The sequence below is a fragment of the Esox lucius genome, chromosome 16 (assembly GCF_011004845.1).
Source record: "Esox lucius isolate fEsoLuc1 chromosome 16, fEsoLuc1.pri, whole genome shotgun sequence".
Lineage (NCBI taxonomy): Eukaryota > Metazoa > Chordata > Actinopteri > Esociformes > Esocidae > Esox > Esox lucius.
Window position 1 is genome coordinate 20,471,477 of NC_047584.1, and position 138,722 is coordinate 20,610,198.

At 41.9% G+C, this 138,722-nt stretch overlaps 13 protein-coding genes across 28 annotated transcripts in view; 6 read left to right on the forward strand and 7 right to left on the reverse strand.

Moving 5' to 3' along the window:
- Nucleotides 1-436: 436 nt before the first annotated feature.
- Nucleotides 437-3,374, reverse strand: LOC105016171 (protein spalt-accessory). 2 transcript variants are annotated; one of them, XM_010879816.3, is made up of 4 exons: nt 3,274-3,374; nt 1,925-1,964; nt 833-1,278; nt 437-733 (listed from the first exon to the last, which is right to left on the reverse strand). In XM_010879816.3, the coding sequence occupies exons 2-4, from the start codon at nt 1,941-1,943 to the stop codon at nt 698-700; spliced, it is 501 nt and encodes a 166-aa protein (XP_010878118.2). In that variant the 5' UTR covers nt 1,944-1,964; nt 3,274-3,374; the 3' UTR covers nt 437-697. The 2 variants fall into 2 exon arrangements, with proteins under 2 accessions (XP_010878118.2, XP_019910230.2); XM_020054671.2 differs by lacking the exon at nt 3,274-3,374 and adding an exon at nt 3,028-3,046.
- A 5,301-nt stretch (nt 3,375-8,675) lies between these two features.
- Nucleotides 8,676-21,543, reverse strand: lss (lanosterol synthase (2,3-oxidosqualene-lanosterol cyclase)). Of its 2 annotated transcripts, none has more exons than XM_010879818.5 (22): nt 21,357-21,543; nt 20,903-21,071; nt 20,495-20,633; nt 20,048-20,156; nt 19,747-19,868; nt 19,424-19,520; nt 19,125-19,260; nt 15,440-15,548; nt 15,231-15,349; nt 14,981-15,078; nt 14,839-14,866; nt 14,588-14,644; nt 14,320-14,391; nt 13,819-13,869; nt 13,552-13,701; nt 13,264-13,360; nt 12,935-13,040; nt 12,773-12,838; nt 10,780-10,860; nt 10,501-10,671; nt 9,246-9,324; nt 8,676-9,104 (listed from the first exon to the last, which is right to left on the reverse strand). In XM_010879818.5, exons 1-22 carry the CDS (start codon nt 21,440-21,442, stop codon nt 8,967-8,969), a joined length of 2,280 nt encoding a protein of 759 aa, XP_010878120.4. In that variant the 5' UTR covers nt 21,443-21,543; the 3' UTR covers nt 8,676-8,966. The 2 variants fall into 2 exon arrangements, with proteins under 2 accessions (XP_010878120.4, XP_010878119.4); XM_010879817.5 differs by having other exon boundaries at nt 10,501-10,674.
- Nucleotides 21,544-21,986: 443 nt separating this feature from the next.
- On the reverse strand, nt 21,987-35,870 carry mcm3ap (minichromosome maintenance complex component 3 associated protein). The gene is made up of 28 exons (XM_010879819.4): nt 35,784-35,870; nt 33,700-35,404; nt 33,320-33,567; nt 32,985-33,066; nt 32,597-32,759; nt 32,042-32,235; nt 31,682-31,818; nt 30,974-31,171; nt 30,359-30,627; nt 29,822-29,984; nt 29,541-29,701; nt 29,154-29,404; nt 28,674-28,975; nt 28,472-28,572; nt 27,684-27,815; nt 27,369-27,482; nt 27,068-27,220; nt 26,565-26,762; nt 26,400-26,468; nt 26,132-26,266; nt 25,694-25,850; nt 25,333-25,576; nt 25,067-25,164; nt 24,550-24,940; nt 24,166-24,423; nt 23,872-24,001; nt 23,338-23,698; nt 21,987-22,655 (listed from the first exon to the last, which is right to left on the reverse strand). Exons 2-28 carry the CDS (start codon nt 35,258-35,260, stop codon nt 22,482-22,484), a joined length of 6,444 nt encoding a protein of 2,147 aa, XP_010878121.2. The 5' UTR covers nt 35,261-35,404; nt 35,784-35,870; the 3' UTR covers nt 21,987-22,481.
- A 33-nt stretch (nt 35,871-35,903) lies between these two features.
- Nucleotides 35,904-38,740, forward strand: ybey (ybeY metalloendoribonuclease). Of its 3 annotated transcripts, none has more exons than XM_010879826.4 (4): nt 35,904-36,459; nt 36,806-36,937; nt 38,307-38,371; nt 38,453-38,740. In XM_010879826.4, the coding sequence occupies exons 1-4, from the start codon at nt 36,250-36,252 to the stop codon at nt 38,478-38,480; spliced, it is 435 nt and encodes a 144-aa protein (XP_010878128.2). In that variant the 5' UTR covers nt 35,904-36,249; the 3' UTR covers nt 38,481-38,740.
- A 3-nt stretch (nt 38,741-38,743) lies between these two features.
- On the reverse strand, nt 38,744-54,792 carry usp37 (ubiquitin specific peptidase 37). Its single transcript, XM_010879822.4, has 23 exons — nt 54,661-54,792; nt 53,535-53,744; nt 52,020-52,185; nt 51,827-51,915; nt 49,618-49,733; nt 48,483-48,560; nt 46,837-46,925; nt 46,635-46,728; nt 46,396-46,551; nt 46,098-46,229; nt 45,484-45,607; nt 45,165-45,388; nt 44,832-44,949; nt 44,635-44,714; nt 44,371-44,535; nt 44,210-44,260; nt 43,615-43,982; nt 43,208-43,368; nt 42,550-42,610; nt 42,312-42,427; nt 41,145-41,214; nt 40,545-40,683; nt 38,744-40,113 (listed from the first exon to the last, which is right to left on the reverse strand). The coding sequence occupies exons 2-23, from the start codon at nt 53,706-53,708 to the stop codon at nt 40,023-40,025; spliced, it is 2,862 nt and encodes a 953-aa protein (XP_010878124.1). The 5' UTR covers nt 53,709-53,744; nt 54,661-54,792; the 3' UTR covers nt 38,744-40,022.
- A 189-nt stretch (nt 54,793-54,981) lies between these two features.
- Nucleotides 54,982-60,917, forward strand: LOC105016174 (CCR4-NOT transcription complex subunit 9). Its single transcript, XM_010879821.4, has 8 exons — nt 54,982-55,268; nt 55,525-55,704; nt 56,041-56,156; nt 56,249-56,358; nt 56,480-56,589; nt 56,969-57,067; nt 57,243-57,334; nt 59,833-60,917. The coding sequence occupies exons 1-8, from the start codon at nt 55,251-55,253 to the stop codon at nt 59,999-60,001; spliced, it is 894 nt and encodes a 297-aa protein (XP_010878123.1). The 5' UTR covers nt 54,982-55,250; the 3' UTR covers nt 60,002-60,917.
- A 2,928-nt stretch (nt 60,918-63,845) lies between these two features.
- Nucleotides 63,846-74,296, forward strand: plcd4b (phospholipase C, delta 4b). Of its 2 annotated transcripts, XM_029125841.2 has the most exons (16): nt 63,846-64,140; nt 66,018-66,071; nt 67,584-67,742; nt 68,096-68,324; nt 68,625-68,754; nt 69,048-69,279; nt 69,503-69,704; nt 69,967-70,111; nt 70,302-70,454; nt 70,774-70,947; nt 71,281-71,431; nt 71,572-71,688; nt 71,765-71,940; nt 72,214-72,346; nt 72,980-73,129; nt 73,337-74,296. In XM_029125841.2, the coding sequence occupies exons 2-16, from the start codon at nt 66,050-66,052 to the stop codon at nt 73,438-73,440; spliced, it is 2,277 nt and encodes a 758-aa protein (XP_028981674.1). In that variant the 5' UTR covers nt 63,846-64,140; nt 66,018-66,049; the 3' UTR covers nt 73,441-74,296. The 2 variants fall into 2 exon arrangements, 1 of the variants encoding a protein (XP_028981674.1); XR_003782996.2 differs by lacking the exons at nt 72,980-73,129; nt 73,337-74,296 and having other exon boundaries at nt 71,827-71,940; nt 72,214-72,309.
- On the reverse strand, nt 74,164-83,258 carry znf142 (zinc finger protein 142). Of its 5 annotated transcripts, none has more exons than XM_010879827.5 (8): nt 83,086-83,258; nt 81,294-81,780; nt 80,933-81,172; nt 79,652-80,476; nt 79,384-79,561; nt 76,013-78,953; nt 75,732-75,837; nt 74,164-75,630 (listed from the first exon to the last, which is right to left on the reverse strand). In XM_010879827.5, exons 1-8 carry the CDS (start codon nt 83,092-83,094, stop codon nt 75,005-75,007), a joined length of 5,412 nt encoding a protein of 1,803 aa, XP_010878129.2. In that variant the 5' UTR covers nt 83,095-83,258; the 3' UTR covers nt 74,164-75,004. The 5 variants fall into 5 exon arrangements, with proteins under 5 accessions (XP_010878129.2, XP_012993323.2, XP_010878130.2 ...); XM_013137869.4 differs by having other exon boundaries at nt 81,294-81,783; XM_010879828.4 differs by having other exon boundaries at nt 83,010-83,258.
- A 23-nt stretch (nt 83,259-83,281) lies between these two features.
- LOC105016180 (mitochondrial chaperone BCS1) lies at nt 83,282-86,709 on the forward strand. The gene is made up of 7 exons (XM_010879831.5): nt 83,282-84,021; nt 84,241-84,380; nt 84,900-85,094; nt 85,230-85,293; nt 85,524-85,696; nt 86,065-86,182; nt 86,281-86,709. Exons 1-7 carry the CDS (start codon nt 83,702-83,704, stop codon nt 86,531-86,533), a joined length of 1,263 nt encoding a protein of 420 aa, XP_010878133.1. The 5' UTR covers nt 83,282-83,701; the 3' UTR covers nt 86,534-86,709.
- A 2,068-nt stretch (nt 86,710-88,777) lies between these two features.
- LOC105016181 (sterol 26-hydroxylase, mitochondrial) lies at nt 88,778-96,876 on the forward strand. Of its 2 annotated transcripts, none has more exons than XM_010879832.3 (9): nt 88,778-89,058; nt 89,927-90,117; nt 91,938-92,137; nt 93,897-94,094; nt 94,238-94,401; nt 94,494-94,660; nt 94,779-94,860; nt 95,038-95,238; nt 95,962-96,876. In XM_010879832.3, exons 1-9 carry the CDS (start codon nt 88,810-88,812, stop codon nt 96,094-96,096), a joined length of 1,587 nt encoding a protein of 528 aa, XP_010878134.2. In that variant the 5' UTR covers nt 88,778-88,809; the 3' UTR covers nt 96,097-96,876. The 2 variants fall into 2 exon arrangements, with proteins under 2 accessions (XP_010878134.2, XP_010878136.2); XM_010879834.3 differs by having other exon boundaries at nt 88,971-89,058; nt 90,001-90,117.
- A 4,470-nt stretch (nt 96,877-101,346) lies between these two features.
- zgc:66484 (uncharacterized protein LOC327557 homolog) lies at nt 101,347-111,347 on the forward strand. Of its 5 annotated transcripts, XM_020055118.2 has the most exons (5): nt 101,351-101,654; nt 102,596-103,781; nt 109,780-109,969; nt 110,499-110,662; nt 110,866-111,347. In XM_020055118.2, exons 1-4 carry the CDS (start codon nt 101,576-101,578, stop codon nt 110,631-110,633), a joined length of 1,590 nt encoding a protein of 529 aa, XP_019910677.1. In that variant the 5' UTR covers nt 101,351-101,575; the 3' UTR covers nt 110,634-110,662; nt 110,866-111,347. The 5 variants fall into 5 exon arrangements, with proteins under 5 accessions (XP_019910678.1, XP_019910677.1, XP_019910676.1 ...); XM_020055117.3 differs by lacking the exon at nt 110,866-111,347 and having other exon boundaries at nt 101,352-101,654; nt 110,499-110,810; XM_010879837.4 differs by lacking the exons at nt 101,351-101,654; nt 110,866-111,347 and adding an exon at nt 101,662-101,909 and having other exon boundaries at nt 110,499-110,810.
- A 1,723-nt stretch (nt 111,348-113,070) lies between these two features.
- On the reverse strand, nt 113,071-130,427 carry vil1 (villin 1). Its single transcript, XM_010879839.5, has 20 exons — nt 130,183-130,427; nt 125,339-125,447; nt 125,056-125,130; nt 124,725-124,921; nt 122,525-122,633; nt 120,700-120,810; nt 119,930-120,135; nt 119,670-119,748; nt 119,071-119,169; nt 118,603-118,756; nt 118,281-118,381; nt 117,822-117,959; nt 117,499-117,657; nt 117,135-117,314; nt 116,902-117,047; nt 116,626-116,770; nt 115,754-115,942; nt 114,894-114,962; nt 114,508-114,645; nt 113,071-114,133 (listed from the first exon to the last, which is right to left on the reverse strand). Exons 2-20 carry the CDS (start codon nt 125,417-125,419, stop codon nt 114,020-114,022), a joined length of 2,490 nt encoding a protein of 829 aa, XP_010878141.2. The 5' UTR covers nt 125,420-125,447; nt 130,183-130,427; the 3' UTR covers nt 113,071-114,019.
- Nucleotides 130,428-130,782: 355 nt separating this feature from the next.
- Nucleotides 130,783-138,722, reverse strand: part of itgb2 (integrin, beta 2) — a 20,322-nt gene continuing 12,382 nt past the window's right edge. For both annotated transcript variants that reach the window (XM_020055081.2, XM_010879840.4), the window contains exons 5-16: nt 138,588-138,722; nt 138,150-138,391; nt 136,778-136,936; nt 136,539-136,634; nt 136,309-136,398; nt 134,458-134,595; nt 133,948-134,141; nt 133,560-133,792; nt 133,180-133,396; nt 132,812-133,023; nt 132,318-132,484; nt 130,783-132,106 (exon numbers count right to left, since the gene is read on the reverse strand). The exon at nt 138,588-138,722 is cut by the window's right edge and continues 36 nt beyond it. In XM_020055081.2, coding sequence (XP_019910640.1) covers nt 132,041-132,106; nt 132,318-132,484; nt 132,812-133,023; nt 133,180-133,396; nt 133,560-133,792; nt 133,948-134,141; nt 134,458-134,595; nt 136,309-136,398; nt 136,539-136,634; nt 136,778-136,936; nt 138,150-138,391; nt 138,588-138,722 — 1,949 coding nt within the window. In that variant the 3' untranslated portion in view covers nt 130,783-132,040. The remainder of the gene's footprint in view (nt 132,107-132,317; nt 132,485-132,811; nt 133,024-133,179; nt 133,397-133,559; nt 133,793-133,947; nt 134,142-134,457; nt 134,596-136,308; nt 136,399-136,538; nt 136,635-136,777; nt 136,937-138,149; nt 138,392-138,587) is intronic.

A 138,722-nucleotide genomic window follows, 5' to 3' on the forward strand; every position in this document is an offset into this window, starting at 1 on the left:
TGCTCACAGATGTTTTCTTTACAAATGGTACATATAGTACCACTTCTCCAAGGGTATGCAAACTTTTGAGCACAACTGTATAGGAAATTGCTACATGAAGTTTCTCCAGCCAAATTATGTGCATCTTTTCTTTCACATTATGAAATTCAATTTCTGTTGATCTTTGAAGAAATTGTGAAGTATAATCTGTTTTATTTGTTAAATTACCTTAATCTGTCAAGTGCTGAAGTTGTCTTTCCCCCCCAAATATGTAAAAAGACAACTTTCCAGGGGGTCTACTTTTCACATGACTGTAGTATTGGGCACCACAAATTATGCATTAACAAAAATAAAAACATTTGGTCATGGTCACATTATTTGGCATATCCAAAACATTACTTTTAGTAATGATCTACACATAATTGGACAGTTGTTGTACAAAGAAAAATGAGAAATCCTCTATAAAGTATTATTTATTTTATTTCACAAAAAAGATTACACAGACATTTAAAGACATGAGCAAGGTAGCTCAATGGCCTGGAGTACAGACATTAAGGATGAGAGTTTGGGATTAGAGCAATATATTTAGCTAAACATAGTTGTAGTCATTCTAACAATATGCATTGATATCCAGTGAAATCCAGATGGATTTATTTTAGAAAACAGTGCCCACGACTGTTAGGGCTCATCAGAGGAATGATATCATGTCAGTCTGGCTTCAGTCAGAGTCACTACTGCAGGAGCTGCTGGAATCCTGAATGATGGAGACAAAAAGAAACCTCTTAATTTTTCTACTTTCTTAATGCAGGTTTTTAATAACAGTACCTTCAAAATGTTTTATAAGATTTCTCACCCCATGACAATGCCTCCCCCTCTTGTGACAACCAACATGCCAATGGCCATGCCTGTGCTTGTGTCTTCCAATATTCAGAATCCCCTGGACGAGTCCGTGGTGTCCGTGGTGTCCGTGGTGTCCGTGGTGCCCGTGGTGCCCGTGGTGTCCGTGGTGCCCGTGGTGCCCGTGGTGTCCATGGCTACAGTGCCCAACACATCCAAAGGTACACTGCACTGGATAGGGCTGGTAAGAAGGACCCACTGGGGCCTGGATCATTCCAGGGGGATATCCCCCTGGGCTTGGGTATCCCCCTGGCATTGGCTGTTGCCCTGGCACTGGGTATCCCCCTGGCATTGGCTGTTGCCCTGGATATCCCCCTGGCACTGGATATCCCCCTGGCACTGGATATCCCCCAGGCTGTTGAACATTTGGGTTCCCGTGGTAGCCAGGAGGATAAAAGTTTCCTGCACAAAAGGAAACAGTGCATATTTATTCTTCTTTAGGCTCTATACACAGCAATTACTAGTAGGCCAATTACTAAAAGAAAGTCTCAGCTTTAATTTTAATGTATTTGTGCACATAATTGTTCCACTGTACTGCACAAGATGGCTATAGTACAGGCTAGGCAGAGCATCACCAGAGAAGATACCCAGCATCTGGTGGGGTCAATGAGTGGCAGACATCAAGCAGTTATTCAATACAATACCTAACATTAGCATTTCATTTAGAAAGAATATGACAAAACCTGCCCTGAAATAAGGGGAATAATAATAAAGCATTAGGTAGAATAAAATCATTTTTCATAAGATTGAGGCATTTTTATTCTTAAATCAAAAAGTGGTTAAAGATTTTAATTTTTTTTGCTGAATAAGCCCAGGTCCAGATTTGAACCCATGCTGCAGCAGTAGAATTATCTTAAACGGCAATAGCTTAGACCAGTGGACCATCCTAGGCCAACATGTGGTGATTTCAAAATGGTGGAACAAAAGCAATGCTTTGTAGTTACAATGTTCAGAGGTCAATACTATATACAGTGTGACTGAAGTGTTGTAAAACTGTACAAGTCATACATACAATTTAAAAAGTTAGGTTGGGAGTACAAATATTTACCTTGGTTTTGACCCCACATCTTGAAGTATCCAAATTAAACCTTGGAAAGGAATACAAAAAAAAAAAAAAAGATTTATTAAAAAGACCTTAAAGATAGACATGATTATTGCCCAGAGTAAAAAGAACTGGCATGCTCATAGACAACACGCTGTCATTCTGCCAAAACATCAATAGGGTGACTGGGTTTACTCCAAAATGTGTAGAGTATGGCCTCACATCTCACATCTAGACAATTGCAACTCTGGGTAGGACTTTCGCCAGAAAACTACTAACATGTCCTGAATGTCACAACCTATTTGGTGCTCAAACTTCCCAGGTTTTCTCATATAACCTCACTCCTCTGCCCAGTCCACTGACCTCCAGTTCAACTTTTCCTCCAATACAAATGTGTGCAGGTGGCCTACTGTACAACAAGTGATATGTCCCCTCCCTACCTTCAGGCAATGACCAAACCCCACATCTCTACCCAAGTTCTTCATTCTGACACCTCTGGTCTGGGGACAACCAGTCTTGCAAAACACATCTTGCACACCATTGGTGGATCCTGCTTCCCCTTTAAGTTAAGCCTATCTTCAGCCTGTCTGTCTTCAGGAAACTTTTGAAACCCTACATTTTCAGAGTATCTAAAATAATTAAACCCAACAGTCAGTCACATAAGTCTGACTGGTTTAGCAAATTGCTATTGGCAGTCACATAACAAGTCTGACTGGTTTAGCAAATTGCTATTGGCATACGTAGATTATTGTACTTACTAGACAGTTCGGGTAATCACTAATTAATACAGCCACAAAGTAAACTTAAGCACAAACCCTTCGATTTTTACCCAGGAAGGCAAATCTGATCTTTTGACTAGTTATTGGAAAGATTATGGCGAAAATAATAGTAAACACTTAAGACAACGGAAAATAGTTTTCCTAATTAAACACAAAAAAGGCAAATAAAATAGTTGATGTAAAACCTATAATCTTTCCCCGCTTTAGTTTCTTGCTAAAGCAATTTAAAGTATTCCAAAGCTTAAGTACTGTAAGAATGTTAAGAATCTGGCCATATCCGAAAACTACACAGCAATGTTTACTATGGTAGAATAAACCGCGTCAATTTACCTAATAATCACCAGTTGTCAAACGTGAATGTGAAAAGACGATTTTCTTTCAAGATAGTGTGCAGCGATTTAAACTATAGCTTATTTTAAAGCATAGCTCTTCAGTAACCTACACAATTTAACTAAATATATTAAAACGTATTTCCCATGCTCAAAAATACACTATTAACAATGCAATATATGGCTATACGAACACAACCATTGACATCAAACTAAGGCATATTTACAGTATAAATGGTGCACTTACTAAACAGTAGTTACAGGCAGCGTTTTGTCTGAACTGCTTCCCTTACAGTGTTCTTGTAGAGAAGGCGAGGCACACACCTGGTCTACAATTATGGGTCGTTCGCTAACGAACGTCTCTTTTTAACGTCTCTTTTAGGTGAACGTTAAGGATCGAATCGCGCTGGTGGAGGAGTCGTTCTTTTGGCTTCTTATTTTTTAAGCTACAACAACGATTTTTATCAGGTTATTCACTAAAAACTGAAGATAGAAATCTATAAATATGGCCTAACTATGTAGTTGTCTGGTGCCATTTCACAATAATTTCATTGTGCAGGATGACGCTGTATTATTCGGTGCATTTGACAAATAAACCTTGAAACTTGAAAATAGTGGGGACAGTGCGTATTTGTGTTTCATGTACATTTTCTCACTAGGGTAAGGTAAAACAACAACAACAAAAAAACAAGTGATCTAATAATTAGGACAGGTAATATGTAACATATTTTGAACGTGCATGAAACATGTTTATGTTAAGCCCTGGATGTAAATAACTTTTCTGACAGTCACAAGAAACCTCCGCAACTAACCGTAAATTAATACTTTTGGTTGTGGGATTATCTAACCGTTTTTTTACATATTATTGTGTGCTCAACTACACAACTTTTTGGCATTATATTCTGCACATGTCTATCTCTATTCATGTGTCCAAACAGTTACATGGAGGGCCGAGTGTCGGCGGGTTTTTGGTTTTTCCTATAAATTGGTTCCCAGTTCACATCTAAACAACCAGGCTAGGGTAGAAACTAACCAATTAGTAACTAATGTCAATCAAGTACAAGGTGAGACCAAAAACCTCCGCGGAACTATTTGGACACCTCTGCTCTATAACCATACGCCGTTGATGACGTATTTGCAGAAGTGGGGTAGTGATGGCATTCCGAGTCTTTTTGGGTTCTGCTGGCTCCTTTCACCTGAAAGAGTCGGCCCGTTTGTCTACCGTACGGCTCTTTTAAATGCATTAAAAATGACACCCAAACAATGAGAAAGGTGCAAAACTCAGCCATCTGCATAATCTCTGTGGACTCTGCTTTACCATTCAAGGTTTGAATTTCTTCCTCACATCCATTTGTTTTCTTTCAGTTTCATGACATCACCCTTATGCAGTTTGCAAAAAGATGGACAACTTTCATCTATTTGTTTCAGATCATTGCAGATATTGGTTTCACACTTACTTTGGCCTGATTGGTGCCCCAACAGGGCTGTAGCTAATATGGGGAAAGCTGGGTATGATTCACAGGGCCCATGTGTGGTAGGGTCCACTGATTGTAATAATGTGAATGGCGGCCCTGCACCCCAGCATTCACCCGTGACAGGATACAAGTACCAGAGAATCAATTACAATTTTTAAATTCATATTGGAACATTTATTTTGGACATATTGAAGTATTTTAGACATATTTATTTTGGACATATTGAATACCAATGGGTTTCCCAATAAATGTCTTGGACCCTCAAACTCATCTCTGGACCAGTTCCACTCAGTTATTTAATTGCGAACCTCTAATAATGGGCTTATTAAGACCTGGAACACAAGGTGGGTGAAATTAATGATGTGTTAGAACAGAAAACCAGCAGGCTCCGGACCTCGCAGCATAAAAGTTGAATACCCTTGGCCTAGGAGTTAAACAAAAATGTCCATAACATTCAGACACACAGTATCAAGAACATATATATTCAATATAATTTTCACAACCTGAGAGCTGTAAAGCCCTACAACCTCTTAGTGTTGCAAGACATGTTTATGAAGAAAATTGAAGATTTTTTAGACTAGGTGATTATTGTCTTCAAGGGGGCATTCAATATCCTTAGTGGGCCATTTACTCTTCAGTTTGTGGAGTCTTTGCAGGATGAAATGGAAAACAATGAATTGGCAACAATGTATATAATTTTACTTGTGCTGCTTTGGTTGGAATGTCAGGAAGTGTGGTGTTCTACAGGAACTGATTAGGGGATCAAAAGTGTACAGGCTGTTTATTACAGTGCTTAGCGGAAGTATAACCTGAAGGGACTTCTTTATTCATGAACAAAGGAATACACAGACTTGTTGTCAATTAAGCTAAATTAGTTATTATCGCTAGCTCATCAGAAAGATTACATTTGGATTGATATTACTGAATTGAATTCATGTTCACTTGAATGGGTGTGCCCAAATCTTTGACTGGCACTGTATGTATCCTTTGTTGTAATACAGGACTCTACAGTAAAAGACACATTAGTGTCGGCTTGATTTTCCTGTATAAATAAAGGGAAAAAAATAAAATAACACAGCAAAAGTATTCCGGGAAGGTAAGGGATTATGGCAAGTATTTTTAGCCAAACCTGAGTGTTGTAAGAAATAAGTATTTTACCGCCTGATGCAGTCACTGGTCCCGTGAGCTTACATGAAATGTACACAGATGTACATTTCATGGATACTGTTTGGCAGGCTAAGTACATTGTCAGCAAAACACTGATTATAAAAGTAGAAAAACCTGTTCTTTAGAAAAGCATGTGACCTTCTGTTAAGTAATATGAAGAGAGGAGGGTCAGTGCTGAGCTGTTATATCACCTGGAAGCCAAATCTTTGAGACAGGCAGGAGCCCTCATTGGCCTTGAAAGGCATGAACTGAGAGTTCAGGTGTGCACACAGTGAGCGATGAAAGGGAACTGCCTATCTGCCCTGTTCTCTACTGCACCTTAGAGCCCCATTCACACACACTCACTCAATTAGACTGACTCTGAAGGGAAATATATTGTCACTCAAAAACACACACCCTTGCAGAATTACTCACCTGATATATATATAGCCCAGTTAAACAGGAAATCATGGGACACCACTTTCTAATGACTCAGACAAACCTGAAAAAAATATCTATATCAATGTTGAGACTTCTGTCAGAATTGGTTCACCAGTATTTCTAAGGCATAAAAACACTTAAGGTAAGTTATTTTCATACTAGGTGACATCAAAAACAGTGTTGTAGAGTTTAACCAACTAGTAATCATCAGTTTGAAGCAAATTCACAATTTCACATCCTTAACTATCATTCTTCTTCTGCGACAGGGTTATCAAAATCCCATTTCTTAAAAGTACAAGGTTGGACATTTCAGAGTACCGTGTTCCTAGTAGCATAACAGTCCTTGAATCTCATCAGAGTAGTATATGCGTGTGTGTTTGAATGTGTGCACTTGGGTGGAGCACTGAACAGTTTCTTTCCCCATGTTGTGCCTCTCAGCAAACAGCCATGTTTCTCACAGACTAAAAAAACCTATACTAACCACATCATCCACATCCAAGTGGTTATCTCCCAGAATTTAGATAGAATTGCTTATACTGGAACTGTAAATGTGTATAGAAATTGTTAATACATTTACTGATCTACTCCTCGTTCATATTCCATTGTCTGATATGCTCACAACCCATTGTATATATAGTACAATGTCAACTTAGTATAGATTTGTTTTATTATGTCTCTAATTTCTTGTCTATCACTAGCATCATAACATGAAGTAAAATCCTGTGTAAATGTCAGATTTAACCATATTTCTTTGTTTGTCCAAATATTTACCAATATTTCTTGATATTCTTTCAGTTAAAATAAATTTTCACGTTCCATTTCTTAACCATAAACAGAATAAATGATTAGGACGTCCCAACGCTTGGAACCCCTGGACCAGTTGCATGTATTAATGGAAGCAAACCAGGCTTCCCCCAAAATATTTACAAATAAAAAGACAAATAATTTATCTTTAAATTCCTTACACTTTTCTACATATACAGTTTTTCCAAGTTGTTTTGGTACATTTCTCTAATCATCCTTAATGTTTGTAAACTAGTTAGAGAAATTCTTGAAATAATTTGTACTAACAGCACCACACAATGGATTACCTGCAAAAGCCTGGAACTTGCTCAAAATCCTTAGTTCATTTCTCATATGTATTAGTGTCAATTAACATATCAGTGCCATCAGAATGACAAGTCCGTGTGTCATTGTTCCCAAACAAAACAGTCAAAATGCTTAGTCATGTTGTTGATATAACAGTGTACTCTGTATTTTTTATGTAAACTGTGGCTACGATTTTGAGGTCAATGATTGAAAATGCACAAGACCGCACTTTTTTCCTGTATGGCATACATCAATTTCAAAAGTACAAAATTACAGTGCAGTCTTTCTATACTCCCTGACAGCCCGGTCTGTCGGGCCACAGATTCTCATCCACATCACAACGGATATCTTTCCTTGCAATGCAACAAGGAAAGCATTTTTTGAAATGTGTCATCCAGCCTGTGCAGGCATCCGCTGTGATGTCTTGACATGCTGCATCCATGGCAACCACCACGGTCCTCTGACTATGCGTCTGAGTATAGAAAATATGATGGACAGATTATGACAACTCATTCCACCATTTTTCTTTTAATTACTTAACCAATGAACTAATGCCTAGATGTTTTTGGGGGTAAGACTACCCAAACGAGAACCAGTATAATATATTTTGATCCACCCGACGTAAGCAATTTATAATGCTAGAAACAGACAATTGTACATAATCAGTTGCATGAATGTACCAAAGCGTTGGCAATTTGTAAAACAAAATAAATGCAATTTGTGACTAGTTGATGCGGAGGTTGTACAAGTTGTTTTGAGAATTTCAATTGTGATCTGAGAAATGTACCACCTTCAATTTCAAAAGTGGCCGAAAAGTGGCAATACAGAAGAGATTACCCGATGGTGTGATCTCCTTGGGCAAGTCCTTGTCCCTGGCCTAGGAAAAATACAAACAACCTGTGAACAGTTGTATAAAGTCAAGTAGTTAGTAAGCCTGCAAAATGAACAGGTGGATGGCGTGGACGAGGAGGGTGAGTCGAAGTGCTTGGAATTGATCACCACATACAGAGTAGACTACAGGATAATGTTGTATAAAGGTTAGTGGTATGTTGTTTAACCTCGTACCGCCACTGCCCTGGATGCTCCCTGGTTTGAGCTTGACACCATAGAATGTTATCTGAAGAGTTTGGGAGCAGTTTGTGTACAGCGATTCAGCAGAGTGAATTGTGTATGTATTGATTTACTTATGACAGGTACTGGTTGGTAGATTTGACACACTTTGAAATGGATCAACTAAATTGCTTTATTCTGCATTTTGAAATAAGTCTAATTGCATCAATGCTATTAGCAGACAATTTAGAAAGGTTTCTGTTTCAACACTATTTAGATACTGATTTAAGTGAGACAGATGCTCAAATTACACTTAAATTCCTTACATAGCAACTAAAAGGTTTGTTTTAAAATATCCCACCAAAATATAAGGCAAGAAGAATGTTAAAGCAGCAGGCAAGGTGAGGCGATCCCAAAGTTGAAGTCAAAATAAAACATGATGCAACTCTGATCCTTCAAAAACCCAGCTTTATGTAAATTGCAATCAATAACTTAAAACATTTCTCTGGAATATAATGTTTGTTTTCAACATTAAACCTGTTTAACTTAAGTCAATGCCGCTTCATATCTTTTTACATAGTTAAACTTATCATCACAACTGTAGAAACAGGACTTTTATTTATATTTCACCAGTTTCTAGTCAAAAGCACCAACTCATTCATCTGTGTTTTATGCTACGTTTTTAGAAATTAAGTATCACACCCCTGCTGGCTCTTTGCCATTTCAGTGACCCCTGACATCACAGCTTGATCTTCCCAGCCAGAGGACTGGAAGGGTATAATTTGGAAAAGCGTCCAAGCGTCCACACTGTGAAGACGTTTCTGTAGGAAGTGTAGCTGATGGCACAGCTCTTATTGAACACACCAGAGATGTTCTCCTGAGGACAAAGTACACATCTATAAACTTCACACAGAAGGACAGACATTCTAGAATAAATGTATCTTAATGTGAAAACTTTATGACAAAGGTTGGGTGAAGCTAAACATTAAGCACAGTGTCACTGGAGGCGGGGACTCACCTGTGGCCAGTCTCCATTGGGCAGCTGCCTTTCAATCAACAACTGTATGCCTCGCTCAATCACCTGAGCACATGGATACCTGCCAACACCATATTGTTTTATTTAATTTTATGGTGTTAAATCAAAAAATGCATTTAGAAGAAATTTACACAGAAGCACAATACCATCATGTAGGTTGTTCAAAGTATGTAACTACAACACAGTTTCCAAAAAGTTGGGACGTTGTGTAAAATTCAAACAGAATGCAATGATGCAAATCATTTATCCCTATATTTAACTGAAAAGAGTACAGAGATCATATTTCAAATGTTGAAACTGAGAAATGTTATTGTTTTTGGAAAAATAAGTTCCTGCATAGTCCCTTTCCTCTTTAGCCCAGAGGATGCAGTGTCTATAATTCCCAAAGATAATTTCACATTTTGATTTGTCTGATCACAGGACAGTTTTCACTTTGCCTCAGTCCATCTTAAATGAGCTCAGGCCCAGGGAGGGCAGCAGCGTTTCTGGATCTGGTTTATAAATGGCTTCTTCTTTGCATGGTAGAGTTTTAACTTGCATTTGTGATTGTAGCGACATATTGTGTTCACAGACAATGATTTTCAGAAGTGTTCCTGAGCCCATAAAGTGATGTCCACTACAGAATCGTGTCTGTTTTTAATGCAGTGCCACCTGAGGGCCCAAAGGTCACGGCCATCCAATATTTGTTTTCGGCCTTGACCCTTGCGTACAGAGATTTCTCTGGATTCTCTGAAACTATGTACTGTAGATGATGAGATCCCCAAACTCTGCAATTTTACGTTGAGAAGCATTATTCTTAAATTGTTGCACTATTTGCCTGCACAGTCTTTCATAGAGTTGTGAAACCCTCCAAATCTTTTCTTCTGAAAGACTCATGCTCTCTGAGATGCTCTTTTTATACCCAATCATGTTACCGACCTGTTGCCAATTTACCTAATTAGTTGTGATTTTTTTTCTTTTTGCATTACATAAACTCTTTCAGTATCCAGTCCAGTCCAACGTGTTGCCTCTGTTACAGCCTTTTTGAAACATGCTGCTGGCATCAAATTCAAAGGGGGTATATATTCTTCAAGAAACAACAATTCTCACTTTCAACATTTGATATGTGGTCTTTATACAATTTCCTAATTAATATAGGGTTTATATGATTTGCACATCATTGCATTCTGTTTCTCCTTTACATTTTACATAGCATCCCAACTGTTGGAAACAGGGCTGTAGTTCAGTAGACGGATACCTCGCAGCCATGAGGCCAAGCAGGGCCCAGCAGGTGTTATGAATCTGGGAGTTAGCGCTCTGGACGTAGCAGCGCTGCTTGCAGGACTCAAAATCCTCCCCCCACCCCCCGTCCTCCATCTGGTGGGTGACCAGGAAGTCACAGGCCCTCTGCACCTCCCCGCACGCAACACTGCTGGATGGAAATGAGAGATTTGGAGAGAAAATAATCCACAGAAATGTGTGCTGTCTGAACATTTTTGATGTGTACAAGTCTTCCTCCATTGCTAAGGACCCTCACCCATTGTGGTAGGTGTGACCCATGCAGGCAAAGGCCTCCAAGCCAAACCAGACCCCATAGGTGAAGCAGACACCCCAAGACCTGGACACACCACAACAAGAATGGACACATTACACAATGTGAAATTACTCAGGCACTGATGTCAGTCGAGAAGGCCTGGCTCGCAATCGCTGTTCTGATTCATCCCAAAGGTGTTCAGTGGGGCCGAGGTCAGGGCTCTGTGCAGGCCACTCAGCTTCCTCCACACCAGGCCGGTCGCTTCATGTCTATATTGCTTTGTACACAGGGGCACAGTCAAGCTGGAACAGGAAGGGGTATTACCCAAACTTTTGCCACATATATGGAAGCACCCAGTTGTCTAGAATGTATTTTTTATCCTGGAGCATTAAGAAGACATTTCACTGGAACTAAGAGACCAAGCCCAAACCCTGAAACACAGTCCCAGACCAGGCTCTTGTTGCACCTAGACGCTTCCACTTCGCAATTACAGCACTTACAGTTGACCGGGGCAGATCTAGTAGGAGAGACATTTCATGAACTGACTTCTGGCAGAAGTGGCATCCTATGACACGTTTAAACTCACTGAGCTCTTCAGAATGACCCACTGTAATGCCACAGTGTTTGTCTATGGAGATTTCATGGCTGTGTGATGGATTTTATGTACCTGTGAACAATGGGTGTGGCTGAAACACCTGAACTCAATTAGTAGGGGGTGTCCATATACATATTTGCTTTTCCATTCTTATTATTTTTCATTGTTCCCCTCTAATCAGAGACTCTGGATGAGAGTATCTTGCCTGACAAAAATGTTTTGATACGTTTTTCTGTTAAGGTGACCATGAAAATTGTCGTCAGCAACTGGACAATGTTTAACCAGTCAGAGTATCAACACATCTGTTTCTAGGACTAATCAGATGAAACATCCATTGGAATTCGCTATCTAGAATCATCTTGGATGTATTCAGATCCAGACTCCTCACTGAGAAGAAGGTTTGGGTAGCCAAGCAAAAGAGCATTTACTCAATAACTAATATGTAAATTTAAACATTTCAGATTAATTAATTATTATTAATAATCATCTAAACCCAGCAGTAGTTGTGAACTTGTGTGGTATTATTTGAATATCCTTGCTATAAGGAATTAAAATCACAGGCAAAGTGCCAACAGTCTTTCAATTCAAATGAAATTCAAATAACATAGTTACTGGCAGGGAACTTCATATGTCGTAACAAATAATACACGATAAAGACTCTTTGTTCACCATTCTTCCTCAATAATTTAACAGTTTACTTATATCCCTTCCTGTAAGCTCAAATAAAAGTTGTCACTGCACATTTTCCATTTTGGAACAGAACTTATTCTGATGAAGGTCTCACGTCAGAAGGCTTGGGCTAGGTTTTGATTATTCATTATACGCCAAGAAGAAGCTGCCATGTTGGCTGTGGACATGGTACCCAATTGGAATACATTTTAAGTTTGTACTGTGTAAATAATTTCAATGCCCTAATTGTATTGAATTATGAGCAATAACCTAACTAGCTTGCATTTGTACTTGTGTGTCAGCTGTGTGAGCTGTGATAGCATCTCCAAACAGGCTGGACCAGCTCTCAGGGCCTGGGATGAGTAATGACGTAACTACAGTTCTCACGTGATACAAAGTTTTGCACACGTGTCTCTCTCAACTTTTGTTTCAGGCAAGTTGTCACTGCGAGTGCAACAGGAACAATGGATACATTGAGGTGGAATCGCTTGTCAAAAATCGTCTTAGCAACACACCTTTGGCTCATTTGCCTAGGCGCAACCACCTACAAGATGACGCACAAAATGTCTCTCACCATTATCATTATCAATAATGGGAAGGGGGGGGGGTTAATTTTAGGTACATTTAGGGTTACAGGAATTTAGCTAAATACTGGCATATGCTAACGGGATAAGTTGTTTGTCTCCTAACTTTGTACGTAGTCTACAGACCTAAGTTAGACCGAAAGCTTACCCTTCCCATGATCCATCAGGCCTCTGTACCCTCCGGCAGTACTCCAATCCTTCTTTCAGAGTAGACCTGGGGGAAAATAGTCAGGAAATGAATTGCTCTGAGGCAATAATTTGGTAAGTTAGAGGTCTAGCCTGTTTGTATGTGTTATTTTTGTGTGTTTACCTGATCTCTGCTGACCGGTGTTCAGGGTACAACTTCTGGAAGTGTCTCAGAGCCTGCATAACTGCTGAGGTGCACTCTACATAGGTGTAGTCTATCATTATGTCACCTAAGAGAATCAGGGTGAAAAGCCCAAACCCCTGTACATTAATATGCAGCTTGTACTCCGATCCAGTTTTTTCACAACAGTAAAGACTATGCATCCAAATTGGCTCACATTTGTGCCAAGAAGGTTAATGTATAAGGCATAACATTGCACAGTGTTATCGAGATATGAGCACTATGGGATGAGGGGAGGGAACTTGGCAGGGAATCAAAGGTAAAAGACTGACCAAACACTTCTGAGGGGTTTAGCAGCTCCAAAAGTCTGCCTCCGCGCTTGGTTTCGTAGGTGGCGAAGCCGCCATCACTGTTTCTCATGCTCAACAACTGTAAGACACAGTTAAGTAACATTTGATTTTGTTTGTTTGTGGCATGACGGTATGTCAACATGAACTCAGAGCCAGCAACATTCTCTTAACACCAAAATATAATATGATGAAAACGGTTAAGTCTATAGATATGCATGAAATTCTAACCCTGAGCCTAGCAGAAGGCAGTTAATCAGTAATGCCACTGACCACACTGACAGCATCGCACAGGCTCTGGAAGGGGACGTGCTGACTGATGAAGGGACATTGTTCCTGCAGAAGCATCAGTGACTTCAGGCCCTCGGCCGTGCAGTCTGCCACGATCCAACCACAGTCCCGCGTGCTGAAGGGGAACCCTCCCTGGTTATCACACAAGCACAGACAAAAATATTACTGCAATGGACACACACACACACACACACAATGGTTGAAATCAGAACACCAAAGATACTTCCTCTGATTATTGGACTAGTTCACCTTGTTCATTTGTCTGTAGTATTTCTGGAAGTCAGGGGGGTTGTCAGGTATCTGATGGATGGGGGAAATTGGTCAGGAGTCATTTAGAATCCATAGACAAACAAAAGGTGTTGTTTTAGTCTGGTGAACAAAAAGTGTTTTGAGAAAGTAACCAACGATGTTTACGATCAGTGATTAGTGCCTTTTGTCAATTGGTTTTTGAAAACTCCTTTGTCTTCTTCTAAACTAATTATTACTAATATCTTTTTAGATTTTTGGCACCAGAGGTGGTGGCTTAGACCACTGGACCAAGAATGGTCTTCTCCAAATGTGAATCTCCCAATTAGTTCTGTCAGGCAGGTAACCAATACACTGAACAATCTTACAATTGACTTAAGCTTAATTCAAACTCAAGATTAAATTACATCAATCGCTTACTGGTTTCCATGTCATGAAGGAGGGAGGACAAGATTTAGAATGAACTTTGAACTTTTACCAAAAAAGGAAACAGTGATGTCTCACCTGTGTAACAGTGAGGAATTTGTGAGCATGTTTAAGGCACTCTTCTAACATGGGGTTGTCCTGAGCCCCTGCCTGAAGGACCCCAATTCAAAAGAACAAAACAATTACAATATTAACCACGTTATCCTCTTAAATTGGTCTGTGATCTTTCCTGTTATGAGAACTTTCTTGAAAAGTAATTTAAGCAAAATGTAAAGCAAGATGAATAGGTAAGGTGAGACTTTTTTGACTAAACCTTTATAGACTTAGTAAAATGAATTCATCACACCTCTAAGAAGGCCTGTACTGCGAAAGCTGTGTCCCATAGTTGGGACCCATTGGTCCCCTGTAGAAACACAATCAGAAAAACACGGCCGACATTAAGAATCGGTTTGAGGACACAGCAGACATTGGTCCTTGACAAAAAAGCAAGATCAATGGATAAGTGATTTTAAGTCCAGAATTAGGTCCAAGAAACCGGCATGTAATCCAATGATTAATTTCATGATGTTTATCATGGCCAGCCAACACCCAACATACCTGCATTTTCATACCATCCATTCCCAACCTATGGCAAACCGAGAAATGAAGAACAAAAAATAAACACTCACTGATTTTCTTCAAATGTAGCTTGACACTACATTACTTCTTAATTGACTGAGCGACCAAGTGCCTAACCAACCATAGGTAATCTGGGATTCTGGACACGTGCTCCTGGAAAACAGCGGAGGAAGGTCCGTCCACGTGCCAGCGCACCAGCATGTTGATAGTTTTGGAAATCTGAAGTGTAATACGAGGGGGTACCCCAAGGTTTAACATCACACCACTCCGTACCAGTTTAAACGCCGACATAGTAAAATGACGTACATTAAGCGTGAAGATTTGCAAAACCAGAAGATGGTCTGTGACTTTAGGTATATATGATTCCTTACAGGCCCAATGCTGATGCACTTGGTGAAGCGGTCGTCAGCCTGTATGTGGTCGTACAGCTCCTTCAGCGTTCTCCCTCGCAGAGCACTGCTGTGGTGGGCCTCATACATGTTCATGACCACTGGCAGAAGAGCATTCAAATGAATCAGTGACATCTCATCCAGTTGTTATGTCAGAGCGGCTGTGGCAGTTGGTGGAATATGCAACTCACTGTAGGCCACGGTCAGCAGTGTGCTGTGTGGTGTGTACAGGTCGCTGGCCGCCACGTTGTTCCTCTGTGCCGGCCAGTTGATGGTGGCATAGTCCTGGACATACAACTCCTGTAGAAACAAGAAAAAAAAAAAAACATTCACAAACCGTTTCAACTTCAGCCCATGTATTCTTTCGCAGCTTCATCTCATCCTAGCTGATTCTGGATCTGTGCTGCTCAATCGTATAAAAAGGTAAAACCAAACAAATTAAAATGTTTCTTCAAGAGAACTAGAATTGGACAGATTATGCACTTGCTGAATTGACAGGAATTTTTATTATATTGACCTAGATCTCAGGTTTTAATAGAGTATCTATACTTACATCTCACCAGTAAGGCAAGTAGATTATTGTAGGCAACTGCATGTCAGCTTTGTTTTAGTTTTGTTTTACCTGTCCCTACTCATTCTCTACAAAATAGCAGCCCCACAATACCAAAATATCAAATTTCGGGTATGTGTCAAAATAAGACAACACAAAAACCAATTTGACACTTCATTATTTTAAAGACAAAAATTTACTCAGTTCGGAATTACACACAAGTTCTTTGTTAGCAAGTTATCTGTAAGTTTCCTTAAAACTAAAAAAGATCTGATGCCCTATTTCCATGAAACACAAATCTCCTGATAGGTTGATATTTTGGGGGGCTGGAGTAGTAGCTTTGGAGTATCGGTTTTATCTTGTGACAAAACATCCTGGTTCAATTATCTTCAACAAAGTTGAAGTTGACAGCATCTATTGTGGTCTTCCTTGGTATTTTAACAATGGCAATATACTTTGCTTAAACCTGTCCTGTTAGTTCATTTTCTTTGAAGTCCATTCAACAATACCATTCAACAGCTGATGAAACATACTGTGTACAACATGAATGATAATACACAAAAAAGTTCTCATGCTGGTTGAAAAGACAGGTTGCGTTCCCCTGCTCAGATGCTTCATACAGCACCTTCGAAATGTATTTAATTCCCTTCACTTTCTTTACATTTTGATGAGTTATATTCCTAATTTCTAATCAAATTAAACACAATACTCCATTAAGACAAAGCAAAAACACTTGTGTGCCAATACACTGAAAATAAAACATTTAAACGTTTTATACTGATAAGTATTCAGACACTTTATATTCAGTACTTTGTAGAAGCACTTTTAGCAGCGATGACAGCTTTGAGTCTTCGTGGGTATGCCAGTATTAGTTTTGCACACCTAGATTTGGGCAGTGTCTCCCATTTGTCCTTGTAGCTATTCTCATTTGCTGAGATCTTCAGGTCTCCCCAAAGATGCTCAATTGGATTCAGGTCTGGGCTTGGGCTTGGCAACTCCACGACATTTGACTCTGACTTAGTTGTTGTCGTCATTGCCCCGAGTTTGAGGGAGGGATCGTATTAGCAAGGTGATGAGATTGGCATTCAAGCCAAATAGTTTCATTAGCCTCGTCAGACCAGAGAATCCTTTTCCTCATGCTCTCAGGGTCCTTCAGGCAGCATATCATTTGCATTTTACGCAGGAGTGGCTTCCGCCTAGCCATTCTACCATACAAATCTGACCGGTGGAGTGCTGCAGATGATGTTCTTCTGGCAGGTCCCTTCAAAGTGGGATGAATCAGAGTTCATTTTTTGGGTGTTATGGCAAAGTGTGTGAATGTTGTATGCATATGGGATATTTCATAATTTCCTTTACAATAAACTGTTTCAAATTTCTGTAACACATTTTCCCTTCGTCATGATAGGGTATTGTGTTAAGAATGATAGAAAAAAATAAATGTAATCAACTATAAATTCAGTGTATTACAACAAAATGTGAAGAAAGTGAAGGGGTCGGAAAGATCTCTAAAGGGTTAGTATCTCATGGTTGAGTTGACAAGTCATCAACTGCGCAATCGGCTGACAGATTGCTGTAAAATATGTGTTTAGCTAATGGCTGGATCTTTACATTTTAGAGTTGTTTAAAGAAAAAAAATTACTTTCATGATCTCATGATTGAGGGTTTGACCTGCCTAATGGAAAGAAAATTTCTGGTTCATCTATGACTTGTTTACTGCTCATGAAGCAGTACACACATGATTTCATTCGAAAATGCTTCTGCAGTGAGGGTGTGGAATGTAGGTGAAGTGTCCTTGGAGGCATGCCAATTATATACATAACCATCAGTTAAAAAAACTGTTTTTAAATTAATCTGACCAAACCAGTCAGGGCCCTAAAAGAAAACACTGTTTCAACGTAGTCTATCAGGATTGTCACAGCTATTCTGCCATACAACTGCAAACAGCAGCTACACATTTGGTCAAAGCTGAAATTAGACTGAAATCAGGATTTGCACTGGCCATTTTATCTTAAATTTCTGTTACAGGACGCTGGCACTGTTTCAGCATGTTTGGAGTGCACCTTAATGTTCCACCTGTAGAACATTCCGGTTGGAAAAACACACCTCATGGCACAGCCAGGGATTTAGTTACCCCCTGAATAAACACAGCACAATTTGATTCAAAACATTTCTGAACATTGCTACACAAATAATCAGATAACATGGCTTTCCCATGTGGTGAAAAACATGCTTGAAAGTTCCTTCAACATTTAAAACATGAAAACATTACATAAAATAAGACTCTTACCCCCTCTAGTGGTCTTTTTTGGTTATAAAGTAAATTTCAGTTTCAAAACAGAGTCCGACGAACACACACTTGTCCCATGCTAGGGAATAAGACATTTGGAAGTCTTGGTTTGAAATATAGTATGTAAACAATTCCAAAAGTAAATTGACAACCAGCTAATCAAGACATTTTAACTTCTTACACTGAAGTCCCAAACCCAGAATCCTGGATATGTTGAGGCATAACTCTGGAAATATGGGCCATCTAACTCTTGGTTTGCCAATAATTGCGTTTTCAAAAATGTCTCTATGATTTTAGCAATCCTAACTAGTATATATTTGAAACTTTTCAGTGTCACCATGTATACAACCAAAGCCTTCTTTGAAGTCTATGAAAAGTTGGCGTGTGTATGGGGTACTAATTTCTGTCAAGTAGAGAATCCTGCTTGTTTTACCTCAACTTGGTGTTACTGGATGATAAAGCACTTTAAAACATTTTTGATTTCGCATTAACCTTAAACTGAGCTTGAATGAATGGACTTTTCAGGGAATACCTTCCAATGCCTTTCCATGGCAATCCACCATTTTAACAATGTAATAAGTGTTTGTGTTGTATATGGCACCAGTGTAATCCTCAAAACATGGGTGTAGGCATCACATTTTCTGTGTTATTATATTTGGTTAATCAGATACCATAGAAAATACATTGCCAGGTTACGTCAGAATAGCAAAACCACCTGTGTTTGTATAACAAAAATATCCCGAAATAAGATAATACAAGCAAGGCTTTCTACTTACACCTTACTGAGCTGGAGAGCAAAAATTTGCTTTTGAAGCCATTTGCCTTTGCAGGGAAGAGTACAGTACAGTACACCTCTTTATAAAAGGCGAGGGAGACCTTACCATCATTCTGTTATATCCACACTTTTCTTTGAGTAAATGTTATTTTGTAAAATCTTCTGTTGAAATTGTTAAAACTAGCCATTGTTCATAGAGTTGATTTTGTTTAACGTCTGACACAGAATTAAGGTGTTGTGGGATGAATGATGTAATTACAGCACCTGTCTAAGACTGAGCACCAGGGGGTCCACCTTGGCAGCCAGCCTGACCGCATAGCAATAGCTCATCGGGAGGTAGACTTGGCGGCAGTGGCACCAGAGAGTGGAGGGATGGGCCGGGAACCAGGTAGGGAAAAGCCTGAATAGAGGAACAATATGAACCAACTAATAAAAGTCTACAGTCTACAGTGAGTTATCTATCCAATTTGGAACATATAAGCAATTTCGGCCTTTATACAGCCTATGGTTCTGAATAAAGGCAAACAAAATTGATCAGATTCGAATGAAGACATCAAGCATACCACATTTCTGGAAGGAGGGTGTTCATTCCTTCCCAGCTGTACACATTGAGGATGGCCAACCAGAATTTACCCCAAGAGGGGATGCCAGCAGCACCACCTGTTCAACAGAAAGACACACGGACAGTTATCACAGACACAACCAGATTCAACAATGTTAAATCCAAATCCCTTATTTTAGGTTGAAAGTATTAACCAGTGATGCTTTAAAGCACATTCCTTGAAGGATGAAGTATCACAGAACTTTTCCTATGGTTCCAGAAACATATGAAGTAAAAGGTTATGCTGACCACGAAAGGGTTTAAAAAAACACAGTTTAATCCCACCTTTGCTGTGCAGGTTGTTCCTGGCCTGTACCATATCCTTGTCATCAGGCCCGACTCCCAGAATCCTGAGGGTGATGTAGCTGAGGGCCGTGCCAAACACAGTGGACTTGTCCTCAATGTGTCTTTGACAGGAAATTACCAAAAAGAACAACAACAGTATTTAAGACGTTGTCTTGCATATGATACAAGCCAACACAATGTTGCTAATTAACTACGGAAACATACAAACAACGTGTGTGGGCAATCTTATTCCCCAAACTTGGCATTATTAGTGAAAGACAGCAATGGTGAGAACACTCACAGGCCCCAGCCTCCATCAGCCAGCTGGACAGAACGCAGGTATCTCACCATCTCCTTCTTCCAGGCCTCAGGTAGAGGTATCTGGGCTACGTGGCAAGTGATCAGAAGACCTAAATTGCAACAGGCACACACAGAGTGGATGTCGCCTCAGATTTACTGCACGCTGTTTAAGTGCATTTTATTTGTTGAGAATTCTTATCGTTTTCATCACCATGTTATTATCCTATAACTAAACAACTGATATACAATGCAGGACATTCATGCTATATGTGACTCTGTTCACTTATTTCAGGGACATGATCACAGTAAACTTGAATGACAGTGGGATGACAGGTTACACTACATATGGAAAGTTGACACTGGATGTGATGAAGACACAAACCCTTACAACACAAGACAAACATACTGATGCACGTCCTTTAAAAATGCATTGTACAATGGTGCGTACCTGGTAGCAGGAACAGGGGTCCCCCATAGTCTCCCGCCCAGTGTCCATCCTCCGCTTGGAGATGGCTGTAGAACTCCATGCCCTTCAGGGCTGACTCCAATGCATTTTGGGCCAAGGGGGAGTCAGGGATAAACTTACTCTGTACAGGGACATCGGTTTCACAACAAAGCTTGGGTCAAAGGTCACCACTCGGGAGCAGTAGAGGAGAGCTTTAGTTCCATCTAGTTGTTCCAACCTGTTTTTGTTAAGCCCAACCATGATCTCATTTAATGTATGCTTCTGTGAGACATGTTAATGACTATAACGGCTTTACCTGCTAATATTGCAGCCTAGGTAACATCTCTCCTTTAGGAGAGATGTTATAAGCCAAATGGCTGGTGGAGAATGGACATGGATCAACTTGTTTACCGTATCCAAACCCAACGAATGGGCTTCCAACATGTTCTGCTCTCTGTCTGAAGCGTCACTGTCCTGTACAAAGCGCCATGTCTGCCTGCCTTCGACGTTACTCAGCCTCCAGCGGGTTAGGTCTGTCGCCGGCTCTGTCTTGTAAGGTCCTCCCCTCCGACGAAGGCATCTAAGGTGCAAGAATTGACAGCGTGCGTGTTCATGCAATTCAGGTGAGTATGCAAGATGCGTAACGTATTTTAGGGTACATGCATAATTATATTCAAATTGTTTAGAATTATTGTTGACATTGTTTCTTGAACTGTGAGCACAGATGTCCTTTCCGATCTAATGTCGTTTTGAAGCAGAAATAAACACGTAGATTGTTAACCAAATGAGTGCTAAATTAGTTCTTAATCAATTGCTAATAACAGTTATACGAACATATTTTATTACATATATATTGTATACTTACGTTCCCTCGGTCATCGTTGAATGAATCACTGAATTAAATTCTCCGCGGGGGAATAATTGGGAATAACATTTTAAACTAAAGCACATGCACTTGTTCAGCCCCTAGTTGTACTACACTGGGAGTAATAGTCCTTTTCACAACATTTCTGTTAGATGATAAGTAACTTTTTACAACAAAGGACTACACTACCCAAAATACCAAGCGTTGCCTTCCGAGGTTTATACTGTATGGAGAGATATGAGCAGACAGACCCTTGTCCAATCACAATTGAGGGGCGGATAAATAGGTGGGGTTTAATTGAAGCTACCCAATCGAGTGAGCACCAGGGTAGCAAACTTGAAACATACCACAAGATGACCCTTACCAATATAAACACAGCCTAAATTAGCGATTCGTATTTACTCCTAGTAAATAACCATGTTATTGTTATGTGTACCTTGTTATATCACTGTACTTTCCCTGTATTTTCATTTTGATACTACTATTACCTTTTTTATCTTATTTTATTATTGCCCGTGTTACCTGGTGTAGCAGAGTTACATGTATTCATGGCTGTGTGCTTTCCATACTCCATTCTGGACTGTGACAAAAGTCTACACCTGTATTTAAAGAAGCATGCAACAAAACTGATTCAACAGAAGTAAAACAATTTTATTTAGAGTTCTATGAAAAATATAACCTTTACTTAAAGCTCAGCATGAGACACAAATACAACTCAACATGGAACACAGACATAAAGATAATGAACATGATTGGTTTGTGCCAATCAGCAAAATATGCATAATCCAGTTAATATGGGGAAATAAGACAAAACACTTACTGTGCTTAAAACTCATTAAACCATAAACATAATTTTAAAGATGAACTTGTGTTTTGTGTATCAAGCAACAATGCACTGAATTTATGCACGACGTAATAATGAACTGCGTAATGGCAAATCAGTTGTGCCTGTTCTATACTTAAAAAAGAACATGCATTGCCTTTTCTTTTCAATTACAAATCAAACATTAAAAAAAGGTAAAAACACATTATACATTTACAAGGAAATTGTTTCCAGTGGCAACAAATTTGAAAAGCCAAAAGTAAGCCGTGGTTTTATCTGAATTGTGTGTTATGACAAGTGATTTAGTCCTCGACAATGTGCAATAAGCTGTTTAGCTTGAGACTGCATGCAAGCTCCTCCTCTCGACTGGCCAATAAAAGACTATCTAGCTCCTTCAGGCGCTGTGTCATGGATATGGGTGCACCCTTAAACCAATCACGGCCTACTTTTTCCAAAGGGTCTTCGAGGTCCGCCTCCTACAAAATAACAGATGGAAGAACATCCATTAAAATAACTCAAATGCACCTTTCATTACAAATGTCCAACACAACCAGACAGACGGTAACGTTTTCAGTGGGGCCACACACGCAAACATTAACCAATTCTCCAGAATCATAAGGGTGGCATATTGGGCTGCAGGTACAACAGTCAAAGCAGCCTAGCAGCTGAATCATCAGAAAATGAAAACAGTGCTTGTTTAAAAAACCTGAGCCTTCAAAGTGAAAATAAATCTGTAGATCCGTCATCAAGACATTTAAATCACATTTTCTAAAGGGTCTCTACAAAAACTGGCTGAAAAATGTCTGATCCCTTAGACGCAAATCCACATATGCCCATAATACACCTCGTATAAAAATGGCAACACAATTGATTTGAAAGCAGGAATGGTTGCCAAACTTTATTCATACTTTTAATAATTGTCAGTTATGTTTGACAAATATATAACGCACATTATGGCCCAAAATGTTGCATTTTAACCTCAGACAACAATGGTGAAAAATGTTGCCACCCTAGTCGTGCACAACAGTGTCCACCCTTGCATGTATTTTTACCCCAAATTCCCAGAATGTCATGATATCCTATTGAAATGGTTCTCATCGCGTAGCCCCTGGGATATCCCTGTCTTTTGCGTATGCAGAAAGAAAACCCTGGATGTACCTGAGGAGCAGCAACATCAGCAGCAGGAGTACGAATAGGAGCCAGGATGTTGGTCATGGAGAGGAGGGTGGAGGGCATGAATAAGGGCAGGGAGGGCATGTCCAGAGGCTCCACCTCCAGCCAGCGCTGCAGTTGCTCCTCACACCTCTGGCTGAGGGCCCTCTCCTCCTGGAGGCCGTGGAGGACCTTGTGAGGTAGGAGTTCTCGGGGCGAGGGCGTGTGTGTGATGTCCACGGTGGCGGAGCTGGCGACGGTTTGTTCCGGACCATCTGCCAGGCTCTGGAACAGCTTCTGTCTGATAGGAAGCCTCAGAGAAGCCTTCGGGACTGTCTCTGGGACTGAGAAGCCTCCGGGACTGTCTCTGATTCAGGGAAGCAGGAGGGGAGGGAGGAAATCATCACATTTCTGTTATTTAAATGTTGTTGTTTATCAATTCATAGACATTTAACCTGAGAGATAAAGACATGCAAAGGAAGAGAGACAGGAAGAGAGAGAGACAGATGAGGGAGGTGAAAATGGAGCCAGTCTACATACCCTAATGTCTCCAGCTGCTTCTCCCTGTGTGTTAGTCTGACAGCCTCAGTCCACTCTGCAGGTGGCTGGAAGCCCTTCAGTGCCTCCTTGGAGAAGTAGACCAGGACCTCTCCATCCTCTGTCACAGCATCTGGAACAGCAATACCAAGGTCTTAAGGGTTAACTTCGGCTCTTTACAATCTCCCAATGCAGTGAAAAGCTCTTAAAATAGAACAATAATTTAAAACACTGTTTAAAACTAAGAGTGCCAAGAGTAGAACAGATGTAGCTGAAGTAGATGAGCCAATGTCTAACCAGCACACACTGGGCCGTCTGGAGGCTGCCAGTCCTTCAGCTTGTGGTCTATGCAGAGGGCCACCACCTCGTCCCAGGGGATTTGCTCCATGGACGGGCCCTCATTCGCATCCCACTGGTCCTGGGCCGCAGTGGTGGAGCAGCGCACCCTCTCCAGGAGGTTCTCCAGATGGGACATGAGGAGGGGCTGGCTATGGCGTGACGCTGAGACCTGGCCAGCGTACTGGAAGATGGAGGCGCACAGCTGTGGCCAGGAGGCTGTGGGTAAGACGAGCGTGTCAGCATGTGTTAATTAGGTCCGTTAACTGTGACTAGATGGCTTAATGCGGACAATGCCATAGTCAACAGCCACCCAGGCAATCACTGCTGCATGGGCACACACACCTGAATCAGCAGGCAGGTTCCAGCTGGGTATCTGCAGGCTGAGGACTGCCCTCCGGAGCCAGGCCAGGTGCTGAGGGGAGTTCCAGCCCATATGGGGCACCAGATCCCGCATGTCCGGCAGGGCGAACTCCCCCGGGGGCCAGGAGAGGGTGGTGAGCTGCTGGGAGGACACTATGTCGGCCAGGAAGGACAGCACAGCGTTGTAGAGGTTGATGACAGGCGCCGGGTGTTGCTGTGCCAGCCTCGCCCCTGCCCGGTCCTGCCGATGGCCGTAGAGACGGGCACTGAACTCTCGGCACAGCCCAGTCTCCACGAAGTGTACCAGGGTCCTGCAGGAGACCAAGGAGGGCGCGGGGGCACGTGCCAAGAGCCAGCGCACTGCCTCGCTCACCTGGGGAGCAGACGCCATAAAACCACTAATTAAAATACTTGAACTTGTACACAACAGCACTAACTGTATGGCATCCACTCAGCAGCCAATCAAACAGTTCATTTGATAGCAGAGCGCTGTCTTCACCTTCTCTGAGCCCTGCAAGTCGCTGGTGGTCTCTGGGATGGGGACGAACGTGTGTTCTGAGATCAGACCATCTTCAACCAACGTCTGGAGCATCAGGTCTAAGCAGAGGAGAAGGCAGGTAGAGTTTAGAGAAAGTTGCACATTTGGTACTTAGAATGCATTCAAAATATGGTCCGGTGAGGGAGCACAGTGAAACAGTGTTGGTAATTTTGTGTGTGTGTGTGTGTGTGTGTGTGTGTGTGTGTGTGTGTGTGTGTACCCCTTACCTTCCTCCAGTTTCTGCACATCTTGCAGGCCAGGCACCAGTATGGCGAGAGGTAGCGGGCAGTCCCAGATGTTTGCCTGCTGGAGCTGTTTAAGTTGGAGCAAGGCAGAGAGCAGGGGCACGTCCTGGTCCTCGCTGCCTGAGCTGGGGGCGGGCAGCAGCATCAGAAGGGCCCGCGTGCCCTGGAGCTCCTGGGCCTCCTCCATCTTGGACAAGCCCTCTTCGCTTAGTGGGCCGCGAGACGCCTGAAAGGGCCACCACACACAGACAATCAGTACGATTTCTTTCGGGAGTCGATTGTGTATAGATGGGCTCAAGTGTTTACACAGTGTAGAAGTTCTCTTTTTTGATTGATTTGGCACCTTTACGCTGAGGTGTACTTTGTGAGTCCTCTCTCCGGAATCCCTTAATGCATTGGTGATGCAGAGAGTCCTGAATGTCCCCTCCTGCTGCTGCTCGTTGAACTGCTGCTCGTTGTCCATTCCGCCAAGCTTTGTCTCCAGCCAGTCTGTCAGGACCCTGCAGTTCAAGCACAGCAAACACACATGACTTCATCCATTTTTTGGGGGCCTCCTGAGCCTGTGATCTTCACTGCCAGGGAATGAATACGAAGAGTGAACGGAGATCCAAAGGCTTCACAGACCACTATCAACCAAACCCAAAGGTCCTTGTTAATATACAACTTTGCCAGCGAATAGACGCTGTTGCTTGAAACGGGTACAGAAGCACTGGTGAATGTATGCTGCACAGTGTGAGTGGGTGGTGGGGTTCAACGGAATCTGCCACACTATTGATCTCACCTGTCTGCAATGCTGGCCTCACTCTCGTGTTCGCTGGGCAAAAGGAGGGCTGCCTTCCAGAAAATTCTGTCGGGTGGGTTGGGGACGTTCTCAACCGCTAGCATAGGCAGGTCCAGGGGATTCCACACCGTCTCACTGGAGGGGACAGAAACACTGTTTGACGTTGTGTTGGATGTCATTTTTGTTACTGCAATTCAGAAGGTTGAACTTGTCCTCAATGGTGATGGAGCTAGAGAAGGGCTCCAGAAGAGAGCGGAGGTGGGCTTACTCCAACAGCTGCTGATAGTAGAAGTGGACTCGCATCTGATGGATTGCTTCCTGTCTCATCTTTAGCAACCTGGGGACATTACAGCAGAGTCAGTTATGTGAGGAAAAAGAAAAAGGGAGGAAAGAAATAACGCAGGAAGCAGAGATCAAAAGAAGATGGAAGTACCGGGTGCTGGACAGGGCCATGTAGCCGGCGTTGCCCAGGTTGACCATGCCTCGGGCCAGGCTCTCCATGGAGGGCTGGGAAGGGGCGCTGGGGGCCAGGGCTTTGAGCTGGTGCTGGGGGTCCACGCAACACGGGGCAGCAGGGAAGCCCCGCATCTGCCTCTTCAGCTGCCTCCGCACAGCAACCACGTCACGCCACCTGAAAGAGAGACGGGGGGAGGGTTTAAGGAGTGACGCCCAACAGAGAATGCTGGAGGGCCGCCTCCCACCTGACGACATGCAGTGCATAATACTAGTTCATACTAATAGAGTTTCTTAGACCTGTGTTGCCAGCTGCTGTCTAGAACTAGAGTTGAACTATTTTCTATTGGACAAATTAAAGTCATTGCGTTTTATGAAATGTTTTGCACCGAAGATGTTCAGAAATATTCCACAATGAAAGCTTTAACCTACTCAGTCAGCAAACAGAGTGCTGTTCATATGAACATGTGAATGAGGCGGTACCTTTTGATGTACTTCTGTATGCGCTGGAGCTCGGCCTTCAAGATGTTCTCCACCAATACAAAGATCTCTTTGTCCAGGGTCTCCTCAACCAGGCGGCAGCACACTTCTTCTGAGCAGCGCATTACGCGAGCAGTCTTCTCTTCTGTGGCCAACCTGAGAAACACACACACAAAATGTACTTATTCTGTCAGATGGCCATTGCAGGTTGGTAGGACTGCAGAGACCCAACAGTACTCAACGCATGCTAGTGGTTGATTTGAAACTCTGGAACTGAAGATCTGATCGTAATGGGGCAGCTTACTGGATCTCGGCGGCGGCAGTCTCTTGGATACACTCGGTCAGAACCTCCTGGCTGATCTCGGAGCAGAGACGTTCACTAAACTGGGCAATGAAGACCTCGTGCTCCTGCTTTCTCCTGCCAGGGAAAAAGAGAGGGAGAAAATGTTGTAGCCCCGGGACAGGGATTCATATAGAGGATGCAGAGTTCAAACAGGAAAGACATTACGACAGGTGTGACCTCTGACCAATCCACGTGTAGGTTCTGCTTCCGAACGATAGTTAAAGTGAGAGATTAGCAGCTGGAGTTAGGATTGAGATCAAATGGTCTCAGACCAACCTGGCTTCGTCGATCTGGCGTCTCTCCTCGGCCAGTCTCTCACGCTCGGCTTGGACCTCGGCCGCAGAAACCTCCCGGAGCATCTGCCCCACCACCTCATTAACCACAGCCTTCATGTGGCCAATGCTCTCACTGCAGAGAGACATACGAAAGAAGGATTGACAGTCAATGTGGGGATGTTCAGAGTGGCCCTGGTCAATGTGGGGATGTTCATAGTGGCCCCGGTCAATGTGGGGATGTTCATAGTGGCCCCGGTCAATGTGGGGATGTTCATAGTGGCCCCGGTCAATGTGGGGATGTTCAGAGTGGCCCCGGTCAATGTGGGGATGTTCAGAGTGGCCCCGGTCAATGTGGGGATGTTCAGAGTGGCCCCGTCAATGTGGGGATGTTCATAGTGGCCCCGTCAATGTGGGGATGTTCAGAGTGGCCCTGGTCAATGTGGGGATGTTCAGAGTGGCCCTGGTCAATGTGGGGATGTTCAGAGTGGCCCCGTCAATGTGGGGATGTTCAGAGTGGCCCCGTCAATGTGGGGATGTTCAGAGTGGCCCCGGTCAATGTGGGGATGTTCAGAGTGGCCCCGGTCAATGTGGGGATGTTCAGAGTGGCCCCGTCAATGTGGGGATGTTCAGAGTGTCCCCGGTCAATGTGGGGATGTTCAGAGTGGCCCCGTCAATGTGGGGATGTTCAGAGTGGCCCCGTCAATGTGGGGATGTTCAGAGTGGCCCCGGTCAATGTGGGGATGTTCAGAGTGGCCCCCGTCAATGTGCAGTCCATCTTGTAGAACTCACCCAAGGGCGAATGCAGCGTAGTCTGCCCCAGCTCTGGCCACTTCGCGCACCCCTGTCTCCAGCACCTCCTCCACCATGCAATCCAATTCTCCCAGGATGTCCTATGGCAGCAGGTGAGGGACAGATTGCACAGGTCCAACTATTTAGGTGTCTGCTGTCCATCATCGTATATCTATCCACAGACACTCTAAAGGGCACTCACCAAGTCAGAGTAGACGGCCTCAGGTTTGGGCGGCGGCGAGGGTGGTCTGACAGGCCGGGGCTGGGCGACGTCAATGGGCTGGAACAGCTGCTGTTGGAGATCTGCAGCAGGGTGGACGTGAACAGTTGGTTGGGTGGGCTCTGGCTCTGCGGTTTCATCTGTGCCCAGCACCGGCCGGCCAGTCTCCGCGGGGTTACCAAGGCTGGGGTACAGTGGGACCTGGATGGCAGGATTTAACAGTGTCTGGAGCTCGACCTCTGCCTGGGCCCTGATCTCTGGCCTTTGCAGGGTGAAGGCTGGCACTACAGAGAGAGTAAAAAAAAAAAAAAACACTCAACTTCTCATAGCCTGTGTGACAACGATGGCAACGCAGCCAAATATATGAGAAGAACATGTGTGTCCCCGTGCATCACTGAATCGTTAGCTCAAGTAAAAACTATGACAGACAGCTAATCTACAGTTCACCTAAGGCAACGTCACCTGTTTCGGCCACCGGGACGGTCCTGAAGACTCCGGTGGTTGACGAGGTTTCTGCCAACGGCATCTCCCCCCGGTACCTGTTGTTGGCGTCAAAGCTACAGATGGGGACGTGCTGGGGTGGGCAGGGAAGCAGCCCTCCGTTGACCACCTCCCCGACCAGCGCCGCCCTTTTGGCCACGATGACATCGGACTTCACCTGCGGGAGGGTAAGTTCGGGCTCCTGCCAGGCTGTGCGGCTCAGTTCCACCAAGCTGTGGGGACAAAGGTCAATCACTAAAGTCTGTTGCTTGACAACGTTAGCTTCTTATTTTGTGTCACACCAAAAAAAGGAAACATGCCTTGAAATGTGTATATCATGAATATTGTACTGGAGGTGAAGGTACTGACGTGTCACTGACGGTGAGACCAAACTGCTGGATGAAGTCTGTGGCCTCGCCTGCGTCCTTGAACATCAGCATACGCACCAGATCCTCCAAGGGGAAAATGGTGGACCTCTGGGAGCTCACTGTATGGGCAATGTTCAGGGTCCTCAAGGCCTTGCCCCTCACCTACACAAACACAAAATGGACAACCCCATTTGGATGGCTCTTTAGTGAAAGGTTAAACATCGCATTTTCAAAGCTTTTCACAGGCCTAAATTGCTAGCCTAGGTGTGGTTTATTGCTGACCTGGTTGAAGTATCTGTGAAGTAAGCAACCTGCAAGGTAGGAGCCAGACTTCACCAGCTTGAAGAAGCGCACAAAGTTGTTGCTGTTGAAAGCAGCGAATGCCTGCACGGCAAACTTCACCTCCGGGGAGTTGCGCACCTCCTCCCTGAACTGCTGCACTTCGCTATTTGGACAAGAACAATAGAATGGGTATTCTCGTTGAGAAGGGTGGTGTTTGACTTTAAAATTGTTAAGTTCATTAGTAGTAGTTTGTCAGTGGAGAATGCTGTTTTTAAAGGTAATACTGTACTGGTTTAAATCTAAAACTGTTGATATTTGGTTGGGAGGTAGGTTCACAGTTTTTAAGCAGGCAAAATTACAATATGCATGTTTTCATTTTCTTTATAATATTAAACTGGATTATATGATACCGTCTAATTATATTTAAAAACAGAAAAACAACAGGTTTAAGAAATGAAATAAGGAGTCTACGGAGTCCAATTTAAAAACCACTGACAGAATGCTCCCGGCCGAATCATTAATGAGCGAGTGACTGACCGAAGGACGTCTCCGACATCTAGTTTGAGCAACACGTTGTACTGGCGGAACTCTGCCTCTCTGGGGCAGTAGACGTCCCTGGTAGCCAGGTCCTGGTACATCTCCTTCAGGCTCTGCAGGCACTTGGTCATGTTCTCGTTGTTGATCTTGGCGTCGAACGTCCTCATGTGCTCCTGGCACAGGTGGTGGGCACAGTGCACGTGAAAGCGCGTGCACTTTTCGATCAGTGACACCGTCAGGGGGTCACACAGATGCTGCTGGGTGATGTCCTGTGAGGGCAGTGAGGTTAAATTAAACACTGACTCTTAGTCCAGCAGAAATGTATCAATTCATGTTTTGTGTACGTTTTGTACGTTTATTTTCTTTTACATGTCTTTTAATTTTTTAACCGTTATGTGTAAAGATCTAGTTTTCCCCGAATCTAATAACGTTTTCCCAATCCCAATTATTAGTGCAATCGTGTCTCTGTCGTTGTGAAACAGATACCAGCAGCTAGAGACAATTCTATAGTATTGGAAGTAAGCTGCAGCAAAACGTGGCATCTGCACTGACTTAAAGAAACATGTCGGCTGTGGAAAGATCTTCTCAGCTACAGTGGAATTAACAATCACGTACCTTCCGGATGCCGCGGGTCCGATTCCAGACAAAGTCGTACCAGTCGTGGTAGTTCTCGTGGCCTTGGTCCATGATCTGAGTGACCAGGTAGTCCATGGTCATGCTGAGGACAGGGAGGGGCCGCAGCTCATGAGGGAGGGGCTCTTCCTGGTCTGCTGATGACCTGCTGTACTCCTTGATGGATGCTACATGGTCCACCTGGACAGGAAATGGTGACGTGTAATTAGAGAAGTATTCACGGGGGATAACCCTGCCCATTACGGAATCTAGGAATGTATTTTACATTCAATAGTTAAATACGAATGACACCAATACACGTCCATGCATTTAACACAAGTATCTGAAAATATGACTTTAAACCACTTAAATTACTCTAAAATCAGTTGGCAGTTCACAGGACATAATTCAAAGCTACCTTTAAACACTCCCAACAAACATACTTGTTTCATGACAAATGATTTCAAACTATTAACTTCACAGAAAATAAATATAAAAACAATGAATACCCAAATACATATGCATTTGAAGTAAAGTCTTGCCTACTTGTCATGATCGTTATTAGGATAGCATTATTATTATAATCATATAATAAGTTGATTCTTGTCTCTCAAAGACAGGCACGGGTACTTTACACACAAGGCACAAGTGCAGTCTGACGGGGTGCGTGTAGCCTCACGTTGAAACCAGGGTTAGACCAAACGGCTTTACCTTCTCCGTGTCGGGGATGACCTCAAAGCAGCTGAGCTGTTTGCGCGTCTCCCTCATGTAGCGCTCCTTTTCTGGACACATGTCCGGGCACGTCCCAACAAAGAATGACCGCACTAGGTCTGTCCGTTTGGGCCGTTCTGCACATCGGACAACATTAGACCCAGGTCTGTCAGTTATTATGGCCCACACTATTTACACATTTAAACCACTTTATCATCATTCTTTAATTTATGCCCACAGTCATAAAGAGTTACTTCCACGTCAATCCTCCACATTCTGAGTAAATACAGGAAATCTAATTCAGTGGCGGGTGGCCAAACCCTGGACTGCACGTTCGAGCGACAGCTCTACAGTACATACCGGCCCGTAGGATCTTGTCCCTTTGCTCCAGGAGGCGGTACTTATCCTCTGCAGTCTCAGCCAGCTGGCCAATCAGGTGGAGGAGGGAAGAAGGGACCGGGTGGTCAGAGCTCTGGCCCTCAAAGGCGGAGTCCTGCTGAGGTTCGGTGTCAAACTGCAGGGACTTGGCAATGGATGGCTTCTTTAACGGGGAGCTGAGAGAGGAAGTGTCAATTTACAATGTGATTTCACATCTAGATGTGCTTAGAAATCAACACTAGCCTCACCTACCTAATACCCAAACAGTTATCCTCAGAAAGAGCCCTCCTGAATAACAGCACACTTGTATTTTTTTATATGAAACGTACACTAGAATACATAGAGTGCAGTCCGTACGTATTTGGATGGTGACACAAGTGTTGTTTTGGCTCTGTACTCCAGCACATTGGATTTTAAAAGAAACAATGAATAAGAGGTAGAGGGTCAAACAAATTCAAAGCTTTAATTTGAGGGTATCTGTATTACGGCACATGGTGAAGGACTGGCATGCTTTGAATGAGCAGTGTTCGTGTTTACCCCCGGCTGAGAGAGACGGTGCTGCTGAGTGCCGGGGCTTTGGAGAGAGGCTTTCTCAGCGGGGAGGAGGTGGCTGGGAAGTCCCCCAATCTAGGGTCAGTGGCCTGGCTGTCATCTCCTTCCTCCTCCCTCTCTGGGACTCTATCCCCTTTCTCCCCCGGGCCTGAAAGAATGAACACATACATCAATCAGTTATCCAGGTTAGTCCAACTGAGATCTATTTGGGAGGAAAGACAAATCACCTGGCTGGAACAATTAGAGTACATGTAAAATACAGAGGTAGGCATCCTCAACTGAGCAATGGGCTTACGTTACTTAAGAGCTTGGCCATTGTTTGCAAAGTAACAGCTTAATGGCATCCATCTCTAAGTTATTTCAACAAGCTTACTGAGCTTCTTTCTCTGCCAGAACAGCAGGACTTCATGTCGGTGCAGCGTCTTGCCCTTCTTCTTGGCCTTTGCTGCTGATGCCTGAAAGGGAACAACAGTACTTGGTTGAAAGAAGAACATTCTAGGCCAATACCGGTAGCCACTTGTTTTAACATGATTGACTAGTGTCAATGCTGACGCTTTATCATTTCTGTACCCCTCTGAGCTGAAATTAAACCACTAAGTGTCATGTCTGATCTTACTTTTAATTTCCACTAATGCAAATTCATGCATGGGGTCTAGATAGTCGGTCTGAGCGTGTAGCAGCCATTGCAATCACAAGGTGTGTACTCACATGGTCTTGGAAGTGGACGATAGCCAGGTTCTTGTGTGGTCGGCAGAAGACCCGGCGGACTTTCCCAAAACGGCCAAAGTGCTTCTCAATGATGTCCTTCCGGTTAAGGCTGGGCGGGACATTCTTGCACTGGAGGATGGTAGCGTCGGTGGGGGAGGTGGCCCCTAGGCTGTCTGTGCTTTCCCCGCGTTGCCCTCTCCTCGCTGGGGTCTTGGTCACGGCTTCTGTGTTGTGGACTTCAACCGATTCTAAAGGAAAGGGATGAGCCAAAATGAGAGAATTATCCAATCAGTGAATTTGTGCAGGTCATATTTTGTTCCAAACATTTTCCGTTCAAACTGTTGTTTTCATGCTGTGACAATGGGTTTCAGCTGACTTACCGAAGTCCTCTGCTTTCTCCAGCAAGTCTCTGGTTGGGGTCTGAGCCCTGGGTGGTGTTGTGGGTCTGTGAGAGCTGGAAGCATGCGCGTCTTCTCTCTCCACCTCCCCCCAACCAGCTGGCGGCTCTTTCTGCTTCACCGCCTCCCTCCTCGCCAGGTTGGCTGGGGATCGGAACAGGCCGCTCATAGCCCTGCCAAAGAGCCCTCCAGCTGGGCCGCGGGATGACCGCTTTGGTTGGGGCAGGTCACCTCCTGCTTGGTCGTCCTGTTTTGGCGGAGGCTTTCCTAGAGCGATGCTGGAATCTGCTGGCTCCTCCTTTCGCTTGGTTCCTTTTCCAAGTCTCCCAAACGTGGTCACTTCACCAGTGCTTTCGTCATCGCCACCCGCGTCCTGGGCTGGGGCACTGGTTTTGGTTTCTCCGAACGCAGATTTCTGGCCAAAGCTGACTCCTTCGAACAGCGACATGGGAGGTCCTGGCTGGGACTGGAGGACTTTGGCAGAGAAGCTGAAGGAAGAGGGGCTGGAGCTAGTGTTGGTACTGGAGAGGGCAGCAGGCTGGGCAAAGGTGAACTGCAGGCCGCTGGCAGAGCCTGTGCTGCTGGTGAGGGGGTCTTTCTGAGCCAGGTTGGTTGTGGCCCCGGCTGCAGGTATGGAAGGGGCTGCTGCCGGTTGGGAGAAGCTGAAGCCGAGTGGGCCACTTTTCGCACCAGTCAGAAGACAAAATGCTGAGCTGGTGAGTCCTTTGCTGTCCATACTGCTAGAGGAGGGCAGGTTGGTGGTGACAGCGCCACTGAAGGGCTGCTCGGGTGTAGGTTGGGTGTTAGCAGGCTCCGGGCTGGCACTGAAGATGGGCTTAAACAGTACCTCGTTGGATGGTTTGAAGCTGAACTCTGACGTGCCAAAGCCTTTACTCTGGACAATACTCTGAGTTGCGCTGAAGGAGACAGTAGTCGTGCTGGGCTGTGGCTGGCCAAAAGGCGACTGTCCAAAGGTCATTGACGGTGCCAAACCTGTGGAAGTGGCAGTGGTGGAGCTGGAGGAATCCTGAGAGATCCCAGTAGACATTCCAAATGCAGGGGTCTGCTGCTGCCCGTATGGTGGCGGCTGCCCAAAGGCAGAGGTCTTTCCAAATGCTGGCGTCTGTCCAAAACCTGAGCTCTGACTCTGTCCGGTGGCCTGTCCGTATGAAGGTGGGGGGGGGCCACCAAACCCAGAACTACTCTGCCCCAATGAGGATTGACCAAAACCTGGAAGCTGACTCATTGAAGAAAATGTTGATGACTGCCCTGATGCCTGCCCTAATCTTCCACTTTGCCCAAAAACCAAGCCCTGTCCAATAGAGGATGTTTGCCCAAAAGCTGAGGTCTGTCCAGACACTGAGGGTTGACTGAAGGCAGATGATTGGCCGAAAGTTGCTGCCTGTCCAAATGCTACGTTCTGTGGAGGATTAGGGGCAGCTTGCTGTGCAAAGTCCTGGAACATGCCACTGGTCTTGTTAGTGTTGCTAGGAGCCTGAAAGGCACCTCCCTGCTGTCTGCTAAAGAGACTGTTGGGATTCATGGTGGAAATGTCTGAATTGTCTTATTTGCACTTATTCAGTTGACATCACATAAACTGTTGTAGAGGCCAGACTGCTGCAAAGAATGTGGAGGGATGATTTTCTTAATCCATTTAAAAAGTGTCTTCAGTAATTCATCTTTAAATCTGAAAACAGGCGAAGTAAACATGTTATCATCTAGGGTTTACGTGTTTTTGTAATATTTACGTGGTTTATGACATAGGTTATGACAAAGGTAGCTTATTTTTAACAGACAATTGAGCTGAAAATAATATGCAAGTACTTTTTAAGCATTACATATATGATTGCCTTGGAATACAGGGATAACTAGTTAACTAGCTACGTAAAAACCAAACTAGCTAGCGTTTGTTAGCATGCTACTGTATGGAATTTAACGCGTAACAGTACGTCCTTCCTGGAAAAAAAACATCAAAATAATTCCATAGTGTCTATTCGTAACAACGTTTGGCTTTATTTATGTTTAAATTATTTCAAAAAAGAATAACCAACAAACTACTAACTTACCCTTTCATTTATCCATTCTTTATGCTCATGGATTTGAAAACTAATTGACAGAAACTTGCTAACATCCGGTTCCGGTCCAACATGTTTACAATCCGGGCTATAGTATCTATCTAGCAACATCAACCAGGATCCGTTGTGGAAACAATTCTAGCTGTTATGTTGTTTCCCCCCCAACTATAGAATATTTTGCTATATCATAGTATGATATCACCACATCATCTCTTCAGGAGGGTTTATAATAGTAAATCGTTTATTTTTTATATGAAATTGAAACATATTTAGAAACTGGAACGTTTCAGTCACCATGCAGGAGTCTAGAAATTTAAATGAACGGACCGTCGCCGGCTAACGCCAGATAGGCTGCCTTTTTCTTGTATTTAGTTGTTAGTACAGTAATATTTTCAATTACTTTATTAATGTGTTTTCTCTGAGACTTTTTGGGAACGTTATTGTCAGGTGTTTAGCAATGGGTGTAGTTCTACGGAATCTGCAGAACGTTGTACCGCTTCGACGTGCAAGGTTACGGAAGGATGTTGAAACGCTTAGGCACATTTTGGGCATCCAAAAACTTGATTTGGGAGTCATTTGCGTGGACAATCGCAAGATTCAACGAATAAATAACATTTATAGGAAAAACAATTCTCCCACGGATGTTCTGTCATTTCCATTCTATGAGGTTGGTATAAAGTTCCTTTCACCTCATGGCAATATTGGCCTGGGCTTTTATAGCATGGTTGTCGGTGTACGACCCGATCACTGGTTCTAGAACAGCTCCAATGTGTCTAATCGTAACAATGTAAATGGTGGCCCTGTTGGATTATTCTATTATGGGTACCAATCTGTTTACATGGAGATAAAATTCCACTCCTTGCCACTTCTGTCATGCTAAACATTGTCACGACTGAGTAAAATGAGGGGAATGTTTAACAACTAACTAGAGCCGTTTCCCCAAATTGCTTATCTTCGTACACGTCTTTGCAGTGTGCATATGTCTTTAACTGATCAATGTTTTGTTTCTAAAGGAACTAAGGCCCGGGAAGCTGCCATGTCCCCTTCATAGAGATGAGCAAAACCTGGGAGACATATTCTTGGGGGTTGAATACCTAATGAAACAGTGCCAGCAGGAGTCTCAGGACCTTCACGAAACTCTCACAGTGAGTACACTACTAGTAAAACAGCCTTATTAGATAATATAATTGTAACCATTGAAGCCAATGTTTTTTTTTTTTCTTAGAGCTGATCAAAAGTTAGGTAGGAAGGCCAGCTTTCATATTCTATGGTGGTTGAAACACTGCATTCATGTTTTTTCTATCATACACTACTTAAAAAAATTAAGGGAACACTTAAATCACACATTGGGACTCTTAAGGAAATATATAAAAAATCTATTTATTTTACTGTACATTGTGTAATTCTTTGAGACCAAAATGAAATAACGGTAATTCGAAACCAAAATCGTCAACCGATTGATGGCTGGTTTCAAACTCACACCAAAAAACAAAGTAAATAATTGGAATCAAAGGCAACTTTAATGAATTTCATCACGGCAACTCAGTAGTGTGTATGGCCCCATCATCCTGAACAGTCTGGGACTACTTGGCGGTGTCAGATGCACTGATACATAACGTCCAAGAAGTTCTCAATTGGATTCAGTTCTCGGGAACGTAAGGGACTTTGTCATCCAGGAACTGTCTACACACACTGGCCACATGAGGCTGGGCATTGTCCTGAACCAGGAGGAACCCAGGGCCCACTGCACCAGTGTAAGGTCTGATGATGGGTCTGAGGATTTCATACCGGTACCTAACAGCAGTCAGGGTGCCTTTGGCTAGCACATGAAGGTCTGTGCAACCCTCCAAGGATATGCCTCCCCAGACCATCACTGACCCACCACCAAGCCAGTCATGCTGGATGATGTTGTAGGCAGCATAACGTTCACCAAGGCATGTATCTCCTCCATGCTCTTGAGACTGTACCGGGAGACACAGCAAACCTTCTTGCAACGGCATGTATGGATGTGCCGTCCTGGAGGAGCTGGACTACCTGTGCAACCTGAATGGGATGCAGGTACCGCCTCATGCTACCAGTAGTGACAAGGACACTAGTAAAGATTCAGGAAGGATAAGGATAGAGAAATTATATGTGGCCACGACCTCTAAACCCATTCCCTTTTTGGGGGTTGTCTTGCTTTTGCCACTCCAGTGCACCTGTTGTCACGTTCATTTGCACCAGAACAGGTGACCTTGATTCACAATTGCTTATAATTCCTAACTGGACACATTGATATCCCTGAAGTTTAACTGACTTTGTGTTATATAGTGATGATTTCGTGTTCCCTTATTTTTTTTGTTCAGTGTATGATCAGATCACTGTTCACAGTATTACAAACTAATAATTTATTTTGAAAGACTTATCTGGTCAGCCCATGTAATTATTCATTCTGGATTCCAAAATTGATCAAATTAATCATGACAAATTACTACTAGCAATCACATTGGCATATCTTATTTCTTTCTCAGTCAGTCACTGCCCATGGAATCTGTCATTTGTTGGGTTACAGACATGAAACCGAGGAGGAGTGGAAAGAGGTATGAATGATGGGTCTCTGTCATTTGAGACTGTTTCAGTGGTGTAAAGAGACTTTTTTTAATAGTTGTCTGTGCTCCCAGATGCTGCAGAAGGAAAGCTACATTCTGAATGAATTCAACAGATTCACCGGCAGACACCTTGTACCACTGACCAAGAACTTCAGTGAAGTGCGTTGACCACCAGAACCCACCTGCAATGGAACTGTGGAGTACCTCAACTTTGCATTGGATGGATTTTGAAACATGCAGAGAACTTTTCTACTGTGTGTCTTGTTTCCAAAAGTGACTCAGACTTTTCAGCCCTCTGGTTTTTGAACTACTGCAAAACTGACAGAAAGCACAAATGACCATTAAAACATCCCAAAACCATTGTTTTCACAGTAATTTTTTATTTAAAAAAAGTTTGCTGTAGGAAGAGTCATACTGGAGCCCGAACAAATAACTAAGCTCAGTCCACTCAGCTACCCCACTTTGCTTTCCACATCAGACACGTCAATGTGGCACCCGTTCATTTTCACTCAAAGCAAGCAAGAGACCAGAAAATAGCTTGTTACCCAAACCCTAATCTTAGCAAAAGGACATCTAAAAGATGTGAATACTGGCCTAATCAGATGGAGGAAAAAGTGTGATCAAAGAAGGCCATTATAAACAGGAAACCTTTGCTAAAATAAAGTTTTGTTATGGCCTTGTTAAAAGCGAAGCCTATTTGAAATAGTTTACACATACAGATTTCTGCATTTTTTTTCTCCAGAGTTCTAAACAAAGTGGTTGTGCATCTTTCAAAGTAAAGCTCTTCAGAAAAAGAAATAAACTACTGGTTCTTTACTGGGAGGCACTAGGGAACTCCTAGAAGTGTAAGCTTATAAAAGACAAGCTATTTTATTAATGTTTAGCTTGTTACAATTGATAAAACATGAAGAAAACAGCAACACACACAGTTCATAAAGAAATTGGAAAAACATCCTCTTCCACCCAACTCTATAGAATAAATTGGATACAAATATAAGTAGAATTGGCAAATCCATGCCACAAAATAAATATTGCACCACATTTCGCTGCATATAGGACAAAAAGGTACACCCTCCTTACCCCAAATTATATTTAAGTCCAACACATAGAAGAATAGATTCTTTATTTTCTATACTGTAGATTTATATTGGAAATTAAAAGTCTGAAAACCATACAATCAGAGGAGCACCAGCATCTAGCATCTGACACTTGCTATCCAAGTTCTTAAATGCATGACAGTTAATATATGCAGAGAAAAACTATTTACAACACATTATTCAACAAATCATAGAAAAGATTGGAGCCTGAAAAGTTTGAATCTCTCAGGGCAGAATAAACAAAGAACATAGTCAACTTGTTTATTTTGAGTGCGATGCGTCTTACTTCTCAACAAACCTGGAGAAGAGAATGTCGGCTGTGTGTTTGCTTCCGTCTGAGCTTGCCTCTGTGATAGAAGCTACTGTGGCCAGCTGTGTTTCGTTTTAATGGAGGGACAAAGTGCCTGAAGAGGGCAAAATGTGGACGGCGCTCAGTAGTACTGTAGAAGGGAACTCTTCCACCCTGAACCAACCCATATCATGGTGGGTTCCAGCATTATGCTGTCTTGAGTGTTGGATGGCGGTGTGCGAGACAGCTTGGTGGCTCAGAGGGGCTGCAGGACAGTCCTCCCTGCTTCAGAGGTTCCTCCACTGGAACCAGTCCTCTCCAGCTCAGACAGCTCCTCAAATACATCTCTGTGGAGAGGGGTCGACAGTTAACAGCTGGCTGGCACACATTTCATTGGGTTAATGCGATACACATGGTATGTTACCAGGCTATTATTGGGGTGGGGGATTTGTTTTAGCTTCTGCTCAGAGATGCCCATCAGCCTGGGCAGCCCTGCTTACTAGAGCTGAGTCACTCTCAGCCTCCACAAGACTATACTCAGCCACTCAGACAGACTGGTATAGGGCATAGTGGTCAGAGGCTGGTGGTGGTCCCCAACCATAAGAAAACATGGCTTTGTTTAGTAGGGGTTTAACGTATAAAATGCATTGGCAACCATTCTTCCTGGACAAAATTAGGTTATACTGTCCTTGTTAACTGTGTTTTTCCCATCCCGATGAACCAAACCCAGCACACCGCCTGCAGCCAACAGAAGAAGGGTGATGGGCGAGGAACTCACTTGTGCATGTAAAAGAAGATGTATCCACTACGGTCACGGTCCATCTGCACTGTGGCCTCCTGTGTGCGTGACACGTCCAGGTCATTGTAGGTCAGCCATGACTGCTTCTTCATGTCATAGACGTCGCTGATATAATGGCCTAAGGGTTGTAGGGGTGACCAAAATAAAGGTTAATATTAGAGAAGCATGCAGTGTACAGGAACATGTTCAGGTTCTACCTCAGCTCACATTTTATGCTTATTGCCATTTCACAGATTGTGAATAGATGTCCTGTGGAACCTGCTACACAGGGTTAAAGCCCAATTATTAGTCTTCATTAAACAAATAATATAAGCGTATCTTTGCAGTTGTTTAGTAAACCAATAATAATGTTCTCATAATACGGCATTTTTTCCTAACAAAGTGGTTGTCAAATCAACCTTTGATGATGCCAAGACATTTTGTGTAGCTCTGACCTAGCACATCTGTTTCACTAAACAAGCACTTGAGTTGAATCTGGAGTGCTTGGTCCGGAATACATCTAATAAAGTCTAGTGGTCCCTGTGGGGAGGTTTGACAACAGTCATATTGTTCTATGGTCTAGCCAAGGGCAGTGCTTACCAGAAGAGGAGCTGCTCCCAATGTGACTGACTACACTGATCAGTCGGAAAGAATTGGCCAGATCGCCGCTCTGGGAATAAGAAAGGAAGAGGTGTTTATCCCTCATTTGATAAGAAAGATGTTAAAGAGAATTTGTAAGCTATGAATTGAATAACAACTTTAACGTTTCTCATACTCAAAAGGTTTCTAGGGCTTTAACAGCTCCTTCTGCATTGGTTTAAACAAACATGCAGAGGCGCTTACAAGACTGCCCTTGTTATGAAACGATCCCTGTAACCCATCTAGACAACATTGTTTATGATTTCTTAGTGTGGAAACAGTTGGTGCTGAAAGAGCAGTGGGCTGTATGTGACCCCATGCTGCAGCACGGTGTGATCCAGAGGTAGTGGCTAAGACTACTGAAGTTACTGACGGATTTTCTCCCAACCACGACCCAGACCAGACCTAATAAAATTGATCAGTTAAAAAGATTCACCTATATTCAACACACCTGATCTTCCAGGTTTGTTAAATAAAGTGCCTGTAGCAGTCTGGGACCAGGGTTCCCACATGCTACTGGTCAGAAGCTCTAACCAGTGGTTCCCAACACAGGGTTTTAGGACCCCTTGAGGAACTTTGCCTATACACAGCTGGTACTCACAGAATCATTGGTTTTCTGGTAAAACCCACAAGGAGGTAATCATGGCAGAGAGCAACATTCAGTTTGGAAAGAGGTGGGGAACAACTGCTCTAACAGATAGCATTATCTATTATTGTCTTGTACTACAGTTGCAAAATGTGCCCAAAGATTGACTCAAGAAACCACCTCTAGATTAGCACCTCTAGATTTAATTTGATGTGCAATTAAAAAAAGACAGTTGCAAAATAAAGGGGTAAAGAGTTTTGTAACAGGCTGATGGGATTTCATCCTTGGAGAAAATAAGTGAAGCATTTCGTTAATGATATTGATTAATCTGCTACATTTCAAAGACTCTATTGGCTTTAAATTCCATTATGTCTGAATTTCCTTGACATCAGACATTCAACCAGGTCTTAAAAATCCCATAATCACTTATTTAAATTTAGCCCGCTAAAATTTTCATAAACATTGAACATAGTAAGAAATAAATTCCTAATTGAACAGGACACCGGTGAAGTTAGTGTGGGGAGGAGGAAGAGGTTTTGTACCTCTGCGTTCTTCTTCAGGTCCTCAGCCTCTGCTTCGCTATACTCCATATCCAACACCTCCTCATTTCCAGAGTCCTCGTCTGAACAATGCAGCTCCGGCAATGAGTTGTTGAACTCTAGAAGGGCAGGAGAAACCAGCAAAGGGTTTTCAAGATGTTTGAAAAATGCACCAACACAGCTACCACTTGTGAAGCTCAGTATTGCTTAAAAGCAGTAGCATTGTCTAAGCACGCTGTACCTTGGAGACTGAGTTCCGTGGCTCTCTTGAGGTCATCATCTTCTCTCATCTCTTGGGCTTCCTGGAAGAAACACCAATGTTAGGTTTGTAATGTGGCAATGGAATAATGAAATGTACATTTGCAATGTTCTCCAAACAGTTTGTACTGAACGACACATTTGACCAAAATCTTCTTGTACGTTTTGAACATGCTTTTGAGATATGTTTGGCCTCAAAGCATGTTCGCTAAGTTTAAAGCAAAAGATTACACATTCAAGGACTTCAAATTAATTATTTGGTTTTCCAGAAATCATGCTTAAAATATTCCAGCTTGAACATTCCTAGAATGTTGCAACCCTAGTTCATTCAAGTATTTCTCCAAAACATTACAGATGGAGCATTTGCTCATTCAACAAAAACACCATCCAAATCAGTTTTACCAAAGGTAAAATGTCCAGGGGTAGAACTGTATGGGTGTAACGCTAGAACATTTAAGTGCCCTCATATTTAACTGTAAACCTCAGAGCCAATTCCATTATTTTTCCATTCTTCCTTTCTACTCAGACTGATTTAGTCCTGCTTACAATTAATCATCCGGTAGAAACAGAAAGACCAACAGGCTATTGACCTCTTAGGGTCAAAGTCCAATAACCCTGTTCCAGTTTGTTGGGATTCTTACATGCTCCTGCAAGCTCTGGGCCAGGGCTTGTTGCAGCTCCTGCTCCTCCCGCTCCTGATCCAGGTTGTACTGCTGCATCCAGTCCAGCTCCCCTTGCACCCCCTCGGGAGTCTGGTTCTCCTTGTTCTCGTCCATGGTCAGGTCCAGGGAGTCCAGCACGTCTACGCATACAAACACTTCACTGAGCATGGGTTGGTGAAACAGACATTCTGGTGAAACTAGCACAATTCTACTGATCAATTCAAATTCAATAACCACTATCAGTGTGTTGTAAAAACGGAACTTGTCTTTACAGGCTTAGAGTGGTCCAGCAGTGGAGATGTATCACTGCAGTGTGGGTTCAAATCAGACCTACTGCTCTTTTAAATCAAGTGCTACACTACACTGTCCTTCCTAGCTGTGGTTACCGGTAGATGGCTTAGTGTCCGTTTCCAGCAGGTCAGGGTGATAGTTCAGCTCCTGGGCGTCGGGGTCCACGTCTCCGAAGCCCGTGTCTGGGCTGCTGGTGGGCTCGTCATCAGGGGCAGGGCAGGATAGGCCCGCGTCCTGGCGGCTCATCTCGAGCACCGCTGCCAACATGTCCTCGTCGTTGATGGCATTGAAGTCAGGCGCATCCGTGTGGACGCCTCGATGAACCTCATCTGCTCGGTCATCATCAACCAAACACTCGCTGAGGCGACGCTTGCGGCTCATTGCCTTCCGGGTGAGCTCCTCTTCGCTGTCAGAGTCCACCACGTTACTGCTGGTCCCGCCCCCAGTCTTCAGAGAAACTTTTCTGAGGGAACAAAATGAAGACTGTGGTTAGACACTGCTCCCCATCTAGTAAACAACTGGGGTGAAACAGCCTTTCTAGGTTGGTTAGTGGCAAATGTTAAAAGGGTTTGAATATCCCAAGCTGACATGGTAAAACATGTCATTGTGCCCTCGAGCAAGGCAAACAACCCTATTTGCTCTCCTAAATGACTAAATCATTACGTGAACTTGGTAACAGGAGGGACTCACCGAACCAGTGAGGAGGAGTTCACCAACTGGGAGGCTTTCAGTGTCCGTGACCTGTACAGAATTGAATAGAGTTAGAAGAAATGTATTGTACAAAACGTCCAGAAAAAGTTAAATTACACAGTAAATGCTGGCTCTGTTTCACTGTGAGGTGAGCTTCTTACATGGCAGCGTGGGCGCTCCAGCCCAGGGTGAGGGGGGGCCGCGTGGCGTCCGTGCAGTGGGACAACAATGTGAGGTAACGAGGGATCATCACTTGCTGGCCCAGCTTACTGTTCAGAGACAGCTGGGCGTTGAAGCTGTAGCGCTTCAGATGCAGGATTAGAACTCTGAGGGGTCAACAGCAAAAAGGAGAGGATTCATGTCAGTGTTCATGCCGCTATACCCGTTCCCTCTAACGGCAGGGCTAGAACCCCCCCTGGGCGTACCTGGGGAGACGGCTGAATTTATGAGTAACCGTTGCCGCTTTCCCGCTACACTTCTCGCACGAATACTCAATTTCCTCCATCTAGGGAAGCAAAAGGACAAACATTCAACTCATCTAATTCATGTTAGGATTTTGATTCTATGTGGACATGCAGTGGATTTGGACCAGGTGAACTGGCGGACAGCGGAGGACACGCACCCTGAAGAAGAGGTCCAGGGAGTCCTGAATGGACCGGAGAGGGAGGGTCTTCTTCCGGCGAGGCAGGTCAATGGACAGGTCGTTGAACTGCTCCCGCTTTGTCACCACTTCACCACAGCTGGAACCACATATGCACACAATTAAAATTACATTTTAAAAAATTACATCAAGTCAATCTACGACAACTGGATGCTTAGAAAAGTAATACAACTAATTGCCGCTTGGAAGCCCGCACAGCCTGTCTGGAGATTCATATTCTGTGTTTACCATCATTTACGCTGAGGTCGTACCCAGGAATCCACAATCTGACAACAGATTGACTGATTCACTCACCCTTTGCAGGTGATTGTGTGCTGCACCTCAAACTCCATGTTAACCACCACTGGACAGGTGTAGACACGCGAGGTGTCCGCTTCCTCCCCAGGCCTGGCTGCCGTCGCCTGCTGGGGGGGTTCGTCCCACGCTGCCGCCGGTGACTCACTCTTCCAGGTTTTGTTCATCTTCTCCACGTCCTCCTTCAGCTGGTCCAGGCACTGGCTCAGGAACTCATGGGCATCCTGAAAAGACAGAGTGATCGGGAAGCCATTGCGTGAGCAAGTATATAGAGCTGCAAGAGAGGCAAAATAATTTCCTGTGATATTAAAGTTCTCACGTTTTGCATGTATCCAGAGAAGCGCTCGGCTGTGGAGGAGATGGCACTCTTCACTCTTCTTAGCAGGTCTTTCTTTACCTCGGGGCACGAGGTGTCTTTCTTGGCCAGCAAGTGGGCAAAGCGCCTGAACACACACAGAAAAGAGAGGGAGGAGAAGGTTAGGGTCAGAGAGGGTCCAAGGCAGACAGATGTCAGCTCAGCAGTCTAGCCAAGAAACGTCACTTCATAGCTACAACTTCAGCCCAAAAAAAGAAAAACAGACTCAGTCGCTTTGATTGAAATGTTACTGTGTAAAGTTCACAATGCCTTTAAATGAAGACTCTGTTCATTTAACAGTTAAATTGTGGTGGTCCGAATTACAATGCTTTGTTAAGAAAATACTTTGTCCAAAATTCCCTGAATGCCCTCCGTGTACTTAGTGCAGAACAGCCCATTTCATTAGAACATGTTATAAAACAGCTGCCCAAACTGAGCTAGCATCAGGGCTGGGGTGACCACCCTTTAACTGGTGCCCTGGTCCTGCAGGTATTGCAAAGAAAAATCTATGCTGATGCACCTACTTTTCATTCTGGGTTTAGCTGAAGGTGACTGCTGAAGCAGTAACATGAAGCTACCTGAGCAGGGCGTTGGCAGGGACCTTCTTCCACGGGATTCCCTGCTTCAGCAGATCATTGGAGAATGAAGGCAGGCTGAAGAGAGATTGGAGGATGGCGTTCATGTAACACGTGTTGCCCAGGTTGGAGAATCTACAGCAAACACATTAAGGGAAATCAGAGTCCATCCGTACCTCAATTACATGCATCTGTGAAAATTTACAAAATGGTCACATCTGGTAACTCGACAGCCATAGAAAAAGCTGCATTTTAAATACAATTTTATAACACCCAGTAGAATAGTGGGATGTTTCCTTACCCTTGCAGTGGGGGCTGTGGCTGGGCCAGAGTCGATGGTCTTGGCTTGTTCCAGCCACCATAGTCCAGCGTGGGGCGCACTTTCTTGAAAGGAGTTGAGTGGTTGGGTAACGTGAGACTTCTCTTAGCCGAGGGGGTCTGGGAGGCACTAGATGAACTGTAGAGGAAAAATAAGGGGTAGCATCCTAATGAAAGCCACCGGGCCATCCATTAAAAGCCTAGAAAACAACAAAAACCTACCGGTCGAGGAAGGAGTGACTTGTGGAATAGTCTTTGGTCACAGAGCGGCTGCCGTAAAACGACGTGGGCTGAAGTGGCGCAGAGACGAGTTGCGCTGGAGGGACAGGGACACGTGTCACACAGTATGTAAAGGCAGCACTGTTCTAGTCAGGAGAAAACCATTTCACATTGTACGCTTACCAGACTGACTGAGGGTCTTTACCTGAGCTACGGTTCTCCTCCACCTGTTTAAGCTTGTCTTTACAGCTCAGCAAAAACTTCCTGGAAGTGTCTGACACGGCCTTGTTGTTGCTGGGATTAAATAAAAACAAGTTTAAAATTCACTGGTGCACAACAGTTACTGAATGCTACGGAAATTTCCAGCAGTGAATGAAGAAATGGCTAGCTATTCTACCAATCAATGACTATTAGTAACACAGTGGATATAGTCACTTCTCCTTGGACTTCTCCACATTTTATAGTTTTTGCCACTGAACACAAATCCATAATGTCAAAATGAAAAATAAAATTAGCAAATGTTTCCAAATATGAAACAGAAAATTGATTGCAAAAGTATTTACCTCTTTGTTATGAAACATCTGAATGAACTATGGGGCAACCAATTCTCTTTAGAAGTCACGCAATTAGTTGAATTGCATCCACCTGTGTGCAATGAAGATTATTCAATTCATCCATCTCTGGGAGACCCCTCAGTTGGTGTGTACCATGCCTAACAAAACCCACTGCACGGACGCCAAGATCTAGGAACATTCAAAGAAAATGATATGTTCTTCGAAAGCACCAATTAGGGGAACGATATAAGAACATTTCCAAGGAACTAAGAGCATAGTAAAGTAAATTCTTAAGAAATGGAAAGATGGCACAATGGTGAATCTGTCTAGAACAGACTATTCTCAAAAACTACAGTATCCAGGGTGAGAAGGGCACCAGTCAGGTCTATGGCACCTCTAAAGGAGTTAGGGTACATACCGAACACAACAGCCCAGGTGTTTCACAAAACTGTCTATTGTTTAGTGGCCTTCATGGGACAGTAGCAAAAATATAACTCAGCTAGGGTGTGCCAAGGCTTGTGGGAGACAAAGTAGAAGATAAGAAAAGCAGGAGTTTGGTGGGAGCTTGTAGGCCTTAACACTAAGCACTGTTTGGTACAAGTCTAACACTGCACATCCTGAGAACAGTATCAATCGTGTTAAGCATGGTGATTGCAGCATCGTGGGGATACTTCTCTGCACATGGTAGCAGTGAAGTCCAAGAGAATCTCTGGAGGAAAACCTAGAAAGTGTAAAGTCTGCAAAAGACGTGGGTCTTGACCCCAAACAAACAACCAGAGTTACACTGGAGTGGCTTAAAAAACAAAAGTACCTGGAGTAGCCCAATCAAAGTCTGAACCTCAATCCAATGCAGAAAGTAGAAAAGGTTTGAGACATTTTGCAAAGAAGAATGGGCAAAAATGTCCATGTGTGCAAAGCAGAGAGATTCATGGCTGTAATTACTAGCCAAAGTGCCTCTAGCAAATACTGACACGGTGGGAATACTTATTCAAACTATTTTCTGTTTCGTATTGTAATTTATTTAAAACAACTTGGTTAGATTTTTCACATTAATTACAGATGTGTGTTGATGTAGCGGCAAAAATTTGATCAATTTTGATGTTATGTAACAACATAATGTGGAAAGGACCAAGGATACTGAATACTTCTGAGAGAGACTGTACTTACTATGTAGCTTAGAGGCATTTCACCCTGGGGAGCTGTTAGTTTGTACCATGTTTCAAAGATTTCCAGGATGGTGTTTGAAAGGCGGTGATCACTTGACAAAAGGGACCAGAGCCCATTGTCTGTGTCATACCTGGATGAGTCGTTCTCTTTGGGGTAGTCTTCAGTCAGGTCACTGTCAGGGGTGAGGAGCCTCTTCCTCTTCTCACTCCTAAAGGGGCAAACTCAGCATTAACCAAAATACACATAAGGACTAGTCACTGTCAAGTGTAGATGTTCTCTCATGCTAAAGGCAAAGGTTGCATTGAAATGATCAACACCTGATCAACAAGTCAACCCATGTTCACTCATAAATAGAAATTATTAAATTGGGGAGGCATGATTGGAGGGAGGTCTGCATTTTTATTATTGGCCTTAAGATAAGAATCTCCCCTTTCATACACAAGTTGATACACATCTCTATACATGCTCTGTTATAGAGACCATCTTTGTTTGAAACAATTTAGTTTTCTTAGTCAAAAGCGACTGTTTGAGATGTAAAATGTATTTCATGAACATAGCAACTGGTGCATAGCACTAGGTTGGAATCAAACCCACATTGCAGTGATCAATGTGCCCCAGAGGGTGTGGCTTAGACCACTGGACCACCGTAGGCAACACCTTTCATACCAAATTAAAATATATCAGCGATTGAACTCAGGCCTCTGTGTTTGTGAGAGATGTACCACCCACTGATTAACATGTCATTGTAGCAGACTGAGCTGAGAGCAAATACATACCTGATATAGAGCTCTGACCAAAGACCCACTGAACAGCATGCTAAAAAGACTGCTGTCCTGAATGACATTTGAACTATAAGCCCTTGTGTAAATATGACCCAATTATTTCTCATGGTGAACCTGGAAGCAGCAAGGTTCTGTCCACTCCAGTAGCCATCACAACTCTGCCACTATAACAACTTTCTAAAACACATTGGAACAATGACGCAGCATTTACATTGGTTATCAGCTAAACAGTAAAGCCTAAGATCGGACAACGCAAGTTTTGAATGCTGATGGTGCCACAGATACACAAATGAATTAGATCTGGGGGATAAACTCTGGTTGCCACATGCTTTTTTCTGAGGGTGTACGTTATCTGACTACTGAAACCAATTACAGAATGTGCAATTACATGGTTAATTCCATAGGATCCTAAGCAGTGGCATAAAGTTAAATTTGAGATTAAGCTGGATGGTCGGACTGTCGGCATGGGGAAAACAAGCCTACCTGTTCTCAGACAGCCCACTGCGGACAGGTGTGGAGGCCCCCTTGCTGGGGCTGCCCAGAGGCTTGCGGGGCGTAGTCTCCTCCCTGTTGTCCACACTGGGGCGTCTTTGTGTAGCCTAAAAACAGAAAGAAATAATATAGGTGGAGAAAAAAATCTGACCTGCCCAGTTGCGTAGGATGGTTGGGTGCGATCTTCAACTCCACGACTCTGATATTCACTCACTCACACATTGCTTAGTTTAAAAAAAAACATCTCCCAAAAGTTGAAATGTCAAATGTGTCCTTTTTTTATTAGCCTTATATATCAAAACATGCAAATAAATAATGCCTGGATACCAACTCCTTTTACCACCAGGTTTCACTTTTGACCAAGAATGTCTCCAACACCTTGAATATGGCAAAATAGTTGTAAGATCAGTGTTTAAATTTGTCATTTAGCTTTAATAAATCAATCATTCAGAAAGCATGTCAGAAATTAGCTCACAGCTACTCATTGGGAGAGAAGATAACCTGGCACATCTAACCAGGCAAGTGAACCTTCTAGAGAACTAATTTGTCTATAATTCAAGACAATTATTTTCAGAGAGCTAAACTGGCAACATGGACGTAAAAACCAGCACCATTCTAACAAGAAACATACGCCTATAAAGTTAAAGCACTTGCTTACTGCCTGACATCACATCTTTAATGAAGATGACTCGGTTTCTATCTAGATAACTATTTTGACAAGCAGTTTTTAAGCTATTATTGGAAGAATAGCAAAAAAAACAAGGCTGAGTAAGTTAGAGAGAAGATGAAATCCCACAGGACCAATGGGCTATGCTTTTTAGGTACACACGTTCCACCTTACACAGCATAAGCTACAGTATAAAAAAAGCAATAGTTAATAAGCTAGATTGTTAGTGACACATATACAAAACTATGCCGGGCAGGTAGGTAAAATAAACACGACACTCACCTGATTGATTCAGCTCTCATCAATACACATTAGCGCTAGAGCCAACTTTCAACTATCTAGGACTAGCCTGTAGTTATAGCATACTAGGCAACTTGTCACAGTATTGACAACAAAAAGGGACATTCCAATAAATCCGTAACTAGAGAATCGCTCTGCTTGTCATTTTGCTACCACTAACTAGTTACTAGTGACTGGTCACCAAAAATGTTAGGCAAACAGGACACACAACAGGCCGCTTAACAAAAAGGAACACCTATCGCTACTAGCCACTCAAACTAGCTCATTCCTTCAAAGCACCAGGAAGATGACTGACAGCCCATTGGCAAACTTCTTATTTGATGAGTGTTCCAGAATCCGCTTTCTGCATAGAAGAGCACGATATTCTTTTGTAAATGTTTACCAAATTTTGTAGAAAGGATTTTATTTGGAAAGCTGGGTTTTAATGCAATGTGATTTTTCTTATTAGACAGGCCAAAAAGAATTGCTAATGACTAACTTAATGGCTGTTAGATATAGCTGTGTCGTATAGTGGTTAAGACCATAAGTGTACCAAGTCAAGGGATAGAGAAGATCATTTATTCATTGAAAATTGCAGAAATCTAGTCTCAGTTGTGTCATCTATCATCTCACCACCAAATGGTCATTCTCACCAATACCTACATAGAACAATGCATTTAAATTCTATGGCCCACAAGCCACTCTCCCACTTTCTACCCCCAAGCCAAATGGTCAATGCAAGCATTACATTCCTGTGGTTGGCAGTGTGGCTTAAAGAGAGAATCTAAACACAGATGTCCACTTGTTCTTAAATTATCTAGATGAAACAAAACATATCAAGAACATTAAACGACTCATAGCTAATATTAATGGCTGGAAGAATAGTTAAGAGTTTAGTACTGAGACAGGACCGGCTGTTTGTGTGTGAGCACTTCTGAAAAATGAGAGGAGAACAAGTGGCGCTTAGCGGATTCCAACTCTAGCAGCAGGCTCAAAGAACCTCCCATCTGTGTCTTTATTGACACCTGAATTAGCCAATTGGGTGATCAGCATTTCGCACAAAGTGAGTGACATTATAATGTGGTTTTCAGTTACTTGTCACAAATATTGACACTTCTTAATTGTATCATATTTGTATCCAGAAAATTCCTCCTATCTGGAACATTATTCATTTAGTTTTGTTATTTATTCTGAATACGCAACACACCCCTAATAAATACCATTGTATGAAAAGAGAGGGGATTCTTTTTTTACCTGCCGTTCTCCAGGAGGGCTAGTCTCGTTCTTTACAGATCGATTGCCGAGCACCCCAAAGCTGGCACTTCCCTGGGAGGACTTTAGAACTACAAGAAAACAACACTTTCCATAAGAACCAGTTCCTGATTAAATTATGCAATGATGCCAAAAATGTAACATTTGAAAACCCCTTAATTTGTCAGATTGTTACCTGTTGGTTTTCCTTGCTTCAGCTTCTCAAGGTATTCTTTCATTTTGTCAGCCACAGGAAGGGGTATTTTTTCCAGGCTGACCACACTGTTATCCTTAAGAGTCACCACAATCCGTCTCATTGCATGCATGGGCTGCATCACAACGTTCTTCACATTATGATTGAGCTGAAAATAAAGAAATATAATAAACATTCAAATAGCCAACTGGGGCATGAAAATGTTCAACTCCACTTCTTGTGCTGTTCATTTTGTATGTAGGTAGGGAAATCGAGCTGACTGCTGCTGAATCTCCCTTCTAGTATTTCTAGATGTAAAATTAACAGGATACATGTTGACCACAGCTGTAGAGTTCAGGAATTTTGTAGCGATGTAGCTCATTGGCCAACTATTTGGTTAATAAGCATTTAATGACACAGTGTTATGGTGAATGATCAGTTACAGTGTAAAACCATTAGGGTCACAACAACATTGATATGCATCTTGATTAATTGAATGTACAGAACCAGTAAAAAGTTTGGACACACCCATTCCAAACACTGACGTACAAACAGAGGCTGTTGCTACACCAGTGAAAAGACATCTCGATGTTTTTGCAGCCCTAACGGTTTTACATTAACTCACCATAACATAAAGGCAGATGTAGGTAAAGTTTGCCAGTATTTTAGTAATGCATACACATTGACAAAAACACACTTCAGCCATGAAAACAGGTTGCTGACGGCTCAGAACGATACGTTTATTGTTAGTTTTATCTTGGCCTCATGGTATGTGTTTTGTTTTGAAGTGAGACATTGTTACCTTGAATTAATGGCACATTGACGTAAGCAAGTATCACCACACTGATCTGTCTGTTTGTACATTGACGTGTTTATATTCACGCCGCTGTACCGAACCAACTTACACTTATTGATAGATCACAGGATCTGTCAGAGTTCATTGTCTCTCATTTCAACAAGAAACTGAGAACATTTTTATTTTGAGTTGTTTTGAAGTGTATTGTGCATAATTACAAAAAAGATCTCTCTCATAATATATATATCAACACCTGCATTCAATATAGGGCTGCATGATAACTTGAATGATGATTGAAATTGCGATATACACATGGGCAATATTTTCATCAAAGGTCTGAGATTAAGTTCCATACAAATTTGAATAAGACACGTCACACAAGCCTACAGGAACACATCTATCCATCATCAGTTTTGCATGGCGTACGCCACTGGTGGTCAGGGCTCATTGTTATTTATAGACAACAGAGTTTGTGTAGTTGTGTATTTGAAAGCATTTTATCCTTTATCTGTATGCAACAAAGAACAGCCACATACTGTGCAATAAAGACCACCTGGAAAGTGTACCAATGTAACATTTATTTTGTTTTGCACATGATTAATAAATTATGAAAACAATGGTTAGATGAAGCCCTAAAAGTAGTTTTGTTTTTTTTCACAAAAGTCGACATTAATAAATGTAAGCATGCAATGAGTATATGGGGAAACGATAGTGCACAATACCTGAAAGTTTTTGGGTGCTCCGCCAGCATTGAACTTCAGACACAGGTTGACTTTACTCTCCTTTTCAAGAACCTCAAAGGTCCCCTCTCTCCATCGAGTGGTACCCAGGTCTAAACTGGTGATGCGAATTTTGACCACGCTACCACTGGAGAGCTTGGGCACTGCAGTTGCCATTGGTGACGGTCAAGACTGCTCTCCGGAATAAACCTACTGGAAAGGTACATTTTGTGCAAATATTTATTAAAGAAATTAATAAAATGGTATGCTCATGTCTTGCAACAATGAGTTGTTCACTGGCAAGGACAAACGTTTTCTTAATTACATTTACAAAATCTATCAGTGAAAAGTTCATGTCCCTGACAGGTCTAGGAAAGCATACGTGTTGCATTCGCGAAAACAATCAAGTATCACGCATTACGGGGTCTGCTATCCAATCAAACTCTCATTACTCACTTAAGTGGAGGGGTACCTATCCCAGATACTGTAAAGCTAGCGAGTTTCAGGGGTTAGGCTGGGTGTCAGATTAGTTTGTTAAGTCAGTTAGCTGACGTTAGCTACATGGTCAATAATTGATGGAAAGAAATGGCCAACGACGCTTGGTTAGGGTACACCTAAATTGCATAGCTATGTATAAAAACACGTTTAGAGATTCCGCTTAGTGTGTATAGTGCTAGTTGCTCAATGTTGATGGTCTGATTAGTTAGCTAACCAACCTCAGTTTTGTGCACAAGTAATACCCAGCCATCACACGCGCGGGTCATCCAGTTGCTGTACTAGCTAATGCGTTAGCTAGCCTCCAGCTAACTCTGATGGGAGCTAGCTACGTGACTACCTCTAGCTTGCTAAAAGGGATAACAACATTTTATTAAATTACACTGAAGCCCCCTTCCAACTTAGAAGAAAAGCATTGCATAGCTTACGTACCAATTAAATTGAATTATTTTCTATCCTCCTTAGTATAAAAGTCTAACCATATCCCCCTGCATGGGCAAGTTCGAAGCTAGCTACAGTAGCTGGCTACCAAAGGGCCGATATAACGTGCTAGCTAAGCGCTGCTAATTTGCTTGTTTGTCATTTGGAGAGGAAAACATCGTCTGGACTTAATTACAAGACAACCAACACTTACCTCTGAATGAAATATGCCTTAACATAAACTTTTAATTTACAATAAATATTTGTAAGTCCTTAGGGAGTACTACGTTGGTTTTGCCGGCACTCGGTAGCCCCAATATTTGGTTGTTGACAGTGTGGTCCACACACGACGTTTTCCTACGGTACTCGATGATGGCGGGAATACGGCGGATATTAAATCCGAGAACACATATCACTTTTCCTCTCGCGATACCGAGGTTAGAAGATTGAAACGCAAATGAACGCTTAGCTAGCTATCAGTAGCAACATAGCTACCATGTAAAGTTATTAGACGTCTATTTTCTTAAAGGATAATATGTGGTTCGCGTAATAGCCACAGGCCGTAATTAAGCAGAGAACCTTCCCAAACAGAACATTAAATATTTCATTAATCGCGCGTGTAAAAGTTCAAATGTTACAGTTCCGGTTTACTGCAGCTAGCTAACTGATTTTTTTTTCTTTTTTTTTTGAGGATCTACCTACATTATTATTTTTATTATTATAATTTCTAGTTAGCTAGCTAAAACTTTACAGGTCCTGAACGACCCCGTGAGGTGTTAAGTATATCCAGACGCTTCATATACCATGTTGGCTACAGGCGCAGTAAGTTTGCTATTTCGGTTTAGCTAGTCTACCAGAAATACTGGTCGTATCTATCGATGAATAACAATTCTTGCCATCGTAATCTGAAATCGAAATTAAACATCACAGTAACGCGATTGCAGCTATACGTATGTGTTATGTAAAATGCCCAGCTCTTAAGTATTTAGCTGATGATCACAGAAAGGTGGAATTGTTTTTCCCTAAATAATCATATTTTGTCTCAAGTTGATTCAACTACATTCCCCCCTTCCTACAGGCTGCAACTACAGCACTGGTACAGGTGGATCGGGAGAAGATCTACCAGTGGATCAACGAGTTGTCCAGCCCAGAGACCAGGGAGAATGCCCTCCTGGAGCTCAGCAAAAAGAGGGAGTCTGTGCCGGACCTGGCGCCCATGCTCTGGCACTCATGTGGCACCATTGCCGCCCTCCTGCAGGTAGTAAATGTCTGTCACTTTCTGAAAACGATCTATTTCAAACAGTTGAGTCACACAAAGCTAATCTGTACCTCAGTGGCATACCATCTACCACTGTTTTTTAAAGTGCACATTATAGTGTGAGAATTGTGTGTATGTCATAGTTGTTAAGTACTTCTGCAGAAATACTCATTTTATATCTTCAATGTAAAATAACTGTTGGAAAATATACATGCAAGTGTTTTTGGCTTATTTGTTGCTAGTTGAGCTGTTTCATGACCGTCCCTACAATGCCTCCTTAAAACATCCCAACACTACACATTGTTCGCATTTATTGGTATTCTGGTTTCTTCTCAGGAAATTGTGAACATCTACCCCTCCATAAACCCCCCAACGCTGACGGCACACCAGTCCAATCGAGTCTGCAATGCCCTCGCACTGTTACAGTGTGTCGCTTCCCATCCAGAGACTCGGTAAAGCACTGTCTTTCTTTTCAACATGAACATCCATGTATCACGTGGTGATCATGCACGTTTAAAAATCAAACAATATTTTCCTTCTCCAGGTCTGCATTTCTGGCAGCACACATTCCTCTTTTCCTCTACCCCTTCTTGCATACCGTGAGCAAGACACGTCCCTTTGAGTACCTCCGCCTTACCAGCTTAGGAGTCATAGGTAGCATACCGTTTTGTCTGCAGTAATCTGCCTGTTTATGTACCTGATTCTACTGTGCAGTTCTGTGACTCACTATGTCCTGAACACCCCCAACTGAAGTTTGTGGTTTTCATACCTGCAGGGGCTCTTGTCAAAACAGATGAGCAGGAGGTGATCAACTTCCTGCTTACCACAGAGATCATACCCCTGTGTCTGCGTATCATGGAGTCAGGCAGCGAGCTCTCCAAAACGGTAACCATGCTGGTTTTAAGGTTTTATACGGTGTTGTATAGCTTATACTATGGCAAAGGGTTGTTCTTAGCGACTTGGTTGTTCTTGGCCACTTGTCTTTCAGTCAATCAGCATTTAGGATTTGAACCACCCATTTTATAATATATTAAATAAACTGTACCCCAACCAACCTCTGCTTGACTAGCCTGGTTGGTGATCAAACATTACCAGATAATGCATTAATCTTCTCAATATCCTGGCTGATTCCCATACATGCTTCTGGAAAGATAAGCTAGACACGACTGACAAAACGTTCATATATATGCTTTCATATATCCTAGTTTCCTTGATTACTTTATTTTCCTTTGCACTTTCTCTCTCCATACCTCCTTTCTGTCAGGTTGCTACTTTTATACTGCAAAAAATTCTGCTAGACGACACCGGACTGGCATACATATGCCAGACATATGAACGCTTCTCCCACGTGGCAATGATCCTTGTAAGTGTGATTTGTTTTCAGAAGGTTAGGTCAATGTTATAGAAGCAGGTTTTGTTTAGCACTTTGCAGTGTATTTCCCTAAAGATAATGTCTTATTGAGTATTATTTTCATAATTGACTCTGATTGCATGTCTTTAAGTCGTCATCCCATGTTAATTTTCCTCTTCATTGTAAGGGTAAAATGGTACTGCAGCTCTCGAAGGAACCCTCAGCACGTCTGCTGAAACACGTCGTACGCTGCTACCTTCGCCTGTCCGATAACCCCAGGTAAATGGTGCTATTCACTACAGAGTCATTAACAACAACAGGTATTGGATTATGCATTATGGTGTCACCATGCGCTGTAATGCCTGTCTTAGCCCTGCCATCGTATCTTAATGGTCTTGTCTAAATAAAGCAATATGCTTGACGTTTGCGGGGTATACCGCGCAGTCCGAGGATTTGGACAGTAACACACCTTTTGTTGTTTTGGCTCCGCACTCGACACTTAAGATTTTAAATGATACAATGCTTTAATTTGAGGGTATTTTCATCCAAATCGGATCAACCATTTAGAAATAACAGCATGCTTTGTTCTTAGGACCCCGTTTAAGGGTAGCATAATCATTTGGATAATTGGCTTCACAGCAGTGTCTTTTTGGGCAGGTTTGTTTTCATCATTAGTGGATCCACAAGAGAGCTGTCAGTGTGTAGTCTAGGTTCTAGGCTTTCTATTTGAAGTCGGTTGCTGGTGTCTGACAAAAAGAGGATCAAGGGAGCCAAAACATTTCCTTCCAAATTCAGCTGGTACATTAGAAATAATTGGTTAGTTCAGCAGTGGCAAGCGACCTGGTGGACCAAGGAAACATACAGGTGATGACTAAAGAATACTAAATGCGGAAAAGACTTCTCCAGCCGAACTACAGAGGCTCGCAGACTTCATGCAGTCATTGGATTTGCAACCAAGTATTAAATATGATGACTATATAAATATCAATTTCTCCAATTACATTTGGTCTCCTAAAATGGAATTATGTATTAAAAGGGCTGTAATTCCAAAACGGTTTCTGGATGAAAGTGCCCATAAAATTAAAGCTCACAGTTGACGCTTGAACATTTCAATGTATGTTTAATTTCAGAACCAATGTGAGTATAGAGCCAAAACAACAACACTTGTATCACTGTCCTCATACTTATGGTCTGCACTGTAAATGTGTTTCATTTATAGACCCTTTTTGTGTTAATGAACGGTGATGTCTTTTGTGTGCCAAGCCAAACTGGTGGAAGAAAGTGGCAGTAACCTCTTTACAACATATAAGAATATGGATCATCCAGATGCCTTCTCCAATTATTTTCTAAAGTAAATGTCATATCACAGATCTAATAGATGTAAGCTAAACTGGCCAAGTATGAGCAATTTGTTTTTTTAGCATGCTAATTCTGCTTACACGCTAGCTAATGTTGCTAACGTTGGTCCATGGTGTTTACCATTGTGAAATAACCTACAGAGAATGCCAGTTTTGTGGTTACTGGTGTTACTACTTTATCGTTATTATTATAACTACATCATTGATTTTGCCTGTGTGTGATAAACAGTGGACAAATCTTTGCCTGAAATGATCACTGCAGAGACGAGCATTCCAGACGATTTCATGAGTCCAGTCTGTCTGTTTAATGGCCTGCAACCATAAACGTCTGCATTTAGCTTCAATGGGTGGTTTCGACAATGGTATTCTGTAAAAATGAAGGCCATCTTTTTTTGCATTCCTATTCTGACATCCATTGGCAAAACAAGCTATTTTTTTCCTTTAGTCTGAGGATAATTGGCCATTTCCCTACCCTTGTTCCTGCAGTTTTCTGCCACCGCCAAATTTCATCTTGACATCCACTTCAAATTGTTCTATAGAAATGTTTCACTTGTTTTCTTTGTTGGTGCAGTCTCTGAATGTCCACTGGGAGGAGCTGTACTTTAAATGCCCTTAACATTAAGGTTGAGGTTTTAACATATCCACCTACCTGATCAGGTCTGCGTCCAAAATGTATTTTTTTATTTCTCGTATCTGTTTTGGGTCTGACATAATTGTGATGGGTCTCGGGTATGTGGAGTAACATTGTATTCACCGACTGGACCCAAATGAACCAGTCCTTTTGTTAATTACGTATCTACTTGTAATTGCAATGTAGAACTAACAGCATTTTAACAACATTAACTCTTGTTAAAATAGGTTTTTAAACACTCCATGGAATACACTTCACCCTTTTCAAATTTTCTGACAAGGGATTACATAGTTGTTTTCATTTTTAAATGTTTATACTTTCACAATGTGTGGGAATGATGTAAAGTAAAAATGTGTAAAAATTCTATAGCATTCGTAAACATTTCTATTGCCATAAAAAGCATATTCGGCCAATGACGCCTTGTTTATGGCACTGGCTGTTTTTTTTTTTCTACTTTAGTAACCGATCTGGTTTCTTTGATTCTAACAGGCAGGGGTCTATTTCTCCCTTTTTGCGGAACAGATCTTTTAGCATTGCATCCATTTGGTCTTGGGACTCAATTATTTTATTTTTTATTTATTTATGCCCACTGGGTCAGGTGGGAATGACACAGGTTTATTTATAAACCGATTCTACTTTTTGGAATCCTTGAAGAGTTACTTAGTCACCATAAGGAATGCACTGCAACTCTATATAGCATAGGTTGGCCAGCGTTGTTTCCGGCTTAACGCACTGCAGGTATGTTTGGTGTCCCGGTTACTGATTTGTATCTGACCTCTGATCTCCAGAGCACGAGAGGCGCTACGCCAATGTCTGCCCGACCAGTTGAAGGATGCCACGTTTGCCCAGGTTCTGAAGGACGACACCACCACCAAGCGCTGGCTGGCCCAGCTCGTCAAAAACCTGCAGGAGGGCCAAGTGACCGATGGCCGGGGCATTCCCCTGACCGCACAGTGACCGCCCACCTTGTCAACCCCTTGAATACTAGCTGAGGAATGGTACCGCACTGCACAGAAGACAACCATGACTAGAAGTGGAATGGAAAAAGGGTCCGGTAGTCATTTTTCGACACTGGCACTTGTGTATATTTTATAGTACCGGTGTGAATATTTTTGAGCTAATATTCTATGATGGCCCGGTACTCAAGAGAAATTGAAGGCACCGGTTGTTTGAAGTGGTGTGCACTGGTCCAAGACCATGACAGGAAAATGCTGTGAAGGACCGTAAACTCTGTGGCTCACTTGTTGTTGCCACTCACATGGCAAATCTCCCTGAGACGTTCTCACAGTGGTCCCAAAAGTCTTCTGGAGGCGTTTGATTGGCATTTCAAAAAGAGACCTGTAATATGGGGTTCAGCAATGATGTCATTAATTGCCCTGGTTTTGACTGGCTAAAATGAATGGTGCTCCCAATATTTTTAGTAATTTTCTGAACAGAAACGACTACAGGCTTTTTCTAAGTGCCCCCCCCCCCCCCCCCCATTTTTTTCTTTTTTTTTTTAATGAATGTACTCCACTTCTTGAGGGTAGGTCTCAACATAAAGCTCTACTTTTTCTTAGGGGCTACACATTTAACAAATCTACTGCAAACAAAATAAAGATCCACTCACCTTTTCAGCAAAAACGGTTTATTTCACCAACTTGTTAAAATAGGTGTATATAATGTCTTCATATATTGTTCATTCAGATCGGAAATGTGATTTCTGCATTACCATTAATCTCAGAGAAGTTTCTTGATGAGTAACCTTGGCCGTGGGCATTCTTCATAGAGCATATAAGACTGGGATATCAACAATTCAAACTTTGTTGTTGTGGTCAGTGAACATAGAAATGTGTAGAAGTGACCTTACTTAATAAAGCGTTTGTCTAATTGGTTGGGCTGCTTTTCTGCTTATTGCCCCTTACCTCAGGGGCATTTTTCTAGAAGTTGGTGAGTCTCTTCCCATCATCCCTGACCAGAAACAATTAGCCAGTTAAATGTCATACTTTGGAAAACACAGATGGGTAAGTGTTTGGTGGGATGTGCTCTGCTAGATGATTGCTTTGTCAGCTAAACTAATGCCTATGCGCCAGGAGTATCGCCCTGCCAAGTTTAATGTGTTGATCAGGTATGCCCATTTGGGACGACCTGTCTGGGAACAAAAGTGCAATAGCTTTTAGCCTACCATTTCCTCTCGGTTCCATTAACGACACGTGGACATTTCATTTTCTGTACTGTAGATACACACCATTTGTAAATAAATTGAATCCCTAGAGGATCTCTGCAACAAGGTGTGTAATGTATTCAAATGATTTCCTGCTTGAAAAGGGCCCACTAAACTAATTCATTATCCACCAATCTGTATTGCTGTAAATTGTGTATTCGCAACATGAAAACAAATTGTGTATATTGAAAATTGGTTATGATGAAAAGCAGGTGGAAAAAAGATATTCACTTGAAGTTCCTTAGAGTTCCTTAGCTAGGTTATATTTTCAAAGGAGCAATTACACTTATAAACTTGCAATTTCCCACTATATTTGCCATAGACAACATAGCAAGGTTTGGGTAAGAAAGTTTGTTGGCCTGATAATGGGATTCTGTGCCATTCCCATGGCACTCAACCACTCATCTCTGGACTGCAGCACATTGGCACATAGCCATTGAGGGAGCACTTTCTCTATTAGGTTCCCTCTCTGCTTTCGATATCTCGTTCCCATTTCCTCCTGTGTTTTGGAAGAAATGGACTCCAGGGACATTAAAAAGGGTTTGATGTTGCAGGAAGAGGGAGTGAGGAGCACACTTACATGTATGTGCCAATGTGTTTGGACAGTCCTACAAACACAAACCATTAACAAACTCAGCTTCGATTTTTTTGTTGCATTTGCCATGCCTTCAAACGTGACTGCTCCCAGCTTTCCTCCATAGTCCCGACCAGTAAAACACCCTCCCAGTCTGGAATGTGTTTGAAAGTTTCCACACGAAGGGTGCCCGCAAAGCTTCCCCAGAACCCACGGCACCAGTGCATCCCACCCAAACATGAAGAAATAACTAATGTTCTACTTTGCTACTATTGAAAATAATAAGGGTTATGATATGTACATAAGCATTTGTAAGTGCATTTATAAACAGTTATTAACAAGGTAAATACTGACTCATTATTTGACAAGCTCTGATGAGTTATGGCATCTTTTACCAATGTGATCCTGTCAGTGTTTCATGCATTTCAATTATGATTTCCCCCACTTATCGACACACCACACCATAATTTTAAAGACATTTTCTGTATTCAAAATACAAAACTGAAATATCATAATTGGATATGTCCACCCTTTTTCAGCACTTTGGCAGAAACATCTAAGTCTTTTGGAAATTGATGATTCATTTCCATATGGATGCAGCCACCCACCATAGATGCAGGGCCAGAGGGCCCTATAAAATATCCACACCCTGTTGTCTAGGATTTCTCAATCCAACTCTTACACTGTTGGAAGCTTTGTCTGGGTATAGGAGAGCAGTAGTACTGCATGCAGTTTTCTACATGCATTTCTATCTTTCACATCTTTCACAGAAAACCCAGTGAATCTCAGAAATACAAAGATAATGGTGTGCCAAAAAAAGTTCCAGCTGCCAGGACCAAGAGCATAAATTCCACGTAGACACCATTGTCCTAAAGCAAACATAAAACTACACATATCCTGTGAATGATCTGATAAACAATGCAAAACTGTAAAAACACCATAAAACTAGACATTAAAATCAGTATCTAGCTTAAAATAATGAATTGTCAGTCATAGAACCCATTGCCCTATGGTTTGGAAGTATACCAACCAAAATTCCTCCCCTATAAAACACCAAAAGTACCCTTAGAAAACAGTGCAAAACACAAAACAATGCATGCAGAGCAGAATTCGTAATATATGCTGATTAATTATAAAAATACAGAAAATAATTTAAATAAATGTCACACCCACTGAAAAATAGCAGTCTCAAAACATCCCAGATCTATTGACATTATTCTAAAGAGCCTCCTAGACCAACTGGTCTTCTTACAAACACAAACAAACCCCACAGAGCCACAGGGGAGCAAAACAGTAAGACCCAACCACTTCTTGAGGAAACTATTTAACAGATTAGAATAAACAAAAGAAGGCTAATTGATTCCTCAGTTATTTGCCACACTGTCAATTAACTGATCATTGTGACAGATCCAAAGTAAAAATACCTTGTAAACCTGGCTGCAATGAGAAGACAGGCTATGTGCACACCAACTAAATAATTAGATGTAAACTTAGCTTCACTTCTTAAGTATCTGTTAGCAAAATACTGCCACTAAATAATCACATACTATTTTTCTAAGCAGATTTGTGACCCGTTGCTACGATAGAATGGCTACCAGTTTAGCACCAACAACATAAAGATAACCTGTCTCTTTATTTTTATATTCCTAACAGAGTATTCGTAAACTATATGCACAATGTTATGAATGGGGAAATATCTTAAATTCCACATGATTAGGCCAAATAATCAGATCTTTAACCTGGCTAAGCTCTTTAAATTGAAATAGTGTGTGGAGACAGCATAGAGTACATAGTGAGAGGCAGTACACAGAAGCAGTGAACAAGAATACGTGAGCAAAGGAAAGCAAGAAAAGTAGCCTTGGAAAAAAAAAAACATCATCAGTTGCAAGAGGAAGGAAAAAGAGGGAGTGGCAGCCAATGAAGGAAGGGGTGGGGGTATGTGGAGGGAGGAGGAGTGTACCAGCGTGCGGCAGTGTTGACTGGGGATCCGTTTTCCTAGACGAAGCAGTCAGAGTGGACAGAGAGGCTGACATTGAGCCAGCTTTCCCCTGGACACTCCCCATCTCCGGAGCACTGTGCTGGTCTTGTGGTCTCAAGACACTCCCTTAGTGTCCACAGTTCTGGAGCGTTCTACACGACCCATACTCTCTGGAGGCCTTCCAGGGGGCTGGCTATATTTGGGCACTCCCTAATTCTGTTCTGGTCTGGAGTCTTTTACTGGACTGGCTCTTATTAAATATCTCCAATCTATTCCAGAGCTCTTCACAGCAGTGGCAGCCACTGCCAAGGCGAAGACCATAGGGAGTGGTCATACATTTGGTAAGTCTCCTTTCTTTTCCATAGACCATTCAAATTCCTTGACAGAACTGTTCTGGTGGTTGGTTTGATTTTAAATGTACCTCCTTAGTTGTTATTTTGATTCTGTCTCATGTTTCAGTACCTGGCTCTACTTTGTTGACCTCCAGCATCCCTTCCTGGCATAATTACATTTTTACAAATGTCCTGAAAAGCCAAGCCTTTATAGGTTTCTTCACATAGCTGGCCCAAAGTGTTCTCTATACACTGTTGAGCAAAGAGGTTTAGTAAAAGGGGAATAAAACATTCCTGTGGATATCACAGATGATTACAATAAGGAGTTATTATACAGGAGACACATGCATATATGCAAGAATAAGCAGCCAAGCAGGGTTTCTCCTGGCTGGTCCCTGGATGGGGGACCAGATGCAGATGGAAGTGAGGTTAAAGTATGAGTACTCTTCCCTCTGGTCTTAGGACATCTCAATGCCCCAGGGCAGAAATTGGGGACATTGCCTTGTGTAAGGTTTCCGTCTTTCGGATGGGATTTTTATTGGCATGTATTGAGTAGTGACAGGGACCTCACCAAACCCTGGCTTTCATGGCTTTTGTCCGGGGAAAAGTGTTTATTGGAGTAATATTTTTTTTATCTCCCTAATGTAAAACAAACCCATAGCAACAGTCCACTCCCTATAAACAAAATCCTTTGATAAACAACATCACTTGATAAACAAGATTTCAAAATGAATTGTGCCGATTTAGAGTATGAGACAGATTTACCAGTGAGTCATGAGTGTGTGTCTATGCGTGTATGTGTGTGTGGACACCCTCTGGCAGTAGGGTGGGTATATTTATCCCAAACACTATTGCAACAGCCACAAAATAACGTAACACAGAAGCTTATTCATTGGTTACAACTATGTGACTGTGTGTATGCATGAGTGTTTACTTTCAGCTATATGTAGTTGAAGGGGCTATCCAGGGAAAGGATGGCTTAGAGAGAGTTCTGACTTCTGACAAACATAAAACCTGCAACATCATTCTGATTTTGGTCAAAAGTATTCAACTCATAGATCAACTCATACTTGTTCCCTGGATGAAATTGATATCAAGCCTGCCGGAGGTATGTGTTGTATATTTGGTATGCTGGACATTGAAACAGCTGAGAATGTGACCAAACAACGCCAAAATATATTTTCAAAACTAACCATTGTTCTAGAAAAGGTTGTAACTTTACAATGTGAGGAAAGACACCCATTCTAAAGCCAAAAAGAGGGGAGGGGAACAATTTGATGTCTCTCTTTATGGAACAGTTATAATGTCTGTTGTTCAGTGTACAATGCAATACCGCCCTGTGAGTTTCCTCTTGGCAAGGGTTTATCCCCCAATTTCTTTTTTCTTAAAAAGTAATAATCCAGTTTTAGGCTAATTCAATACACAGCTATAATTTGATGGTGCCAGTGACTTGTATTTTTTTATTAGTTGGACAACTTACTGTTACTTTTAGTGTTTTCCTTATTCATGAAAGTTATGCTGAACATAGTACAATGCAATGGGACCCTTTTCTTCGGCCTGAGATTTCTACAGTGCATGGAGTCCTAATTGAATTAATGCAGCAACTGTAGATTCCAAGTTTGAGGCTATTAATTAAGTATCCTCTTGTAGTCAATCAGTAAATGGATAAGAAAAACATTTAAGTCTTATTAAATGTACAAGCTCTGCTAAAAGCAAAAATGTTAATGAAAGCTTGGTTATTCAGCAATGGTGGATAACATTGATTAGCAAGTAGGGAGGGAATTAGTGTGCTAAGAGTTTGTACCTTTTAAACTGTGGTCATTTAGCTGTACGTAAATGACTAAATGAACAGTATGTATCACTGCAATTTTCCTCTTTTTTGTCAGGAAATCCTCAAGGGCACGTTTGAAAGCCAGCTATGGATTCTCCCTACAGCTTGCGTAAGTTTTTGTATTTTATTTTTTATGTCACTTTTATTTTACCAGGGAAACACATTGAGACCTCATTCTCATTTACAAGTGTGCCCAGGGAACATTAATCCAATGTCACGCTGTTAGGTATGGAGACGGAGGCAAATGCAGAAGTCCATAGGGTTTCCCCTTTTTATTAAACAAACGAAGAAATAACGTAAACTGAGTGCCGGGCACTACAAAAAGTCCAATGGTGCAGGAGCACAGGAGCACAGGAGCACAGGAGCACAGGAGCACAGGAGCACAGGAGCACAGGAGCACAGGAGCACAGGAGCACAGGAGCACAGGCACAACAGGTGTACACGACATATACACACACAATGACCCACAAGGACAAGGAGAAAAGGGCTGAACTAAATACACTGAGAAAACAAGGAAAACAGAAACAGGTGGGGGCTAAAACACAGGTGAACTGAATATAATGTTGAACAGAAACAAGAACAGGAACTACCCAATGCAGTAGTTCAAAAAAGGTGTCTGTGACACGAACCAACTCTGTGATCTGGGATCAGGCTATAAGTGTCAACAGAGATGTTAAGTATATCGGAACCCTGTGGAGTAGGTCTTTATATAAACAAATGGAGTAATGAAGGGATCTACACACTTTTAAGGAGGTCCAGGCAACGTTCTGATAAAGGATGCAGTGATGAGCGTTATAACTGATGTAATAAATCGAAGGGCACTATGATAAACTGTTGACAGATATAAAAGGGTGGCATGAAGACAAAAGGAAAAATACAGTTTAATACATTTTTCATCCAACTAAATATTGTTTATCATCTATCAAGCTCTATTAAACAGAATAGATAAATAATGTTGTTTATTGCAATCCCGTTTCCAAAAAAGTTGGGACGCTGAGCGAAATGCAAATAAAAACAGAATGAAAATCAATTATCCAAATATTTAATTGAAAATAGTACAAAGACATCATATCAAATGTTGAAACTGAGAAATGTTATGTTTTTGGAAAAATACACACCATTTTGAATTTGGTGCCAGCAACACATATCAAAAAGTTGCAATGGGGGCATGTTTACCACTTTTGCATCACCTCTTCTTTTAACAATACTCTGTAAGTGTTTGGGAACTAAGGAGACCAGTTACTGTAGTTTTGAAGGTGAAATGTTTTCCCATTCTAGCTTGATATAAGATTTCAGCTGCTCAACAGTTCGGGGTCTCCTGTGTCATATTTTTCCTTCATAATGCACCCAATGTTTTCAATGGTTGACAGGTCTGGACTGCAGTCAATGTGCGCTGATAACAAGCTGGGTGGCTTGTCTGTTTTTAATGCAGTGCTGCCTGAGGTCCCAGAGATCACAGCCATCCAATAACGGTTTTCGGGCTTGTCCCTTGCGTAGAGAGATTTCTCCGGATTCTCTAAATATATGTACTGTTTAGGGAAAAGGGGTTGTAGATTAAATAAGGACTGTATAAGTAAACCTTTGATACCAATATTGACTCCTGACCTCTAATCCTGTAAAGTTGCCCAAGATGATGAAGACATCCAGGTTATGAAGGCTGGGGCCATGTTGAGGAAGGTGAAGTCTCGATCTTGGAAGAAGCAGCGCCATTTCCGGCTACAGGATGACGGCCAGACAATCTGGTACAAGTCCAGATGGGCAGGGACAGGCCACTCAACCTGTGAGTATAAAGGGTGTGGAGGTTGGTGATGTTGTGTGTGGAGAAAACGGAGAGCAGTAAGGCAAGATAAGATCTGACCACGAATAACTGAATTGATTGCCATAGAATTTCTATATGGGTAAAAAGTATAGAAAATGGCTATTATTCCCCACAAACTTTGCTTCATGATCAGATCTTATGTTGTCTTACTGCTCTCTGTTCTCTCCACACACAATATGCAATTAGGAAATACAACTTATTACACAGGAACAAAATAAAAATGAAAACGTGTTACATGGTGTAATCCTCTGAGAAATGGCTTTTACAATCAAATAACTTTAGCACATCTTTGCGGGACAAATGTTTCCTTCTAGTCTCTGTGGGCGATATTGAGGCGGTGCGTGAGGGCCACCAGTCGGAGGTTCTGCAGAGCATCGCTGAAGAGTTCCCCGCTGACCTCTGTTTCACCCTGGTGTTCCGTGGACGCCGCGGCAACCTGGACCTGGTGGCGGAGTCGGCGTCCGATGCGCAGGCCTGGATCCGGGGCATTCGCAAGCTGGTCCAGAACACTGAGAGCATGGATGCCAAGGAGAGGCTTGACCAGTATCCTTGTCCCAAGCTCAGCGCTGAATAGTTATATCAAACCAGTGATCGTTCTGTATTATGAAGTAAATTATCTAGATTTTGTCAGATAGAATTTGAAGGTCACAAAGAGGCAGATTTGACCAACATGTGTCTGGTGACACTTGACTTAACAGATCCTCATCATAACAAGGCCAACAATGGATATAACACTGTCATAAGAAGTTGTCAGAGCTGTAAAGTTTTTATGTCATAATGTTGCTCAATGCGTAGCTGTTTGTTGCTAGTTGTTGCCCTTAGCCACCGTTTTCCTTCTCTCAGGTGGATCTGGGACTGGTTTCAAAAGGCGGACAAAAATAAGGATGGACGGATGAACTTCAAGGAGGTGCGCTCACTGCTGAAGATGATGAACGTGGACATGAATGAGGAGTACGCTCTTCGCCTCTTCACGGTGAGGTTTCCATCCCAACCATTTCATTTTTGAATCTCCCATGTGTTTGGTTGTACAGAACCAACATTATGTCTCACACACTCATATTAGGTAGGATGGTGCCTATCTTTCAGATTCATTTAATGTTCAGGCATGTGCTCATATTCTAATGGAAAATCTGTGGCTTTTGACAAGTTTGTAAAGTATTGTGAGCAGGAGATGAATTGGGATTTTGTTGGTGGTGAAATTGTCCCCAACGTTGCTTTTCTGTGATAACTAACCTAAACAATTATGTTCTTTTTCTCGACCCCTAGCGGGCAGATAAGTCAGAGTCAGGTTGCCTGGAAATTGAGGAATTTGTCCAGTTCTACAAGATGCTGACTCAGAGAGAGGACGTGTGGAATGTGTTCCAGAACTACTCCCGGGACGGACAGATGTTAACCCTCGCTGAGCTGGAGGAATTCCTGAGGCAGGAGCAGCAGAAGGGGGAGGAAAGTCAGGACCACGCGCATGAGCTGATTGTCCGCTTTGAACCCTCTGAGACCGGTATGGACCAGTGTGGTCAATGGAGGTCACCCGCAGCCTATCATAATCATCAGAGGAACCCACAATGAAGTTGTTCCTAAAAAAGAAGACATTGTATTATATTCTAATAAATCATTCAATAAGTAACCATGTTTGACCAATAATATACTGACCATTGTCAACGACAACCAAGAGAGGTGGGCAGTAGCGTCTTCTGATTGGGTTGTCCCATTTCTCCTCACAGCCAAGAAACAGGGGGCCATGTCTATAGATGGCTTCCAGATATACCTGGTCTCCTCGGAGGGAGACATCTTTGATCCCCAACGGCTGGAACTGCATCAAGACATGAGCCAGCCCCTCAGCCACTATTTCATATGCTCCTCCCACAACACCTACCTCATGGAGGACCAGCTAAGAGGACAGAGCAGCCAGGAGGCTTACATCAGGTGAGGAACAAATCTGTCTCAGTCACTCCAAACCTGAGATTTACTCACCCATCATCCAGTTATAACCCTAATAACCCTTATGTCCTAATGGGGCCAGATTGGGACAAACCTTTGTCCCAGCACAAGCTGACACGCAGTCAAATTTAGAATACGGTCAGTTGAATGAGGTGTGTTAGTTGAGACAGTGTAAAAGGTGTCCACAGTACCTCTCATTGTGACAAATCAAACAGATCCCCCGTGTACACGTCTACTTCCTGTACAGGGCTCTGAAGCGGGGCTGTCGTTGTGTCGAGGTGGACTGTTGGGACGGGCCGAACGGAGAACCTGTTGTTTATCACGGACACACCTTCACCTCCAAGATCCTCTTCAGGGATGTCATCACCACGCTGGGGGAGTACGCCTTCAAGGTGGGCGTCTCACAGTACATACTGGCATGAAGTGTGCCCTTCATAACCAAGGCAGATCTATATTCAAATGTTATGTCTAATTTAGCCTCCCACTGTCCTTCTGTGATGGTTCTTCGCTTAAACCAAGTGTCTGTTACTGTATGTTCAGCACATCCATTTATCGTTCTGTCATTCTCTCCCTGTGTCCCAGGTGTCTGAGTTCCCTGTCGTCCTTTCCCTGGAGAACCACTGCAGCGTGGAGCAGCAGAGGGTCATGGCCCAGCTCATGGACACCATCCTGGGGGACACACTGCTCAGGGCCCCCCTGAACGGACTTGTTCCCCAAGTGCTGCCCTCTCCCCTGGTAAAACCAACACTGGGCCCCTTCAACGTGTTTTCTGTTCTCTTCATCTACTTTACTGTAAACGGTTTTCAGCGATGCAAGTCAATTATTTAACAAAGCAAGCCAAGTGTTTTCCTTTTAGGGATTGCGGTGATGCTAAGAGCAGTGTAATCTTTTGGTCTTAAGTGATTTGCATACTTTTTCCACTTAGAGCACTTCAGACAATCAATACACACATTATATAGATCGGCAGACATTTCCTATGAGAAACATCAGACAGTATCTGTTTGTGTGTGCGTGCGTGTGTGTGTGGGCGTGTACATGCGCATACTTACATTAGGATTTGAAGGGCAAAATCCTGCTGAAAGCCAAGAAGATTGGCGGCCTAGAAGAAAGTGATACACTAAACGATGAGGTCACTGATGAGGTCACTGATGAGGTCAGTGATGAGGATGAGCCTAAGAGCCCATCAGCAGAAACCCTGTCTGCAGAGGACCTTGGTCTCGGTGATAAGGTAAGCTAGCCTTTTCAGGTAACTACTATATTGAGGGAATACTGTATGTCCTTTCACCTAGCTATCTTCAGATAAATGCAAGTCATTATTTTAAGTCACTCTTAGATTCATATTTGGAGGTTAACCAGAGCCACCATTAAACTATTATAAACTGTTGCATTATTATAGTTACAACATTTTGCCATTTATTACAAAAAAAACAAGACAATTATTGCAATAATTGCAGTGAACACTTTACCTTCGCCTGCGAGCTCATCACATTTTGCATTCATTCACTAACCTGAAAGAATGTGAGATTTGTTCACTTACGTAGACATGTCATGTCCCCTCCAGAAATCTAAGCTATCCAGGGAACTCTCTGATCTGGTGGTGTACTGCAAGAGTGTCCATTTCTACGGCTTTGAATACTCTTGCCAGCACTCGAAGTGCTACGAGATGTCCTCTTTCTCGGAGTCTAAGGCCAGGAAACTCGCAAAGGAAAAAGGTGCACCCTGAGCTACATTAGCATTCCCTCCATACCAAACTATGTATTCAGGGTCATCAGTGAGTAATTCACTCCCTTTGACAGTTGTATGGGCCCTAATTTAGGGCATCGTATAAACGGTGGCTGTATGTCTTTGTCAGGGATGGAGTTTGTGCAACACAACAGCAGACACCTGAGCAGGGTCTACCCCAGTGGCATGAGAACGGACTCCTCCAACTACAACCCGCAGGAGCTGTGGAACGTGGGCTGCCAAATGGGTGAGACGTGTACAAAAACATTTATCCATTATTAAAATGAGTAGACCAAGTGACCGATTGAACGCTCTTTTGCTAGTGGCTCTTAATGTCCAGACGGCTGGTCTGGAGATGGATCTGAACGATGGGCTTTTCCATCAGAATGGCTGCTGTGGCTACGTCCTCAAACCAGACTTCATGAGGAATGATTCCTCTTTTGACCCAGAGAGACCCGAGGAGCGAGAAGGCTACAAACCACTCCGCTTGTCTATTCAGGTCCAAAAATAACTGCTATGTATCATACACCTGTAGCCATATCATTGATGTCATCAAAGAGCGGTCATTCTGTGTCTTTGAACCGAGGATCATTGGTTCGTGTCTGATATTGAGCAGTTGGATCATGGAGGATCCTACACTATTAGAAATGCACGTTTGCATTGGTTTCACAACTACGATGGGATATGTGCTTTTTGAATGTACAGTGTTTTCTCTAGGTTTCATTTTTCTGTCTGTTTACCTGTCGGGGTTTTGCATGCTTGTCTCCAACAGGTTATCAGTGGGCAGCAGCTACCAAAGCTGAACCAGAAGGAGGGCTCCATCGTTGACCCTCTGGTTAGAGTGGAGATCTATGGAGTATCAAAGGACCAAGCTAAGCAAGAGACTAGTTACATTCATAACAATGGTGAGGGAACAGTTTACATGACCTGGCAATACAGATCCATTGGGATGTGTTCAGACCAAGCCTACCACTGGCCTTAAAAATATGCATTAACAATATTTTTACATGTAGCATTATTATAAAACATAAAATATTTCAGCATATTAGATGACCAGTGTCAGGAAAACCATCTGTGTTTACCAAGCTAACATTTACTTCACACTGAAAGAAGTAAATCTAAAGCTACCATTGGAAACATATAGTTTTCATACTCTGTTGTTTAGTTTAGGTCCATCCAAACCTGAAATTTCATGGACTACAAGTAAAAGTGGAAAAAGCTCTGATATGATTTATATTTGTCTCATTCTTTCACATCAAAAGAACTTGGCATTTTAACAGGGGTGTGTAGACTTTTTATATCCGCTGTATATACACAAAAACTCTTATTTTGTTGAAAAAAGTATTGTAGATCCAGTACTTAACTAAAGTAATTACCTAACTGCAAACGCTACTCTGATTATAATTCAGTTACCACAAAACCACTGCAAATAACATTTATATTGCTAGTTTTATTGAATTTAGTTTATTATACCACACACTGAAGATAACGACATAGAAACCTGTCATTCACTGATATCTGTTGCCCTCTGCCTGCAGGCTTTAACCCTCTGTGGAATGAAACTCTCAATTTTATCATCCATGTCCCTGAGTTGGCCCTGGTGCGTTTCGTGGTGGAGGACTATGACAAGGCCTCCAGGAATGACTTTGTGGGACAATTCACTGTTCCCTTCACTTGCATTCAGCCAGGTAAGATTGGTGGTATAATTTTACCCCTCAGAATCCATCAAATCTGTATAACTTGGTGAATTCTAATTGCATTATAAATTTTTTTGTTTATCCTATTGATTAATCTTTTATTTAAATCTCTGTTTGGTACATATTTTATTTCTTGTTTTAAAGTGATCCCCATGAGAACAAAGTGATTTTTCTGCCCTCCCCACCCACTCTTCACAGGGTATCGCCACATCCATCTCCTGTCCAAAGATGGGACTGCACTCCCTCTCTCTTCTCTGTTTGTTAACATCAAGATCTCTGAGCTAACAACAGAAACTGAGTAACATGCTACAACCCCAAAAACATGGAAGGGCTTTAAAGATTGCTGTCACATTCAACCCAAATGTTTCATGCATTGAAAACTTCATCAGTAGGATTGCTTGAGAGCATTTCTGCTTAAATTACCAAGCGAACATCTGTTGACCTAACGCTGATGAAAGATGAAAAAACCCTTTCATCCCATCTTAGACAGCATAACCTGGGAATTTTGGCGGCAAGATTCAATTTCCCAAAGAAATTGAATCTTTTAAAACACTACATATTTAGTTTTTACTTGAATACATTTAATAAGATGTTATGCTGTGTTTCAGGCCCATGCAGATAATAGAAAAAATTGAGCTTAGCTTCTGTGACATGGCATGTTTAATAGCTCCTGGCTAATCAAGCTGAAGCAATGCCTAAAACTGTAGGGCTCCTACAAAAAAAAAGGTATTCCCTTTACATTTATCCACATTTCATTAACGTTCAAGTATTCAACATTTGCATTGTGTGCTAGTAGGGTGAGATATCGATGGTTGATAAATTAAAGGAAACACCTGAATAAATGAATAAATACATTGAGAATTATGTTCCATCCTTCCACAAGAGGTCCGGAAATTCTTAGAATCTAGGCCAAGGCACATTGTAGCTGTTCTCGTGGCTCATGGTGGCCCAACACCTTATTGAGACACAGTTTTTTCCTTTAATTTGTCACCAGTCTGTAACTACATAAATAATGAGTCCACCGCTTCCATAGACATTTTATACAGTTCCTCAGTGTGACATGAAGATATATCAATATCTCAGGTTTTATGATGTAAACGTATTATACTGTTATGTGAATGCATAAAGCTGTGTAAATAAAGAGAGAAATAAGACTTCTTAATTAAACATTATTATAAAAGATTGAACGAATGATTCCACATTTGGTCAATGAGGCCCTTTATCTTCTTCACCAGGCAATTGAATCAGTCTACCATTCTCACAACTCCCTGTTTGAAGGTAGATCATATGTAGCATTTACATATTTGCATTGCAACATTACTGCAATGCATTAAAAGTACTTAATATGGGTATAGCTAGCATGCTAGTCATTGTGCTAAGAGTATAACCAAGGATCTAACAAAACAAAAACACCAGTTTCTTTTATGAACTAATGCTTCAACTTTTTTCACAAGCACTGACTGCTGATAACTACCTCTGAGTAAAATGTACTTGGATATGGGATATGGGATTGTCTCACTGAACTATCATTAGATGAATGCAAGAGATTCATTCATACCGGGTGCAGATTAATATAAAAGGTTTCTATAAGTTAAATTGACTAGATAAAGGACATAATTGTTCATTACTAAAATCTTAAACTGTCTATTTAAAAAGGTTTCCTTTAAATAACACTTCTAACATCATTAACATAAGACACATTTTTCTTTTTTTTTTACAAACCATTCATAATGGTTTTAAACAACACTAAAACACACATGCTTATTTCCTCCATTGTGTACTTTGCAGTCTAATATGTACATGCATACTAGTTATAGTAAATTGTTGTCAAGGTTGATAGAATTCAACACCAAAGCCCAGTCCTCATCATGATTGGATGAGCAAAACATTTGTTTTCTCAGGGGCCAGTTGAGTGTCTTGTATAACATCCTGAACTGTTTCACTGCACTGCTGGTCCACTATAACATCCTCCACCCCCTCTTCCACCACCAACTCCACCCCCTCTGGCAAAATCATCTCCACCCCCTCCTCCCCTGGCGCCTCCTCCACTTCCTCCCTGGCGCCTTCCTCTAGCCCCCCCATACGAGCCTCCTGCAGGGTAAGTCTGAGGGCTTGGGGGTCCTTGGTTACCCCCTGCTCAACAGGCTGTTCCGGGTGGTGCCTCCGGAGGTGCTTGACCACCTGGAACTTCTGCTTGGCGCGGTAGGGGCAGTGGCAGCATAAGAAGGGCTGACGGTCAGTGTGCGTGAGGTAGTGATGCCGGAGGCCAGCTGGCCAGCGGAAGGCTCTGTTGCACAGTCCACACACGTAGGGCCGCTCCTCGCTGTGCTTGCGCTGGTGTGTCTTGAGCAGGAAGCGGGTCTTGAAGCCCTTGCCACACTTCTCACAGATGAAGGTGCGCTCTTCACTGTGCCGTGTCTCCCTGTGGACGCGGAGGGCGTCGCTGCGGTTGCTGCGGTACTCGCACTCATCGCATGCATACGGCTTATCCCCTGACGACGAAGGAAGTAAGAGGGAAAAACAGACAGGGAAGATCACTTCGTGGATTTTTTTATGAATGACAACATCAATAATCTAAAAGTTACTATCATACCTGTATGTTTGGTCATGTGATATTTCAGCTGGCTCATCCACTTGCATTTGTAGCCACACTCAGGACAGAGATACTTCTTCTCATCCTGGTGGATCCTCATGTGATACTGAAACATAATGATAATAATCTCTAATTATCCCCACTATGTGATTTGTACCGCTCCTTGGGGTAAATCACCTTTGGCATTAAACACACAAGACCTTTCCTCTACTAAATACAACTGCATAGGAACTTGTTATAACGTTACTGAAAGAAAAACTTAGAAGGACCTCAGTGCTCACCTTTAACCTTGAGGGATCTGTACAGGTGTATCTGCACTGCTCACAGTGGTAGGGTTTCTCTCCTGTGTGTATGCGAATGTGCCATGTGATCTTCTGCTTGTTGCGAGTTGAGTACTGGCAGTCTGTGCACTTGTAGAGGCGGGTACCCCCGTGAGAGCGAACATGCTGCTCGAAGACCAGCTGGTGGCAACAGGCGAAGTCGCAAATGGCACACTTCAGGTGCTTGTCCTCTGAGGGACCATCCTCATGCTTGTCCAGGAGGTGCTGGATGAGTGTCTGTTTCTTTCGGGCTGCAAAGGGGCAAAGCAGGCATCGCTGGGTGAGGTGGAAAGTCCGGTGCTCCTCCAGGCTTTCCCTGGTGGCGAAGGTCTCCTGACAGGTGGCACAGTCCAGCTGCGGGTGCTTCCTCTGCTGGTGGTTCTTAAGGGTGGCCTGGCTACCGCAGGCGAAGTCACACTGTTGGCAGGCTATGCTGGTGGAGCTCAGGTGCTTACGGCTGCAGTGCTGCATGAGCGCTGTGCTAGAGCTGAAGCGTGCCTCGCATTGGCCGCAGGGGTACAGGAGCTCCCCCGTATGGCAGCGGAGAGTATGTCGCCGGACATCATTTAGAGAGTAGCCACTGAAGTCACACAGGGCGCAGAAATGGGAGGGCTGCTTGTCGTGGACACGCTTGCGGTGCTGCCGGAGCTTGGAGGCAACACCGAAGGTCTGGCCACAGAGGTTGCAGCTGTGGCGGCCCACGCCTGTGTGAAGAGACTCATGGGCGTCTAGTCGGTAGCGCCGTGTGGTGCTGAAAGGGCAGAAGCTACAGTGGTAGGGTACGGCACCTTCATGCTTTAGAGTCACATGCTTGGTCATTCGGCGATCCTGCTTACAAGTAAACGGGCAATGGTTACAATGCAAAAACGATTTCTGTACCCTTTTTTGGAGCAATGACTTGTCTTTCTGATGGACTAGCATATGGGTGGCTAATGTTTTTTGAGACTTAGCCACAAATGAGCAGACTTGGCACTGCATGTCGTCCGGCTTCAGGCAGCCTCGCTTCTCATGGTTGTTTAGTGCCCTCTTCTGTTTGCACCTGAAATGACAGCTAGGACAGGAGAACTTATGGCTTGGATTAATCTTGACCACATCTTCTCCAGAATCCCCAGTTATGTTCTCCTCCTCACCAATTTTGCCAGCATTCTTTGTTGAAGTTTTACTTGTGCATGTTTTGCAGTGCCGCTCTATAGTAGCAAGCCTGCAGGATGAGATACCGCACATCTCGCAGGTAAATCTTTTGTCCTCTGTGTATTTATGTGCAATGTCCTTTTCTGGGTTTACAGGATGGCCTTTTTCAGTCTTTCCAAAAATGTTCCCTTTTTTGATCTTTCTAAGCTTCACACTTCTCTTCGACATTCCAACTTTTATTCTTTGGCTTTTGCGTAGTGCTGTTGACCCCCTCTTAGTGAAGCTTTCTGGATTGGTTGAATCACATAGATTTCCACCCTCTCCTCTCATTTCTAGTTGGCCGTCTTTGGGATCTCCGGTCGGTTCAACATCACAAGGTACTACATCAGAATGATCTGCGCTTGTAGTTTCATCAGGGTGCTGTAATTCCTCCCGACCTTTCACCGAGTCCCCGCCTGCGCACTGTCCAGTCAATGGCGTGCCAACAAACCTCCTCATCTTCTTTCGAAGAGCTGGACACTTCCTGAGCTGGTGGGTGTTCAGGCCTCTCTTCTGTTTGAACTGTGTCCCACAGTCCAGGCACTTGAGTCCGTTCCACCTGGCAAGGCAAAAGGAGCGGGAGTGATGCTGAAGAGAGATCCGCTTGCGGGTCACGTAGGAGCAGTGTTCGCATTTGTACACACTACCTTTGACAGTCTTACTCTGTACCATCAGCATCTGCACCCGGCCTTCCAAGACCAGAGCCTCCGCTTGATCTTTGTCTTGCTTCCTCATCGCCTTCAGGCGGATCTCGGAGCTTGTTCTTTTTGCTAATATTTCAGTGGGCGAGTTGCCAGCTGTGTTGGAATCGTCTGTTATCCGTGTGTCCTTCTCAGTGTGATTCACCTCTGCTTGGTTAATTGAATAAGTAAAAGGACCTTCTGTGTCTTCCAAATCACTGAGGTCACTGCAATCTTCTAAAGCAATGTCTTCTTCCCCTACCTCACTGGCAGATTTTGCCATTTGCCCCAGGGGTTGGGTCACTTTAGGTTTTACAGTGTGTCTTCTGTTAGTTGGGTTTCTGCTGCATTTGGTCTCACCCTGCAGGAATGTCTCAGTACACACAGGGTTTGACACCGCTGTCAAAACAAATGTACCGCTTTGATCTTGATTATCTGTTGAATAGTGACTTTCCAGAATTCCTTCGCCGCCAACCAATTGGACTGTATCATAATTTGTATTTAAGGCTTCCATGGTTTCTGGGACAGATACGGTTGGTTGGTTGGTATCATTTTGACCAGCAGAGCCAGCAACATTTTCCAGTTGCTTGACAAGCCCTTCAGCAGAGCTCTTGGCTGGGGTCTTGTAGAAGCCATGCAGTAAGTCCACTGAGTTGTTTTCCCTCTCCTTCGCAGCGTAGTTTTCTTGCCACCCCTTATCCCCGGGCACATACCCATGGGCCTTCCTCTTGTGGATAAAGAGGCCAGTGCTACTGTAAGTGGAATAGTGGCAGAGGGCACAGCGGAACTCCCGATTTCGGGTATGTTTGCAGTTCTCATGATTGTGCATAGCTTGCCGGTAGCATGTCTGATATGAGCAGTATTTACACTGGAAGACAGGAGTCTGATGGCCCTGAGAATGCTTGAAGAGCATGTGCTTCCGAAGCTCATACTTGCGCTTGCAGGTATACGCACAGACTTCACATATCAGTGACTTGGCCTGATGTCGCAGCTTGTGGCTATTCAGTTGGTCTGTGCGGTGACAACGATAGGAGCACTGGTCACACTGGTACCTAAGACGGGACATGAATTTGTTCTATTAATCTCTCAGCGTCTTTATCGACCCATCTCATTTAAAATAGATAGATCAGTGGACACACGTACATCGATTTAGCTGAACAACTGACTAAAGTTCTTTTTGAATGTAATTCTCTTTATCTCTTACAAAACCCTATGCCGGGGTTTTCCTAAACCTCTCCTCAGGCTACTCCAGACATCTCAAAATCTTTGTTTTTAACTCTAAACTAGGACATGATTAAACTAGTGAACAACTTGGTACGTAGTTGACTAATTTAAATCAGTTGTTCCAGTCTACTAACAATAATATCTACTAAGGAGAGGTTTAAACAAAACACTGTCCTACAAAACTACACAGCAAGGACACTATAAAACAGACCATTATTCTCTGAATAAAACACCTGTAAAAAGTTGTATAACACTTACCTGAGATCGCCTGCATGTTTCCGCATGTGCACATTCAGGTAGTGCTTCCATTTGGTGACATAGCCACACACAGAGCACATATGATTCTTGTCATCTGAGTGGGTAAGCATATGTTTTTTGAGGTAGGTTTCATCACGGCACCGAAAATCACACAGGTTACACTTGTGGGGCTTCTCACCTAAAAGAAAAACACATGAAAAACTGTTTTAAAAATGTATAACCCAGAAGCTATGGAAGAGTCTAAAGACTTCAATGTTTTTCTGCTCACCAGTATGCATAAGCATGTGTCGTCTAAGAACCCGCCTGTGTGCCGTGACAAAACTGCACTGAGAGCACTGATGTATCTTTTCACTGGCGTGGAAATGGCTGACATGCTGCTGGAACTCCACCGGGTTAAACGTGGCAAAAGGGCAGAAGTTGCAGGTCAACTCCTTGTCCCCGGCATGGCCTTGACGCTTGTGCTGCCGGAAAAGGCTTTTGTTAGAGCAGGAGAAGTCGCAATGTGAGCAGTGGAATGCCAGGTGCATCCGGTGATGGGTCTCCATGTCCTGGAGACTGCTGAAGATGGCGTTACAGGCATGGTGGCGGCATTTTACAGCCTTGAAACCATGGGTTTCATCGGTGTGTCTCTGGAGCTCCTTACAGTCAGAGGTCTGAAAAGAGCATCCCTCCTGTAAGCAAGCCATTGGCTGACTATCACGCAACATGTGGTGGGACTTCATGTGGGCCTTAAGGGCCTGACTCTGACGGAAGCTCTGGCCACAGGTGGGACAGGGGTAGACATCTGTGTGGATGTTTCCATCCACCTCGTTAGCGTGAACGCTGGCCAGATGACGGTGGAGCGAGTTTCTCTCCACGGCAGCATAGTCGCACAGGTAGCAACGGTGGACCTTCTGGCCCGATTCGCGAAGCATGTGGATGCGCAGCTTGCTCTTGCTGGTGAAGTAGTGGTTGCAGTTGGGGCACTGGAGGCTGGGGTCAGGGAAGTGGAGGTGGAGATGCTCCAGGAGGTGGGAGCGCATCTTGAAACAGCGGCGGCACTCGGGGCATATGTGAGTGCGATACATATGCTCTGTGCCCTCCATGATGTGATCTGCAAGACGCAAAAGAGCTGCAGGTGTTATCTTTTACAACTAAACAAATAAAATGGAACAACTTTGTTGTTAGTATTAGTGTTGGCCAACATTTGCTGTTTAGACCCCAGGGAGAGTAGCTACTGCCTTGTAGAAGTATTATACCAATGATAAAAATAAAATAAAACATGGACAATATAAATGTTTAATTTGGGGTATATTTGTTTGGAAAAGGTCAAGAGTAGAGAGACAAAGGAGAATGAATGTGGAGGGAAATGCATACATGTCAATGGTCCTTTTACACTAGCGTGTCATAAACCAAATGATGTTTACAGGGGTAGATCCCAAAATGAATTGGAAGAAAAAGACCATGTTTGGGATTAAATGACAGAAATGTGTTTAAACTTGTGCTTGCTTTTTTGAGGTCAGACTGTTTGAACAAGAACAACAGAGCAGGACCAGACATCCCAGAATACCTTTAGGTGGGTTCCCATTTATGTTTGTAGCTGCAGATGATTTGTCTTTTTGCACCTCCACCCGGGTTCTTTTGTTGATGCGGTTCTGCTTCCTTTCTTTTCTACGCTCATCCTCTTCTTCCGATGAAGATGACACAAAAGCTGGATTGCGTTTCCGGGGTCTCCTTGGCCTCCCGGTGCTGGTCTCCAGAACCGATTGGCTATTTTCAGCCTGGCTTGTCATCGTTTCCACCTTGTCACCTGAGCAGAAACATAAAAAAAAACACAAAGGCATCCAGTTTAGGCGACTACCTGAAATGCATAATAATGTTTGTCTGAGTTTTGCAGTTGAAAAAAAATAAAAGTTTCATCAGCAGCTTACTCGAAGGTGCAGCTAGTTGTCGCTCATGTTCCAGACCATGTGCAATGAGCTGCTTAACGTGAGCCGCCACAAAGTCGCAGCGGGGGCAGTGGAAGGGCATATGACTACGCCAGTGCTTCTCCATTTCAGACTGCGTGTGAAATGCAAAGGTGCAAGACCGGAAGGTACAAGGAACCAGGGTGAGAGCATGCTGTGAGTGCAGGTGGTCCTGGTACACCAACCGCTCTGAAGCGCTGAATTGGCAACCCTCCTGGGAGCACTGGAAGGGACCTGCGGGTCTCTCCTTCCAATGGCTTTGGAAGTGGTGCTTCAGTACACCTGGCATGGGAAAGACCTCATCGCACAAAGGACACTTATAACAGGTCAACTGTCCCTTCCTGGTTAAATCATCAGTGCAAAGGTGAGAGGAAAGCAGGCTACTGTTGGAGAATTCCTTTCCGCACTTCTCACAGAGACACAACCACTCTGTCTCCATTGGGATATTTGTCTGCTGATAAAAAATAATTAATAACATGAGAGGGTTTTAAACAAATAAATAAAAAAATTACAAAATGTATTATTTCCAGGAGAAACCTGGTGTTCAGACCTTGGTCATACTTCAAGATTCTGCTCATTATTATTATACATTCTGTTCATTATTTTGCCAGTTTGTTGCAAAGGTTCTTTATAATCCCAAAGGGGCAGGCTTAAAAACTAGCTAGACTGTTTTACCAACAAAGGTTGCCAGAGAGGTCTAAATTGAAGCAAAAAGTTTGTCCACCTCTGGTTGTAGAGGCTCTGTCTATTTGTGTGCCATCAGACTGTTAAACAATTGAACACCTACATACACTTACGAATGCACTCATCCATACCACACACATTTATGATAATATTCCAGAATTACTAGTGCTGAAACTGTGCTTCGCAGTAAATACTTATTTTTGTATACAACCATTAAAAACTGTTGTTGCACTAGCACTGGGTGAGCTGCAAACAGTTTCTTCAGAGTAATATATGCTACTGCATTTAAATATTTATATTTTTCAGGCATTGTATGGACAGAAACGTTGTTAAAGTTAGACTGGAGTCTTTGCTGAAAGAGCAATAAAACCGATTCAAACACAAGCGCATCAGTATGTGCACCGGTGATAGCAGCTTAGCGTTAGACCATGCTAGTCCACTTTTTTTTCTCACTATGAAATAACATATGTGACAGGAAGCTGAAATTGCGTTATTCTTTGTTAACATTGTGGTATTATTTTGGGTGGGTGGGATTGTTGGTAAATATTTCTGGGGTAAATAAAATGTTTACAGTCCTACATCTGGTTGTATTCATGCAAATAATATCAGTAACAACTACATAATCTAAAACCACAAGGGTAGGGTAATGACAAGGCAATTTAAGTTAAGAATAAAATGTCACTGAGTACATTAATAAATTATACATGGTAGGCTAAACGGCCCAGCTTTAACAACAAAATACTAATAAGCACGATTTTCATTATGAATTAAAGATTTCTTAAGTAACAAATACATTAGCTGAAGGGAAATAATGTCTTCACTAAAACATAATTTTGACCTACTGCGCCAACTTTCAAGCTGATTTGTCTCTAGAAAACAATGCATTTTACCCAGGTTTGGCCTTTCTAAATGGCCACTTATGATATAAAATAGAGATATATTTCTCCATAATTGATAGAAAAGAAACTACCCAATTACCAAATAAGTATTCCTTACCTAAAACAGTTCCTGAATGAAGATTGATGAATTGCTTTTATTCGGTAAAGTTGACATCTTTACTTCAATTACTTACCGACGCCATGTTTGTTTTGGTTGAGCAATAATTCTTTCCGATTTAAATAAAATCATAATTCTTTACGTGTTAATCAGGTAGTCTGTATTGTCTGAAGTGCTATACTTTTGCCTATATTGTTTAACCTGCACACACCTTTCATGCACACACGTATCCATTGTTCTAGCTCTAACATTGATAATGATACAAGGGTTGAAGACTAGGAACAGTTAACAACGGTACCTTGAAAAGACGGAGCTATTTTCATGGGACACGGTTAGTATTGTAGAGGTCGGCACATGATTTGTCAGTGAACGAAATGCCCAGGCTGTACCGTAGTTTATCATAGTTTTAAAACCTATTTGGTATCATGCTAACATGGTTGTACGAATGAAACTTGCAAGACTGTAAAACGATGTGAATACTGCTTTGCACACAATCCCAAGGATGTCAATTTCTACAACATCCTGACCGCTAGTTTACGTGCGTCATTAAGCAGTTTGGATCTCAGAGAAAGAGATCCAAATTGTCAGAACATCGTCAGCTAGTTGATAGTAATAATATTGTAACGTAAATGACTATCTGATATTTTTTTACCAGTTTGTAGTGTTGAAGAGGTAAAAACAGTGCAGGGACCATGCCTCTATCAGACTTTGTGGATGCCCTGAAGGACAACCCGTACTTTGGGGCTGGCTTTGGGTTGGTGGGGGTGGGCTCAGCCATTGCTTTGGCCAGGAAAGGAGCCCAATTTGGCATGATATTTTTCCGGAGGAACTACATGATTACCCTGGAGGTGCCCAGCCGGGATAAGAGTTACCACTGGCTCCTGAGCTGGATCACCAAGCATGCCAAACACACGCAGCACCTGAGTGTGGAGACTTCCTACATGCAGCACGAGAGTGGACGGGTACACACACAGTTTGACTTCCACCCCAGTCCTGGGAACCACATTATCTGGTGAGTTGGGTCGACCTCCTGTTCTTTGCTTAGTCTTTTACTAAATCCAGCATTTGCACTACTATCTGATGTGATGAGGATATTTCTGCTGGGAAAATGGCCAACATAGCCAAACATGTATAGCCTACAGAATATTTCCAGAATTGAAGAAGGCACTTTAGTGCCTTAAACGCTGAGTTAAACTGCACTTACTCCCGACTACCATCCATGTGTGTCCAGGTATGGGAGGAAGTGGATCCGAGTAGAGCGAACCAGAGAGAAACAGATGGTGGACCTCCACACAGGTACTCCCTGGGAGTCGGTGACTTTCACTGCCATGGGCAGAAACAGAGACGTCTTCTTCAACATCCTTCAGGAAGGTACATGAGAATCTAAACTCGTCGAGCTGGTGTGGAATCTGAGCATTGACAATTACAGTATGAATGTACGTTTCATTGGAAGTGAATGTGCCTAGATAATGAGAACAACAGAAACCTCTCTGTTTAGATTATCTCTCTATAGGTTGTACTGTAATGACCAAAGGAATGTTTACGATGGCCATTTGGCATGGGGGTTACTGTCTTGGAAACCTGATCTTTGCTAGGTAGACACACCCTTCAATGTATATATCAGCTTGTGACCAACATTACAGTGAGAAGAGATGGACTGAGATGAGATTGAGGTTGTGTAAGGAAGACCAGGTCCGTAACCTCATGAACAAGACTTTCTAATGCTGCAATATGTAATATCATTTCTCTCTTCCTTGAAAACGGATATGCTGATTATTACAACCACTATATGAAACGGCCGATTTCTAACACTGGTGACACAAGCTCAGGACAGTACACATGCATCTTTCGAGCAGAGTTTATTGGCTGTCTGTCTTTTTGGTTGTGTAGCCAGAGAGTTGGCCCTGAAGCAGGAGGAGGGGCGGACAGTGATGTACACAGCCCTGGGCTCGGAGTGGAGGCCCTTTGGGTTCCCACGGCGACGGCGTCCCCTCAGCTCAGTGGTTTTGGAGCAGGGCCTGGCCGATAGGATCGTGGACGATGTCAAGGAGTTCATCGGAAACCCAAAATGGTACACTGACAGAGGTAGTTTCCATTTAGTACTGAATGAAAATGGCTGTTTTGAAATGGAATTTTTCCCTGTTCCCCTGTTCAGTAAATTATTACAGTATGGCCGTTGTGTCAGAGTTTATGTAGTTGTGCTTTGTATTCTGCCACCAGGAATCCCTTACAGGAGAGGATATTTGCTTTATGGGCCTCCTGGCTGTGGGAAAAGCAGCTTCATGTGAGTATGTGTATCATGGTACTATAATAGTCTTGGATATAGCACTTAGCTGTAGATTATGGGTACACATTATTGCTATTATAAACCCCCTACCAATTCAGCTACAAAAGTGACACACGTTGCAAAGTCATACCCGTGCTATACAGTCTTGTATACCACGGCTTTCAGCGACTCGGCATTCCGGATTTGAGCCTTCCGGGGTTATAATACCCAGTGTGTGTGTGTTTCAGCACGGCCCTGGCTGGAGAGCTGGGTTACAGCATCTGCCTAATGAGTCTAAGCGACCGAAGCCTGTCCGATGACCGCCTCAACCACCTGCTGAGCGTGGCGCCGCAGCAGAGCATCATCCTGCTGGAGGACGTGGATGCCGCCTTCGTCAGCCGAGAGCTGCTACCCACAGAGAGTCTGTATACACTGAACCTGTTTGTCCCGCTGGGGACATTTTTTATTTATTTAATTATTCTTTTAATGTTTAATGCCTGGCCCCCCTCGAAAATGACAGGTGTGTGGAATCATTATGTGAATGGTCTTCCTGTTAGGCAGTGTTTTAATTTTATTCATTAGTCATTGGTTTCTTAGTAGATGCTCTTACTAACATTTTTAGAAATGTTCCTATCTGCTCTTTGCAGGCATCAAACCCACAACCTTAGCACCAAGTGGCATGCTCTTATCAACTGAGCTACATGGGACCACATTTTCTCTGCCTATTATGTAGACCATTGGATCCTGTACCTGCCTCAGGACTCACTAATGCATCTCCCTTTGCTACAGGCCCAATGGCCTATCAGGGGATGGGCAGGCTGACCTTCAGTGGACTCCTCAACGCTCTGGACGGAGTGGCCTCGTCAGAGGCCAGAATCGTCTTTATGACCACCAACTTCATTGACCGGTATGGGCCACAGATTTAACAGTAGCTACAGTATTTAGGACCATTTATTGTGTTATGAAATTCTCTGTGTATCCTGTCAACCATCTTCCTACCTACAGGTTGGACCCAGCTCTGATCAGACCAGGCCGTGTGGACTTGAAGCAGTTTGTGGGCTACTGCACCCACTGGCAGCTCACGCAAATGTTCCGGCGTTTCTACCCTGCCGAGCCAGCCACAGAGGGGGAGCGGTTTGCCCAGAGTGCACTGGCCACCCTCCCTAACATCAGTGCCGCACAGGTTCAGGGACACTTCATGCTGTACAAAACGGACCCAACAGGCTCCATAGACAATGTAGCAAAGATGAAGCAGTGAGGAGATGCGAAGGACTCTTGGAAGCAGTCACAAGTTGACCAGAAAGGAGAAAATGACTGCCATGTTTTTGAAAGAAAATGTAGTGACTTGTTAAAATAAATGATGTGCTGTTATGTATGTGAAAGTGATTGTGTGCTGACCTACTAAATAAAAGTGAGTCTACTTTTTAAATCAAAGGCACATGAGTAAGTTTGAACTATTGAAATAATGTGTATTTAGTGATAAAAATGGAACAGGATTTTGTGCATATTACACTCAGAGCTTTTAAGAATTTAGACATTGACATTTCAATTGCAAATAGCTGATAGTTTATTCCTCAACCAGACTTCAATCAGAAGTATAAACTCCCTCTTACTGTGACATGCTGCTGTTCAAAACCAACTTGCTTCTGAAATCTACTCTGCATTGGATTGAGTCTAATGAGAACTGAAACCACATTGGATGTCATTTGGAAGACAATGTGACTTCAACTTGTCTCCAACATGTCATCACCAGTAGCGATCTCACCCTTCAGGTGTACTGCTGTCTATGTTTTAAATAGGGTAGAAGTACAACCCCGTTTCCAAAAATGTTGGGATGTAACATAAAATGCAAATTAAAACAGAATGCAATGATGTGCAAATAATTAATCCCTATATTTTAGCACCTTACTATGGAGCCATGCTTTTGTGATACGTGGAGAATGTGGTTTGGCATTGTCTTGCTGAAATACACAAGGCCTTCCCTGAAATAGATGTCTGGATAGCAGGATATGTTGCTCCGAAACCTGTATATGTTGTTCAGCATTAATGATGCCTTCACAGATGTGCAAGTCACCCATACCATGTGCACTAATGCACCCCCATATTTTCCACTTCACCTCAGTCCACCTTAAATGAGCTAGGGCCCAGAGAAGGTGGTGTTTCTGGATCTTGTTTATATATGGTTTCTTGGTAGTTTTTCTTGCATTTGTGGATGCAGCGATGTACTTGTGTTAACAGACGATGGTTTTTGGAAGTGTTCCTGAGCCCGTTGCAGTGATTTCCACTACAGAATCTTGTCTGCTTTTAATGCAGAGGGCCTGACGATCACAGCCATCCAATATTTGTTTTTGGCCTTGTCCCTTGGCCTTGTACAGAGATTTCCTCTGATTCTTTGAATCGTTTAATGATATTATGTACAGTAGATGATGAGATTCCCAAACTCTTCGCAATTTTACATTATGTTATTCTTAAATTGTGGCACTATTTGCTTGCACTGAGTGGTGAACCCCTCCCCATCCACACTTCTGACAGACCCATCCTCTCTGAAATGATCTTTTAATATCCAATCATGTTACTGACCTGTTGCCAATTGACCTAATTGTGTGATATTCCACCAAGTTTTTCAGCATTACACAACTTTTTCTGTCTTTTTTTGCCTGTCCCTTTTTTGAAATGTGTTGCTGGCATGAAATTCAGAATGGGCATATATTTTTAAGGAAACAGTAAAATGCCTAAGTTTCAACATCTGATATGTTGTCTTTGAACTCTGTTTTTATTTGCATTTTACGCCACGTCCCGACCTTTTTGGAAACATGGTTGTAGTTGTCACTAATTTTGTCTTTTAAACCAATGATTGGTTTGCAAGGTGGTAATTTGTAGCTGAAAATAGATATGAAATGTAGGATCTTGTGCCTGGAGTGCACTTCTAAAATTATACATCAGGGTTAAAATTCAGATTGTCATCATTAACATATTATATCCCTATTGGGTTGATAGAAATGTCAGTCAGTCTTGTTCAAAGATGTTTTATTGCAGGATAATATATGCTTTATTTGAGATGTTTATAGCCTGAATATTCAAGAGGTTTAACCCTCTAGATGAATGTATATTCTATGTATTTTTTTGAACATACCTTTATTTAATCAGGCAAGAACAAGAATGCTTGTTCTGATACACTGTATGATTTAAAAATGTATCTCATTATTGTAAACACAATGATCAGTCATTTCTGCTTGACATTTTTTCTGTTTGATTTACAACATGATTGCTTATTATTAATATTAAACAGCGTAATTAAAGTCTCAATACAGTTTCTGTTTAAGCTGTTGCTATTATTTCTATGTATTCCAAGTGAATGTGTTTTTGAAGATTTTAAACCTCCAGCAAGGGAACATTTCTTTAATTGTTCCTCCTGTTCTCAAATATTGCAGCTGAAGGGTTAACCCCAAGGCTTCCAGGGACATGGCCCCTCCCCAGTCTCACTGTAAAGAGAGCAGCCCTGTGTTTTTAAACATTCCTCCTACAGCTCTCGTCATGGCTTTGCGTCTGGCCCAGACTGCGGTGCAGAGGAGCGGCCGCTGGCTTCTGCCCTGCCCCGCTGCCCCAGCCCCAGCCATAGTCTGCACCAGGGGGGCAGGAAGCACCCTTCCTTCCTCCATTACCCAATCATCCGCCTCCCAGGGTAAGAATCGGACCTCTGACGACCTCCCTAGGATCAAAACCCGGGAAATGTTGTACAGAATGTTCGTCAAAGGTTACTACCACCGACTGCATGAGCTGCAGGTACAGTACACAGACACTACCCTCTAGGAAACCATCTGAGTGTTCTTTCTATGTGCTGATTTCTGTGTCTTACAGTGTCTTCCTCCCAATGTATTGGCGTGCAGTAACTTTCAGATACCATAAGGTGTTTCTGTCCTGTTACTACTTAGAGTTGAAACATGAGATCTCGGTATTGCGTCAGTGTTTAGTTGCAGCCATTCCTCAGACACAATGAAGGTACATAGAGTGGAAAATGGATTTAAACCAGCGGGCTGTTCAGTACCTTGGTTTCCATAGTAACCACCAGAAGAGTGCCACCGAGGACAACAGGTAGTCCATGGTGACAACAAGGGTTGTATACCTTCTCCAACCTTTTCCTTTTGCGTTTTCATACCACCTCAATGGCTGTATACATTTAACCCAGTCTGGATTATGAAAGGTAAAGTGGTTCTGGTGGGCAGAAAACATGTTGAATGTAGAATGTATACCCAATTTCAATGTCAATCCAGAACGATGATCTCCTTAGCCCCATATTGCGCTCCACTCAGGCACGGCGCCAGGTTTGTGAGGGGGCTTGACAGATATGTGAGGGGGCTATAAGGGGGCTAAACTGGGGCTATGCAGATTTGGCTATAGCCCCCCCTAACCCTGGTGTAGCGCTGTGTCTGGATCCACTGTTACGTAATGGTAAACGTGTGCAATATGAAGCAAACTGTATGTAAGCCAGATCAGTGCAACTTACATTCCACAAAGTATTGTCACCAGACCGGTTCTCTCTTGGCATCTGTCTACCTCTCTCTCTCTCCCCCCCTCTCCCTCTCCCTCTCCCTCTCCCTCTCCCTCTCCCTCTCCCTCCCTCTCTCTCCCTCTCCCTCCCTCCCTCTCTCAGTTGTATGAAAAACAACTTTACGGACCCATGTACGTAGTGGACACAGGTAGCTTTAACTCCATCGCCCTCAACAGTGTGGAGCTTCTGGAGGAGCTACTAAGGAAGGACGAGAAGTTCCCCAGCAGAGGAGACATGTCTCTGTGGACAGAGTACCGGGACCTCAGGGGCATCAGCTACGGCCCTTTCACAGAGTAAGGCCCATTTCCTGCAGTGCAGGACTTTTAACATTGGTTAGGGTATTTACGGTTAAGATGGTTTCCACTTGATTTTCCCTTCTGATTGAGTAGATCAGTCCCTGAAAACGGTATTATAATACACATAATAATTCACACTTTCTTTTTTGCAGTGGGATTAAACTCAGTGGCCAGTTTCTTAGGTATATCTATTTAGTATTGGATAGAGACTCCTTTTGCCTCCAGGACAGCCTGAATTATTCGCCTCATGGATTCAACAAAGTGTTGTAAATCACGCAGTTCCGGCAGATATTTTTCATCCACATTTATCCTGCAAACCCCCCATTCCACCTGATCTCAAATTTGCTCTAGTGGATTTAGTTCTGGGTACTGTGCAGGCCATTGGATTAAACTGAATTCGCTGTGACTTATTGGAGCCAGTGTGACATAATGCCTGTTTTGTGACACAGTGCATTGTCTTGCTGGAAGGCTGTGACGATAAAGGGATGGATTATTGGTCAACAATAATGTTTAGATATGTTGTGGCTCTCAAATGTAGCCTCATTTTCCTTTGCTTAGCTGACAGAAGTGGTACCCGGTGTGGTCTTCTGCAGCTGTAGCCCATCCACTTCAAGCTTCTAAGCTTTGTTTGTTCGAAGATGCCTTGCTGCACACCACTGTCGTAAACAGTGGTTAGTTGAATATTTGTGGCCTTTCTGTTGGCTTGAAGGAGTCTGACCATTCTCCTCTAAACTTTCTCATTAACAATATCTGATAATGTTTTTTTTAGTTCTTGCAACATTCTCTGTAAACTCAAGAGACTGTAGTGCTAAAATAACAGGATGTTAGCTTTTCCTGAGATGCTGGAACAACTCAATCTTTTGACTAGGGTCAACATGCTTTATATACTGGCTTGCAGCCACATAAATCACAGGTTCTTGCATTAAAGAGCAGATGTACATAATAGAATGGCCACTGAGCGTATGTCCCCACTAACAAAATGGCTCAAATTAAGACCAACACAGTACATTTTGCAATGGGAGTATATTTTTGGAACCAAATATATGGCCTAAGTAACCATTTACAAATCCTAGAGAGATTTTATATGCACACCAACATATTTTTTGTTGTTGTAAATAAGTGTCAAAGTCCAATCATGTGGAACAAACTGATCAAACTGTTAAGCCTTCAAACCCCTGAGGTGAAAATCACTTTACACTCACTATTATAAAAAGGTGTGTATGTGTGTGTAAGTCATTACTGCATTGAATTACATGATAAATGCCATTATATTATACTGTAGCACGCTCCCAAGTATGCTACTTCAGACATACCTGCTATTTCACATTTGGAATCGCTTTTGAAAAATGACAGTTCCATCTTTGCTAAACACACTATATAGAACACCAATATGCATTTTAAAAACAGCCAGATTCATATTTTTTTCAGCAGTTCACTACATCTTTTTCAAGGTTGTCCTTTCACTAAACTGACTGTCAGGACTGAACGGTTTCAGCTGAAAACTAATACACAGCTAGGCTCAGTCGACATAGGAACACACAAGTATAGATGTTTTAAAATCCATCAAAAGGTAAGCTAAGTACAGGATTTGGAGATCAAAATAAACAAAAAAAATACAAATTAATAATGCAACATGCATATATTGGACTAACTAGCATTGCCCAAGTGGTCAAATATTGGTCTACAAGAATATAGATACTTCTTTCTCTTAAACATACAGAAAAGAATCAAAAGACACCTCAAAACCCGGTTCCTTATTCCAATATGTGCCCACTAATCAGAATGGAACATCTATGTTATTGTGTGCTATCTTAAAGGGAAGGGGAAAAGTGGTACAAACTTCGGACTGTGCTAAACAAGCGCATGCTGCACCCCAAAGACTCTGTGAAGTATGGAGATGTGATCAACGAGGTGGTTGACGACCTAATCAAGAGGATCTACCACCTGCGCCGGTCCAGCCCCACAGGAGATCTAGTGACCAACCTATCCAATGAGCTCTATCGATTTTCTCTGGAGGGTATGTGGGAAATCCTGCCTGTGTTTTAAAGACTGTTTCACCGTGCACCATACAGTATTTACAGTTCATTTAATCTCAATGATTACTTCAAGTTTCATAGTAGACAGAATGACCAGTATGGTATAAGTTCACACCCAGGTATAACGCTTATACATTTTAATAAGAAAACTAAGAAGTAGCAAACACAGAAACTACACACAGGAACAGAAAAATACGCTACCGTGGTATGAGTTCCAAGTGATGACCGACAAGATATACCAGGGAAGGAGGAACTTCAATTGGAACAGTGATAAGGAACAAAGGTCAGGGCAGTAATAACAAACAGGTGTCCATGCTCCAAATGAGGGAGAGAGGGTGAAACCAGGACGGGACAATTAGGAGATAATTATAACACATTTTAACATACAATTTTCATGGCAAGTCTTACAATACATTAAAATACATAAGAATGAGCTAAACAGGCCCAGTTTAAGATGTTGTGTCCCTAGGCTAGGAACAGTTTGAGGGGCCTCTTTAAACAGGATAAAAAGACAGATAACTTGAGGCTTGGCGTACAGTCAGTGCCAATGTAAAGCCTGTAAAGCAGCATGAAAGACCCCATCACAAACCATTTCTAAACAGACAGGTGGTGCTGTTGTACTGCAACCATGCTAAGGGGCCAACAATGAATACGACCTATCACCAGTGCTCTGCTGCTTTTCTTTTAAAACAAAGTCATTGATGATGTCGGTGATGCACCAGATCATATTCAGGAGACACAAGGTCCTTGCATTTGAGACAGGTATGGTCAAATATATTCTGAGATGAATATCCACATTAGGGAAAACTGTATGGACTTCTTTATCCCCAGGTAACAAAAGAAAACATATTCGGTGGTGTCTGTTCAGTGCCGGCATTTGCAGAAAAATATAGAAATGTACATGTTCATCTACATCGATCATTGTTATACTGTACCTCCTTGGCAAATGCCATATACACCTCTGGAAAAAATTAAGAGGCCACTGCACCTTTTTCATTCCTTTCTAAAAAAGGAACTTTTTCAACTTTTTTGGAAAGGAAAGAAAAAGGTGCAGAGGTCTCTTAATTTTTTCCGGAGTTGTCTGTTGTCAATATATTTAAGCTGTTATCAACTGCGTAGGCTACTATCTCTGGTGGTTGTTACAATCAAGAGGACTGCTATCAGATGTAGGCAAGTCATCATGTCATGAGTTCATTTGAGAGAAAATAGGAAGGAATTACAATAAGATTAGATTTGAACTGCTCATGATTGCCAGCCAGAAACTGGTAGTTGTTTCTGATTTCAATGATAAAAGGTTTCCCAATTTGTAAACAAAATAGAAGAAAAACCCACACTAAGTATCAGTATTCTACACATTAAAATAATAATTTCACTATCAATCTATGTCAAAAAATTATAACTTTGTTTAAATTGTATATATGATTATTATGCCTTTAACTTACATTTTTGTAATTTATTTTACATTACGTAAAATTACATCATGCTACAGCTAAGCAAGTTCCACTGAACGGTGGAGTGCAGTTCTTGCATTATGACTGCAGTACAAAAAAACGCACATCACTGATCAAGGCCAGGTGATCAGTTAGTTAAGTTCGTTCAATTAATGCTCAGTGGTGATAAAGAACCAGTATTGATGAGACCAGGGGCCTCATTAATCATTATTCTGTACATTTAGCAAATTTGGGTATAAGATTACTTTTATCTTTAAATCGATATCCCCATCTAATAATTGTTCTTCAGGAATCTCTTCCATCCTCTTTGAGACACGTATCGGGTGTCTTGAAGAAGAGATCCCATTGGAGACTCAGGACTTCATAGACTCCATTGCTCAGATGTTCTCCTACAGCATGCATGTGGTCATGTTGCCAAAGTGGAGCCGTAACCTTCTGCCATTCCATGGTCGCTACATATCTGGCTGGGAGGGCATCTTCAAATTTGGTGAGTTATTCAACAAGATATTGTCTGTTCACTGTTTGCCTCTTCTCAAGGATTTAAAAGAATTGGATTTGAAAGTACATTTTTGATATTGGAATTCAGTTGATTGCCTATGAAGGCATTTACATAATGCTGTAAATTTTTAGCCAGGAAGATGATTGACATGAAGATGGAAGTAATTCAGAGGCGTGTAGACACAGACCAGGAAGTTGAGGGAGAATACTTAACATACCTCCTCTCGAATACCAAGATGACCAGTAAAGACGTGTACGGCAGTGTGGCTGAGCTTTTATTGGCTGGTGTGGACACAGTAAGTAAATCTAGGAGCTTCAACTACTGTTTATGTGTATTGTACGATAAGTACATGTGATAATGCTGTTGATTTTGTCAACCTTTGATAAGACATCCAATACGATGATGTGGACCATGTACCTGCTGTCCAGGGACCCCGCTGTGCAGGAAACCCTATATCAGGAGGTGTCCCGTTGTGTGCCAGGAGACAAGATCCCATCTGCTCAAGACGTCAACCAAATGCCTTACCTCAAGGCTGTTATCAGGGAAGCACTGAGGTAAAAACTAAACGGGAAAGTGGTTGCGTACTGTATGGCAGCAATTACATTTATTTTAATTGTGAGTTCTATTAATCTTGCTTCCACACTAAGTCTGATGTGCCTACCCATTCACCAGGATGTACCCTGTGGTCCCCGTGAATGCCCGTATCATGGTAGAGAATGATGTTATCATTGGCGGACATTTCTTCCCCAAGAAGGTCAGTCTATCTTCGGGTGAGGGGGTGGGGGACAACTTTCAAGTACATCTTAACTTCAAAAGCATATCATTGCAATGGCCCGACAAACAAAACTAAAACTACAAACATGAGTCTTATGTAAATCATCCCACTGTTGCTATAAGAATTAATTGCCTCTTTCCTGTCTTGTGTCTTCAGACTACCTTCACAATGTGCCACTATGCTGTCAGCCAGGATGAGAAGACATTTCCAGAGCCATCAAAGTTCAAGCCGGAACGATGGATGAGGGATGGCCGAGCTCGACCGAACCCTTTTGGCTCAATCCCATTTGGGTTTGGGGTTCGGGGCTGCGTAGGGCGCCGGATAGCTGAACTGGAGATGTACCTAGCTCTTTCACGGGTAAACAGTTTTGTATATATGTGTCATTGGGAACTGCATACAATATGGCTGGACGAGCTGTTGATAGTATAGCTGATTAAACAATTATAAGCAGTGTAATTTGACTATTTATTATGACATTGAACATGAATAAGAAACGTATTTGCAAAAGGTTTTCAGGGTGAATTTCCAACAGCAGGATTGTCTACTTTTGTCTATTTTTCTCTAGAAGTAAAAGTATTTATGTGCAGGAACTAATTTCATGTGAGCTCCTGCCCCAGTCAACATGGATGGTGAGGAGTGGTTGAGGCAGGAACTCAGTTCATGTGAGCTTCTGCCCCAGTCAACATGGATGGTGGTGAGTGGTTGAGGCAGAAACTCAGTTCATGTGAGCTCCTGCCCCAGTCAACATGGATGGTGGTGAGTGGTTGAGGCAGAAACTCAGTTCATGTGAGCTCCTGCCCCAGTCAACATGGATGGTGGTGAGTGGTTGAGGCAGGAACTCAGTTCATGTGAGCTCCTGCCCCAATCAACATGGATGGTGGTGAGTGGTTGAGGCAGGAACTCAGTTCATGTGAGCTCCTGCCCCAGTCAACATGGATGGTGGTGAGTGGTTGAGGCAGGAACTCAGGAAACCTACTGAAGTGTTAAGTTAACCTGAATACTTCTGATGGTCCTGTTAATCATTCATAATGCTATGATCCTGCAATGACTTCAAACCACTGTATGTTTTCTTCCCCACAGATAATCAAGCTGTTCGAGATCCGACCAGACCCCAGCATTGGAGAGGTGAAAGCCCTCAATCGCACTGTCCTAGTAGCAGACAGAAAAGTAAATTTGCACTTCCTGGAAAGAGCAGAAGAGAGAGCTGCCCTTTAAGTACTCAAAGCCATGTGACAGACATTTGTCACAAAGCAGCCATGATAAATAGGCCTTCCATGCCTATCAGCGAATGTACATTTGTCTGAGCATTTGCGCATCATAATCTGCATACGTATTTATTCTCTATGTGCTCTTTTTTGGAATACGTTACTTACAGAACATCTTCGCAAAATGTTCTTGCTAACTTACCTGCCGTGGAATTCCTTCATGTTTTTCCTCATGAAACAATCTGATTGATGTGATAATGTAGCACATGCTGTATGTGTCATATCCGACAGTCATATATGGCCTGAGAAAGCCTGTGAACGCAATATATTCAAAAGTAGTGTTCTAATTCAGACATTATGACAAATAGCAGTATACAGACTAAGCAGTGGCCTAGTGTTATTTCTAACTAAATTCAGTGGACCGGCCCATGCAGAACAAATAAGCACACCGTTAAGCTTTGATAACTGGCTACTGTGTGTCTGCCAAGACTTTGAACTGTAGCATATGCCAACTTTGTAAAAAGAACATATAAAAAGAGGAGAAAATACATGTTCAGAAATTGATGCACTTGTGTGGAACAGTATGGATCTTCAGCAAAATTGCTACACAGAAAAGATGGATCTGCAGTCATTACATAAGGAGAAATCTACAAAATGAGTGCCTTTTGCATACCATACCTTTAATATTTTAAGTGAAGTGGGAGCTTTTTTCATATTGTAAGAAAAATAAAATTGTCTTTTTAAAATTGATTTCAAAAGCCTGTCATATTAAAGTGCTCTTTAAAACAGAGTGGTAATGTACTACAATATTTATTTGACCATGTAAACTAGTTTACAACTTATTTCCATTGTGGTCCTCAAAAATCATAACAACAAATGATATACATCACAACTACTAAGGCACAACTCATAGCTCTTTAATAAAAACAAATACTTTGCCCTTCATTTCTTTGGGAGTTGAAGCAGTTCAGATGGTATCGATAACAAAAGCGAAGTTGATGACCTCAGTGGGAGCCAGTCAATCAGAGTCATAAACAGTATTGAAGAAGGCATGTCAGGAGGCTGAAAAACATTTGCTTTACAGGGCGATGCCTATGACAGAATTTATCACTGGTTCCAAGTCCATGTCACCCAGGACCACTACAACAGGCAGTGTAAGAGCAAGGCCCTAAGAATAGTCAGTGGCCCCTGACAGCCATAACCTACAACCTTAATAGTCTGCTTTCATTGCTGAACAGATAATGTTTTCTGAACTTAATTCAGTATTAAAAGTGAGGTGAACTAAGCGTTTGTTGCTCTCTGGAGTGCATAACATAACAGAAAGGTTGTGTCCCTGTTTATACATTTCTCTTTTATGAAGTGTATTGATGTTAATACGCAGGGTAAAGTGGATTACTCAGTTGACATTCTGGTCCTAGACAAAAACACCCACTGTACCTAACACAAATACTTTATACATGATTTACAAAACCATGAATAAAAGCTTATTTAGGACATTAATACTAACTGAAGATGATTTCTTTTTGCTGCACTTATTTTGATGAAAAAGTATTTATCAGTGATAAAATAAAGGTAAAGTTTATTTCCCTGTTGAAATAAATAATACATATACCAGCCTTTTGGCTAATTAATACAGCAATATCAATTGCTATATCTACACCAAACAGTTTGTATAAAATAAATGTAGTGATATTTATTATTTCGTGGTGAGTTTGCATTTACATGTCTGTTGTATTTCATTAGAATTTTTTCTGATTAAATTGCAAAGAGTTGTGCGGGCAGAAAAGTAAGAGAAAACACTTTATATCCATTAGAAAAACACTAGCAAAAGCAGACATAGGATTTGCTGAACACTAAAGTAAAGGTGAAGAGCGGTAAATCAGTGAATGCAGTTGTATGCTGGGTATTATTGGTGCTTCCAGTTGCTTCAAACCTATGGGGCCAGATGCACCAAAGTGTTAGGCATCTCTTTATGTAAATATTTGAAATAATTTGCCAATGAGCTTGAGCTGAGCTCAACTGTGTGTAGTGATTGCACAAGACTACACCCCCACAAGGTAAAGAATGTCAAAACCAGGCCCAGCGGCACAAGGGGGCTTAGCCCCCTTAGTTGAATATTCTGCACCCCCCCCTAATTTAAGTTTGAAATACCCTATAGAACAATAGCCAAACAAAAGATTAGCCCCCTCGCCATTTTTAACTGCCGCCTCCTGGCACCGGGCCTGGTAAAAAAGTCAGTGACAGAACAAAAATATAACCATAGATATCAATGTGGTGAAGTTTGTCAATGGGGGCGTGGTCAACACGTGCCTGCCTCTATGTAAACGGAGACATCATAATAGAGCCTACTGACAGAACCCTATGTGGTCACATTCCATTATGCATTCATTTTTTGTATGAGACACGGACAGCTTGTACACGTGAGTAACTTCTAATGTTTTTTGTGTGGTCTTCGGCCAGTATTCACTCCCAAGACCAATTTGATGTTGAGTATGGACTCCCAAAACCAATGGGATGGTGAGTATGGACTACAGGGACTACTGGGATGCTAAATACAGAGGTCATGGATCAATGGAATGGCGAGTATGGACTCCCAGGGTTAACTGGCTTAAGCTTGATCCTGCCAGGATGATACATTTCCCCTGGAGTCCCACAGAAGGAGGTTCAATGTGGTCTTCCAACCGATCTGTGCAGTATTGGGGGAGAACATTGTGTAAAATGTAATGTTACTACATGCCATTGTTCCCTCCAAGTTGTACAGCTTTCCCAGACAGGTGTTTGGCCTATTAGTAGCTACCTAGGGAAATTCTAGGGTCACCTCGACCTCCGTGCCCATGGGATGACCTTGAACTAGGTCAGTTTAGAGGTTGGAGAGCCCCACAGATCTGGATTCCAGATGTTTTTAAACCATCCGTTGACAGTAGCTGAATCATCAGACTTCCAGATGAGTGGTGTCAGGAACAGAGGACAAACCGTAGGGATGAGACGATTTAACGCGCAATCAGAGGCCAAGTGAAATGGCACTAAGCACAGCTTTCATATTTCTATCTTTGTGTGTGCAAATTGGAGGAAACTGATTTTTCCAGGGTCACTTTGTCCTGTCTCAGTCCCTGTTTTTCTTTTTTACTTTGTCAGTCAAATGACATGTTTAGAAATCCTTGGATCTTAGAGATGTTCCTTCTAATTTCTCTGGGGTCTTGTTGAATCATAGGTGGGGGACATCAGCCCTTGAACTACATCTCAGGACTACCTGGCTGAATTATTCTTTGTTGTCCAAAGTCCACCTGACAAGTCCTGCGGTCACTGCCCACAGCCCACCTGATCATCACTGATCTGATCTGGATTCTGCAAAGAATCTGCCAGAAGAGGACTGGCCACACCTCATAGCCTGGCTCCTCTCTAGGTTTCTTCCTAAGATACAAGACTACCAGGGAGTTTTTCCTAGCCACTGTCACTTGTCCTTTCGGGTTTTAGGATGGATATCTGCATAAGCACTTTGTGACACATGCTAATGACTAGGGCTTCATAAAATAGATTTTAGTAAATAAAAGCGAACAAATGGCTCTAACCCTGTCCTCTGTTCTTTATTTTCAACATGACAAAAAAATGTTTTGTCATTAAATAATCAGATGAAAATTTCTCCTATCTGTCAATATGTCCTAAATCAGGACTATTCAACTCTGCACTCACCTGTTGTCTCAAGTCTGAATCAGTCTCTTATTTAGAAAGAAGATGAAAGTTAAAAGTATTTCAGCCCTCCAGGAACATGGTTGAATATTCCTCTTGTAGATAAGAGACATTCTGGCACCACATCTAAATGATAATATTACTGGCTGTTTTAGAAATAACACTGGTCCTTAAACACTGATGTTCATTGGTGGGATTCCATTGGAGTACCAGCGCATATCAATCACACAGCAAAACCACAACATTTCACAATCTATTCTAAACTTTATTTGGTGTAGAATTGCTAGACATATATAGGGAGCCATGCCATATATACACAAGATCTAGGCCTATGAGCAGGATATTATGCTGTGGCCAACGCAACAGTTGAAACTTAATAGCAATGGCTAAACCACTTCGACTTATAGATGCAATGGGTTGCACTAAAAATTTAGCCATAAATATATTTTCTTAATTCAACTGGATTTCCTTTTTTTCCAGGTCTCAGGCTTTGGAAATGCAGAGACAAATGTTTCCGCTTTATGCCATCAGTGTGTAAATATTCAGAAAACTCATTTCATCAGAGCCAGCTGGTGCTTTATCCCCTAATCGTTCTAATATCTACCAATATACATTCACCAATCAATTGATCTGGTTAAAACCATGACAACAAATTTGGCAGATGTCATTGCAGGAATAACCAAACAATATCTATGAACATAACTCTCAGGTAATGTTGTTCTTCTTCATTGGCTAGCTTCTAGTCTCAGTCATAAAATCATGTATATGTATAGGCTGAAAAAAAGCTTATGGATCTATTTTACCCAACTTTGCTCCCCCCTGTGATTTCAGCCACCCACTGCCATTGAACCGGTCCCATAAACCAATTAGAAAAGAACAGTTCTGAAAGGACGAATAACAGTGTTTAATGTTGCTACCCAGCAGGTGGCAGTAGGATATCAAGGAATACATATCAGATACTAACTCACTGTCACAGGTGCTGAAATAGGTTTCAGCAAGTATATTTCAGTTCAAGTTCATCTGAGTCATCCATAACTTGCTGTTTCACTGGGGTATATATTAGTTATCTACAGTATTAACATAGTGAAGGTTAGAGAACACACAAATCAGATGGGACAAAAGGTTGTTCACCTTTGTAAATTAGGCAATGCCTATAAAAAAAATTGCCAAATTACCATCTCCACTATAATTAGGAAATTATTAGGATGTTTGAATCAACTGGAGCTGTGATAAACTTGCCAGGAAAAGAACACTCACAGTGAGAACGATGTTTAGAAGTATAAAAATATCCCGAAGGATCACAGTTGGAAAATGTCAGTAGATGTTTGAATCTTGGGGTCACCCAGGCACCAGAACTAATTAGACGACCACTTCCATGCCAACAAGCTTTTTGACCATCTTACCAGATGAAATCCTCTACTCTTATCAAAACAACCTGGGCTGTGCTACACGTTCTATGGACAGTAGAGGATTTCTTCTGACAAGATGTCCAAACAGCTTTCTGAAATGGTTACCCCTAGTAATAGTAATATTTGTAGATTTAATTTAGTGCGTGTCTTTATGGCCTTAACAAGGAGTTGAATAATTCAACTCTAATTCAACTCATGATATTTACGAAGAGGGACTATTTTGTATAGAACGTAAATGGAATGGATTTACGATGTGGACTTTCAGGGTAAAAAAAAAAAAAAAAAGAGAGAGCAGGAGGAATATCGACGATTAACGCTTTACCATATTACTTATATGAGGGGGGACACGCTTGCATTCTATTGCATCTCCCCAAGGAATTACACTAGTATTACATGATAGAACAGCGAGTATTGAAAAAAAGAATCGACAGTCCAAGAGGTTGTGTTCGAGATGAACTGCGATGTATCATGGGTAAATTGTGACTAAAGGACTTCAACTATGATGTTAAATAACGTTATTTAGGATGCAAGTTGATTTCCCCTGTCCAGATCAGGAAGTCCAGACTTTATGACTGGTGTGGAAGCAACTTGCTACATGTCCCGAGTGTTTTAACGAGTGGCGTTAACTAACGTGTGATAACCAAACCTAAGTTGATGGTTGTCAGCTGTCTGGTTCCATAGGTTATGGATTCGTCTGCATAGCACTAGCTACTGAATGTAAGACACTGTTAGTATACATTATCATTGGCATTATGTATATATTATTATTATTTAGTAAAGGCTTCTGTACTTGACTGCCACTGCATGCCATTTACTTTAAACTAATATTATGTTACTGTGAAATGTAGTCTACGTAAATTCGCAAGCGGAATTGTTAGCCACAGCGTAACAACAGTCTGGTGTTTTTGGGTGCTAATTACAGTGTGTTTTGTGTAAAAGCAAATAATATAGTACTTTACAGAAATACTATAGCATTTACCTTTTTAGTACTTACTATTAATATAACTGCAGTAGCCCGCTATAATAATTACTGTAATGTTTCTAATCGGATTGCAGTGAACAAAAGCAGTGAGGGGTTGTGCTAAGGTTTGTCCTACGCAGCAGTGCCTGATAAATGCAGTGTCTGTATACTCTGCAATGCGTCGGTGCCTGTGAACAGCTCACCCCTTATTGCAAAAGCAGAGCTCGCCTAAACACATTTTACTACAGTTCTATTGTATTATATTTTTCGATAGTCACAGTCACGTGTTTTTTATGTAGCAATATGAAATCGTGGATAGAGTTTTGTTTAAACAACTGGTTTTGTATATTTGTTTCAGCTGCATATGTAGAAAGTAAAAATATAAAAATGTGTGCCAAGCGGGTCTACAGTGACAATAGTAGGAAAAACATGTACTTTTCTCTCCTATACAGGAGACTGCTGCAGAATGATTCCATCTAGTAGTGTAAAAGTGGTCGTGGTTGGTGCTGGTTTGGCAGGCTTATCTGCAGCCTCCACCCTGATGAAAGCTGGCTTTCAGCACATCCAAGTCCTAGAGGCTATGAGCAGGCCTGGAGGCCGTGTCCACACTACAAGACCCTTCGGCCAGGATGTCATTGAGCTGGGGGCCAACTGGATCCATGGCCAGGAGGGAAACCCTCTCTTCCAGTTAGCCCAGGAGCAGGGTCTGCTTCTTGAGGAGAGTGGCTCAGCCAAAACCATGTGTCTGCCGGGCTCTGTCACCCCAAGGGACTACTTCTTTGAGGAGAGTGGACGAAAGCTGCCGATGGACCAAGTGGACCAGGTGTGTGCCTTCTTCAGCAAACTAACCTCCAGGGCCTTTAGTTCGGAGCTGGATCCGAAGCACAGCACTCAGAGCTTGGGGGGCTACCTGGACCAGGAGTTTGCCCAGTCGCTCCAGGCCACCTCAAAGGTTGGTCAGAGGTTATTCGAATGGTGCAAGAGGAGCGAATGCACAGACGAGGCCAGCTCCTCCCTGTATGAGGTGTCCGCCGTGCAGCTGTGTCACTACGTGGCCTTGGAGGGGGGCTTTTTCAACTCTCTTGGCCCCGGGGGCTACCAGGCACTAGTCGACACCCTCCTGGATAGCCTTCCCCCAGGAACCGTGCTCTGCGACAGGCCGGTACGCAGCATCCGCTGGGCTCTGGAGGGAGAAAGCCATGCCCACCCAGTTAGTGTACTGTGCCAGGCGGGACAGTGCTTCACTGCGGACCATGTCATTGTGACTGTTCCTCTGGGCTTCCTTAAAGAAAACGGGGCAGCCATGTTTGAGCCTGCACTCCCCACATCCAAGGCCAGCGCCATCGAACGACTGGGCTTCGGCACGGTGGACAAGATCTACCTGCGCTTCGAGAAAAGGTTCTGGCCAGATGACTGCGCTGGGATTCAGTTGGTTTGGGATGCGGGGCCAGAAGATGAAAAGGTGTACCAGCACTCTCAGTCAGAAGGTGGGGCCTGGAGAGACACATGGTATAAGAAGATCTGCGGTTTTGACACAGTGGCACGCCATCCCACCGTCCTCTGTGGCTGGATCACAGGCCGGGAGGCCCAACACATGGAGACCCTGGATGAGAGGATGGTGGGAGAGGTGTGTGTGAGGTGTGTCACTTATCACTCCGGTGAACAGGTTGGGGTGTTAATCAGTGGGTGTGTGGGGGAGATGCACCAATCACATGTCATCAGCAATTACGTGGCATTCCTTTTTCCCTGAAGATAAGGTGGGGTCCGTTAATGTCCTTGAATGGTGGCTTGCAATTATATTGAATTACATTTTAATCTTCTATTATTTTGTGCCCGTTTGTGTTTAGTTACTTAGTAACAAACCAGAAAAACTTGTGGGAATTTGTGCATTGACGGAAACACAGTCATCCCTTAAATACAGTGGGGAGAACAAGTATTTGATACACTGCCGATTTTGCAGGTTTTCCCACTTACAAAGCATGTAGAAGTCTAATTTTTATCATAGGTACTCTTCAACTGCGAGTGACGGAATCTAAAACAAAAATCCAGAAATTCACATTGTATGATTTTTAAGTAGTTAATTAGCATTTTATTGCATGACATAAGTATTTGATACATCAGAAAAGCAGAACTTAATATTTGGTACAGAAACCTTTGCTTGCAATTAGAGAGCATACGTTTCCTGTAGTTCTTGACCAGGTTTGCACACACTGCAGCAGGGATTTTGGCCCACTCTTCCATACAGATCCTTCAGGTTTCGGGGCTGTCGCTGGGCAATACAGACTTTCAGCTCCCTCCAAAGATTTTCTATTGGGTTCAGGTCTGGAGACTGGCTAGGCCACTCCAGGACCTTGAGATGCTTCTTACGGAGCGACTCCTTAGTTGCCCTGGCTGTGTTTCGGGTCGTTGTCATGCTGGAAGACCCAGCCACGAGCCATCTTCAATGCTCTTACTGAGGGAAGGAGGTTGTTGGCCAAGATTTCACGATACATGGACCCATCCATCCTTCCCTCAATACGCTCCCCAAAGAATGATGTTTCCACCTCCATGCTTCACGGTTGGGATGGTGTTCTTGGGGTTGTACTCATCCTTCTTCTTCCTCCAAACACGGCGAGTGGAGTTTAGACCAAAAAGCTCTATTTTTGTCTCATCAGACCACATGACCTTCTCCCATTCCTCCTCTAGATCATCCAGATGGTCATTGGCAAACTTCAGAAGGGCCTGGACAAACTTCAGTCTCAAAGAAATGGTTTTCTTTGAGACTGTGGTCCCAGCTCTCTTCAGGTCATTGACCAGGTCCTGCCATGTAGTTCTGGGCTGATCCCTCACCTTCCTCACCATCAATGATGCCGCACAAGGTGAGATCTTGCATGGAGCCCCAGACCGAGGGAGATTGACCGTCATCTTGAACTTCTTCCATTTTCTAATAATTGCGTTGTTGCCTTCTCACCAAGCTGCTTGCCTATTGTCCTGTAGCCCATTCCAGCCTTGTGCAGGTCTACAATTTTATCCCTGATGTCCTTACACAGCTCTCTGGTCTTGGCCATTGTAGAGAGGTTGGAGTCTGTTTGATTGAGTGTGAGGACAGGTGTCTTTTATATAGGTTACGAGTACAAACAGGTGCAGTTAATACAGGTAATGAGTGGAGAACAGGAGGGCTTCTTAAAGAAAAACTAACAGGTCTGTGAGAGACTGAATTCTTACTGGTTGGTAGGTGATCAAATCCTTATGTCATGCAATAAAATGCTAATTAATTATTTAAAAATCATACAATGTGATTTTCTGGATTTTTGTTTTAGATTCTGTCACTCACAGTTGAAGTGTACCTATGATAAATATAGCTGCAAGCAGCGTTTAAGGGGACCAAGTAATGACAAACGGAAACTATGAAGACCCATGGAATGTATATGTTATTGTAACTAAGCAATTGTCTTTACATTTGCAACTTCAATTAAAGCGGCAAGCAGCATTTAGATAGCATGAAAATTATACAATAAATAATAAATGTATTGTATAATAAATTAGGGGGGAGTGCCTTGCCCTATGACACAACAACATTTGGCTTAATTGGGAATCAAACAGAACTTAATTACAAATTTCACTAACTACAGAGGCACTAGAACACACACACAAACAACACTCAGCATAAATCCAGGTTTGCATGGCATCTATAAAACAAATAATTTAGTCAATTTGAAATACATTTTATGGAAACCTTTATTATAGCCATGGAATTGATCTAAAATCTAACAGGACAATAAAAGTTATACACTGCGGGCAAAGAGTTTGAAATAATTTACAAATGTTGCTGTTTTGAAAGGACATTTTTACTTTCATTCACCAACGTGGTATTCAACAAAGAATATTCGGGACATTAATGATGTAAAAACATTATTTAAGTCTTTCATTAAATCTACACAGGCCTCATTTCCAACAACCATTTCTCCAACACCTTATCCTTGATTGATCATGTCAAATTGCTAATGTGGTACTAGAACATCATTTAATTATATCAAACAGCTAAAAGCTATTTTCTTTGATAAATTAAGCTTTATATGGTCTGTGTTTTTGTGTTGCCACAGTCTGCAGTAGACTGGTATTTGCTGGTCAATATTAGGTCGAAAAGTGCAAAAAAGAAACAGCTCACTATAGAAACCAGCCAGTCAATCAATGTTTTGAGGAATGAAAGATGTGGAAGGAGAAAATGTACAACTAAACAAAATAAGTACATCAGAGTGTCTAATTTCAGAAATAGACGCCTCACGTCCTCAGCTTCATTTAATTCCTTTCTGCTATTTGTTACCTAATACCTACCTTAACACATGCCAGTGCATTACGTACTGTGACAACTCAATAACACAGACAACGTTAAGTTTAATTTAAATAAACCAAATCGTTTTCAGCTGGGTTTAATATAAGGAAAACACTATTGCAAAGATAATGTTAAAACTAGCCAAGCAACTTTGACATTTAAGTTAGTAAAATACAGGATTGGAACTTTTATTGAGTGTGAAACATTTTTGTAAGGCTCCTGAATTCTAAAATTTTACATAACGTAATATCCTGCTGAGACATGGTGCACCAAGTCATGTAGGCTGAATTACCATGACAGTGAAACATTACAGCGTGACAGAATGTTTTAATATTAAAGAATTTGGTAGACAGACCCTCTGATACCTCTCCTAATATCGGTCGTCAATCTCTTACATTATTTCATCTAGACTGATGCAAGAATGCTCTAGACTCTAGAATCTAGAGCCAGTCTTAAAACAGCTTTGTTAGCGGCCTGTAGTCTCTCTCCAACACAGCACTAATCAACTAGCTAGCGAACCTAATGTCGCTCAATAGTAAATTTGCTAGCTACAATAACGCATACAAAGTAGCTGCAATATATTTGGTCGTTATCTGCCATCAACCTAGTTTGAAACAGGAACTAGCTCGCTATATCAATGAGAGAGCGGGCAGTGTACGTTTTACCTGCTTATGCACAACATTGAGAAATTAGGTTGCTAACTTGCTCAATCAAACTCACCTTACAATGCGATATACTGCTTCGCTTCAGGAAAACGCAACCGCAAACAGCTTCGGGTGCAAAGAAGTCTAGCTGCACATACCAGTACCAGAAACGATTATGAAACAAGAGGCGTTTTGATACCCTCAGTTTGATACCCTCTGGCTCTGAGTATTTTTTTGTTGCCTGGGCCTGCCTACCACTCTGAAATTACTGCCTTGGAAGAGGCGGACAATAATGCAATTTCGAAATGTGAAGGGGGACAAGTCCCCAGTGAAATGTCCGCCTTCGTAAGATACCGTTTTAAAAAATTTGGCTTTCCAATAGCTTGTTTAACAATTTCCATTTCCAGTGTACAGGCTATATTAGATCACTTTTGACAGGACATGTTGCAACAGTTAGGCCTATTATATCTATAAACGTTTCCAAAATATACAACAACAAATTACCAAAAAGGCTAATATCCCCATTACCTAGATTCATTTGAAACGTATCCACAAATCCAACAGCCCTACTTACTGTTTGAATACACAGGGTTGTGTACTCTTGGAAAGCTCATAATCTTCCGAAATAGCTATCACCTTGTAAAAGGGAACAATTTAAGTGACAAGGTCATTGATTATTAATTGACAGGAAATCACATGGCAAAAAACCTGACTGGCTACAAAAGTAAAGTCTTACCAAGTGAAATTAGAAAAAAAGATTTGCTAAAAACATATATTTATGTGTACAATAATATATGATTTGTGTAACATTTAACAAGAAACTAACCTCACTGGACACATACTCTTGACTATTTAAAAAAAAAACAGAAACAAATGCTTTAGTCAAACAAATTACTTGGAATACCCTCAAATATGAGTGTTTTTACAAAATTTTGATGCATATTAAAATAAAGGTATTTTTTACAAGGGGAAAATAAAATGATAAAATTGACTTCTTTTGAATAATAATTTCAATAGGGTTAGAATTTACACAGACATTTATCATCCATAGCCTAAACCTTAAGATGGTTTGCACTGGAATCTAGCTTATGGCAGCAGCAATTTCAACTGCCAAGACCAACTTACTGTTCAAGGAGATTTACAAACAATTAACATTTGCTCTTCCTAAAATAAGAGTTCCTTCAAAATAATAGTCCAATATAAACAAAAAGATAACATCGAGGACTGAATGCTGCCATGCTCCCAACACCCCACCCATTCCGCATTGACTGACAGGCATTGCCATGGCTCCTCCCATAGCTTCAAAAATAGCCCTCCGTAACTGCTGATAGAACCACCAACTCCTACTCAACATTCTAGTAGATTCACACACTCATTACATCAGCTCTTCCTTCAAAATAAGAGTTCCTTTAAAATAATAGTCCAAAATAGAGAAAGAATAACACAACATTTTGGGGACTGAATGCTGCCATATTGTTTGAGAGATACATTTTTCATACAGAACATTTGAATATCATTGTCCAAAGAACCTTCACAAGCAAACAGCATGCCAATCCATTCAATTATATCAGAGTAGATGGTGTTTAGGTGATTTTACTTAATTCACTTATTGCGGTCAAATCGATTGAGATATCAAAATTCCAAATAATTCAATTGAAGATACTGGTCCCAGGGTCCTTCTCAGCAAATGGCGTGCAAATATGTTCAGTGGTCTCCGAAGAGATGTCCTTAGAGTGTGTATTTTACAATTCATAAATGCTCAAAGTTGTCAGTGTCGTTGTAGCGCCCCCTTAAGGTCTATTTGGTTGATACTTCGATATCAAAATTCCAAATAATTAAATTGAAGATACAGGTCCCATGGTTCATCTCAGCCAACGGAGTGCAAATCCGTTCAGCGGTTTCCGAGGAGATGTCGTTAACGTGTTTTTCATAAAAGTTAAAAGGAGGCCATAATGTTTGCGATATCAACTTTTCTTATATAACTTTTAAAGACAATGGTCCAGTGGTCCTTTACACCAATTATCAACCAACTCTGTTCAGTGGTTTCAGAGGAGATATTGTTTAAGTGTGTTTTTATTAACGGCAAAATCGTGAGAAACATTGGTGATGTTTATAGCGCCCCCAAGAGGTATTTCTGTATGGGACTTTTTCTGTCTATTCCTGACAGACACATTTATGAGTATGTTTTGTTTGGTAGCTGTTTAATGTTCCATTTGGGATTAATGGAGTTCTAAAGTCATAGACCCGCCCAGCTCAATTTCATTCGCTGATTTCGTTCCGTTCTATTTGAGATATCAACTTTCCTTATATAACTTTTAAAGATAATGGTTCAAAGGTTCTTCACACCAAACGGCATGCAAATCCGTTCAGCGATCTCGGAGGAGATGTCGTTAACGTGTTTTTCACCAAATTCAAAATGAAGGAAAATCAAAGAGGCAAAGTTTGGAGCGTTTTGAACCAGAGGGGACTGAGTTATGGACCTCTGAAAATGGCCCTGGAGAAGAATAATAATAATAATAATAAAACGTACAAACATAAAAGGGTTCCAGCATCTTTGTTGCTTGGCCCCCTAATAATAATAATAAAACGTACAAAAATAAAAGGGTTCCAGCAACTTCGTTGCTTGGCCCCCTAAATATTTGAATTGTGAAGATTAACTGTCAGGCTTATGTTTTGATAGACTGCTCCGGTCATTTACTGGCTGGTCAGTCGAGGAGCCAGCCCAGGTCCTGATGTCCAAATGGTGGAGTGAGCCCTTTGTCCGTGGGTCCTATACTTACCCCCCTCCAGGAGTGGATGCTGTGAGAGAACACAACGCCCTTGCAGCTCCTCTTCCTCAGCCCTCTGATGCTGGACACTCACAGGAAAAGGTGCATTTCTTTGCTTGACCTCACACTTAGCCACGGGAAGATCTTTAAATCAGGGGGTACCAGGAATAAATGGATTGACGAGGTGTGCGCGTTGGACGGAGTAGCACGCACTTAAATGGACGGTCAGTGCGTGCTCCCTGGCAGATGGACAATGCACGGCAATCGGCTGACCAACAGAATTGGTGGTCCTTTTGTAGACCCTGTGACCTCTTCTGTTTATGATGGAATGTACAACATCGTAATATACCCACATGATTTATAGTATTAGAATGCTTAGGCCCCAGATGTTGTGTTTTTATTGAACAAAGTTAGTTACTTTTTCAAGTGTCCAAATCAAATACAAAACACATTTCTACCATTATTTTACCAGGTACAGATGTTAAACATTCTTATTTCAGAGAGAGAATGACAGGCTTTCATATTTTTTTCTGTACCAGTGCTCTTGACCACCACGCTACCCTGCCGCCCCTAATTATTCTCACGTCCTCATTGACTGAATTGACCTCAATACTTGTGTCTGTCTGTCCAGCCTCTTCAGGTGCTGTTTGCGGGCGAAGCCACCCATGTCAGCTTCTACACCACTACTCACGGGGCCTACATTACTGGCATCAGAGAAGCACAACGAATCATTGAGCTTTATGGCGATAAGAAATTGGATTCTTAGACAGAAAATCAGAACACCTCATTAACACGGTTAACTGGTTTTGATGAATTTATAAGATTTACATGAGTTGTTTGATTTGGCTGCTTGAAATCAATCAGAGCATTTTAAATGCTTTTGCAACCCCGTTGGGACGCTGTGTAAAATGGAAATGAAAACAGAATGCAATGAGTTGCAAATCCTTTTTCCCTATATTTAATTGAAATAACTGAGAAATGTATTTTTTTTTTTTTAGGAAAAATTCATTCCCATTTTGAATTTGATGCCAGCAACACATTTCAAAAAAGTTGGGACGGGGACATGTCTACCGCTGTGCTGCATCACTTCTTTTAACAATACTCTAAGCGTTTGGGAACTGGAGACCAATTGCTGTAGTAATGTATGAAATGTTTCCTCATTCTTGCTTGATATAGGATTGCACCAAATGTTTTCAGTGGGTGAAAGGTCTGGACTGCAGGAAGGCCACTTTTGCACCCAGACACTTTTCCTGCAGAGCCATGGTGTTGTAATACTTTATTGAAACATTCAGTGTGGGAATATATTTTTCAAGAAACAATCAAATGTCTCAGTTTCAACTTTTGATATGCTCTCTTTGTACTATTTTATATTGAATATCGGGTTTTTATTTTTGGAAAGAGGGTTGTAATTGTTACTTAGTTGAGGGACTGTACTAATGTAATGGCCTCTTACTTATTTAATGAATAAAGGAAAAACCTGCAATCACAAACATGTTCCTTTTTATGTTTTAACATCCATTTATTGGGCAGCAGTGCAGTGGTCACAACAAACCCATGACAGCCTTTGTCAGCGTTGGACAATATTTTTACTACAAACACTTTAGATGAGCTCTTCCTGTCTTACCAATCATCAAATTGAGCTGTAACCTATTGATTGTTTTAACGAACTCATGAATTGTGAAATAACTCAAATTCAGACTTCTTTCCTTTAACTGTTTCCTACTGTTCTACTTTATTTAAACTTTTTAGTAATTGCCCTAAAAGAACTAAATGGAATTAGAATTATTGTGATTTGAACTTACTTGAACTTAGCTACATAATACCCTCAGACAGACCTGTTACTTGCAGTATATAGCAACAAAGTTTAAGACTCAAGGTTCAAGGGAACCCAACAGGTCTAAAGTCTTGCGCGATACTATCTGATCTTTTAAGCATAGTATTATGGCAATAAGGTGAAGGCTATTCCCCCATCACTTTCACTTCTCAGAACTATTGCTTTTGTGCACTAATCCTTACAACTTTGCTGATAGCTACACCATTGAATAAAGTGTAGTTGCTAATACTGCTGTGATTCTCCCTAGATACATATTAAGATGAATGCATTCATTGTGTCTAGTTATAATATTAATGCGATCAAACAACACTACGTTGGTAAAAAAAATAAAACACCTTTATGGCCTAAAGTCAATATTGCACAGGTGAGTTAAATGTTACACAAATCAGGAAAGCAGCCAGGCAATATATTTTAATATCTACTCAATGGTGACTAGCCAAAAGGTAATGTATTGCTTAAGTATAGGTTTAAAGAGAGGCAGGCACCCAGTTACCACTAGACAAAACCGGTCTAAGATTAAGTAAAGACAAGCAAGTATAACATGTAAATATTTGAATGTGTTCTATTTTCACAGCCGTCAAAAAGTGGCCAATCCACACAGTACTCTCCCTACTTAGCAATTAAAATATACATTTTCTTGCAGCAGTGCATTACAAGTGTGAGAGAGGCAGGAGCTTAGACCACTGGGCCCATGAAGGGATCACAGTGTTCAATCATTTTGTTTCCAGATTGTAGGTAGCACGTCTAAGAGAATGCATGAAAGCGAGAGGGTTTGAATCCTAAGAAACCTGCTATCACATTATTTGAAGTACAATACACCAGCTACTGTACTATGTCAACGATGTAAGCTGGAAATCCTTGGTAGAGTATTTGCTGGATGAAACCACATTTTAAACTAGGCCCCCAACACTGTACATTTCTAGTTTTCACTTACCCAAAAGTATACTATTTCCTATTGACTTTGTTGCCCCTAAAATCCCTTTATACTAAATTGTTTCATGATTAAAATTCATTGAGTTGACCATACCTCCATGCAGAATACTTTCAGATCCTCGGTATCCTTAGTATGTTTGTGTTTATTAACTACACAGGTGAAGAGAAAAGTTGGGTCTGACTATGGTCAGATGTCAAAAAGGTAAATGGACAAGATCAGAACAAGATCCAGATGAAGGACACTTCACAGAACCAAGTACAAATACAACTACCATGTAATGGCCTCTGCCTTCCTTAATCATCTGTTATGTGATTTGAAATGTTAGCTTTAATTCATTGTCACATTTTCTGAGAAAAATAGTGTTTTCAGTGGATGAACAGAAGCAAATTCAGATTTTTTCATTTAATGTTTAAAAGAAAAGAAATATCACACAAAAACGTGGGAAATATGTTTATTTAATGCCATTCAGAATGGTACCTGAATGGTCTTTATATGAATATATATATATATATGTATCCGTTAATCCAACATATTAAAAAAAATGCAACACTGTAATAGTTACATTGTCCACATTTATATAATTAAACACATGGAGAAAACCATGCACTTGCAGTTCTCTGAAGATTGTCATTACAAATATAGATTTAAGGAAACATTTTCAATATCTCAGAGATTCTATGTTAAAGCACTGATATCAACTCCATGTGCCCATACTTTTGTGTCAGGCAACAGCCCACTGGCCTAAAGGCCAGAAGGTGGGGTTTTTGAATATCACTATGAAAAGGTGACTCTTAACATGCTTCATTACAATATTAAGGCTCATTGTTAACATAAAATATTAGACCATATTGGTCCAATATAACCTCCTAGTTATTTTGGGCGGCTAGAATGACATAGCTAGGTGAAACAAGTAGCAGTTTAGAATAACTGTTTTACCTATGCTAACCGTAATATAAAAAAATCTATAGTCCTTTCAATCACCTAGACATTTCCACTTTATTAACTGATGGTCTAAATTACAACAGAAATTTAAAAGCACGAAAAAAGCATAGATTATTGACAAGACTAAATCTAAGACAATTTAATCTGTTTCTTACAGTCATTTAAAAATAACTAGACTGATAACACGAGGGGCCTCACTTTGACAGTGCAGAAAAAGTGTCAACCATGTATCCTTATATTTTTGTTTTGGTGGACCTTATTCCTAAATTTGCATTGTTTTTGCAGGACAATATTTACTTGTGTAAATTGCACAAGTAATGGTGCAAATTCAAGATGTATTGTAGATTTGGAAATACAAGAAGTAAATACAATAAGGTTTGATTTGACATCAGTGCTGGCTGCTTTTCCATGTCAAAATGAGACCAGTAGCACAGAAGTCTTTTTAGAACAGACCCTTCTCTTTTTTCAGATTCTGTTGCTTCCAGGTAGGCATGGAGTAAAATTGTGGCCGGGACATACCCAGGATCAGAGCAAAGTCTTCATTGGACAGATGCTCCTGGAAAAGACAGAGGTATGACATTAAGTCGGTATGTGTCAAATACAGATAAAAAGTCTACACACCCCTGTTAAAATGCCAGGTTCTTGTGATGTAAAAGAATGCAAAAATCTGTCTCATTCTTTTACATCAAACAACCTGGCATTTTAACAGGGGTGTGTAGACTTTTTATATCCACTGTAAGTGGCAGAGCTATAAACTATGCACTCTTCGAATACTGTGGTATTGTTACGCTGAATTGCACATTTACTCGTGAATCAAAACTCTGACTACTCTTTTGAACTGGAATTGTTTCCGTTACAAATCAGAAATCTGACAGCAGACTACATTGAACCACAGGCCAAGAAGAGACCAATGAGAAAAATCCAGCTTACCTCCTTCTTGGTGGGGTCCACCCCATCAGGCAGTTCCTCTGTCTGGCGGTTGACCAGCTGGTCTGCAGGAAAGGAGGTCTTAATGGTGGGGGACAGCACTGATCCTCCGATGTCCTTCGGAGTGGAAGTGGTTCTGTCCTGTATACACACAAATGGGTAAATACCATTCATTTAACCAGAACACAATCTAACTGCTGAGAGGTGGTTGCTGTGAAACACTTGGGCAGATGGTGACATTTTTCTGATATGCAGAATATTGTTAATGCTTACCAAATTTGGATTGCATACTCAATATTTATTAAAGTTGCACTGTGAAGAACATTTGTAAAGAACTTGAACATGAGAATAATTTTGTAAATCAGTTGACATGACTGAAAGAAACTCACCACAGTGATCTTGATCATTTCAGTTGCATCTCCAAGCTCAGCTTTCAAATCCTCGTAGGATTTCCCTCCCTGTAGTCATAAAAATAAGTATTTTTCATTTAATAAAGGCAATTTGAAGCCAACCGGATAATGTATTTAGATGCTTTTATAGTACATTATTAGACTTGCCTTAATTAAGCATAGATTGGACTCGAATCACATATTTTGTAAAAAGAGAAAACATTGCTACTCGACTTCAACTTCAGCTATCAATGTTAGATTTCAATTTGGACGTGATAGAGAACTAGCATTCAGGGCATTTAGATTGGTTCTGAAAGTTACATTTGGATTCGAAGCCTATGTCGTGGTGGGGAGGAAAATTATAGTAGTATGCAAAACTAAATTCCATTCAATTCTCATCTACCAATTGGATTTCCTTGGGCTCAAAGTGAGCATTTTTGTTTTGTTTTTAACATTCTTACATAGCCTTCATGCAGGACCGGCTCCAGGCACAAGCAACATAAGCGGTCGCTTAGGCCCCCAGACCGCTACGAGGCTTTTGACTGCTAGGGAGCCCTCGGCTGATAGGAGAGAAGGGCCCCAAATAAAATTTTGCCTAAGGCCCCCAAAAGGTTAGAGCTGGCACTGCCCTCATGATACGATTAAAACCTATTTTTTAAATCTAAAAACATAAAGACAATTGACAACGTAATAATATTAGGTTCCTTTAAGATTATTCAAGGAACTTGGGGCTTACTTGAAAATTAAAGGTTAAAACTTGAGACTTTGCATGAGACTTGGTCCCATGTATGGCCTTAAGTATATGAGCCTCTTATAATGTGTGTACCATAATTATTCTGAATAAAACAAATGCTACGTACACTCCACTTGTGTGGGTCCCAGGCGTGGAACCATCCGGTGAAGGTAGGTGGCTCAAATCCCTGTTTAACCAGTATGAGGGGGGTGTCCACATCCCTACCCCCAGGGTGGGTCCTCAGGTAGTCCTGTGCTGTGGTGGTTGCATTATCCTTCTCTGTTTGGTTGGCTCCCTTTCCCATCCACAGGAACACCTGAGGAGGAAGAGGTTGGGTTTGGTTAGAATGGATGTGATAGGACTCTCACAGGCGGTGCAGTGGTCTTTCATAGCACCAAGAAGACCACCACAGTCTAGGTTGGAGCCTTGACTGTGCATTAAGCTCACAAGTGACTGGAAAGCCCTTTGGGTGATACAAATTTTGCAGGGAAGTGGCATCACACTGTAGTGACTCCTTCAGGTTGTCAGATGAATGAGCGTGCTAAACATTAACTCACGCGACTCAAACATTTTAACAGTCTAATACACAGGTGTCAAACCGGTTCCACAAAGGGCCGAGTGTCTGCAGGTTTTTGGTTTTTCCTATAAATTGGTTCCTAGTTCATACCTACACAACCAGGTGAGGGTAGAAACTAACCAATCAGTGACCTAATTAACCAATCAAGTACAAGGAGAGAGCAAAAACATGCAGACACTCTGCCCTCCGTGGAACCGGTTTGACACCTCTGGTCTAATACATACATTTTATACATGCTGTACAAAAAATATGCAATGTTTTTTAAGGTTATAGATATCATTAGAACACAAAGGTATATTTTCAAATAACACAATAACATCTTCATTACCATTTTTGTCAACCTTTTAAGACTCACATGGATGTTCTAGTGTTAATACATAGGGCACATTAAATAGCATTCCAAGCTGAAGACTGGTTCTCACCATGTCCCATATATCTAGCAGCATGATATCATCTTCATCTAGGTCATCCTGGTTGAAGTTGGTGATCTCTGTGGCCAAGAATCGACCTGTCTGATTAGAACACTCAAAGAGGCGTGGGGTGATGCTGGAGTGTTCTTCCTGAAGTCTTAGCAGAGAAATCGATCAAAAAAAGGGATGTTGTTATTTCCAGTGTCATTTTTACGAAACAGAATTTAAACCCTCTGGCTGGGTTCAGTGGAATAGGCCCCATTATGGCCGAAAGATTAAGTCTCATACCTCTTACTGTTGGCATACTGTGACTTGCCTCCCAGATTGACCCAGAAATGAGCCGGTTCCTGGCCCTCAGCAATGACATTTTTTTCCCTCCTGGAGATGATGTCGGCTAAGGATTTCCCCATCTCTCGCTCATCCCCACTGCAGCCCTGAAAGGGATAAGTAGGCACAGTACAGCCCTCATCTGTGCTTCTCTGGATCTAGATTACAGATGTAGATTGTTTTTGGGAGCTTACCTTTCCATACCACAGATAGCAGCAAGTATCCGTGCTTAGCACAAAGACGTCGTTGGAGTTCAGGGACGAGGAACGTGCTGGCACTTCAATTGCGCGGGTGTTGAACTCATTGGTTCCGTGGACATGGAAGAGACGTACTGCCGGCTGGACATAGGTAGAGTTGTCTCTGGAGCTTCCTTCCTGCAAGCCGTGTTTAACATCTTATTAATGACATACGAATACAGCCACTTAAATGGTGAGGTTCCAATCCGATTTGCTCACACATTGCTTTGAATGAGTTCCTTTTGAGTGGCCTGATACATCCCGATAACTTCCAGAAAACCATTTGACAAAGAAACAGATTTGTGTGGTAAACGGGGTTTACCTCATAAACCACCATCTTGCCCTTGAATATGGCCATGAGGTGGAGGGTTTCTTTGCCCATGGGTACTCGGACCTGAACCGGCTCCCCGCCGTACTGTTGGTCGATGTTCACGGCTTGGAATGCAGAGGCTGCCAGCTCCGCTGTGGTTGCGTGGCGACCCTACATTGTACCCATGAAACGTGAGTTGCATGCAACGCAATGCAAGTACATTGCAAAGCAAGAATAATGGAATTAATAAATGTCTCTCGTATTGACACATTTTTGTAGCCAGGAAGGGATAGAGCTATGTCAGAGAGGGAGTGTTGGGCAGAGGTGGTCCTGACCTGCCATACGTATAGAATGTAGTGAGTCTTGTAGTTGACCAGATATTTGTAGAGGATGAGATAGCAGTCGCCTCCATAAAAGTGACCCAACCACTTCCTTTCCACGGGCACCAGCTCACTGTCCTCTATCCTCCAAACCTGATTGGAAAGAAATTAGTTTTTCCTTTGGAGATATGGTTTAGATAAGGCATAGTTATCCTCCAGCAAATGGCATCATAGGGTTTGATGAAACCTTTTTGGTCATTCTCATGCACTGAGTTTTGTTTAAAATGAGAATAATTAATTGCATTGTTTAAATTTTTTTTTTTAAACTAAGTAACACAAAACAACTAAATGGGGGTAGGTAATACATCTGATTTCATATACTGCTTTAGTAAAAATGAGTTTCTTTTCTTTCTTTTTTTTTGCCCCCCCCAGCTCGAATGTCAAACTCCGCCTATGGCAATTCTTGTTACCTACCTCAGCCTCGCCTGTTCCATCATCTACCATTTTCTGCTGGGCAGCCAGGTCAGGTCTTGCATGCATGGATGTGGCATCAAACTTTATCTGCTCTACCTTTGCTTCATTTTCAAGAAAACAGAGATTGTCAGGTACATTATTGTAGCTTTTCCCGTTTAGCGTTTAAAACAGTTTAGCATATACAAATTAATCAAGTTTAGAAATTTGGTTTGCATTTTCCGTGGCATATTTCCAATACTTTGGAACAGGTTCTTGTTGGGAATGCCATCTGATCTAACGCGTGTTTTGAACGCACAGTATTGTTCCACTGTAACTTGCTCACCAATTTTCCCTTTGCTGTTTGTGGTCCCCAGTCCTACAGTACTTCCCTTTACGGACCACTTCTGGAACAGCTGCTTGAACACAGAGGACTCAGCTCCATCGTTCACAGTCTCCACGTATGTGGACATAGTGTATCCCTTCGCCTTCTTGTATGCCTAGAATATCCAAATGTTAAATAAGGATCACATGTATTGATTTAGGTACTTCCAAATTCGCCTTGTATTACTAGCAGAGCTGCTGGGTGATTATGTGTGTCTGATTCAGAATCAGTGGATTTGTTTCAAGTATTCAGTTGGTTTTTAGGGTTAGTTTGGGTGTCTGGTGTATGGGTTGTGCAGAAAGGGGGTTTCTGGTATTTTAGGAGCACTTTTACATGTCAGTATGTATTCAACTATAATGCCTCTAGAGGAAAGTGAAGGGATGTCTAAAGCATTGAGAAAAATCAAATGTGTCAAAAGAATTGTCTCACTTCTGCTTTATCCAAAGCTTCAGCCCGCTCTGTCTTGGAAGACTTCTTTCCTTTCCAGATAAAGATTCTAATACCACCTTGGTCCAATAGGTAGCAGTCCTGTGACATGATCAGATTTATATTAGATTGTGTCACACACAGTGAAAGTGCATTCATTGTTTTGCCCATGTATCTGTGTCAATACTGCATTGTAGACAGACAGACCATTTCTGTTTCTATATTGCTCTGCCTCTGAAAACAAGTAGATGATAGTCTGTCTAGATTTGGCCAGTTTCATTTGAGGCAATAGCCAAAAAAGAAGTATGTTTGTCTCAATTCCACACAGTGTGGAAATAGTATTTCGATGTTCAGTGAATCACATCATAGTCCACTGAAAGTCCTAAGCATCCTTATCTTGGTTTACGCTTTCCTCATTAACTGTTTTATCTGATGAGAAACCCAAATGATCTCTTTCATTTATGAAGCTGATTATTTCAGAATGCTCAAGCTCATTACTTTTGTATTGTTGATAAATCATTGTTCTGGTAGACACAAGCTATTTAAGACTCCTTTCACTTTAGCATGGTTTTCTAACTTCCCTGATTAACATGGGGACTGACCTCATGATTCAACAGTTCCTGTGTCAGAGGCTTTACTGCCACCTCTTGAACCACGAGGTTTCCTTGGGCATCTGAGATACTGCACAGAAACAGGATGTTACACACACATTCTTGTCTCTGAAAATAATTATTTTTTAGTGTTGCTAGCTCTCACAAGCTTGTTCACGTCTGCTACAGTACATGTCTATGATGAATCGTAGAAGGTCCTAATGTTTTTGACAAGTCATAATGACGGTCAAAGGTTAGAATTCCGCACTCACTGGAAGAGCTTGACACTTGACGTCAGCTTCTGGTCAACCACGTCGTCGGGCGCGACACAGTCCTTTATTTCCCTTTTCTCTCCCAGATGCTGTTTCATCAGCTTCATGGCATCTTCGGAAGCCTTCTCGTTATCCCCTTCAACAACACTGACCTGAGCCCGTCCCCCTCTTTCCCTGTCACGGATGTCCTTGGCTAGGTTCATCCCCTGCAGAGAAAAACAACCGTCATCCACCACCAGGAGGCTGGTGTTCTCTAAATGGGCTTTAACAGTCCCACTCTACTACTCTGATACACTCATTGGAACCACACGTCAGTCTATGTTTTATGCATTCCACACTGTAAGGACCAGGTTTATGTACATAGGTCTTCCTGCTTTGGGGCTTTGTTTAAAATCTTCAAAAATGCACCCTTTCTTTTTTCTCTTTCATGTGGTATCACTAGATCTGATATCTCTGGAATGGTTAAGGTTAGGGTTAAGGTTAGTGTTAGGTTGAAATCTAATGCCAGACTTGAACGTGATTGACAGTTCAATAACCTGTATTCTTTATCTTATTCCATTATTTTCAATGTTTTTGTATTTCATGTTTTCTGTTATGTAATGTTTTCTGTTATGTATGGACCTCAGGAACTGCTGCTTTTGACAGGAGCTAATAGGAATCCTAATAAAACATTATTTACCAAAGCTTTTTTGGTTAAGATATGTCTTCCGTAGAATTCTGACCGATGTCTCTATGGCTGTGGAGCCATATATCCATATATCTTTCCTTACTTTGAGTCTCTCCATGCGGTTGCTCTTGGGACCGTTCCACTGGATAATGAGGCTGCCCAGGTCCAGCAGAAACACATCCCCCTTGTTGAAGCTGCTCCAATTCATATCCACCTGTTCTCACGTATATGGAATGCAGGAAGTGTTGTGGATGTAATGGACACATGGAGTCAATACATAAAGTTGGAATGACTTGAAGCTCATAGATTGAATTTATGCTTTTACTGAATGCTGATAAGGTAGGTATTTATCAGTAAATTACAGTTAACAACATTTGTTCTTCTCAGCTTTTGTAATTACTAGAATGGATGAGACAATAGTGTGATATCTTTAGCCAGGCCGCAATAGAAAATGTTGGCCATTCATGAATGACATTGATACAGTTAAACTGACTAACATTTCTTACTATGTATTGCATTTGCCACTGGCCGTTTGAACAGTGTATTATCCAGTAATACGCTTTACCGGTATCTAATAACTTACTGGAATAGTCATAAGAATAGAGCAATTGCTAGCAAGTCTGCCAAAGCTATTTGATTTTATGGCATAAGAACATATATATTTTCTTTCATGGCAAAACTACATACTTTTTTCTTTCATTTGTGAATGACATTTATACAATAACTATCAATAAAGGCGACGATAACTAACTTTTAAGTGAAAAGACAAGAGAATCGTGGCTCTACCAGAAATAATTAATAAATGTAATTGCTCTCAATAGATTCAAACTCAGGACTTCCACACTGTCTTCCACACAGAGGCACTGTCTTTAACCACTACGCAACGGCATTACACGTTTCAGCAGTCGCTAGACTCCATTGATGCTTGTGTAAAACTGACTAACGGTTTTTCAAAAAAACGAATCGAATGTTAGCTAACTAGCTACAAATAATTCCTTTTAAAAATGTGTCAAAGTCGTTTGTTGCTAGTTATCCAGCTATAGCTACTGGCGTTACTGTTAGCTAGCTAGGTAACAACATTAACTTACCAGCTAGCTAACATTTCCTGGTTTCTAGCTTGCTTGTTGGGTAGCTGACTTTTCTTCACAAAAGTGAGCAGGTTACTTAGTTTGATAAGAAGCTACATGATAGACTGGCCATTCATCCAGGTGTGTGTGATTATGCTTAACTTTATGTTTGCATAGTTTTCATGAAAGTGAGCAAGTCACTTAATTTGATAATAAGCTACCTGATTGACCGGTCATTCATCCAGGTGTGTGTGATTATGCTTAACCTTATGTTGGCATAGTCTTCACAAAAGTGTGTGTGATTATGCTTAATCTATAACCCTATAACGGCTCAGTGGCTGTCCATCTGCATTCCAACTATCTACACTTACATGGCTACTACTATTTATTATGAAGCCTGCTGCTAAGCTATTTTAGCTTAGCAGCAGGATATTTTTCCCATAACTTTATCAAACTGTATTGTATTATATTCCATTACAAAGCTCTGAATCTGGACCTATATAACATTTGAAGAAAGCCAAATTCAAATTTTGCGATATGACCCGGTTCAGGAATTCTGTCACATTAATGTATTTAGTTTGGGCTCTGTTTTCTCCCCGAACTGTCATTAGAACCCTGGTCGCAATGACTGCAGCACAACGCAGTTTTCAGAATGTTGCGGCTATGATTTCTTGACAGGCTTTATTTTTTTTCTTTCTCTTTTCTCTTTACAGTTCTTGTTTTCTGTGGCAAGGAAGGAAGTAACATGTTGAGAAGTATTTTTAGTGCTACACAATCTTAGTCAAAGGCTGTGTGAACGCTGTATATCTTCCACATAGGACACTAAAATGGCCTATTGCACATGACTATGACCTTTCTCACCTCTCCGGCCACTACGTGTTTCCTTCCTTTGACGTGGAGGAGGCGGCGGATGTTGTATGTGTTGGTCTCCACCTGCTTCATCCCAGATGCAACGCCACCCTTCTTGTAGCTGCGAAGAAACACGCACAAGAAATGAGGAGGTGGCAATCACTATGAACCTGAAACCATTTATTTTGGTTCATCATTCATATCTTTTGCCAGGGTTTGTTGTGGAAAACTGTGGCAAAAGGCTTTTGCGACGCAAAACGTTTCGGCAACCACAACTAGTGTATTTTATTGGTCAACCTCCTGGTTTCAACCTGTTCGTCTATGTTCAGTTTGAATAAAAACTTTGGGGTCTAAATACTATTTAACATTGGAAATGTCAGCCTGTGTTCTGGAACATGGACTGATTTTGGCAATTTCTGTTGTGCTGTACCCCTCTGACTTACAGTATTCCCACTTTTTCATACGTTTCTGCCTGACAATGTAGACAGGATGATTCCCCGAAGCCAGAATGAAGAAGTGATGATTAAGTCCACCCTCACAATTTTTTTCATCATATCTGTTGAACAATTTACTGATCACTGTTTATAATGCAACCTCAAATTAGTCAAAACATCACAAAGGGAAATGACCCTTTGCGAGTGGGAAGTTACACAAGACATCAACACCTTTTCTAAGGACAAATGCGCCACCTATTTTTACCTCCTGTTATATAGAGCATATATAATTTTTCAAACTATATTTCATGGGTTCCATAATCTTAATCTTAATCTTAAAATATTTTGGTATTAAGTTTATGATATACCATAAATAAATGGTATTGTTTCATTGACAGTGCAGTTGAAATATGTGTGGGGATGTAGGTTTTGGGTTTTGCAATTAGACTGGTTTTGTGGGTGATTAGACAGGTTACTGTCCAAAAGTTTGGGATCACTTATAAATGTCCTTGTTTTTCATGAAAACATGCATGAAATTAGTTTGAATAGGAAATATAGCAAATTTAATAGGAAACACAGTCATTGACAAGATTAGAAATAATGGTTTTTAATTGAAATGATAATTGTGTCAAACACAAAAGGACTTCATATCCAATGTGCGCTACTTGATTTACAAAAGAACAAAAATAAATAAATAAAAAGCTTTTGCTGCTAAGAATGCCAGGTGTCCTTCAGTTTGAATTCCGTTACTGAGTTAAGTAAGATTACTCAGTTTAGTACCCCTTGTCATTTTTCCACATATTTCATTTAATCGCCCTAAAGCTATATCCATGTTTTTGCAGTAAAATAAGACATGATGGGATTTTCACAATTTTAGACATGAAAAGATTGTTATGAGTACATCCTTTTTCATCTTTTTTAAGGAACTAAACAAGTCAGAGCATAATGACAAAGATACCAGGCGCCGTAGGTTTTGAGGAACCAACTGTAGGAGGGGGTGGGTGTTCTATATGGGCGGAGCTTCCCTGGGCAGATCTTTGCAGATATACACTTCTCGTGCTTTCCTCCAGCTAGAGTTTGATTTACAGTGGTTTCTCTTCCTTATTCACATGCACACACATGCATGGAACTAATGTAATTTAAAGGTATCTGTTCTTTTAATTGCACTGAGAGCATTTCACAACCACCTATGCTAAGTTCTGTGATTGGTCAGTCCCCAGCGATAGGTGCAGGTGATTTGCATAAAGTTGGGAAATCTGAAGTTTTTCTTCCCTTCTAACGGATCCCACGCATCGCCCCACAAGCCACAAAATAAGCCAAGGAGGAAAGCTTGCCTCGCACAAGGCGATTGGCTGGAATGGGATTGCTGGAACAGAATTGGCTGGAAAATAGCGGCACTCTCCAAAAATCTACATTCCACCAGCACTGAACTATCTGTGTTGCTAAACAACTCTCAGAGAGAGGAAGAAAAAAATTAAATTTAATCCTGACTAGTGTAGCCTTAAAAATCAGCCGTTTCCAGCTACAGTAATCATATACAAAATGAACAATGTCTACACTGTATTTCTGATCAATTTAATGTTATTTTAATGGTAAAAAAATTCACTTTTCTTTCAAAAACAAGGACATTTCTAAGTGACCCCAAACCTTTAAATTGTAGTATAGGTGTGCACGAGATGGGTCACATATAAATTGAACTTTTTATCTGTAAATAGGGTGACATCTCCATTGTGTCCATACAACTGGCAGCTTGCTGTTGTTTGCTGTACGTAACTCACACAATGCCCTGCTTGAAGTACCCACGGAAGGTGTCACTCTCATAGCCCTGAGCCTCTCGGTGCTGCACGGCCACGCCCCCCAGGTGCTCGTCCATCATGGTGGTGTAAATGGCCGCTGCCCCCTGCTCGTCATTGGAGGTGTCCTTGCCCAGCCAATAGTGGATGTCGTAGGTGAAAGAGCTGCGCACCTTATTGGTCTACAGAATTAGAAAGAAATGGTATGTTACTTGGACATTATTTAATGACATTTTAATTGTAGATCACTTTTTATTTGTAGGGGGGGGGGAGTTAAAATTGTATGCACAATTGCAGTGTTAAATTGATTACTTACGTATAGAATGACATAGCTGTCTCCTTCGTAAAATTGGCCATATGCTTTAGGGGGAAAGGGCACCATCTCCATGTCCTGACAAATGGGGAACATTAGAACAAGGCCAATGGCTTTGTAATGTCAGTGTTTGAAAATGTTTGGAAACTTGAAGTGCTTGAAGGGAAGACGCTGGTTTCAGTGTAGGAAATAATGCATTTGGAAATTGTTCAAAACGTGAAGGTGTGTTCAAAACGTGAAGGTGTGAGAACACTTTCCGTATGCCCTGTATATCCTTGTCTCTCACCTCTATCCTCCATATCTGCAGCCCTGGTGTGGTTTTATTGAGGACTTTAGCAACTTGGGTTTTGACCTGGATCTGGGGCATGGTGCCAGATTCAGCTTGAAGAGGATACCTGGAGGGAAAGGAATGAGTGAATGACTGTGATCTAGAACTAGAAACCTCACTAGGTTTATTTTAAGCGGATCCACTTTATACATTGTATTGTTATATTCTCATGGTTGTAGAAGAACTGGAACCTCTGATATGATTTCATGGGCATGATTTTGAAGTCTGAACAATTTCTAACCCAACTTGATTCTATCTTAAAATGTACAATACGGTCAAACTATTTACATTTAAAACATTAATATTTTTATTTGTTGTTAGAAAATAAATGAAAATCTTGAAAGGTCTGTTGCGAAACCTTGCGAAACAACAACACTTGGACGGTCATTCTAGTGACATTACTGGAACCTCAGATGAGGCAAGTGAACGACCCATGGCTTGCTACTGTCTATACATTAGTGAATTAGTTGATTATTGGCAGGGTCAATAATGTCACTTAAGTAGTGGAATTCCTATCTCAGATCACATAATGGTAACAATAGTATATTGCTCAGTATTTTGGAATTTGGAATTTAAAACCAAGTATTTTTGTAATATGAACTATAATTCATTGCAGTACATAAATGCAGTGGTCTCTTAATAGAGGAAGTCAAAGGTAAGTGGGACAGATTTGAACCCATACTGACACTTACAATTGCTCTTGGGTTTTTGACTTAGAATGCTTGACCCCCTTGGCCACTTGCAATTTCAAGAGAAATTCTCATAATTTTAACTCTTCTGTACAGTGGTCTCTTAATTTGAACCCTTCTGTGCAGAGGTCTCTTAATTTGAACACTTCTGTGCAGTGGGAGCTGTATATAATTGAATGTTCCATCTTATATATCTACTTGTCCCCATCCAATGAATCCTCCTTTTGATAGTTACAGGACCAGCTAAAAAAGCAGGCTCCGTGTGGCGCCCTTGCTGTCTGACTGGATGACTGCTTATAGGCAATACAGGAAGCCCAGTTCAGTTTATGAGCAGTGGACCATAAAGTCATATTGTGCTGTGTTTGCGCTCTGTCAGTTTCTTGCAACCATAGACCTTCCAGGTGTCTCTGTATGGCTGCTAAACTACACAACAGCCATCACAACAAAAAAAAATACAGTTTCTGCTGCAACCACCCGATTGTTCCTCAATAAATCAGATCAATGCCCCAATTCTTTGTAGTGAGCTCATTACTTCAAAGAACTGTGATTGTCTCCTGTAGATGTGTAACTGTTTGGTTGTTCCACTCTGGTCGGTGTGTGAATACTGATGTTTGACCTATGGCTGATAATTACTTGCACAAATGTAATTTGTGATTACATTCGTGCCTCATCGTTTCCAATTTACAAATCATGGGGCTGAAATCTTTATGGTTGTTCTTGTAAACTGTCAAATGATTTATAACCAAGTTACTGATGGTTCCCAATATTAGCATTTTGAATGTACAATAAGTGAGACTGATGCGCTTGTAATTCATCTTTCACTTGTAGCCACATTATAGGTGTGTGTTTGCTTATCGTAAAACAATCACTTTATGAGTCTACTTATCAGGACCATTTCTCTCTCCCCTAACCACTAATCAGAGGTCTGTTGATAGAGTAACACAATATTGAGTCATCGCAGCCACATTCACTTTTTCTCTGTCATGATTGGATACGTCTCTATGGCAAAGGAAGAACCTACCCCTGAGTGTCATGCTCGCCAAGGACACTGCCCCACCCCTAATCTGTTTCCGGGCCAACTAGGACACAACCATGATACGGTTTCCTCCACCCAGTTCAACGGTCGAGATAGATCACAGTTGGTGCGCTCCCTATTATAGCCCTGGGATAATAAAGACCCTGCGTGTGACCTCAAGTCACCATAGCTTTACAGAAACAGCCCCATGGACCCCTGAGGCCCAACAAGCAGGGCAGCACCCAGGGGTCCAATATGGTTTAGTGTCACGAGGGGTGTATACCCAGGGCCTGGCACAGTGCCAAATAGAATCCTTCCTCTCGTATGTATGTGACTGATTTTAATTATATATGTGATGCACTGTAGTTATAATGTAGCAATATGTTAGCAATGTCTGCAGCATGTTAATGTTACTATTACTTCTCGAAAAGCAACCACAGGGAAATCATTTTATTTATAGTTATTTTAGAGCCAACAAAAACCTCAGGTTCTGAAACATCTGGTGTTTCTGCTGGCTCTAAATTAATTTTAAATGAAAATACTTAACTTATAACTTTGATAAGGCCTGGGCTTATCAAATTCTTGTCCCCTTTAACAAGTGATTAGCTTGGCTGTGATGCCTCCTTTCTAAGTCATCAGACATAGGAAATATCTGAATACCGTGTGAGGAGAGGGTGAGGAGAGGAGAGGGTGAGGAGAGGGTGAGGAGAGGAGAGGGTGAGGAGTGTCAGGATCTAGCAAGCAGCAGCAGACTAGCTGCACATCTCACCATCTCGTTTACAGCACCTGAACTTTGCCTTATCTCTTACTCTATCTAGGAAATATCTGAATACCCCTATAGACTTTTGGATCAAATATTAACTACTGACTGCAGTAAGAACTCAAACAACCTTAAGACACTGTTTCACCAGGTTGATGAGTGAAGTTGCTATTTTAGAGAGCTCCAGAAATGTAAGCCACCAATGGTCTGGTCACCATGTGTGTAAACACAGTACAGCGGGATGTTTCATGTTTTAACCCTTATACCTAGGGACCAAGTGTGTGACTGCGCCCTGTGACCACCACCCTCATCTTGGTTCTATGGATGCAATGGTTACCGCTACTTACTCCCCTCATGCAGTCCACTAAAATATTAAGTACCACTGCAATCCTGCACACCCAACACTATCTGTGACATAGCTTATTTCTCCTTTACCTGAAATGGAAACAGGTATATCTCAACATGAAGACCTGTTTCTCCGTCTATGCTCTGCATCTGAAACCATCCATCCTTTTGGCGGCTGCTGAAGTACTGTACGATAATTTCCATAAGCATGTGCAATGGAAATTAGCAATGGCAAACGTCAGTACATTGGCAAGGGGACATTACTGGAGTTTTTACCTGGCTAATTTCCCAATGATCCACAGTAACCAAGTCGACATTTGTACTTTACTGTCCTCAAGCCAGAGTTTGTTCGACATTTGTGAGGAGAGGGTTTGGAGGGGAGAAGGTGTGGAGAGGAGAGGGTGTGGGGAGGAGAGGGTGAGGATAGGAGAGGGTGTGGATAGGAGAGGGTGTGGATAGGAGAGGGTGTGGATAGGAGAGGGTGAGGAGAGGGTGAGGAGTGTCAGGATCTAGCAAGCAGCAGCTGACTACCTGCACATCTCACCATCTCGTTTACAGCACATGAACTTTGCCTTCTCTCTTTATCTATCATTCTCTCTCTTTATCTCTTTCACTCACACACACACCCACACAATTGTCCATTACCTCAGTGACCATATATGGTGAGCAGAGGTGATAGACATACAGGTGTGGGTGTCTTTCTTTTACAGTAGTGATGAGTGATCTTGTTCCTAGACCTCACTAGGAACATGCTTAGTGCATATATGTAATCAGGTTTACCTGTGGTCCTCCCTGTCCTTTCACACTGGTACAGAAAATGACCAGGTATTATGTTTGATTGTATGTTGTGGTTTGTTCTTTCCTTTACACGTTGATTGTATTATGGTTGATTATAGGTTATAATATGTTCTTTTCCCTCTATTGGTTGTATAATGGCTTTCTTTGGGTTGTAATTGTGCCACATTGTCCTGGTTTAACCTCTGCCAGACCTCTCTGGATAATGGTCCTGATATTAAAGCCTCACTGATTATGAGATTAGGGGAATTCTACCAGGACTCTTGGTCTCCTGACCAAAAGGAAAAATCGGGGCTGGAATGCACAACTGATTAACCCTTGCATGCTGTATGTCCATTGTCCAGAGGATTGGACTTCCATAGCCTGACTCACTGTAGCATTTGGACATGGTTGTTGCCGTGCCAGCCAGCCAAACGGCGAGTGATTCGGCTCTTCAGAGAGCTTCACAAGGCTAAATGGACCATTAAACCTTGGCGACTGCTAAGTGGGAGATTCGTTGATACAAAAGGGAGCTGTTTGCTCCCCTAATGGGGGGACTTTTGTTTCCCTGAAGTCATGCAGTAACTCAACGCAGGATCCCCTCAGAAACGCTGCTGATTAGAGAAGATGGACAGCATGGGAAAACTCAGAGCAGAGGCAGGTTACAAAGAGGTCTCTGACCAGGCCAACATTCAGAGACACACTGGCTGATACAGTGGCTGATACACCTGATGTACAGACACGAACATACTGTAGAGTATGCATGCGCACTACGACAGCAGGCTTGTTCTGACAAAACACACAGACCATGCAAGCATGGCCTAAAGCACAGAAAACTTCAATTCAGCTTTACACTGACCTGTAATTGCATTATACACGTCACACAGACACACAAAAACACCAGCTGTGTACAGAGAAACAACATACAAAGGGGTAGCACAATCAATGCCCACATGCACAAAGGCTGACAGAAACCACGGCATTCATCCAAATGGACACAAACACCTGCTTAAAGCCATTAAGCCTTTGGCTAGAAGGCAAGCTTTTAAGGTTCAACACCAGCTCCGATTCAACTGTTTAACTAAACACCGGTCTCACGTTTACTGTGCTTAACACACTGAATTTAAATGTTGTTTACACCTATATGTTGTGCACGAACAGCCCACCACAGGCCAAGGAAACGAACAACACACATTCCCCAAACACTGCTTTCACCTACCTGAATCAGGTGGAGGACGGATTTCTCCTTGACCGTGTGAGTAAGTCAGCTTTCTCTGACTCTCTCCTTCCTCTTTATTCCACCCGCTGTTTATGTGCCAATGAACTTCAGCCCCTTGTGTCAGCCGCCACGCCCTCGTGCTCCTCCGACTCATTAACCAGCCCCTTGGTGCTACAGTGGTGTAGTTGACGGTGCCTGGGTGAAGAGGGCCACCACCTCAGAGCTCCTTCCCCTTGTTGACTAGCTGTCACTGGGTGTTTCTCCCCTGAGGCAACCCCCCCCCCCCCCCGCCCCACACCACCACCTTATGTAAGCAAGAGGCTCTGGGCAAACGGTTAGTTCAGCTCCACGACTCTCCCTTTGTAAAAGTGCTCCGGAGTGGCTGCAGCCGTCAGAGTGCATGATTGTAGTGCATGATTGCAAGCACTAGGTGTAGGTAGCTGCGGTAAGGCAGGGCAGAACTTTTCGTGTCCTGTATATTTAATAATCAGGTATTGTCACATGAGAATGTGGAAACGTTCTGCTAGGGTACACAACAGTACACTCTGCTGTTGACTGCATAGTGCATCACATTCTCTTTGAATCATGAGCTCAAGTCCATCAAGTCAGGATAGTTTTATTAGACATTTCAAACATCTGCGTCCTTATAGGATGATATGTACAGTCACCGTACAAGTTAAAATCTTACAAAAATGTTTTGTTTAATCATCCTGATGATGTAATACTAGAATGAGTTAGTCACAAACACATAACATACAAAAACAGAAACAAATAGTCCATGACTGCAAATATTTCTGTCCTCTGTCCATACGATCCAGAAGCTCCTGCGAGTGTATGGACCATGTTCTACATGTGTTGTTCTGTGTATAGTGTTTACACAGCTGCTGCTCATCCTCCCCCTTTGTATACTTCAGTGCTTCCCTATCTGTACATATTTCTGTAGCTGCAGTCGTAATCCACATTCATTTAACTTCTGCTTTCATACACTTAAAATAAAAGTTCCATTTAACTTGCAAAACATCTTAATTGGTAAGCAAAACTGATCTGCGTGAATATTTACATTGTTTTGTTTACACCTGGAGAATCTCAGAAATTGTAAACATTAGAATTGCTTGGAGCAAACATTGATCGAAATGCCAATGCGCATTTATTGTAACACTTGAGTTGGCCACATGCATGGTGTGGCCAACTCATTGCAATGGGGTATTGACAACAAATAAGTAAGTGTGTCCAAACCTCTGACTGGTAATGTATGTAGCTAGATTTATTATTATGCTGCTATATGAATGGGTTTCAGAAATGAACATTACTTTGACTATTTGCCACCTGCTTTACTGATGTTAGCTCAACCAACTGATAGTCCCATATCAGTTGGTTGAGCATGGCACTTGGAATGCCATAGGTTCTGGGATCAATTCCCACAGGGATCAGGTCAGAATTGTATGCTCTCACTACTGTTAAGTCACTGGATATGGGCGTCCGCTTAATTGCTAAAATGCACATGTAAAAGTCATGCAAATACGGCACAATGTAATTTCACCGCTGGGTAGCCACTCAGTAAATGGGAAAGTAGCCAGAACAGAAGCAAGAAACTATGTTAAAAGAGGTCTAAGTGCAGAGGCCCACACACAAGCAAAAACTTCTGAAGCTTTATCCTGAAGAAGTAAAGAACAAAGAAATGCCTGCTTTACAGCTACTTCGAACAAACTAAAGCCAGCCATGGACAAAGCTATGCAGTACTTCTCAAGACAAATTTCAATTTTTTTAATTAATGAACAAATCTCCAGAAAATGCACATTGAAAGATGTGTAATATATGTACATGCTTGTGAATCTCACTGAGACTGCTGTCTCTGATCTTATTCTCCAGTGAAGGTTGGGTTGGCCACAGTGGTGGTTGCATTCTGGAATAGTGGATTAGCTCCCTGTTGAAAGGACACTTAATCATTTAGAATAATCTCTAATGTTGAAATATGGAGTGTCACATTTTTAGTAATGCTCTCATGTTTATAATAGCAGCTGTCTTTGCAAAATATTTATGGTAGCAGACATAAAAGGTAATTGGCATGAATGTCCTGCTTCGCAGCTCTTCATTCTCAAAGAGATGTTTTTTTTAGTTAAACCAATGGTACTTACATCCGTCCACTTGGCCTTCTTTTTCTCATTCTCAAATCTGCGGAACTCCTTCAGGTCGTTCATGTAGATAATGCCTTTAATGAGGAGTAGTATCAGAAGACCGATGAGGGCCACACCCGCGATGGATCCTCCAATGATGCCATAGATGTTTGGCAACTCTGGACACTCTGTGTGATGGACATGAATAAACATGCACACTTTGTTAGTCTGGTAACACATAATTTTATGGGGTCCTTATTGCAGTTATATCAAGTAATAATACATATTAATAATTAATAGTTGATATACAGTATATACTATATAAGCAACTTGTAACAGAAGTGGAAATTACTAAATTATAGCAGTAAGTGATTGATATCATCCTTAATATAACCATTTTCTAATTCAGATTTTCCATAGCATCTAAATGCGTATCTAAATAATTTGTTGTTATGTGTGTTTGTCATGTATTCCCAGTAAGAGCATCAACTCCAACATTGCTGTAAGTCTTTTACCTTTCTTCTTGAGTATCTGGGCGGTGTAGTTGTCCTCTCCAACCAATTGAAAAGTGGTGAAGAACACCCTGCAGTTCTCCACATCCCTTACATCACAGGGCTTACCAGGTGGTAATGTGTCCACCATCTCAAATTTGTGAATGCTCTTACAGGCCTCGGAACAATTCTTACTAAACGGGCCCGTCTGAAAGCCAAGACATTCGATGCATTTCCTGAAAATGAATGAACAAGAGGTCCTGTAAACACTGAAAAATGTCCAGTACTTAAATGTGTGCTAAGATTTCAAGGTATCACTATCCATCTTTTTTCTTTGCCGATAATGTGTAGACGATGATTCACTACTCCAAGGGATGAAATTTTCCTCTTACCCCTTGGTTATACAGGGGGTCTGGCAGGCTGGGCAGAACTTACAGAAGGGCCGTTGGTAGCCCTCAATGCACTTGCATTGGTTACACTGGCATGTGCCCCTGCCATTGCAAACACTCTGGTCTGAGCGACACTGCTCGTCGGACTTCTTGCATTGGCAGGCGGGGCCCTCATACTCAGGGTCACACACACAATTTTTGCAGATGCATTTCCCGTTCCCTTTAACACAGCAAGGGAAAATTGAATTTAGGTTAGTAAAATGCTACCTTGCGTCTTTAAATGTCATGAACAGGTGGGCAGCAGGTGTGCTTTCTACTTCTCTATGTACGAACTTTTAAGGTCCTTTAAGATATTTTCATCTGTTTTATTTAGCAGACCTTACCTCCACAAAGTTGGTTCTTGTACTTCTCGCAGCTCTCGTTCTCACACTCGCAGTGGGTGCCGTAGTAGGCAAGGCCGCCTGGGATTGCGTGGCACTGGCACACGCCACACACGCAGTCCCCTCGGCCCTCACACTCCGTGCCATTATCCTTCTGACATGCTGCCTTCAAGGAGCTCACATCCTTTCCCTTGATAGAGCACTCACACTTCTGGCCAACAAATGTATCCTTGCAACTGAACAAAGTAGGGCGGAAGCGACTTAATGAACTGCAAAGACTTCACACAATCCCAACGCTTGTATCTTTTCACAATGATTAAAGAGAATAGATATACAGCATAAGTCAATATTGACCAAATTAGCATAAGTAAGAAAATACTTTCCGCCTTACCTGCACATACCACAGTTGACTTTGCCCTGCCTGTTGCAGTATGGATGTGCGTCCGTTTGGGGGTCGTCACACTCGCACTCACAGCGAGTCGACACGCTCACCTTCAGCTTGTCTTTTATACCCAATGGACCAATTGTGAAAGAGATATTCCTGTCCAAGCATTCTTTGGCTGTCACTGTTACATCAAAAGACACCTGAGTGGAATTCAGCAGAGGAAATTAGATTTACCTGTTTGGGGATTTATCATCACCTGATTAAATGTGTTCATAAATTATATCGCTCTTTTTAAACTTGCATTGAGATCTGTTGAAAAGATAGTAGTGTTTGAAGTAGTGTTGGAAGGACGAGGGAAGTAGAATCAAATGGTATTGTGTTCAAGTCAAACCCATGATGACACTAATTAACAGTTGTATTTTCTATCAATATAATACTTTGAAATACATATACATGTTAGCAGTAAAAAAAAAAAAAAGTTATTTATGCAATAGTGTGTTGCTGCTGGACTCTTACCATCATACCCACTCCCACGTTGTCACAGACACCTGTGTCCCCTCCAGAACCTCCCCCATTAGGACATTTTGGAGTGTAAGTGACTTTCACATTATCAGGGAGAGAATCATGAGTCACTGTAACTTTGGACGAGAGCCTCTGCGTCAGAGATACGAGACAGTCTTAGAGTTGATACCAGCACTAACATCACCAGTAAAAGAAATCCACAAAGCAAATCCAAACAGACAAATTTTGTTCCCTGAGGGAAGACCAGGGATGGTTGTCACACTTTCTGTTAGAAGAAAGTAAAGGATGTTGACTTGAAATGTGCACCATTTTATACTCATGTCTTCCAACACTGTTACATTTTTACAATCAACCAGATGCCAGGATTGCATGAGTCTGGTTTTCAAATCTGAACCAACTACAAATGTACAGTGCCTAGCAGAAGTATTATTGGCAATTACTGAACAATTATCTCTTGTCACTGAATAACAAATGGTATATTGAAATTGATAATTCATTTCAAAACAATGGAATTTTAATTATACATTGATGTCATTTGACCTGCATCCACACCTTGTTCTTTTTACTGTAGCTGAATTCCAGATGTGCTTTCATATGGTACTTCTTTGAGTAACAGCTTCTATCTTGCATACCATACATGCCAGTGTCATGGAGTGGTCTTGATACGGTTAACTGGAGCATCATCATTATTCCACTCTTAACCACTGAACTCTGTAGTTCCCAAATTATCTTATTAGTCTGGTTAGTGTTTGTAGAGCATACTTTTTCCTGGCAGTGCCTACGTTATGTGATGCAGGTCCCTGGTCCCTTTTACTGTCTGATTTTGGATCCAACTCTGCTCACTGGGATGTCCATATACAAGGATATTATATTACACCCTTTCTGTAATCCATGCATTTGCATTACTTTTTGTGATCTTAATTTTCACAGCATTAACAATGATCATTGAATAAGTGTTGTTTATCCACAAAATGTCTCATCAACTGTAATGGTTAGAGGCCAATGGTAATTGTATCTTAAGATAATGGGAGCACATGGAATGAATAATTTGAGGTTTTACAAATATTTAGCAACATGAAATAAATGTCACCGTAAAATAATAAATGACCCCAGCATCACTTGATTCACACTTGGTTTTCATATGACACCAGTGATTTTAAATAAAATATTAAACCAGACTTTGTTCAAGAACTGCCAAATTGCACATTTGACGGTCTTTCAAAATGCATGTTTTAATTAAACTTGCTCTTTTGCCTAAAAAACGATCCGGAACGTTGTTTGCCTAAAATTAGAAGACCGTTCCAGACCAAGTCAAGCACTGTATAAAACTGAAGAAAAAATGTCAGTGAATGTCCTATTACTGAATTTTTAATTTGTAATTCAGTTATAGGAGAAAATTGGTTGATGAAAAATGCTAAAATCCCTCTTATTTGAATGTTATGTGACCCTAAAATGTATTGACCACATGGATGACCTTTCTTATAGTGCATAGGTTTTTGTTTCATATTGGGGGTTCAAGGTAAATGGTTCCCTGGATTTTCTGAGGTGGTCAAATTGACCAGTCCCCCCTGAATCTACGCCCATGTATAAAGGATACACATTTCTACTTCAGTTATTACCGAACTCTGGATTTTGCGTAAAACACACTTTTGTAACCAACCTCTGTGACAACCAACTATAGTGAGGGATCCCTCACTATAGTTGATTTTTTCTTAAGGTATACAGGTGTTACCTTAAGAAAAAATCTGTACTGAAAATTCACAATTACAATAAATGTTATAACATTGTTTGAAAAGTGATTGATTGATTTGATTAATATCTACGAAAATATTGTAAATTTCTCACATTGTAGGCCGCTTTGATCAATTCAACAACATTTCTGGAATCCTCCGACAACACTCCCACCTCAGACTTGGGGATCATTTCACTGAGTTTCTGGAATAAAAGTGAAGATTACGTGGCAGGGTTAGTAAGTGGCAGCTTTAAATATGTCACCTTTGTCAAAAATGTTGCAGGAAGCTGTTACCTTAAAATATCACTCTTAATGTTTATCAGCAGAAAGGATGTCTACTTACCCGGTACACACCCTCCATGTTTTTTGTCACAGCAAAGATTGGCTGAATGTTGTTATTCTCTAACTGTGTAGCCACTTGACCAACAGACGGGTAGTCCTACATAAACATATTGTATGTAACTCGAACAACCATGAAAATACCATTGTTTAGCGAAAATATTGCAAATATTTACATTTTCATATATAGTTGTGATGGGGACCAATCGAATAAATCACAATGCATTTCATGTCATCACTTACCATTTCACTACTCTTGGAGTAAATCTTGTTCTCCAAGTAACATTTCTCATCGTTCGGCTCAAGTATGCCAGCCAGCTTGCCGTCCCCAGCCATGTGGAAGCCATCGTCTGTGGTCAGGACGATTATTCGAGTGCTGCTGTTCCTCCAGCCAATCCTATCCTGAGGAGAAAAAATTTTGGGGCTTCATGTAAAAAACAAAAAAAAGTGACATAAAACACATGGTAGCGCCCTGAGTTGTTATTGCTACGGACGGCAGTCCTGGGTGGTGATAATTGGTCTGCGGTTAATACAGGAAATCTTTTTTATTAATTTATTTGGTTTTATAGTTTTTTCCCTTGCATGTTTTTACCAGGGACCTTATATTTTAAGTTACAATTCCCAAAATATTCAAAGGGAACTAATATGGAGCCTCTGCTATTGCTTTAAAACTTAAATTAATCTCTGTATGGAGCAGGATTTACAGCGGAGTAGCTTTTTGGATTCAGGTTAGAAAACCCTTCCCCTCCCTCAGTGGAGATAGTTTCAAACTTCCTTTTTCCCCGAGGTAATAAACCTGGGAAACGTGGACAGGGAGGGAGACAAGGAAGTTAAGGGGGAGCCGACAGGGTTTGAAACTAGACAGGTGTGAGAAAGCATGTCTCCCCCACCCCCCCTGACTGGGGTCCATTATTATTCTGCAAAAGACCCAGAAGCTAACACAAGTTAATTTACTACAACACCCTAAGCCTTACTTATCAATGAAAAGTCCAGATTTAGTGTAGGATGTCTCATTGGCATGAGGTTCAGTCCTTCTAGTCATGACTGGTAATGGATTGTTTGTCGAAAGGCTCTTTTTGGTGAACGTTGGGAACCAAATTGCATTACAGTTAAGGTGCAAAAGTATTCACAAAAATATTGTATATTCAAATTGCTAAATCAGTAAATAGTGGGGGAGAGTATGCAATCTAATAATGTGGACACAACATGTAATATGTTTCCTACTTGGACATACATTTGTCTGCAGTTACATTGGAGATTTTCACTTTTTCATTGTTTTGGGTAAAACTTTTCTCAGGGCATTAAAAAAAAGACAGTTTCTCAGGGCATTATTTAGTTCCAATATTTGGAACTAAATATCATACCAATTATACAAATATCATACCAATAATGATTGGAAGATAGCTGTGAGGGTTATCAAATCAGGATTTGTTCAGGATCTGTTCTTTGAAGAATGAAGAATGGCCTTCGTCTTTGGCTTATGAAATGAGTACAGGGTAATGAATGTGAACAAAATAAACTGCACCCCTCTATGCTGAAATGGCTATGGAGAAAGGCATTCTTACTCGTACCTAATTGTTTCTGTTTTTGCCTCATGGCTTTATACTCGTCTTACCCCACAGACTGCAGCCTGCATGATGGCATCCAGTGTCCCCTCAGGGGAGTCTAAGTTTCCAGAGATGTTCTGCTTGTTGACCTCCTTCTGAAATGTTGCTTTGTCTGCAGTCATGCTAAGAACATGTCTGTAGCCAAATGCAGGTTGGCAGAATTGTTCCTTTTCAGCGCATGGCTTCTTCAGCTTTTCTGGGTTGGTGTTAGTAAATGGCAGAACAGTCTTGTCTACGAAAGATCCAAAACCTACAACCAAAATAAAGAGCATCAGTAGGACATTCATGTAAAGCCATTTTTGGACAAACGTAATGAGTAGAAGACCTGGATTATGAGACCCACATGCATTTAATTCTGTGCCAACCCTGGCTTCCTTGCACCAAAAACAGTCTAAAGCAAATGTTCTGTATCTGAACTATTTCAAATATTTCAAAGATGATGTCACCTATTCGTCCCTTTTTTGTGATGCCTTGCAGAGCTTCAAACAGTTGGTTTCCCAGAGATTTAATGCTCCTGAGATCATCTTCCATGGAGTAGGAGAGATCCATTAGGTAGTAAAGATCCACAGGATAGCCTTCAA

What these genes read in the sequence shown, in the direction of transcription:
- LOC105016180 (XM_010879831.5), top strand. Translation starts at nt 83,702, where the DNA reads ATGCCTCTATCAGACTTTGTGGATGCCCTGAAGGACAACCCGTACTTT. An exon ending in CCTGGGAACCACATTATCTG is followed by an intron (nt 84,022 to 84,240) that starts GTGAGTTGGGTC and finishes ATGTGTGTCCAG; the next exon opens with GTATGGGAGGAAGTGGATCC. An exon ending in CTTCAACATCCTTCAGGAAG is followed by an intron (nt 84,381 to 84,899) that starts GTACATGAGAAT and finishes TTGGTTGTGTAG; the next exon opens with CCAGAGAGTTGGCCCTGAAG.
- lss (XM_010879817.5), bottom strand. Translation starts at nt 21,442, where the DNA reads ATGTGCTTTAGTTTAAAATGTTATTCCCAATTATTCCCCCGCGGAGAA. An exon ending in ACTGCTGACCGTGGCCTACA is followed by an intron (nt 15,350 to 15,439) that starts GTGAGTTGCATA and finishes CTCTTCTGCCAG; the next exon opens with TGGTCATGAACATGTATGAG. An exon ending in AATTCCTCACTGTTACACAG is followed by an intron (nt 13,870 to 14,319) that starts GTGAGACATCAC and finishes CCCATCCATCAG; the next exon opens with ATACCTGACAACCCCCCTGA.
- LOC105016171 (XM_010879816.3), bottom strand. An exon ending in GGGGGAGGCATTGTCATGGG is followed by an intron (nt 734 to 832) that starts GTGAGAAATCTT and finishes TCCATCATTCAG; the next exon opens with GATTCCAGCAGCTCCTGCAG.
- zgc:66484 (XM_020055118.2), top strand. Translation starts at nt 101,576, where the DNA reads ATGATAGAACAGCGAGTATTGAAAAAAAGAATCGACAGTCCAAGAGGT. An exon ending in TGAACTGCGATGTATCATGG is followed by an intron (nt 101,655 to 102,595) that starts GTAAATTGTGAC and finishes TCTCCTATACAG; the next exon opens with GAGACTGCTGCAGAATGATT. An exon ending in GTGGGAGAGGTGTGTGTGAG is followed by an intron (nt 103,782 to 109,779) that starts GTGTGTCACTTA and finishes ATGTTTTGATAG; the next exon opens with ACTGCTCCGGTCATTTACTG.
- LOC105016181 (XM_010879832.3), top strand. Translation starts at nt 88,810, where the DNA reads ATGGCTTTGCGTCTGGCCCAGACTGCGGTGCAGAGGAGCGGCCGCTGG. An exon ending in GACATTTCTTCCCCAAGAAG is followed by an intron (nt 94,861 to 95,037) that starts GTCAGTCTATCT and finishes TTGTGTCTTCAG; the next exon opens with ACTACCTTCACAATGTGCCA. An exon ending in TGTACCTAGCTCTTTCACGG is followed by an intron (nt 95,239 to 95,961) that starts GTAAACAGTTTT and finishes TCTTCCCCACAG; the next exon opens with ATAATCAAGCTGTTCGAGAT.
- LOC105016174 (XM_010879821.4), top strand. An exon ending in CCATTGCCGCCCTCCTGCAG is followed by an intron (nt 55,705 to 56,040) that starts GTAGTAAATGTC and finishes GTTTCTTCTCAG; the next exon opens with GAAATTGTGAACATCTACCC. An exon ending in GCAGCGAGCTCTCCAAAACG is followed by an intron (nt 56,590 to 56,968) that starts GTAACCATGCTG and finishes CCTTTCTGTCAG; the next exon opens with GTTGCTACTTTTATACTGCA.
- mcm3ap (XM_010879819.4), bottom strand. Translation starts at nt 35,260, where the DNA reads ATGAATCCCAACAGTCTCTTTAGCAGACAGCAGGGAGGTGCCTTTCAG. An exon ending in GGAGAAAGCAGAGGACTTCG is followed by an intron (nt 33,568 to 33,699) that starts GTAAGTCAGCTG and finishes CCTTTCCTTTAG; the next exon opens with AATCGGTTGAAGTCCACAAC. An exon ending in ACTTGCAGGGCTCAGAGAAG is followed by an intron (nt 24,941 to 25,066) that starts GTGAAGACAGCG and finishes TCTGCTCCCCAG; the next exon opens with GTGAGCGAGGCAGTGCGCTG.
- plcd4b (XM_029125841.2), top strand. Translation starts at nt 66,050, where the DNA reads ATGGATTCTCCCTACAGCTTGC. An exon ending in AAGTGCTGCCCTCTCCCCTG is followed by an intron (nt 70,455 to 70,773) that starts GTAAAACCAACA and finishes TACTTACATTAG; the next exon opens with GATTTGAAGGGCAAAATCCT. An exon ending in CACTCCGCTTGTCTATTCAG is followed by an intron (nt 71,941 to 72,213) that starts GTCCAAAAATAA and finishes TGTCTCCAACAG; the next exon opens with GTTATCAGTGGGCAGCAGCT.
- vil1 (XM_010879839.5), bottom strand. Translation starts at nt 125,419, where the DNA reads ATGCCCCAGATCCAGGTCAAAACCCAAGTTGCTAAAGTCCTCAATAAA. An exon ending in AGGAACTGTTGAATCATGAG is followed by an intron (nt 119,170 to 119,669) that starts GTCAGTCCCCAT and finishes ATCATGTCACAG; the next exon opens with GACTGCTACCTATTGGACCA. An exon ending in GCTATCTGTGGTATGGAAAG is followed by an intron (nt 117,048 to 117,134) that starts GTAAGCTCCCAA and finishes TATCCCTTTCAG; the next exon opens with GGCTGCAGTGGGGATGAGCG.
- usp37 (XM_010879822.4), bottom strand. Translation starts at nt 53,708, where the DNA reads ATGGCAACTGCAGTGCCCAAGCTCTCCAGTGGTAGCGTGGTCAAAATT. An exon ending in GAAGCAAGGAAAACCAACAG is followed by an intron (nt 51,916 to 52,019) that starts GTAACAATCTGA and finishes GTTTTCTTGTAG; the next exon opens with TTCTAAAGTCCTCCCAGGGA. An exon ending in AAATTCAGCCGTCTCCCCAG is followed by an intron (nt 44,536 to 44,634) that starts GTACGCCCAGGG and finishes TTGACCCCTCAG; the next exon opens with AGTTCTAATCCTGCATCTGA.
- znf142 (XM_013137868.4), bottom strand. Translation starts at nt 81,807, where the DNA reads ATGTTATTAATTATTTTTTATCAGCAGACAAATATCCCAATGGAGACA. An exon ending in ACAACTAGCTGCACCTTCGA is followed by an intron (nt 81,173 to 81,293) that starts GTAAGCTGCTGA and finishes GTTTCTGCTCAG; the next exon opens with GTGACAAGGTGGAAACGATG. An exon ending in AAATGGGAACCCACCTAAAG is followed by an intron (nt 80,477 to 80,932) that starts GTATTCTGGGAT and finishes TGCGTCTTGCAG; the next exon opens with ATCACATCATGGAGGGCACA.
- ybey (XM_010879824.5), top strand. Translation starts at nt 36,250, where the DNA reads ATGGGTGTAGTTCTACGGAATCTGCAGAACGTTGTACCGCTTCGACGT. An exon ending in TGTCATTTCCATTCTATGAG is followed by an intron (nt 36,460 to 36,805) that starts GTTGGTATAAAG and finishes TTGTTTCTAAAG; the next exon opens with GAACTAAGGCCCGGGAAGCT. An exon ending in ACCTTCACGAAACTCTCACA is followed by an intron (nt 36,938 to 38,452) that starts GTGAGTACACTA and finishes CTGTGCTCCCAG; the next exon opens with ATGCTGCAGAAGGAAAGCTA.